This window comes from Strongylocentrotus purpuratus, unplaced genomic scaffold, assembly GCF_000002235.5.
Source record: "Strongylocentrotus purpuratus isolate Spur 01 unplaced genomic scaffold, Spur_5.0 spur5_contig_857, whole genome shotgun sequence".
NCBI lineage: Eukaryota > Metazoa > Echinodermata > Echinoidea > Camarodonta > Strongylocentrotidae > Strongylocentrotus > Strongylocentrotus purpuratus.
In genome coordinates, this window is record NW_022145565.1 from 599,911 (window position 1) to 722,416 (window position 122,506).

The 122,506-nt window shown below is 36.4% G+C and overlaps 1 protein-coding gene and 2 non-coding genes across 4 annotated transcripts; 1 reads left to right on the top strand and 2 right to left on the bottom strand.

Annotated features, from left to right (window-relative positions):
* Positions 1 to 13,001: 13,001 nt before the first annotated feature.
* LOC100891163 (von Willebrand factor D and EGF domain-containing protein) lies at positions 13,002 to 86,786 on the bottom strand. 2 transcript variants are annotated; one of them, XM_030996997.1, is made up of 31 exons: positions 84,787 to 86,786; positions 64,911 to 65,074; positions 64,043 to 64,268; positions 50,601 to 50,660; positions 43,752 to 43,888; positions 39,736 to 39,834; positions 38,944 to 39,033; positions 38,435 to 38,570; positions 37,567 to 37,784; positions 37,112 to 37,185; positions 35,077 to 35,140; positions 33,586 to 33,795; positions 32,723 to 32,937; positions 31,430 to 32,331; positions 30,896 to 31,032; positions 29,519 to 29,656; positions 28,522 to 28,620; positions 27,373 to 27,487; positions 26,785 to 27,053; positions 26,177 to 26,414; positions 25,566 to 25,706; positions 25,115 to 25,213; positions 24,592 to 24,687; positions 23,618 to 23,713; positions 22,316 to 22,411; positions 18,604 to 18,699; positions 17,737 to 17,832; positions 17,078 to 17,173; positions 16,488 to 16,583; positions 15,672 to 15,786; positions 13,002 to 15,136 (listed from the first exon to the last, which is right to left on the bottom strand). In XM_030996997.1, exons 1-31 carry the CDS (start codon positions 84,947 to 84,949, stop codon positions 15,106 to 15,108), a joined length of 4,812 nt encoding a protein of 1,603 aa, XP_030852857.1. In that variant the 5' UTR covers positions 84,950 to 86,786; the 3' UTR covers positions 13,002 to 15,105. The 2 variants fall into 2 exon arrangements, with proteins under 2 accessions (XP_030852857.1, XP_030852859.1); XM_030996999.1 differs by lacking the exon at positions 23,618 to 23,713.
* Positions 52,972 to 53,044, top strand: TRNAV-CAC. Its single transcript has one exon. It is a non-coding gene; the product is annotated as a tRNA-Val (tRNA).
* Positions 86,787 to 110,144: 23,358 nt separating the features above from the next.
* Positions 110,145 to 110,226, bottom strand: TRNAL-UAG. The gene has a single exon. It is a non-coding gene; the product is annotated as a tRNA-Leu (tRNA).
* Between the last annotated feature and the right edge of the window lie 12,280 nt (positions 110,227 to 122,506).

The window sequence follows — 122,506 nt, forward strand, 5'->3', positions numbered from 1 at the left end:
TTGCTTTTTTTTCTTCTTTGGTTATGACATAGGTACATGAGCATTTGTCTACATCAATAACCCACTTCTTGTAATGGCCAAAATTAAACTGATTGAATCTTTGTGCAGCACAAAACGTACGACCATTCAGTAGAATGGTCTGGAAATCAGACTATTACTTACTGGCTCTATAGCTCTTAAGTCGATTTGACAACTAATAGTCATTATTTTCCCACTTAAAGACATTTTCAAGACCCCCTTTTTTTAGGGAAGTTCTAAATTAGTATTTACTTTCAAATGCCGTTGGAATTTAACCTTTTCATTTTTGTGGCCTGCAAATGGGACATAGTACCTTTAATATCGACCTCAATATCACATGTAATAGACATGACATAGAATATGACAACTTCTTATCTAAGAGATGATTATTATAATGATGCGTATCAAGGATGATGCTAACGGGCTCCCATTTGTTCCCCTCCTCCACTAGAGGAAGTATTCAAGGAGAACAGAATCATAATCATAAGGTTATTACATTGTTGCAATGCTGATTTCTCAGAACACGATTCGTGTGCAAGGAAATGTCAAAAAATGCTCTTGAGAATAATCACGTAAAATGTCTTTGTTGAACTGGCCTCGATTTCAAATGTGTTTCCGTTCTGTCATTAGGGAGTGTAGTGTTATATGATTATACAAGAATAAGAAGGTACATTCATTTCAAAGAATGGCTTGTCGTCGAGTTGCATTGGTAGACGGTAAGTTGATATTGAATTAGCTGCATCTTTTGAAAAGGAAAACAACATGAATGATTCAGAATTGTCAACAGACAATCTCTTTTTTAAAATATTTTCCAATTCTAAATTTAAGAGCAATGCATTATCGTTGAGCAATACATTGATGGGCTTCATAAGCAGTTTATTACATTAACTGCAGACCATTTAAGTGGTCATGATATCAATTATCTACTGAAGTATCAACTAGTTTCAGTTTTTTCCATCCCCGCGCTCTTCTGTATCTGATTCTCGTCTTTATTTTCCTTTTATTTTTCTCCTCCTCTTCTTCTTTTCAGTTTAACTATTGAATTCGTCTGCACTTCAACGGTATTTACATTCTCTTACAAATGAAAACGGTTTCAGTAAAGAAGAAGGAGGAACTATCGAACTACACCGGGAGCAAAACGTTTATTTCCCCGGAAATAGGGGAGGATAGAATTTCGATTAAAAACCTACCCACTCATTGGAAAAGAAATAAGAAACGACAATATCGGGTAGAAGGAGTAGTGACCCCCGTGGAAGATTATGGATGCTGTAGGCAATGATATTGATTGCAAATCTCAATTATCGTCATCTGTTTTCTCTCTGACGTTTGAAGATGAATCCACACAGCATACCATGTAATAATCAATCATAAGACACATAAGCTTGATTAAAGCTCGTGAATAAAGGAGAATATTGGTCTTAACTCTTAACGGATTTATAAATACTCTTGAAAAGGATTACCCTCCCCCTTTTTGATAATTGCGTATTTTCATCTTTGTTCATATTATTTCTAAATTCATCTGGTATTAAGGCAACATCATAGGAATACGCATTAAAGTCTGTAGAAAGAAAGAGAGAAAGAGAGAGAGAGAGAGAGAGAGAGCGAGAGAAAGAGAGAGAGAGAGAGATAGAGATAGAAAGAGAGAGAGAGAGAGAGAGAGAGAAAGAAAGAGAAAAGAGAAGGGAAAAGAGGGAATAGAAAGAGAGAAAGAAAGATAGGAAGGAAAACAAAAGAGAGATAATATAGATTGGCAGATAGCTAAATAGATTGATTGAAGAAGGGTAGAAAGATTAAGAGATAGAGGATAAATAAAGACGGAAAGGCGGGGGGGGGGGAGCAAGAGTCCACCCTCCTCAATTTCTTTTGTCTTCTGACTCAAGCTGTTTCTAATTCTGACTCAAGCTGTTTCTAAATCAACACACACGTTTTATCATTAGGTTCTATTTAAAACATTTTTCCCCATTGGTTTTCTATGATCGTTTTTGTACTTTGGATCTTAAGAGTGTTTGTTGAGAAACCATGATATTTCAAGATTTATCTTCATAAATGCCATAGGAAATGTAATCTTCTGAAGTAATACAAGGAGCTTTTATGATATTAATTTTTTAATGAATAGAACGTGTCGTTTCTGAGCAACATTCCAATATCAATATTGTACGATTATGTAAAAGATTGACACGTTTTTCTTGTTAATAACTAACAATCCGAAGCTCTTATCGTACTTAAGGTTGTGTATTTTAAATCGGATGGTGTAAAATTCACCTAAGTTAAATACATAACTTTTCTATTATGGCTATTATAAGTATGTACTATGTTAAACAAATTCATGAAGTTCTCATTAAGAGTAACAAACAAACATGTCTCTCTCTTCCCCCTCTCTCTCTCTCCTTCTCTCGCTCTCTCTCTCTTCCACTTTCTTTCTTTATCTCTCTCTCTCTCTCTCTCTCTCTCTTCTCTTTGTCCAATTTTAGTTCCACTCTCTTCTTATATCAGTGTACGTTTTTTTATGGATCTGATTATGTTTGTATTCTCTATAACCATAACAACAGCTTTGAGCTTTAACATTTCAGAGATATGACTAAAAGATAAAGTGGTCCTTAATCTTCCAGGCAGAACTTTAATAAAACAGGCCTGCTCTTCAGTGATCGATAGTATCTTTTTTAAAGTAAGGGGACTATTACACAAGAACAGTGTGTGTTGGAAGCATGGCAGACAGATAGAGAGATTTCCTATACGGTCTACGCCACACATTTCGTCCATCCCCACTCTTCTCCAATATTCTTCCGTGCTTCACACCAGTCTCCTATTTCTACTCACAGCATTCCTCGCTGTATAATGACATGTTTTCGTAAACATGAAACCTCAGAATTACGAGTAATCGGAATACCTGTTTGTGTGAAGGCCCGTCATTCTGCCGAATTGATGACCAGAAAGGATGACCCCTCTGTATACGCTTATGATGAAACACGAGACATAATTTGATAGACGTTGTCTGTCACAATGCGCTAAACAAAGTCTTATTTTATACACCTCTGTAAGTAGTGAGGGAATGCGAATTGTGGTATAAGCCTATAGATTGCAGATATGAGTTAGAATTTTAATTACGAATCTAGAGCTTTTGAGATATAGGAAAAGAAGTGTTAAATGATGTACAATTGGAATGGAAGTAATTTAGTCACGGTACGGTTCTTCACAGTGTCACATCGTTGCCCTAATAGGCCTAATGGATAATCTTCCTACGAATTGCACCGCCGATTCATTCACTTCTCAATCTGGATGCATTAACTACATAACTGTAGCAAACAAAAAAAGGATATCTTTGTTTGAATTGCTAACAGAGCATGAACGTTTCATTTGTGTAATGGAGGGAGGTTTTTGTGTGTGTGGGTGGGGGGGGGGGGGGGGGGGGGGTCACATCCTACACCTCCTCTGGCGGTGCCTATGAGTCCATAACCTTTGCACGCCATTCTCAGCATCAAACTCTCTCTACTCGATAACCAGCATGAATAGGAAATTTAACATTCAACAATAATGAGCGATGTTCCCCTTTGATTTCAAAACTGTTGGCATGACCGCAAGATGCATCGATATTAGCTTATTCATTAAGCTGTCAATGTTAAGTTCAGTTCAGTTCAGTTTGGCTTGGCTTGGCTTAGCTAAGGCTGGTGGGTAATACTCATGTCAACTATAATGTATCAATTTCGATGTCATGAAATAAACATCATACACTGGTTACTCACACAGTCTGCGAGCCCAGTAAATTGAATTGAATTGGTCTTTATTTCATTCATCATAAAAAGAAAACCAGCGCTTCGTGTTCGCTTTAAATATTTACATTGTATCAGTCCAGGAACGTATGCCTAAAAATAATGCCATAGGCAATGGTCCATATTCGACAGATGATCACGCATTAATTTATTCCAGTCAAATTTTATTTTGTATAGATTATATTTTCAATCTGTTAACAAAAGGAAATACTCTCAATTACTTGGGATTTTATTAATAGTTAGAAGATTAATACGCCCTTATCATACCAAGCCCACGATACTACATCCACTTTCTTATCAAAAGTAATGTTTACTTAAGTATGTTTATGTAATGGTGTTGCCAATACAATCCTTGCAATTATATTGCTACTTGAAGTAGTTCATGTGGTTCACATTGTGCTTTATAATATGAGAAATTATCGTAATAATTTTTACATAGAATAATAGATATTTATTTATTTATTTATTTATTTCTGATCTTTTGACAGGGTAGCCCATTCACCAGCAAGTAGTGGTCTTCCATGGGGCCCTGAATGAACACATTTACATCGTTTATAACATTTATACAGAACAGTTACAAAAATAATACTCGTTTGCAAAATTAACATATATCATTAACCTAGTAAGCAGTAATGTCAATAGGAAAATATTAATTAAGTCGCAATTATGTGAATAAGACATGTAAATATTACAGAACATGCACGTAGTGTATGTACGGCTGAGCCATTCACAAATTACAACTTTGTTTAAACAATCTCTTAAATGAATTGACAGAGGAAGCCGTTCTCAACGAATTATCTAGCTTATTCCATTCAAATATGGAAGAAACAATTGGGCTACACTTATAACAATCAGTGTGAAATCTAGGCACACGTAAACATCCACTGTCTATTTGCCTTGTATGATGCTCATGTACATCATTAGGATTGATTAAGCCTACCTGAAGGTAAGAGGGTGCTAAGTTATGAACGCATTTATATATCATCATAACGCGACTTAACTCAAACCGCTTGTCTAGTGTCATCCATTTAAGACTTGTGAACAAATCAGCCGACGGTGTGTCATATGTCTTGTTCAATATTATTCTTGCGGCCCTCTTTTGAATTTTTTGCAGCTTAGTTGTATGAGAATGAAATCGGTTCGACCATACAACAGAGCAGTAATCTAATCGTGGCAACACTAGACTGTTATAAAGTAACTTTAAGGATTTTTGAGGCAAAAAACTCTTTGCTCTCTTTATCATGCTAATGTTTTTCTGGGTAAGTTTACTTACGTTTTCGATTTGTTTAGACCATTTCAATTCTTCATCTATCAAAAGTCCTAGGCATTTGGTGAATTGAACTCTTTTGATCAAATTGCCGTTTAATGAAATGGTGAAAGATTCAATTTTCTTGAGATTAGCAGGAGAGCCTATTAACATGACACAAGTTTTTTCAGTGTTAAGAACAAGACGATTTTCCTTAATCCATGCCATGACTCTGTTTAACGCAACAGTTAATTTTTCTTCCACAACAGTTGCATCATTTGCACTGACGGTAAGTGTCGTATCGTCAGCATACATATCTATGATACCTTCAGGAGTACATTCAGGTAGACTATTAACATATATTGAAAATAAAAGGGGACCAAGAATTGAACCTTGTGGCACACCTAATTTGATGGTTGATGGATGCGACTTGGCTCCTTTGAATTGGGTCACTTGTTGTCGATCCCCTAAATATGATTTGAACCAATAAATAGTCCTATTACTACAACCTATACAAGCTAGTTTATGTAGAAGTAGCTCATGGTCAACAGTATCAAAAGCCTTACGAAGATCTATGAAGGCAACTCCAGAAATTTCTTTGTTATCAATATTCAACGACCATTGATTTACAAGTTTTGCAAGGGCAGTAGCTGTTGAATGTTTAGGTCTAAAACCAGACTGATTAGGGTGTAATAATTTATTCACGTCCAAGAATTCACTGAGTTGCTGGTGGACGGCCCTTTCTATAATTTTACTCACGATAGGTAATATCGAAATGGGACGGTAATTATTCAAAGAAGAAATATCTCCAGATTTGAATATTGGTACTACCCGAGCCTTTTTCCATTCACGTGGAACAACTCCTGTAGACAGGGATTTGTTAATGATATCACAAAGAGACTCTGCGATAACATTCTTCGTCATCTTTAAAAGTTTACAGCTGATGTGATCTTCACCAGTTGCTTTATCTATACTCAGATTATCAATCTGTTTCAATACAAAATCCTCAGAAATCAAATTCAAATTAAATTGCGAATGAGTTGGACCAATATTATTGTCCTCGTCTACTCTCAGTTGAGACTTATTCCTTCGCAGGTCCTTTGTAATCTTAGTAGCATTAGAAATGAAAAAGTCATTAAAAGCTTCAGCAATATTTGCATTGTCTGACACATTAGCACCATCAACATTTATGCTATTGGGAGATATAGGTAATGACTTAGGCACAAGGTTTCTCAAACATCTCCACATTTGCTTACTATTGTTATGATTTTGCGAGATCTGGTCTGCATTATATTCTCTTTTTCTTTTCCTCATGAGATGAATAACTGTATTCTTTAGATATTTGTAGGTGTCCCAAAGATCATCACTTTTGTTAGCTTTAGCAGCTTTGAGAACTTTATCACGTTCCGTCATAAGCTTAACAATCTCGTCAGATATCCATGGACATGCCTTTTTTCTTATCCGCTTTTTACATACTGGTATGTGCTTGTTGATTATATTATTGAATAGAGTCAACCACATATCCCACGCAACATCAACATTATCTATATCTTTTATGACCTGCCAAGGAGTACTTCTCAATTCACTGTAAAATTTCTCCTCGTCAAGATTTTTAAACGAGCGAAATTCTGCGTATTCGGATTTGTTATGGATCTTTGCACTAAAATCGCGAACCGTATACACCAAATAATGATCACTTATGCTAGTTTCAAATATTCCCCATTCATTGTAAAGTTCCTTGTCTGATACAAATATCAAATCAATTAAAGTAGAAGAGGTATTTGTAACTCTTGTGGCAGTATCAATTAGCTGACTTAACCCGTACATATTTGTATAAAACATTAACTTTTCAGCATTCAGATCAAGTTGGTGTGGCATACAATCACAATTGAAATCACCTAAAATAATACAGCTCATATCTTCCGAGAGAGCAGAGTCCAAGTTTCCGTCTAATTCTTCAAAGAAATCAACGTGAGAATTTGGAGGTCTGTAAAACTCTCCAACCAGGATGGGAGACTTATTTGGATAATGCAATTCAAACCAAAGGCATTCTAAAGTAGAAGAAATCAAATCATCCCTTCTTTTATAATTGAACCTCTTGGATATATATACAGCCACACCACCACCATGTCTCGTACGGTCTCTACGCAATAAAATATAATCATCTATATACAATTCAGAATCATCAATCATGGAGTCGCAAAATGTTTCATTTAAACCAATAACATCAAATGATGCATTTCTCAGAAGTAATCTAAGTTCGTCAATCTTAGCAACTAAGCTATGAATATTCAAATGGGCAAATTTTAAGCCCCTGTTTCTAAACGGAGGAACTGAACCACCTTCCAACTGTTTAATGTTACTCTTATTCAGTTCATGAGATTGATCCTGAAGATTATGATGTAGTATGCCAGTACCAGAGACAGAGTTTAACTGCATGTTGCCATGACGAGACGTAGATGCTCGTTCCACCCCTGTTGAGCTTTTGTCAGTGGAAACATTGGATATCGTGGATATCGTGGTCTTGGGCAATATTTCAAGAATCAGATGTGCATGTTTCCTTGATGATATAATATTCTCAACACATCGCAGACCCATTTCATATATGCTGCTTCCCTTTTATCAAAGCAGCTATTTTAATGCCGATGCAATCGGGCTCTTGTTTGCGCTGCGTGCGACATCGCAACATGTGTGTGATGATCATGATATAAAATACAACATAACACGTGTATACATATAGAATGCTACTAGCTGAAGTGGTTTAATGGGGTTCCTACTCTAGTAATATTAAATTGTGTTCTATAAAACCAGTACATTATAAAATGTAAATGATTCTATTAGCGGTGTGGGGCCGACTAATAAGATGATAACGAAGAGTAAAAGACATTACATTTACATTAAGAGGTATTTTAACAAGTGAAACCTAACGAAACAAATTCACTACACGAGATATCAAGAAAAAGGCGAACGATTATTGGGCTGTATGAAAGAAATATAAACGTCGTAACTCCAATGATATATACTGATCTCGATAACCACTCTCATACAGCCTTCATTATCAGGGGAGAAAGTCTATTTTTACTTTTATATACAATAACAGGGTAGTCCCGGCGGCCTAGTTCCCTCTAGAAGATGCTTATACAAATGAAATTCAATCCTAGTCGCTTGAATAGATCATAAATGTCATGCAAATGAAACATGATCTCACCGGCTTACCAAACAAGTTATCCTCTGGCGTAACTCATAGTAATCATAGATCTTCTTCGAGGAATAAAATACCTGCTTCTAAAATTCCGTTTAGACTATTAAATCCTACGTCAATACAGACTAGCTACAACGCTTTAAATTTAGTGTGATTATCAAGACTGCGGCAAATCATATGTTTTTTTATTACGTTGATTATGTGATGGGTCATGGGAATAATAATACTTCGATTTTTGTATCTTTGTTTTACATTTGCTGGTTATTAGTTTTGTCAATTTAGGCCTATACAGTTGAAAGAATAATAAGGAAAATGTCCAAACTGTCACGAGGATTTATTCCTAATTATTATTATTTTTCATACATACATTGACTCTTCTTTGTCGTTGGTATGTTCATATCCGCGGTAGATATCCGCGATAGCACAGTTATGACAGACGTGTAGGCTCTCTTATTCTCTATCACATTATCTCTCTCTCTCTCTCTCTCTCGGTCTCTCTCTCTCTCTCTCTCTCAGTCTCTCTCTCTCTCTCTCTCTCAGTCTCTCTCTCTCTCTCTCTCTCTCTCTCTCAGTCTCTCTCTCTCTCTCTCAGTCTCTCTCTCTCTCTCTCTCTCCCTCTCTCAGTCTCTCTCTTCACCCTATTCTTTTCTCTCCCGATCTTTCTTCCCACATTTCTCTCTCTCTCTCTCTCTCTCTCTGTCTCTCTCTTTCTCCTCGATTTCTCTTTCCCCAATTCACTCTCCATCATCTGTCTTTCCCCATTTCTCTCTTATTATTTTCATTTTAGATATATACATTTACATTGCCTCTCCAATGGGACAGTGTTATATCACGCTTGTAATTTGGTATGTTCACATCAGTAGTAGATAGCACAGTTACAGTACAGACGCATAGGCTCTCTTATTCTCTATCATTATTATCCTTTTCTCTCCTTCTCTTTCTCTATCTATCTTTCTCACTCACTCACTCTCTCTCTCTCTTTATCTTTCTCTGTCTCTCTCTCTTTCTCTTTCTCTCTCTCTCTCTCTCTCTCTCCTCCATCTCCTTTACCCATTTCTCTCTCGTTATTTTTTTATTTTACATACATACATTGACTCTTCAAGGGGACAGTGTTAGATCACGCTTGTAATTTGGTATGTTCATATCCGCGGTAGATAATACAGTTATGACAGACGCGTTCTCTCTTATATTCTCTCTCATATTCTTTCTCATAATCTCGCTCTCCCCCTCTCTCTCATTCTCTCTCTTCTCCCCCTCCTCCACGTTCTTTCTCATGTCTCTCTCCCTCTCTCTCTCTCTCTCTCTCTCTCTTTACAGATTTTCCAAGATTTGAATGACTCGGCATATGTGAATAATAATTAAAAAAATATTTACTAATGAGGTAAAGCAGTGACAACCAACTAAAAAGTATCACGATCTTCATAGCAAGAAACATGTATACGGTAGAATTTGGACGTAAAGCCGGTTTCTAGCATTTTATATGGACATTACCCTGATTTAGTGGTCAATTTGACCCGTGGCATGTGAGGAGACCTATACTTGGACTCAGGTGCTACTGCAAGAAAATTATATAGTTCTTTCTATTATTTCTAATCACAACATTTTTTTTCTTCACTTTTCTTTTTCTCTTCTTAACCTATTTTTGTCGTTTACTGAATTCATATTTCGATTTGTTCAGCATTTAGGCTCTATTAACCTTTTTCTCATGTGGAGATTTGAAATTATGTATTTCATACATAATGTCATCCTATACTCTTAAAACATCACAGACCTATTTCATAGGTGTTATTTCCCCATTATCAACGCCGCTAAATGAAGACCGATCGAAGCTGGCTTTTGTTTGCGCGCTGAATCTCAACATGGTCCGTGTGTGTGTTTCATGCAAAAGGTAACATAAACGTTTATGGTATAGAATACAAGGACAAGTGAATAGTGTACGTTGCCTACAAGTAAGACTAGAGTCGGTCGTATAAAAATAGCACATTGTCAAATTAGAATATTAATAACTACGAGGTGTGAGAATAATGAATTAGATGATAATCAGAGAAAGCTTAAAATTATAATGAGAGAGAAATAGGGGAAAGACAAATCGAGGAGAGAGACAGAGAGAGAGAGAGAGAGAAATGGGGGAAAGAGAGATCGAGGAGAGAGAGAGAGAGAGAGAGAGAGAGAGAGAGAGAGAAAGAGAAAGAGAGGGGCGAAGGAGAGAGAATATGAGAGAGAATATGAGAGAGAATGTGTCTGTCATAACTGTATTATACCACTGATGTGAACATACCAAATTACAAGTGTGATATAACTAATACTGTCCCCTTGAAGAATCAATGTATGTATGTAAAATTATAATAATGAGAACAAAATAGGGGAAAGGAGATGGAGGCAAGAGAGAGAGAAAGAGAGAGAGAGAGATAGAGAGAGAGAGAGACGAGAGAGAGAAAGAGAAAGAGAGAGAGAAAGATAAAGAAAAACAGAGAGAGAAATGGGGAAAGAGAGATCGAGGAGAGGTCGAGAGAGAGAGAGAGAGAGAGAGAGAGATAATATGAGAGATAATATGAGAGAGAGCGCGGCTACTATATAACCCCCGTTGATATCAACATACTAAATTACAAGTGTCAGCTCACACTGTCCCTTTGGAGTTTGAAGAGTCAATGTATGTATCTCAAATAATGATAATTCCTTCAAGTGGAAGACTCCAGTTTGTGTCAGTCAAGAAATGCAAAACCGAAACAAACAAATTTACCCGGAGTGAATAGTATCAGATACGACACAACAATTTGATAATTTTAGTCCCGGTCTCCCCTGTTCCATCGAGATTGAATCAATGACTCTACCTCTCAATTCCCCCTTTTGCCCTTAATACAATACGGACAAGCAATATCTGGAGCCTAAACATCGTTTATATTCATCAGATGGGTAAAATAACCAATTATCTTGGGGCAAGGTATTTAATCATAAAGAGAAGTTGATTTTGACAGCAGAGAGAGGGAAATACATTGTACATTTGCGGAAGGGTTAATAATTATACTGCCACAAGAGCTACCTGATGTTTATGAATTAGTTTTGGAGAAGGTTAAATGACACCCGAGTGTCAAGATTTTCCAGCTTTCTTTAAGACATTGAAATATATGACGATAATGATTTATCATACATGTAGATTTGAAAGATTGCATGCTGTAATTCTGAAGACCTTACTAATTTGACTTTGTCATTTTATCTTTGCGGTCAATGCTATATTGTGCATGAACACCTGATTGACTTTCTCTTTATGTCTCATATTGGTATGAGGCTGTTTTTATAGTAGTACATAGTTCGTTTGAAATCAGAGCGTTTTATCATAGTTGTTACAAAGCAGATCGATGTGTTCTTGCCTTAGTGGACAGGTAGGACATTTTATGAAACTTCTTTTAATATTCCAAGGGGTGTTTCACAAAGGTCCTTAGTCGAACTTAACTCTAAGTTGGACTTAAAAAATTATGGAGAGCTCTTTGTAGCCTTAAAATAAAGTATATTCAAAAGCGAAAATTCAAGTATTTTACACTTTTTATAAATTCCACATCAAGACCAAGAAATCTCCTTGATAATATAAAACATGAAATATTTGAATCAAAATTGTACGCCTTTTAAATAACTTTTTACTAATATTTTCATAGATGCTAATGGCGTTCCATATATACCAAGTCCAACTTAGAGATAAGTTTAACTTAGGATCTTTGTGAGACACCCCCCCCCCCCAGGTAATGTATATCCGTTTCATTCCACATTATCTATTGCATCCCTCCATAAACATCCTCAACCTTCATCTATCCGACTTTCAGACCCTCTTCCGCACTCACGCAGCTCTGTATCTCTCTCTCTCGCTCGCTTTCTTCATTTCTATTCCTATCATCGTACCGAACACATATTCTTCTCCATTTCTCCCACGGGTAACTGTGTTTATCTTACACCTTCGTAATTCCTTTTTAATTAAACCGCGATTTTCATTACATTTTGTAACCTTGACAACAGTCTTGTGGGAAATCAAATTACGGTGAACATTGCCTGGAATCCGTGATAATTTGTCTTGGAATAGCCCGTTATCAAAAGTATTCCTTTCGGGTTTCTATATTTAGTATCTGCCTTTCTGTCATCTTCCTTCTGCTCTTATACCGGTTCCATTGGGAGCTATTCATTCACATGTTACAACAAGCGGATTTAAATGAAGAGACATGGTACAGCCACATGACGTTAAGATTAAGAGTAGTCATTGATTCGAATTAATTGTCGATATTATTGAAGAAACGTTTTAAGGGATAGTGTGATTGAAATGGATTGTGACTCCCCTTGATCATGTTGCTAACTGTTCAGAGATATATTGTTACACCTATAAATAAAATATAAGACAACTCCACTGGGGTTTCGTTGATAATATCAAATATATTTATGTAGAATTTACACATGTCAAAATCACAATACAAAAATACATTCAAAATACTAAGAAAATAAATGCAATGGAGCAAAAATTAGTAACATGGTAGCATGTGATCTCAATAATACCTTTGAAAATTAGGTAATTTTGGTTCAGAAAATGTGCATTCTCACGATGAAATCACAAGATAATAATGATTTTCATTTTGAAATGAAATGTAATAACACAAAGCTGGTAATCTAATGCTACGGTCACAAAGGTTCGTACGAACGATAATTTCGTACGAATCTCCCTGTTTTTCCATTGTCTTCCCGAATTTCCATTGTCTGAAAATCGTTCGTACGGCGTTCGTAGCAGTTCGTAATGGCATTTGTGACCGAGGCTTTAGGGAGGCTATCAAAATATGAAAGACGTTAAATACGTTTCTACAAAGGCTCTCGTCTATATAAGCTTATTAATAGTTCTTCATCAATACAATGAATGTCAATAGATGTCAGTTAAAGTTTACATTTAATACTCATTTTGGCATGATACACATTTAAATATATATAGTTAACACTTGGAATAAGAAGTGTTATAAATTAACAAATCGTACGAAAGACACCAACAATTTGCTTCTACCTACACATTAAGTCATTAATTTTACCTTCGCATGCTACTTTCACCTTGAAAAAGAAAGATAAAAAAACCGTGAAAGAACAACGACGTCCTTTACTGTAATAAGCTTTATACAACACTAAAACAATATTTAAATACAATATAAGTTTTAAAAGACGGCACACACTTAATCTTGAAGGATTGAATTGGGTCAAATGTCGACAAGATGCAAGTGAGGTCTCATTATAAAATGAATGGAGACTGCACACTACTGGTTGATCTATCATTCATCTACTAACGTTTCATCTATTATAAACTTCTTTTTTAATCTGCATTCATTATAAATTTGAAGTGGGTGTCGATTCAACGATGATTATACTTATCTCAATCGATGTATGACCTTTTTCTACTCTAATCCGAAATCAGATAAGCTTCAATAAATGAATTATGACAAAACACCCACTAATTGACCTTTTCAAACATTTTCTAATAGGGTATGACATACACGTGAAGCGTATTTCCCCCAAAACTTCACTTTGTCTGCGGCTATGATCCGGTTGCATTATGAGTTGTTATATTTCTTACCTGTATTGAATTAGCGAGTAACATACCCTAAACATGAATATTATCTTCTTCAAATTTTAAACCATTCATTTAATCCACTTTATATTAATTGGAGATTAAAGGCCCACAAACAAAAGGCTGATGAGAATGAATTCAGACGTGGGCAGAATCATTCTTATATGAAAGTGTAGTACCAGTACATTATCCTTATATAAAAACATATATCAACAATTGAATACTGCCATACGACATCAAATAGTCATATAAACTATGGAAAGCGGTAAATTTGACATGGTTACCGCAGCATTTTTGTTTGAGCTTTGGGAAGAAAATTCTTTTGAATAAAATTATACTTAATGAAATCAAAGGTAGATGAAAATAAATCTACATTTGCAAAAATCTGAAATCATAATGTACTGTAATTAAACAAATTATGTTAACATTGTGACTTAACAAAAAGTGTTAAAAGTTGTTAATTAATGAATTGTGCGAAAAGAACATTTGTGTAAAGTAATAGGAATTTAGTACTGGAAATCAGATATCCGCAATATTGACTTTATTTACAATAACTATAAAAAATACAAAATATGGACAATTCTAAACCATTCACAGAAAGCAAGGAAGCATTGTACATCTCTAACTAATGCAACAATACAACGAAATATTGATATTTCATGCATGAAGACATTTGTCAAAGTAAGTAACAATTAAAGGATGGCTTCCCTAATGTTATCGGAAATATTGTTAAATATAGTTAAAACGATTGTAATCATAATCCCTAACTATTGTTTTGCTCGTCTTTTTGTTAAGATCGCTGTTATACTGTTCTCCATAAATGTGATCTTTGGATAATGTATTTTACTTTTTGTTCAAAAGCTCCAATACAAATTCTTAAAAATAAGAAGGTATACCATCGTACTCAGTACTAATTGTTTAATTATATTATGTCTTAGATCACGTCGGCTTTTCTTCAATATAACATATAAAGCATCAGTCTTAACTAAATTTAACTTTTGAGTCGAAAGACCTCACAAAATAAGCCTTTTTCTTGCATTCATGCACATAAAATCCTAGTATAAGACAATAAATATAGCCATCATTTCCCTTCATGTACTGTACATGTCAATAAGCCCAGTAGAAACAATAACTTATGGATTACTTGGATTAATTGAAAAGGCTTAGTAGAGAAAAACATTCTTTGAAATATAAATATAAAATTAGTGCACTATACACAATTAATAATACATTGCAAAAGATGAATGGCTTTGGCTGAACAATAATGGAATCCTAATCGTTTCCATGGTAATCATAAAAGATCTTCTTCATCTCTCCTATATCTGAAAAGAATAGAAGACAAAAGGTGAACGCTTGACAGGTTGAATACCACATGGAAGATCAATTAAACATTAAATGTCTACCATTATCGCTCATACATTGTAAAAGCACACAGAGAATACTGTCTTATAAATTATTATAAGCTACCTGAATTAAACGTTTGTAATGCAACTACACAATATCTTGATAAAATCATACAACGCGGGTCAAAAGGTGCAGATCGTGTAACCTACTGAATTATCTTCCGAGACCAAATTTAACGAAATATTTCCACAAAACCCTATTCGAGGGGAAATTAAAAACCGCTGATTGTATGTGTATAATGTGAAACCCTTTATTTATCCGCGTTGTGTTTAAACACAAACACTCGTGCAGCTCTGTCTATTATCATGATGATGAATATATAAAAATCCATTAAGGGCAAAATTCTAATCAGACTGAATGGAAAAGCATCGTTCTGAGTAACTCATCGTAAGCATTTAATTGAAATATGGGAGATAAGAATGATATGACACAAATAATGCATTCAGTACTGACCTTCTATGTAGTAACCTGTTGTTTTCACATTGGTCCCCTCTGTACCCCCTTCTACATAAACATGTATCAGGTTTGATGCATTTGCCGCCATACATACAAGGCTTATGGCAGACAGCTATAGAAAAACAATAGAATAAGGGGTAATGATGAGGTACTTAGAAAAGCAGGGTTTCTGTCAGGGTTTGAAAATCAAAGAGCGATCAATGAATGAAGTTTTCCCTAAAAAAAACATTTATTTGACGAGTGGTATTTTCATAACTACGAACATATAATCTACAGTACAAGTTTAATTCAAGAAAATCAACTGTTTATCTACGCTTAAGGCTGAACCGCGTACACCCCTTTTGAATAAACAGATTAGAAAAAAAAATATGGCATAGGGTGTATGGCACGCGAATAGCCTAGATAATTCCGCCCCGAGAGACACCCCCGACACGTTGCTGTCATCGAATTTTATCTGGATAGGAAGTTGTTGAAACATCTATTTTCTGTAACCTTTGATAGCTTTACGTTTCCAGCTAATGCCATACATCCTTCAAAACAAAGGGATCCGTCATACGAGTTGAGTTCATCGGTTTAGGTTCACGTATTTGAGTGATGACATAACTTTATATGCAAGTTTCATTTGCGTATAAAACGATAATGATGTCTTTACATTGGATTCATTATATATCAGACATCTCTACACTTTAGTTGGCATAAACACAACTCCTATTCTTTGAATAGATTAAATACTGGGTAAATGAATAACAATAATAAAGATTAGAATTATAAAAGTGATGTTAGCGATTTACAGAGGTTATACATAATACTTACAGGTTTCACAACTTGACCCCGTGTGTCCAGGTTTACACATACAGACATTAGGTTGAACACACTCTCCACCATTCCGACATCCAGACGGACAAATAGCTAAAGAAACAGAACAATATCATTCATTAGAATTAATATAAACAATCTTTATATGCATTGTAGATGGCAACGATACAATACTGCTATAATCCCGTGGAAAATCTATAAAAATAACTATTTTGTAAGTAACCATTTCATGTATCAACAGTCAACACAAATGAAGTAGCAATCTTTTCAAGTTCTTTGCTGACGTAAAAAGCAGGCCATTACTTAATCATATCTCGCTAATATCAAAGTTCTCAAGCAAACAGTCTAATCTCCCCTTCCACTCCCTTCAATTTTTCATAGGCCTTCCAACTTTTTGAAGTTCGTAACTGACGAAAGAACCAGGTCATTGCTAAATCATTAAGATACCTCACGTTGATTAGGAATTTAGTTAGTCTGAAAGTACAGTCGCTTTTGCAATCTAAAAAATTGTTCTTGCAAGAACAGAATGATCTCTCCTTCAGTTTCTTTCTGTTCATATTTCATATCCAGTGAGTATTGATTTATACCTTTATGACATTTTCTCCCTCTATATCCAGATGGACATGAACATCGACCAGGGGATACACATCGTCCGCCATTTTGACATCGTGGTTCACAAATAGCTAAATAAATACAAAAGGAAAAGAAAAGAAAAAAAATCATGAATTGTATTTGTTAAGTGCTAGAGTAATTAGCACAAATGTTACATGCTACTTATTCGAATGATAATAGCTGCGACAGCAGCTCAGCCGCAACACGACCAACAACTGTTTCAAACGATAATATGTAAGATTATACTTAAATAAAACCTGAAATATTATCCATATACAGGGGTGGACTGAGGGGGCTACAACTGGCTCGTATCCCATTCGAAGCTTAATCTGTATACCTTGATAACACAAAATATTCACTAAATTGTGTAATTTTCAGCATGGTGCCCCCCCTTAAAAAAAATCCTGGATTCGTCCGTACATATACCGAATCATGATAAAAGCAATGACTAAATACCGTTTATATAAGATGGAGATAAAAAGATAAAATTTCAAATACACTCATCACGGTATCTAATTCCCAATAGTAAGTAGTTCATATTCATGCAAGTTTCTCCATTTCGACAGGGATAACAACTGTTGAGTGCAATAGACATACTACACTACACTTAACACTAACCAGGCTTGGTACTAACCTCGTTCACACCTTCTACCCGTGTATCCCTTAGGGCAGGAGCACATATCCTTACGCACACAGGTCCCACCATTACGGCACGGTAGAGTACACATTGCTGTATCACAGACAAATCAAGATTATGGAATAAAACAGAATTAATGTCTAAAAGATTCTTTATACTGGCACAGTTAGATGACTGAACTAATGATAACATTTTCTATTTAGTAAATGTAGATTGTTTAGTCCATTTCAAATTGTACACCACTGCCTTTCAATTATATTCAGTATATTGTTAAAGGGATCCGGTAACTTTGTCTCAGATTTTAAAACAAAATCCTGGATTTAGCTCATGCTGCAATGATAATTATAAACCTTTAGGTCATTCAGGAACCTCATGACTTTTACAAGCCGATCGCCTGTCTGATTATCAAGAAATTTATGATTGGAATTACAAATTTACAGTCTATTGGGGAAAACGAGTATGGTAAAACCGGTCACTCAAAGATTTTTTACTTCTTGATCATTTTGAAGCGCATTTTTTTTAAGGCTTCAATATTACACCATATCACAGACACTGATAACACGTAAAGTCGTGCATCTCAGATTTTAACATTGTTAAACGATGCCTTTAACAATAATCATTGTTCCTGAGGATTAATAATGACAAACTGTCAAACTTGTCGTAAAAGTTGTTGTAACCAGATGAACCGACATTACAAAACCCTAAATCTATAACTTTGTGTACATTTTCAGAAAATTGAACAATGTGTAATCCAAAAGGTGAAAGAAATTAAGTCCTTAAAAGCGAAATAATAGCTCGTTGTGTGGTAATGCTGTTACAAACCAATCATACAAATGACATCAATACTGTGTAAATTGTCTTTACCTCTTTGACAGTACTGTCCCTGGAAACCTCGTGGACACACACATAATCCTGGTCGCACACATCTGCCTCCGTTACGGCACATCGGTGAACAAACAGCTGTTAAATATAAACATCATGCTAAACATAAGGCATCATAGTACATTTAGTCGGTAACTCCAATCACATACATGGACTTTTCAGACATAAAAGTGCAAACCCATCGACTTCAGAGTTTTCAAGACTGACCTCTAAGTATGTTGGGAAGTATGTTGGGATTTGTACAAATGGGTTTTCATTATCTTGAGTACTTCGCCTGAAGCCTAACCAGTATCTATCATTTTTTGGTGAAGAATTATTGGGGTTATCAACAAATGACATACATCAACGTTGTGTGCGCTTCCACGAGTTCTAAGAAAGTAAGATACATGAGGCACAGTCCGGGATTTGAAAGTAATATCATAATGAAACCCGTATTAAAGGTGAGATCGTATACCTGTATGATTTCCCATGCAAGATATCTCAATTAATGTGATAGATGGTTTCATGTAGTAAAAACTGTCATACAATCAGGACAACAGTCACGTTGTTGAAATCTTTAATAAAAAGAGAAACTGATCTGCCATGAATTTGTAACTTGCCCTAAGACGTATTTAAAACATTAAAACAAATTTGATGAATTTTGAACTTGAAACTTGAGTTTAAAATCTTGCCCACTATTTGATATTTTCACACCATAAAGCTATCCCCTTGGTCTTCTATCCCATTATTACGTCACGAGAGAGAGAGAGAGAGAGAGAGAGAGAGAGAGAGAGAGAGGAGAGAGAGAAAACATGTATTGGGAGAAATTCTTCAAGGAGGTCTATCCCGCGGTAATAGTGGCTTGATAATCATAAGTTGTCCAAGTGGGTAGTTGTCCAGGCCGAATTGCCTGATTAAGTAGTTGTTCAGGGCAAAGTGTCCGAGTTGGTTGTTCTCTAGGGCGAATAGTAGTTGTCTCGGACGAATTGTCTGAGTAGGTAGTTGTCTAGGGTGAATTGTCCGAGTAGGTAGTTGACCAGGGCAAAGTGTCCAAGTTGGTAGTTCTCTAGGGCGAATAGTAGTTGTCTCGGACGAATTGTTCGAGTAGGTAGTTGTCTAGGGTGAATTGTCCGAGTAGGTAGTTGTCCAGGGCAAAGTGTCCAAGTTGGTTGTTCTCTAGGGTGAATAGTAATTGGCTCAGACGAATTGTCCGAGTAGGTAGTTAGGGTGAATTGTCCGAGTAGGTAGTTAGGGTGAATTGTCCGAGTAGGTAGTTAGGGTGAATTGTCCGAGTAGGTAGTTAGGGTGAATTGTCCGAGTAGGTAGTTAGGGTGAATTGTCCGAGTAGGTAGTTAGGATGAATTGTCCGAGTAGCTAGTTAGGGTGAATTATCCGAGGAGGTAGTTAGGGTGAATTGTCCGAGTAGGTAGTTAGGGTGAATTGTCCGAGTAGGTAGTTAGGGTGAATTGTCCGAGTAGGTAGTTAGGGTGAATTGTCCGAGTAGGTAGTTAGGGTGAATTGTCCGAGTAGGTAGTTAGGATGAATTGTCCGAGTAGGTAGTTAGGATGAATTGTCCGAGTTGGTTGTTCTCTAGGGCGAATAGTAGTTGTCTCGGACGAATTGTCTGAGTAGGTAGTTGTCTAGGGTGAATTGTCCGAGTAGGTAGTTGACCAGGGCAAAGTGTCCAAGTTGGTAGTTCTCTAGGGCGAATAGTAGTTGTCTCGGACGAATTGTTCGAGTAGGTAGTTGTCTAGGGTGAATTGTCCGAGTAGGTAGTTGTCCAGGGCAAAGTATCCAAGTTGGTTGTTCTCTAGGGTGAATAGTAATTGGCTCAGACGAATTGTCCGAGTAGGTAGTTAGGGTGAATTGTCCGAGTAGGTAGTTAGGGTGAATTGTCCGAGTAGGTAGTTAGGGTGAATTGTCCGAGTAGGTAGTTAGGGTGAATTGTCCGAGTAGGTAGTTAGGGTGAATTGTCCGAGTAGGTAGTTAGGATGAATTGTCCGAGTAGCTAGTTAGGGTGAATTATCCGAGGAGGTAGTTAGGGTGAATTGTCCGAGTAGGTAGTTAGGGTGAATTGTCCGAGTAGGTAGTTAGGGTGAATTGTCCGAGTAGGTAGTTAGGGTGAATTGTCCGAGTAGGTAGTTAGGGTGAATTGTCCGAGTAGGTAGTTAGGATGAATTGTCCGAGTAGGTAGTTAGGATGAATTGTCCGAGTAGATAGCTCGGAAAATGCATAGGTGAGAGTGGTAAAGGGATATGAGAAGACGTACTTGTCAGGGGGCAATAGAGGATAATGCCCGCGGAAGTATTCAAAGGAACTTAAGAAAGAGTAGTCTAGAGGCGACTAAACATTATTAACAAAGAGGAACACATTAATAGAGGTCTGTCTCTATCTTTTTTTTTTAAATCGCAACCATCATTTTTACTGGCATCGCCCTGTGATTTAAAGAGAGCTTACACGAAGGGTAAAATATTGAATTAACCCAATTCCTTATCATTATTTTGTAGGCGTTATACACCCAAACTATCGACTTTACACGTGGATTAAGAAGAGTAAAGTCGTTAGAGTTAATTGTTTTTCAACACCCCTTTATCCCTTATATAAACATTACACACAACTGAGCAGTGGGTTGAAGATTTGAATCTCTTAATTTCCTGACTAAATCTCGGATTATTCTATGAAATGTGACTCTCTGCTCACGTTGTCTACTAAAAACACGACGGACAAACCACGCACTATGTCAGATTTTTACAAATCAACGTTCAGGATATTTAGAATATAACAGAGTTTAAAACTGTGGAATATCTTGAGACATCTTTTAAATACATTTTTAACAACTAAATAAGTCCTCCTCGTCACACTAACACTGGTTTATTAAAGATAAGTATTTCCTTTTTGATTCGATCACATTATAAACGATTCATTTCTTCCATTTATTCGTTTCTTATTGGGATCAATATCTTTTTAGAAAAATACTTATTTTCCATAGTTAAATTCAGTTAAAAGACAGAATTACGTCGGTTTTATAGATTTTAATTGTAAACGTGAGGTATAAAAAATCGATCTAAAAGAAATAAAATGAATCAAGGGGAAAGCAGAAAGAAAATGTGAGAAACAGAGTGTTCAGAGCGGAATTTTGTAAGTGAAACGACTAAAGGAGTTTGAAATCATCGATAGTGACACTTGTCACATCAAGTTGTTATTTCAAACACCTTACAGGGTCACCATTCATTGTCATGGCAACAGTTACGTGTTTTCCCCATTATCAAATGTTATGTCTACATCCTTCTTATCCGACCTCCTTTGCAGAATATCGATATGGTCAGTTTTATTGTGGGGGAACGTGATTGATAATTCGCTCAGGATTATATTGTGAGAAACACCAGTTTAAACTGGTGTGGCCAGTATAATGTAAATGTCATCGCGGTGTACTTGTTTCGTAGTCACCTGTAAACCAGGTATAGGCGTTGGTGTTTACCAGACATCGGTATTTATACGTCTTTAGCTTTTTAGCCTTTCTTATTGTGCCATATCACAAGCAAAGTTGTAGATAATGATGAACTTTCTAGCTAATGACAACGTGCTTCATAATTTGTATCTGCTTGTCGGGATATATTTATATCTTTCCGCAATTTATAACGACTTATTCCTAAAATAAGAATAGAAAAATTAATGTAAAATGCAAAAACTCACAAAATGTATGAGGCAAACTTACGTGTTTGGCAAGTTGGTCCAGTATATCCATCTCTACAGATACACCGATCAGGTGTCACACAGTAACCTCCATTCATACAGTTTAGACGACATGACACTGTCAAGAAACCAGACATAATAAGAAACATTTCTAATCGAAAACTGTTTTACATTGATTTAGTTTGTCATAGACCACAGATGTTTAAAGTCTGATTGTCTGATGCCTTGAAGTACTTGATAAAACTAACGACAACCATGTTTCTCAATCAACAAATTCAAATTCAAATTAAAAATACAAATGTTATTGATATCAATCCAAACAGATAGGATCATTCTCAATTTTTGTATACGTTGGGTAAAAAATTTCAAGATTATAGTGTAACATAGATAATTATTGATATAGGCCGGTTTCGTTCTGGTTCCGTTCAAATGTTTCTGTGCATTTAAAAGAAAGGGACTGAAATGCCTAATGAAGATTTTAAGAAAAACAATGAAGAAAAGAAAATGTTAAAAGTCGAAAGAAAACGACGCAAGAAAGAAGAACTAGGAAGAGAAAAATAATTAGATAAAATATCTATCGTTTAAAGATAACTAGCAATGATAAGGGAGTAGCAGACGAAATAAGTTTATATATAAAGCATGGTACGTCTATAAACTGAGAATAGGTGGTTTTAAATTGTTTCAATGAAGAGTGTTAATAATATACGATTTTACTGGTGTCGCATTCTCCAGAAGAAAAATGACATAAGACTTAAAAACAAGAATTTCCATCACATAAAAGGAAAATGGTTCTACAGAAGTTACGTTCATGTATAATCAATTGAACTTCAACACATAATTGTTCATACATCACAATTATTTAGTGTTAATTCGTTAAAAGACCCCACAAAAAAAAACAAAGTCGAAACCAACATGCACAATTCATACGTAAGACAACATGAACAAGGAAAGTACACGAATACAGAATACAATTCGATTGCAGCGGTGCACTGGATGAATAAACAGCCGGATATCATTAGTATTCAGGATACAAGCAAAAAGTGAAAGGTTAACATGTTAATTCGATAGGCACATCTTGCAAGGTTGAAGTAGGAGAGGAGAAATAAATGTGAATTTTGATGTGTGGAAGGCGATATAGAGATATAGCTCTCATTACACATGCAAGATATATGGGCTTCTGGGCTTATACTTGTCAAAAAACGATTTCGAAGGTTTGATGTATATATCTGATTATAGAAATGGATATAATTTAATAACTACCTCATGCAGATAAAAGGATTTCAGATAAGTTTTCATTTCGATCTTCGTTTTGGAAGTAACTTACTAATTTCACATCTTGGTCCTGTAAATCCCGGCCAGCAATGACATCGATTGTGAGACATACACCGACCATTGTTTAGACAGGCAGGATCACATTGCCCTGTCAACGGGGAAAACAAATAATTTCCCCAAAATATAGATTGGGAAAACGGAGATATATACGGTCACCATGGTAACATGTACGAGATGACATAGACGGAAATGGGATAGGAACTGGCAGGGAACAGGCGTGCACTTTAATATAAAATCCTCACCCCCCCAAAAAAAAACAATTACTGCATGAGAGATCTACTTTTGAAAAAATAAAAATAGGCACACTCACGGACACAGCCTTATCACTGATTGCGTCATTTATGTTATAGCATTTTACAAGGGAATGAGACTTGACATAAACTCAATAGGATTACAGAGAAACAAAAATAAGGGAAACGGAGTGCAACCACCACCATGCATGGACACCGACACGATCATCAAACCGTAAGCATGCAAATATATTAAACAAACTTCAAGTGTAACAAAGCTATCAAAATAAACACTTTATTTCAAATGTCTCTAAAGTACAAACATTAATCAAGAGCATTACCAAAACCCTTCAGTCATAAAGAACTTTATGATAGGATATAAATCTATAACTACCTTAACAATTCATCAAAATCGCATGATTTGGACTACGGTGTAAATAGACATGGAATTTTAATCCTAATATAATCACTTTATAAGATTTCTGATCTGAATTAGTTCACATTGTATTAAGAATGGCAAATAAATAGACTACTTACTTCTTCATATGATGTACTAAATACGTCACTAATAGTTATGCTTTATTAGCATTATACATTAAAAGTAAATAGAATTCATTAGTATAGCCATCTTCCCCCATAAAATGCTATGACAACACAGAATTAATCACACTGAAACAACTACTCTACAGTTAACATTACAGCAACATGATATTTACAATCAAAACCGTTTTCTTACCTCGTTGACAATATTGGCCTGTGTAGCCAGCTGGGCAGGCACATGTGTCAGGCTGAACACATCGACCATTATTTAGACATGGAGGGTTACATACGGCTGGAGAGAGAGACATACAGAGGGAGATGGCGATAGGTATAGAGATAAAAAGAGACAGAGAGAGTATGAAACTAATCAGGAATACATTACATAGGTTTGGGTCAATGTTTTGACTTTCTGTCAATTATCCCTGTCGACTTGAAATTTCCAATGAGAAGAAGTTTTATTGAATTTTAACTGAATATAGTTAAATATAGTTACTTATCGGCCTATAGTCCCCGATGTAAGTTTCATATAAATCAACCTATTACCATCATCATACAATAAGAAAGGAACAACAAGACACAGTACGGGTTTAAAGAATATACCTAACGTTGTACCTTTGTTTGAATCTCCTCTGTTAAATTCTATATGAAAACTTAATGGCCTACTACGATTACATAAACAAAAAGATTCCTAATTATTGCCAATGTTTTTACAAACTTACGTCTGAAGCATGCATAACCATGATAGCCCTCCTTACACACACATCCAACGTTGGGGTCGCACACCATGTTCTTAGGACAGGTAACTTTGCACTTTGATGCTGTGGAGAACAATGACAAGATTTTCAGAAAATGCATAATAAAATCCATTTTTGCCATTTTATTATTGCTATTCTCATTACTGTGCTACATAATACAAATAATTATACTTCATTCTTGCAAAGCACATTTCAAAATATTGTATATAAAGTCCCTTTGGAGTTAATATCCTGGAAAGAAAATTAACAGAGAATAAATGTACAATAAAAGAGAAGAAAATGGAATCAGATTTAAAAAAATGGAGGCCTGGAGTATGAGATCGAATAAGATATGGAAGGCTAATACAAGCTTGAAAAATACAGAGAAATACAGTGAAATGGGAAAGAGAAATAGATATGACAAGAAGAATCATACCTTTGCAAACGATGCCATCTCCATAGTAACCTTCTGGGCAATTCCCGCATGAAAACGACCCCAGTCCTCGTACTGTACATGCAACACCTTCAAAACAGGGGCTGTTATCACAAACATTCTTCATGATAGAACAAGTCAAACCTACATCAAAGAGAAAACAAAGAAATAACATCTTATACTAGCAGTAGCCATATTTTACTTTTAACCATGTGACCATGATATCGACTGTTTATAGTAATAGAGATTTGTGTTTATGTAAATCATTTTGATTCCATGTCATTTTAAGGAATCTACAAGCCTATTCATGTAACTATGATGATGCACAATATTCTTGAGATAATTGTAATAACGAGATAGTGGGACAGATGGACAGACAATCCCACAAAAAGAAAGTTTCAGTGACCACCATATGGAGAAAGAAAATAGTCATGAAAATTAAAACGGCCATTCAATCATTGTGCTAAATAAGCCTATCGAAAAACAGAACCAATTTTGAAGATCAACTATCATAAAAAGTCAAGAGATCCCATCATAACATATGTAAACATATACAAGTCCTACTCACAAAACAAAAAATTGATCTAATGAAAAAATATATTCTTCTTGATTACCTGTATAGCCATTCTCACATTCACATGTGAACCCGAACATGTTGTCTCGACACTGGCCGTGCATACAGGGATTAGACTCACAGCTTCCTATCCCAGGCGCCATATTAATATCACAGAACTCTCCCGTGTAAGGTGATGGACATGAACATGAATATGGAAGATTATTCGTCAAAACACCTGATGGTGAGTCTAGTATACAGTCTCCGCCATTTAGGCACCGACAGGCCAATACTGTGATCTGAGATAATGACATAACAAAATTCAGAAAAATAAATGAATTATAAAATTCCATCAGTTTTCAATAGTTAGTTCTTTGTGCCGAGTAGTCATTGATAGTTTTGGAGGAGCAATACGGTTCTTGAGCAACGGTTAGGCAAATTAAGCGTTTTAAAAACTCTTTACAATTTTTGTCAAAAGGTTTTAGCATTATTTTTAATTAACTCATAATTTACTCATCTATCACTTTATTATTTTGAATTAACTCTCGGCGAAAAGGTGACAATTAGAATGAATTTTAGCCTCTGTGAATTACCCTGCCATCCACAACAAATTTATTTTGGATATCTAATACACTCAATGTCTTTGAATATACTGATTAATAAGTTTACCTCCATCTCAAATGTGACGCTAGATTCACACTCGTCCGTCAACCTCACTGGTACCGTGTAGTCGCCCTCTACGTTCGACAACCAATACAGATGCCCGAATCTCGAGATGTTGACATGGTAAAGATCGTTTGGGACCAGACTTTGTACTGAGAACTCTACTCCTCCTCCTGTGGTACTATCAGGATCTATAGCATCTAGTTGATGAGTGAAGGCACGCCCAGTCACAGTGGTAAACTGAGTATCAACACCTAGAACTGGAGGCACATTGTCTGTAGATAGAAATGAGATCAAAGATTACCCTGACAAGAGTTAAAGAAAAGAAGTAAGTACACATTTACCCACACAATCATTATTGTAAATGCATAATAACTATGATAATTCAAATTACTAAAACTAAGTGGTCAAATTGACCCCAATTAACAACCATATTGACATTTTGGTTAATTTTGGACCAAAATGACCTTTTGTATTTTCGTTTCTTCTCGGTCGTATTTTTCTCTTTATTTTGTTATTTTCAGTTACTCAACGAGTTTTAACGTTAGGTTCATAAAACTCGTCGATGCAATATTTCTGTTACGGATTCCATACCTTCTGATATTGACCATTCATGCCGACTGACCAATGGCCGACACTGCTGACAAGAATCTCTCTCATTATGCTGACCGGCAGAATAACAGCGACTTTCAATCACACATGCGTTCTCCTGATCAGACAAGGTTAAAGAAAGAAATAAAAATATACATAACATGATTGCCGTTTAGTAACTGATCTTGAGATGTTTGGAAGGAGGAAGCTGCAGTTAATAGATCCACTTCTCCCTCTGTATTATAATGAGGCAGCCGTGTAAAGGGGGCTGACAACTAAATGAGTAAATCGAGCACCTACCAACCTACGTACATTATGAGCAAACATCTACACCCTGATGGAAAATGAAATGAAGATGAGTTCATTTTCAGAGGAGTATGCATTCTAAGTGTTGGTATTTAGAGTATAGCACTACCTTAAATAAATTCTACCTCTGCTGCGTAAAAAGAATTCATTAGAGAGAAATCAGATTAACCTGACCAGACGCATCATATTTTGCCTGAGATAAATAGTTTCGAAGATGCGTACTCATCGTGATGACTAATCACCGATGACCTCAAACTGATCACTCATCTAAGAGGTGAAATTCACAGGTACGGAAGATCGTTAGACCGGAGAGATATGAAGACATGGGTAAGTAATTACTAACAAATCCCGTAACAAAACGAGTGTGGTTTTAAGACTTCGTATTACTTGAACCATACATCCTCCCATGGGTGGTGTTTGCTTTAATCAATACCATCACAATCTTCTTCTTACCCGCACCAAGCACTCATTACCTCAAAGTGAGAAGGAAAGTGATACATTCAAGAGAGGTTAATAATCTTCATGACAAGGAGATCAGGGCTAGATTACAATACTGAAAATGAATGGATCTATATCAGGGGAAATGGATATCTTCTACACACACCCTAAAAAAGCAATTATTATTACTGTCATGTAGAAATTGCATATTTTGATAGTTGGAACGTCGAAAACAAAATATTTGAAATACTATAATAATGAAAATTCTCCCAAATAAAACATATCGTGTAAACTTACTGTAAAAGTTGTTTACATACAAAGTTTTCTTACTTGCTTCCTTCAATTACGCTCGTCCTTCTAAAGAACAATTAGTGCTAGTTCAGGAATAAAAGAATGCATTTGACCAACCTTTGTTGTACAAGCTCCAGTCCAAGTACACACGTGACATTTAGAATCGTAATGTATCAAGGTCATTGTGTTGCTAGGAGACGAATCAGAATACATCACCTGAAGAAGACAAAACATTATACCTATAAGAACAGGTCCTACTCATTGGCAAAAGGAATGTTTTCTTATTTGTGAAAGGGCTGGGTAAGTAATATTCTTTACTTTACAATGACACACCAGCCATTATGATGTAGAGGAGGCGCGATAGCTCAGTCGGTAGAGCAGTGGTCTCGTAATCCGGTGACCCGGGTTCGAAACCAAGTCGATGCGCTAGTTACTGCATTAATATTCCTCATTACTCATTACAAGGTTCCTCGGAGAGACGGCTCGCCGACCGTCTGGTTGCTTACTAGCAGTCAGGTAAATTACCACCACCACATAATATGTATATGCCATAAATCAGAAAAGTTGCAAAATAGAAACAAATAAAACTTTACTTTTTTAAAAGGTTGTTAACAGTAAATGGCTGGATCGAGAATAAGGACTTTCATTTTGTGGTTAAACATATCAAACTTCTCAAGGACACGTTCTCCATTTTTTCTTTAACAAATGACCTCATGTCCATTATGTCACTTCTAACTATAATTTACTTTGTAACTATAATGTCCTTCATGTTTTTGAGTTCTTCCTAGTGACCTTGAAGTCCGATCCACTCATTTCCAGTACTGTTGCGAGATTATATCAAGATATGTGATATGAATTTTTACATTCTTCTTCGCTATAAGTCCAGGCCACCGTCGGGTGTATTCTCGTACTGAAATTGTAGGCATGCAATTAGATTATTGTAAACGTCTGTTTATAATTATCAAAATGACAGTGAGAGAAAGAGAGAGAGAGAGAAAGAGAGAGAGAGAGAAAGAGAAAGAGAGAGAGAGAAAGAGAGAGAGAGAGAGAGAGAGAGAGAGAGAGGGGGGGGGGGGGGGTAAAATAGAGAAGCTTTGATTTGTTGTTAAGTTACCTGAACCTCCCATCGCATTGTACCATCTTCATTAGCAGCTCCCTCTATAGTTGGTACATTGCATAGTACAGTTTTTCTGTTGATTCTTATAGCGATAGACTGAGCGTAAATCACTGAAGACACATCGTTTAATCCGTCCTATATAACCAAGAATATCGAATATAAGCATCTATCATATACAAGTCACATCTAATATAGACATTTAATTTTCAAAATACAATTCAAGTAAGATAATGTCTAGAGAGGAATCCTAGGTCAACGTTTTACACTGGTAATGGTTACCCAAGCTATTACGCCGTGGTAATAATATTCAAAGCTCTTTATCATAATTTGGTTTGCGCTAAATAATACTTGTTTAAATAATTACACTATGTTCCGTAGCTTAACGTAAATTAAATAATCAGATGGTATTTACCCGATATTATATCCTGCATCAAAAATGTGTTGGCTTTTGATTGGTTGAGAGCTCGTCACATGACCAGAAATATTTGAGCTATTTTTAAAAAGTACTATATGAGAGTACTATTTGGGTTTACTATTTGGGAGTAGAAAAAAAAATGTGATTTTTTTTTTTTTTTAGGAATTAAAAAAAAAAAAAATCTTAAAGGTATTACAAAGTTTTGGGAAATTTTGAAAATGGATGGATAGTGATTCTTTACAATTTTAATATATTTGGATGCCCCTGTGGATGTTTTTAAAACACCATAAATTGTAGCCCCTAAAACACTTCTACTTTCGAGAAAAATTGAAAATAAAGATTTACCGGTGCTCCCGGTAAATTTTGATGAATTTCAAATAGCTCCTACGGCCGTTAAATTTAATGAAAAACAAAATATTTTAAATCTTTTTAGATAAAAATTGACATTTTTCTGTTTTAAATTTTGTTTTCCCAATTTTTTAATTTTTTAATTTTTTATTTTGTATAAAATAAATTTTTGATGTAGGATATCAAACAAATATACCATGCCTCTATTCGAGGTACTGGTTAAAACTATGGGCCTCGGTGACTACAGAAGTACCATTTGCTTCGGGGCTGCGCCCCTCAGCAAATAGTACTATTGGAGTCACCTCTTGCGCATAGTTTTAACCAGAACCTCTCAAGACAGTGTATATTTGTATACTATGTAATGGGTTTGTCATCTAATGAGTTCAACATCCTGGATGCTATATAATTCCAAAGGAAAGCGGCCATGTTACAGAAAAAAACGTTCTGATGGTTTTCAAGAGTATTGACACTAAGATTATGATCATATAAATAGTGAAATTTTGATGGATATTTTCAGAGCTTCTTCAACAGTACTTCGTATCGGATGTAAGCATATCATTATAGAAGAATGGTTTAGCATTGTTGTGTAGACCAACGAGAGGAGTCATTACCTTGGATAGCGAGAAGAGACACGTGACAGTCTTGCCTTCTCGGTATTCTCTAGCTGTAATCCTGACCATGTCACATCGCTGAGTCTCTCTGTCACATAAACCATTGTTCTCTAGTCTCACAATGTATGGAATAGCATCTGCCAATCAGAAATATCAGACGAATAATTAAGTTTACATAACATGCAAGTCATCTAACATCTTGGAACACTGACATGAACATCAATACGAAACTACAATTGAAATAACCTTGTATGACTTAATCTCTTAGAAATGTCTCGGGACTGACAAGGAGTGTTTCATTATTATTTTTTTTTGTGGTTCGTCATTTTGTTTCAGTTTTATTTAATGTTCCGTTTACGATCGCCAATCTAATTTCTGTATCTGTATAACGCACTATTGTAAAAAGGTAAAGAAAATCTTGAGACAGGGTGTCAGTAATCCAAACACAAAGATATGCAATAAATCAAAAGTGTAATCGGTTTCTACAACAACATTGATATCGCCATTTGTAACTTTCACTTTTCTCTTCTTTACCATCTTTCCAACTGCAGTCTGGTGGCTCGTACTTGTCTTCACATATACAGCCCTGTTTCGTGCACACCCCATGTCCATTGCATTCATTAGGACAGTTTAGCGCCCTCAAGACCCCTTCCGGTGGCACCACCTCTCCTAACTCATTCCCAGCACTATGATCAGGTCTCCATAACGTTCTATTGGACACATATGCAGCCTCGCATTGGTTCTCTACCAAAGGCAATGTCTGTGATGCCCAGGTCAAGTCTTCAGTCAACTGCACATCGCTAAGGCACATCTCAACAGCATCATCAATATACATGTTCGTCCATAAGCCGCTTTCGCCACATGCGCTAGCGAGAGTGGTGTTTCCCACGGTCTGGAAGCAGAACTCGCGCGCTTGCTCCAGAGATATACCACTGGGTGTCGGCCATGTTGCCTTGAGTGGTCTAAGATCACTCGTCTTGTGATCAGGTAGAAAGAAGTAAATGTTCTGAATACTAGGTCCTACAGACCCCGTCTGCTCAATCAAACCTACAGGTATGTCTAGATCAAAGAGATTAAAGAAATCTAGCAGGGATGTCGGATCCAGTGAGCTTTCACTATTAGACTGACGCTTAGTCCTATCAGTCACTTTGTCTCTTGAGGCACTTCTCTTTCGCCTCCTACCGAAAGGGTTATTTGACACAATGTTTGAATACATGGATGTGACGTCACTGGACTGTACTAATTCTCTCCTATGCACGTCTTCGAATCGGGTGCATCGTGTTCTACAGGAGGTGCCTCCCAAGCACCCAATGCTCTGGATTGGATACAAGTCACTACTGGACGGAACGATAGGTGATAAACATGAGCAGGCTGGAAGACGTAGTTGGTATGGCACCGGTAGAGGAATCATGTTGAACATACCTCCATCACGCAATCTGCAATTAACAAATAAGAAAACGAACGATGAATGTGTATAAATATTCATCTAATACCTCATAATGTTTACAACTACGCTTGACAAGAGCAAGCCATTTTATAAACGACTGGAACGCTACTGAATCGATAATACTGTAAATAGAAATGGGAAACGATATGAGTTCAGCGTCATTTAAACCGACAGGGACTATGTTATCAGTTACTGAATACAAATTGCATTTAAAATGCAGTTTGTTCTCAGGGCTTCATGAACTTTTTAATTGACATTGACAGACATGATGCGCAAATATTTTGGTAAAGTATAACCAACAGTTTTTAAGAAAGAGGAACAAATGTTAAATAAATGATAAAAACAGTGAGAACCAAGATCAGATATGGATAACTATTTACCTCCATAACTCAACGAACTCGTTTGCCTGCCCATAGCGCATAGCTAAGGCCAGGTTTCTGCCTTGTTTGTCATGAAACTCATTCTCTGGGTTGCCATCAAATGTTCCGCAGAGACCAACTGTTCGATTGAAGTCAAGAGAGGGCGCTTGAACGGTAATACTCATACCCCAGTCCGAGATATCAGCTCGAATGAAGGCCCCTGATGAAAACTCAACCTGAAAGAAGGGGAAGTTCAAATAAAATGATTAAAATTTACTTGACAGGATGAAAAGTCAGTTGTAGGTCTAGCTTGAAAAACGCAAGGGGGTGAATAATCATTAGTATTCTCTGAGTATCACTTGGCAATTGACGTGACGTGATTGGTGGAAAATAATATCTATCAACATGAGGATGTTCAGAATAATCCATCAATGATAATTGCAAAGACTATCTAAGGAATTGATGGAAAACATATCAATTAGCATTATGAAATGGGCTAGTCTTACTCAGATCATAAAGCTTGGAAAACGAAAAAACCGAAACGTTCCGCTTGCGCGTTTTTACTCCTCTCTGATTCAATTCTTCTTTTCTACATCTGTTTTTTTCTTCCTTTGGATCTCTGTCTCTCTCCCTCTCTCGGTCTTTTAATTTGGATACCTTGTTGTCTCTCCCTCTCCCCCTCCATCACTTTCTCAGTCTGACCCCTTCTCTGTCTTCATTCACTTTAATTTTCTTCTCTTATCTCACCTTGCCAGACTGTAAGCTGTCTCTCTTCATATCAATTCATTTGCCCCTCTCAAAACATTGACAAACACACGAACCCCAAAGCGGCAAATATAGACATCGCTGTCAGCAAGCCTATTTGCAAAGCGAATCAAACTCACGGTAATTTTGGTTCCGTTTTTGGCCTGCTTGATTTTGACCCCATCAGTAAGAGGCTGGGGGCTCCTGACCCTTACTTCCGCCCTGGTTTCCAACACGTTACCATCGCACATGTCCACTGATATGACGTCATTATCTTCCTTAGCAACGAAGCCACAGTTGCAAGACACCTGTTCTGAGATACCTCCACAGTTCCAGATACGGGTATGCACCTGAGAGGGGTTGGAGAGTGAAGGGAAGGAATGAGTAAGTGACTTCCAGATGAATTTCAATGTATCAACACACAGATTAAGATCATAGAGTAGGGGAATAGTTCGTGAAAAAGGTGGTAGAAGAAATGAGAAATAGTTTAGGAATAAGACGAAGGAGGTGGAGGCGGGTATGAAGACGGACAGGTCAGAGAAGAGGTGAACATTGAGAAGAAATAGGAGAAGAAATACAAAGAAGTAGCCGATTGAGAAGTATCCAAATCGTACAGGGATATATATAGTATTATAGTAAGAAGACAGATTAACATGTAAATACAAGAGAATAGGAGGGAGACATAAATAAGAATAAATGGTGAGATAAACACGGCTTTAAACAAAATAAAACGAAACATAAAAAACACTGGAAAAATATCAGGAAAATAAAGAGATCGTTCCTTGATCAATCAAAGAATGTTTGAAATATATACATGAACACTTTCAACAGATATAGATTAAAAAGTAAATTATTGGTGAGACATTGTTTAAGATGTTTGAGACTTGTAAAAAATTGACATATGTCATTTGCCGTTTATGGACTGAAATTCCTCCACACTAACTTAGAAACGCCTGTATAAAGCGCCCCATGAATTTAATTATTATTATTATTAAGTTCTTCATATTTTAATACTGATCTACGGGAATTTCCAGAGTGGAGCCTTCGTACTAACATTGACATGTGGGTAGGGAATTGAGCTCTGCTATCAGAATTGAGCAGGTTTGGGATCTAGGGTATGATGACATGGTTAATGAGTGATATGTAGACCAGGCCTCTTAGAAGGAAGTTATCTTGAATACACCTTCCTAACTAGGTTCAAATCTTAGGAGAGTACAGGACATTTGGGAATCATTCAATTAACATACAGGTGTATGTTTGATCATGGCCTACTTTCTTTAATACCATACACCTGTTCCAGTAATATAGCTCCTCCTGAAGAACCTGCTCTGCATTACATCTTCTCATCACAATATTCTTTTCAGAAATTTAGTCCACCTTTAAACAAAAATCTAGTTGTAATATTGCTTGTGTTTGTACAACAGAAATTAGATAGTCGACCTATCAGTCTTGTCTCTTTTAAACTGACTTGGAAATTATTTTGGCAGCTGTGACACGATCTGTTCACTGAGGTGATTTAATTGAATCTTAATTGACTCTTAATTAACAATTACTAACCACTTTAATTCTCATTTGAAGATGAGTAAGCTGAAACGCAATCACAGGGTCACAAAGAAATGATAAGAACTCACCTCGAACTCTCGACTAAGACTCTTGTAGAGAACAAACGTTCCCGTTTTGTAGTAGTCATATTTCCTGATTAGAAGAAGAGATAACAGTAGGCCTCATTAGGAATAATTGCAAGCATTAAGTAAATTAAAAATTACATTAGGTAAAGTAATCTAAACAGCTGCCCAATTAGTTCTGGAGAGTTTTAGTGATAAAGAATAGCTTAATATGATTATTTGCGGGTTTCTGATCTTACCATGAGTCTCAGACAAGTACAATGATACTTACAAGACCAAAAGACATACTGGTGTTCAATTAGTCAGACTCTTCAAATCACATCATAAAGGCAAAATCATTAACAATAATGGCAATAGTAAAGTAAAGTATGTGCCTAAAAAGATTACAATTTTATTTTGGTTAGACCTCTACTTTTTATTGCATTTTTGTGTCATCTTGCCTGATTCAGTTATGTGTAGCTGGGACAAACAGAGAGAGAAGAAACATATTTCTAAGATGATAAACAACTGTTACATATTGACATGGCTGACTGCTCCTTGCTTGCCTGATGTAAAGGCTAAATGTAGTATCAGGAGTATCGGGAGTACTACTCACGTCCGGTGAGTTCATCTAAGCACACGCCATGTTTAGTCATGAGACTCTACCATCAATCAGGTGATACTCCAGGGATAGTACAACATTGCGACTTCAGTGGTGTAGCTAGGAAGGGGCGGGGGGGGGGGGGGGAGGGCACATTTCCCCAAAGTTTCTGGTGGCCCAGATGACCACACGTTGCTTCAAAATATACTTTAAAATAGATAATGAGATAACCTCAGTAACGTTGTAGAAGCCCTGTATCGCTTTAGAACATGAATTATTTGACAGTGGCAATCAATAATCCCGTTTGGAGAACAGTACACAACCATATTGTATCTTTTGTTCAATGGTCCATGCTAATTTTTTTGCTGTACCCCCACACTAAATGGTATCACCCTTGCAACGCCACCACACGGCTTACATATAGACTAGATTAGGTAGATCGGGTAAGGATGGAGCCAATGATGATATGGCCCAGGATCTTAAAATGAAGAGTTTGGTAACTAAAAAGAGGGGACATGCGCCAACCCCCCCAACCCCCTTCCCCATGCATTGGTATTGGATTTGTCCGTAAATGGGCGGGAAATACGCCTCCTATGAACTCCACTGGATGCACTACTGGTTATTCACTGACACGAATTATATTGTGATTTTCAGATATATGTGACAAAGGGCGCGTTCATGCTTGATTTTGAAGGCAGAATGAGCGATTTGTAACGCTCATCGTAAACGCTCATCGTAATCGCAGTTCCACGGTGCAGTGTTCATGCTCACTTCTCCAGGCAATTCTCCTTGGGTGGCCTTCAGCTGGATTCGCAAACCTGTGTGCGCATGCTACGTAGACCTACTAGAGGTCAGTGCGTTGACCCCATTTAAACGCGTTTACAAATTGTAAACGCATCTTTTTGTGAGTTTACGATCGGCGATCGTGATCGCCGTTTTTCGGTGATTCTACAAAAGTGAGCTAAGACGCAACCGTGTTTTAAACTAAACGCGTAACAGATGCCTGATTCTGGCCGTCAAAATCAAGCATGAACGCGCCCAAAGTTAGGTTTATGAGTCCCATACACTTTTAACAAATAATTCCACCTTGATTAACTGGGATTAATGCCAAATAGTTAAAAACGGTGGGGAGGAGGAGCAACAATTTGTCACTAGTTTAGAGTTTAGGTCCACATTAATGCCATGCCATAAAGAAAAATAGTTCACATTGCGTGACTATAATGACAAAAGCAAAACGCATGAGAGACAGTGAATAATAGTGACAATGAGAGAGAGAGAGAGAGAGAGAGAGAGAGAAGACGAAGGGATTTCGTAACTGTTAAGTGCAAAATGAATAATTCTAAAGTTTGTTTTACGGCACAAGGACTCCATTTTAGCATATTATACTCATATTATATACTTGTATTATCACGAAACAGTTATTATGAAGTATGGTATAGAATTGTTAGATTGAATACTCACTTTCTATCGAATGTAATAAAGTGTGGGTCTGTGAAAGAGTAGCACTGGGCCGTGGGTATATCATTCACAATCACCTGTATGTATCATTAAAAGGACACCCATATTGTAATCAATACTTATAAACCCGTGGGTGGATAAAGCACAGATAATCATCAATCGTGTTTATATTTGAATACTTGGTCAAATATTTCCAATCATAATATAATCGCCTCTCGATCAGGGTGGATGATAGTTCACTCACCAGTTATAATCTATGTTTAACCACTAAATATTTACATCACTGAATATCGACGGCAACATCATTATTCCTGAAGAGTAGGAATCTCCATTTCTATAAACTCTTTGAACACTTTTCATGCGCATATCAATCGTCTTTTGCATTTTATTCAAGATGTAAATACTTTTTCAATAACAATAAATAAATATAGATGTGACATTCTGTGTGTATACTTTACCTCTAGGTCATCAGGATTGAAGCCTCTCCAGAACGGATCCGAACTAACCACGTTACCGGTAATGATCTCATTGGCTGTTCGTCCATCATGTTGGAAGTCTGTTACTGCAGTAACGAACATGAATGCTTGGCGACATCGGGCTTCCGATATACCACACGATCTAGGCCGAAGTTCTACGAAGCATTCCGAAAGAGCTATGTCGTATCCGACCGTTGCATCTATGGAAATCAGAAACATGGAAGCCTTAAGTAATATCCATGATTAACCAACATCCAATAACTTCAATCGTTTTTAACTACACGCATATTAACTAGGTATTTTTTCCTTGTGGATCGGCTCATTACATTGTTTGTCCGATCAAGAATACGGTCTAAATGTTACCACTTTGATGAGGAGCCCTTGCTTAACTCCCTCTTATCCTAATACAAATTATTTTGATCAATTGTTGTCACGAAATCAAGATATGGTGTCACGGAATAAGTACCTCATTGAGCATTATTCCACTCAATGAACAGAAGAAAGAATATGCCTACAAGGAGCCCTATAACTGGTATAAGCCCACTAGTCTACTGATGTATACAAGATGTTGTATTGTCCTTTTCGACCCACCCCAAAATCTTATAATCTACGGTCGTCTTTTAAAACAAAGAAAAAAGTTTAATGAATATCAAAATATGTATTAAAGCAAAAAACTGAGAAATATCAGCCCAAAGAGCTAGAGGGAGAAGAAGAAAAAAAGTTGTTAAAAAAAGAAGAAGATTTCCCGATCGACCCATCTTTTGGCACCTAAAAGGCAATACAACATCTGTTTTTTTAGGCCTAGCATAACTGCACGTCTTATAACTGATCCTTTATAAAGAGTACCTACCATTACTAATTGTAGAAAGTGGTATGAGAACAGAGCAGCTTTGCTGAGGATCCTCACAATGGATAGGTACAGTACTCTCAAAGGCTACTAGATGGCGCTGTCCATCTTCCGCTATCTCCAATCTTCTCGGAGATACCTGCACAGAACATGGATAAACAAACATCCACGGTATCACTCTACCCATCCTAATAAATCGTCAAGAATTATGACTTGGCACAGATTTCGTGGAGGTCATTATGTTTTTCATGTGAACTGTGTCACTTGAATGTGATAGTTAAAACAGGTAGCAGTGTTCTAGAGTATATTAGTGTATGGCGTGTGAGGAGAAAGTAAGGAAAGGGAGATCAGAGGTAATGGAAGCTAAAATAGAAATAACATTACAGAAAGCATATATTAAACAATTTGAAATCACAAGTAACAAAAGCAGAAGAGAATACATGTATATGATTCGGAGAAATTCTATTCAAGGAATAAGGAAGATGGAGACAAATAATCGTTATCAAACTTACCGATATTGTGATATGAAATGGATCACTTTCTATTGGTGGGCTTTTAAGCTGTCTGGTAGCATTGAAAAATGCTTGCACGGTACATATAACCTGTAAGACGGATAAAAAGAGAGAGAAAGAGAGAGAGAGGGGGGGGGGAGGGAGGGAAGGAGGGGGGGGGGAGGGAGGGAGGGAGGGAGGGAGTGAGAGAGAGGGAGGGGGGAAGAGAGGGTGGTATGGAGGTAGGTAGGGAGGGAGGGAGTGAGAGAGAAAAAGAGAAAGATAAAGAGAGAAAGAGAGAGAGAGATCATCAGACGATGAAACAACATACTAACAGGTGTCAAAACTAAATTGTGAAATTATTATTTCTCGCTATGAAATCTCTGAAACGTCTTCTTGATAAAAAAGAAGAAAAAAAAGAAAAAAAGAAAAGAAGAAGATACGATCAAAGAGACATTTCCTCCAATTTAGAACGAGTGCTTTCGATGAGGTGTCAGAACGCGATGTCCTGCTATTGTTCGTATTTGTTTTCTATTCTTTGTACAGATAGTCGCTCGATTACAAATGGTACATATGAAAGGATTAATGATAAATATCATACCCTTTATCACGAAACTTAGAGAAAATAACATTTGTCGAATCTCTTAGAACAATTAAGTCACTTTTCAATTCTACTTTAGAACGAGAAAAGTACTAGTCAAATTACAGGACTCGAAATGACATTTTGGTAGTCCGAAAAGGATATGCCTGCACAGACAAATGGCGCAAGGTATCATGGAAGTACATGTTCCTTTGCATTATATAAACACTTACCTTATCACCTAAGGAGAAATGTTTACGGAGTTCCAGGGAGGCAAAATTTTCGATGGTGTCATTTTTAGACAGCTGTTGGTACATCTCTTCCGGTCCAGCCTATTGAAAATGAAACACGAAACGAAAAAGGAAGTAAGAAAATTTGATGTATTAACTATTTGATTGCCTTTAATTGTGCGAATTAAAGACATCATATTTGAGGCAAGAGAGGTTCAGAATTAGTTAGGTTTTCATACTATCTATTTTCAGTCGATTCTTTACCAAGCCGAAATATTTCCTCTTTTTTTAACACATTACACAAATCAATTCAATGGAATTCTAGAAGAGCCGGCATGTATGATATACTATATCGGATATCCGAGGTTTGGATTACCTGTTATCTCATCAGGAGCATATCCTATTCTTTCGGAAATGATATAAAAGTTTCAGGTAGTAGATAATATTATAAATACGAATCGGATACGCTTATGTTATGGTAATGACGTAATGATGATTTCATTTACAACATGCATTTTCTTTAGAAAATATCGTCCATGAAGATACCAGAGCACCTTGGTTTGTTGCATTGCAGATTGAACATTTATCAATATTATTCCTGATTCTCTTTTATTGCATTTTTCGATTATTAGAGCAACAAATTAAAGTGAAACAAAATACATATAACAAATATATTATCAAGAAACATGAACGATTCAGATTTAAATTAAGAGATACAATATTCCTCGGAGAAAATCATCTATTTATTACTTAGAATTTTTTTTTTAACAAAGAATCTTTGAACCGTCCCACTGGCAGCAAGGTGCAATAATTCGTTTAATGTGCGTTTGCATGACTGAAATCTTGAATCGGCCAAAATGAATAAGTTCTAAAGGATTTGATTTTTCATTTCCGATATGAAAATAATATGTTATTTTGGTGCACATGCGCAGAGTTTAGGAAATTGGCTTCTCTATAATTGTGTTTCCTCGATTGTAAACTGAATCAGGTATGACATTCAGGTTTAACAATCATATAAAATAAATTTGCAACGGAATTTAGTCCATGATACACACGGCCATTTGATCCACAAAACTATTACATACAAAACGTTGGAAGTTAAAATCACAAATTTAAAAGAATTCTTTAAGCTTTTGCAATTTGTAAGGAGTTTGTGCCAATTCCGAATAAAGAAACAGTCCTAGTTAAACATGAAGATAATTGAGAATGACAGTAGGGGCTCTGGTAACTTGTTCTAGTGTAATTTATTCTCGGATTTCTCGTCTATTATGCGACTTTCTCCTCCAATTTCTGAGGAGTTGGTAGTTAGCTGTCTAGATCAATGTTTCCTACATGTATGATATCAATCACAAACTGACTCATAATCTTATATAGTCTTACATTACATCGAGAATGTTGTTCAATAAGATGATAACAGGTAGAATTCGATATTCAGGTCATGCACGACATAATACAAATTCTTACAAAGGACTAGAGATATTGCTTGTCAGAGATGAAGACGTTTAAAGCAACATTACCTGATTTTTTTACTTTATCCTTTATTCTTTTACCTTTCCAACGAATATAAACCCCAAACAAAAATGATGCTTAAAATATATACAACATGTATTAAACATATCACAAAATATTTTGATATTGATTTTCAACGTTTATTAAACGAACATTGCATTAAAAAAACATATACGAACCCATGAACCCTTTGGTATACTTGTAATAATACTGAGTCGGAGAGACTTTGCAAAACTTCCATAAACTCGATTCTTGGGAATAAGTGTAGTTGTAGCATGGGATACAGATTTAAAGTGTCTTAGTTTCCTCTGTCATCATGCTAAAATATATGTTTTGTAGTCAAATCCATCATTTCCACGTTCAAACAAAGAAGGAATTCATGAACAGGCAAGATTCACACAGCAGCTCAAGTTAAACACGAGGAAACTATTTTAGGCCGAAAACCTATCCTAAAATATTTTTAAAAATAAAAGTAAGAAAAGGTAAGTTGAAGAATTAATCATATCAAATACAAAAGAAAGGTGAGGCCGGACAACATGACAAGCAGGTTTCCAAATGGATCAATTCTAATTTCAAAACAATTGTATCTGGAGGTCCGGTTCTTATTTCGGGAAACACTAGAGATGATTTGCATCTTTTGAGTTAGGGTTGGTTAAATTGTTTGAAGTAAGGAAGAAGGTGGGTAGTTAGTCTAGACAACATATGTCATTGGGGGAAGACACAAGTGATGATAAGAGTGATAATAAATCCTTTCTCTCTCGAGCTTACACTCATTCCTAGTCATCGTATTATCATCGTACATGTGGTGGGGTGTCAAGAGAAGTTTTCCCTCTCTCTCTCCCCCTCTCCTTCTCTCTCTCTCTCTCTCTCTTTCTCTCTCTCTCTCTCATTCTCTGTTTCCGATAGTGATCGTGATGCATTCGTTGAGAAGCGAGGTATATTATATTGTAAAGGTATATTCCTTAGCGTTTCGAAGAATTAAGATCAACAGAACAGGGGAGGGGGAATAATGAAGTGTGAATTTATGAAGTAACGACAGAGAATGCGGGAAAGTAGTATTGAAGTCTGACAAGCACTCAAGGAAATCGGTCTGTGCATTGATTTTTTGTAATTTGAAAAGAACGAAATTACATGTTAAGCCCTGAACAAATCAGGCCAATATTCACTAATCGATGAAAGTAGAAATCAAACACTTGTTATAATTGAATAATAACCAGGAGAACATGAAGAGGAAAGTTAACAGCGTCCTTCGCCATACGTCGGGGAAATGAGTGAAATGTAATTGAATCTTTAACGAATCGGAAATGATCAACCTAGAAATCCTTACCATGAGACGGTTTTACATGTTTAAGGGGATCAATATGCTCAATAGGATCTTAAACCTTTGTGGTGTTTAAAGATGTTAGAGATCTTCATGAATATGTTTTTTTAACGATGGAAGTTTAATACAACAAAATACATTAATCATATCAATCTAGTAGATTGAACAACTAATGATTTTATATAAAAGTATCTTTTCTCCTTCGACTTACGAGCATAAGCAAATGTAATGAAGGTTACCACAAGGGTGAAAGGCGCATCTCCAACACCCCTCCATAAAGAAAGTTCCTGATCTTTTTAGCTATTTGGTTTCACCTACTAGGTTCTTGTTTCAAGTAGGACCTATTGTAATATATTAAAGTACATGCTACATCGATAAGTGAATTAAATACGAAGAAGGTGATTATCACCGAGAAATTTAATCTTTTCCTGTGTTTTACAGTTTCGATTAAATCATAGTGGCGAAATGTTTCAAAATACGACGGAAATGGAACTCGTTGTAAACAAATAACTTTCAATTTTCTTCCTACAGTTTGGATATTTTACTTCCTACGACATTCCTTAACCCGTAAGAATTAAGATTTTATCGATAAATCCTTCATGTGGACAATAACAAATCAAATCAATCAACCAGGTTGCAGATTTAAAGTGACACAGGTGGAAGAGTTAGAATTGTTTCCATGCCAGACATAACAGCTTTTCTAGACTTTTTGTATTAGTCCCTCCCTACCAAGTTGTCTGGTGTATTGGTTCACGAAGGCTGTGCTTTTACTAGCCCAAAGGGAAATGAAATGATCTGCTCAGAATAAAAGAAAGCACTAAAAAGACGAAAAGATGAAAGCAAAATGTCCTCAAATCCTCAAATCCTGTAATCCCTTTCCCAGGGAGATAAAATGAAAGGAAGGGAGTCTGAAAAGTGATGATGTAAACAGAAGTCAAACGTGAAAATTAGCCAGGAGGGGATTATCGACTCTTTATTCAACTAAATCCACAAACATTTGATAAATACGAATAAATACAAGAACGAGCATCATCTGGAGAGGTAGGAATGGAGGACGATGGTAATAATTATCAGAACGGTAAGTAAGTGGAATGTATCCGAACTGATTATAACATGAACCGATAATGAAAATACCTTATAGGCCTATACATGGACTGATACATAATTAATGACTAGAATTATTATTTACCTTAAACCAGGTGACCGTATAACCTTTGGTTGACCCCTGACGTGACTCTAGACCTCTGAAGGAGCATCGTAGTTCGACCACGTCTTCGAAGTGAGTTGGGGTGATCTCAGGTAGACCAAGGATTGCCGGGAAACTCTCTGCAAGGGAAAAGCGAAAACAAACTAGATCGTCTACAATCTTGTAGGTTAACACAAGATAGAAAAGGATAACCAATTCGCTGAAGAAAAATGAAATTAGTGTAATAGTTGGAGCCTTGGAGGCATCCTAACATTGTTTCAAAATATTTGAGGAACAATATTGTGTGGGATCTAGACTTTGGAGAAAAAAACACAGAAGGATTGTTTATTACAACATGCAATTTGTCCAAAAGATCTGCTTTATATTCACATTTTTATATATACCTGTTGATAATCCAAGGTTGCCTATATAATAACTCAATTGCTTACCAATAATGTACTCAATATAAATTATCAGCAAGACATGAATGGTAGTTGTAATCTATCCATATAAATGTTATTACATAGAACAGGTGAATTACAAAGCTAGCCATTAATAGTCCTTGGAAGAAAAGAATTATCCATGGAACCCATTATTAATTCAAACACTAATACATTAACCTTAAGTCTTTTATCCCCTACTGTTTGTAAGATTGGACGCATACACTCTTCAAGATTTTCGATATGATGTTCGGAAAATCCGCCACATCTCTTTTTAGGCTTGTTAGGCTAGAGTGCTACTTCTGATAAGGATGACGGCAAATCATTTCAGGCCTTCGTAAGAATTTGCTTGTAATTGAAAATGGGGCCATGGTCTAATTGTAAGTGATATCACGGGGAATGATATTAAGGTCTATAACACCTGTTACCCTCTTTGAGTTTCCTACTACCTGCCCATCAGCATGATCATAAGTTCGTTTGGATACACACCGTTCCGATTCACCTGCTAGCATTTGTATGGTTTTACCTCGACAAGGAACCCATGCATGATTCCACATGCTGGTTTTCAAGTTGAATAAATATCAATCTTGTTCTAGATGAGTCATCTTGTCTGATGTTTCTATTCTCTGACTTCATTTTCTTCTCATTATAAAATTATGGTATAGACTGACGTTCACGTATAGATTTCAGAAATAACAAAATATGTAATGAACGAGAGTGAGAGTAAAGAAAGAGAGAGCGAGAGAGAGAGAGAGAGAGAGAGAGAGAGGGAGAGGAAGAGAGAGATAGACAGATAGAGAGAGAGAGAAAGATAGAGAAAGGGGGCGGCGCCGGTCCTGCGGGGGCAGTATTTAAAGAGTCAAGTTCCCCTTGACGCAATATTTTCGTAATTATCATGGATCCGATAGAGCCTCCAAACATTGAATATGGATCGACGCACCTGGCACGTCTTTAAGATATTTATAAAGGGATATACATTTACATACACCAAGGTGAAAAGTTAAACGGGAGGGGCAAATAGCAAACAAACCAAACACGAAAGATATATTGTAACACTGAGAAGACCGGCAAGCAGTGATAAAAATATATCACATTACTGTATCTGTGTTCTTTTATGACATTTATTTCATGACTTTACACATCTTCAACGCATTATTATACATATTCAGTTACACATCACAAGAAACTACCGCCTCTTCAATCAAATGCGCCCCTCTCATACATATGTTTTACATTGAACCAATACTCAATATAACAAGGCCCGTTTATTGACGTACAGATGATCTGCTTCGTTGTATGAGTATGACCATGACAGACCTGGGGATTGTTTTGTTGTTGTTGTTGTTGTATTGTTCTTTTATTAGTAAGAAAGATACTGTAGACAAAAGGGAAAAAGAAGGAGGAGCATGTGGAGGATGAAATGGGGCGGAGAAAGGAAAACAGAGGAGGGGAGGGAGGGAGGGAGAGAGAGAGAGACAGAGAGAGAGAGAGAGAGAGAAAGATTACAAGGGAGGTACACAAATGACCCCAGATAAGAACAAAAGGTAAAGGAACTGTTAGACTTGGCACCCATTATGTACTAGTAGTAGCTTTCTGTGTCATAATTATACTGGAGAGAGAGGTTAGTCCTACCATTGGTACTTTGTACAAGTATAAACAAAGATGAATCTGGACCTGCAACTTTTATTTCTATATTAAAGTCATTTTGTTAAATATAATGTTATAGTTCATTTTTGCAAGTTCGGAATAAGGTGAGAATCTTTATATTTAACAAAGTAAACCCAATTTGCTTTCAATAATAATTTCATTTCATCCCAACGTATCTTCGACTTGCCTTAGTTTTCTCGATTTCATTAGACTACAGCATTTGTACTAGTTTGTGATGGGAGTAGTTTGTGGGTTGTGCTCTCATCGCTTTCCCTTAAATCTTCGCATCTCAGGTTCCGAGTCTCAATCGTCATGACTGTATGTCCGTCCTTGGCCTTTGGTGTGTACTTGATGATTCACATTATTAACCCTAACATGAAGTCAAACTATAGACACAACAGCCTCAGGCTGTGAACAAAGCTTCTCATGTCCGGGTTACACCATCTACTACTTTAGGGCTGAAGAATAATTGAGGCCCTCCCTTCTTTTCTCATTCCCATTGCCAATTCCATCTCCCTCCCTCACTCTCTCTCTCTCTCTATCTCTCTCCGTATTCATATGCCCACTCTCTCTAGCTCGATCACTTTAGATCCCCCTTTTCCAAAAATTGATTTTTGATCTCAGTTTCCCCCAATATTTACCCCCTCCTCATTTATCGAATCCTTCCGACACCCAAATCTAAATATCCGATCATCGTGGCTTTACGCAGGATACTGTATAGTATGCGTTCACTGAGTAGACAATCGGGTGGGGCTCTGATATTTAGTACAAATGCTTGTGCTCCGAATTTCTGAAACAAGATAACCATTTACAGAATTAATATACTTGTCGCTTCATTATGAGACATTAAAAAGATACAAAACGAAACAGCGCTCTGGCAATTGATTGAAAACTCACAGAATTCAAGAAAAATCGCGTTACTATATTATGTTTATGGGCATAATTGCACAATTAATTCCACTTCTGTACAATAAATGACTTAGTATTTTGATATAATCAGTGTAGACAGACTTTCACATAAGGCCCGCCCTTCCTGTCTTGTCTCCAAATACTTTCATGTATTTATATGTTAATTTCTTCTTCTTGTCTTCTCTGCTTATATTATTCTCATGTATATTGATATCATTGTGTAACTTCTATATGTTTTTTACCATTGTACATCTTATGAAAGTATTGCATGAACTGAACTGGACTGGACTGTTTTCTTAAATAGATATAATCGACAAAGAGTAAAGGATTAAGCAATGTAAATCAAACGACATTTGTGTCCCAGGGAACATGACAGGATTCGGTGATCAAGAGTTCATGAGCTGCGAAACTTTACTGGTGTATTCATTCTTGGATAACAAAACTTATAAAGTAGGAACAGGTGAATGGCAAACCCCATCCTAAGGGAAAAAGCATCCGTATAGACTTGAATTCAATCACGATTGCTGGTAGGTTGGGAGAAGGTGCTTGAAGGTCATCGTAGCCAAGTAGTTAATTATTTGTTTTAACCGTTTTGAGTCTCGGCCAAAGAGAACAAATGCCACCACAATAACCTACACAAGATGATGCACGGCCCTACGTGTTATCAGTGTCTGTGATATGGTATTATATTGAAGCCCTAAAAATAATTCGCTTCAAAATGATCATGAAGTGCCACAAAAAAGTGTAAACCTTTGAGTGACCGGTTTTACCAAACTCGTTTTCCCCAATAGACTGTAGTGTTATGAAAACCGTTTGGCAAACGCAAAATTTGATTTCGATTTTCAATCATTAATATCTTGATAATCAGACAGGCGATCGGCTTGTAAAATTCATGGGGTTCCTGACTGACCTAAAGGTTTATAATTATCATTGCAGCATGAGCTAAATCCAGGATTTCTTTTAAGGATCGAAGACAAAGTTACCGGATCCCCCTTTTTTTTTTTTTTAGCAGATGTTTCTGCATTTATTGATAAATCAAATATAAAACATTCAAATAACAATAATAGTATATAATATAATTGATTTACATCAAGAGTGACAACTTAATACACACAAAATAAAATATTTAAAAAAAAAATACATAATTGAAAGCTTGAAAGTATGGAGGTAAGTAAAAATAATCAAGATAAATGCAGAGGCCAACTATCATAAGCAAAGAAGCTTGAGGCGATAGCAGCCGGGAAGGGGGGGGGGGGGTACATGGCGCTGTTTTTAGGAGAATGTAGGGGAGTAGAGAGTCACATATAAAGATTTTGTTCAGAAAATATCTGAATAAAAAGTGGAAAGAAATTAAGAAAAAAGAAAAAAGAAGAAAAATGTGCAAGTGTGTGCAAGTGGGTGTGTGCAGGTGAAGTAAGTGTTCGATTCGTATTGTTAATGAACTGGTCATCTAAAATTAATTTAAATAAACAATCAAAACCTCTGAGACCCTTATGATGTTTTTGAATATGTAGATATTAACAGGAGGCTGGTGCCTAGGAAACAGTCTTTATTAGTTGAAACTAGTTATAAAAAACACTGTTATGACAAACTCTCATCATAAAAGGTAGCTTTGCCTTTGTTATTGTACTGTTAAAAAAATACATTACGTGGTAATTTCCTTAGTCGCAACAAGTATTCAGTATAACGATTCATGGATATTATTGAATGTGAAAGAAAGGGACGTGAACGATTTGACCAAGGAGTTAATAACTCCTTAATTTGACTAATTGGAATTGCGACATCGTACTGAATGATCAGCCTTGTCGGAAAGTCGTGTAATGGTAATATCATTAGCTGTAGACTCCCTTGTGGGAGACGTTTAATTCAATTACATAATCACGTCTGGCATATTGATGTCGGCCATGTATTCAGTATTGATTTAATATTGTTATTTTTCAATAACCAATTACTACATTTTTGGGATATTATTGACTGGGTTCATTGAACTTTATATCAAGGGGGAAAAGGATTATTTGTGATATAATGTCACCAATTGAAGTCCACTTTTGGACCCTATAGTTCGTCAGGAGTCGTCCATGGTCCAAATGTGCACCTCTATTTTTTACTGTACTGGACTATGATAAGGTGAATAAATCAACAAAATGCTGGCTGCCTATATAATGGATTGAAATGAAATGAGTACTAGAAGCACACACGGACTGGCGAAAGTGTGATTTAAGATTTAAGGGGATAGATACAGAGAGGCAAAAGGAAGAGAAAGAGAGAGAGAGAGAGAGAGAGAGATAGAGAGAGAAAGACCTGTGGGATGATTCATAAGACAACCTATATCTACTGATATAGAATTATACAACGATTTTCTATAGTTTCTACTAGACCGACTCCTGCTTATCGAGATGCTCGGTTTGCTCAACAAAGGATTTAATAAAAAGGAACGATAAAGTCAATGAAAGAGCACAAGGGATAATGATTTGGTAGACCAACAGATGACGGATTGTAACCAGGGAACAATACATACCACTTTCCTCTCTAATCCCGTATCAAAACATCCTTTTAAAGTCAGTAATTCTAAGATTTCCCTTTCCTTGAGACTTTGCTTTTCACTTATACCGATTCCTGCCAATTCTAGAATCCCTTCAAACATTTGAATCACTCTCGTATCTTTTTTTCCTTGGCATCAATCGTTTTAGACGTAACAATTGATGTAATTGCTCTCAAATGGATTCTGCAGATCGAAATCATCCCACCCAAAGCGTTGTGAACAAATTTCTTCCTGCATACATTTCTCTTCATAGTGAAGAAATGTTAAGGACATTTAGCTTGAAATAACGCCCTAAATTCAAGCATCGTGATAATTTACATGACCCATTATCAATATATGACCTACCGTACTCCGTAAGAGTTGTCTCCCTTTACGTCACAAAGGGTAATAGTACGGAGTAAATGGGACAGGATTCCAAGCTGCAGGCAAGATCCTCTACGATATCCATTATTTAAAACGCACCAATAGGAGGCAAATAATATGTCACATGACTATGCGCCAAACGATAGCGGATATGGTACACAAGCCAGATCAGATCTTTAAAATATTCTTGGCTCCAATTCTTTACATGTAGTATGTCTGATGGAAGTAAGTTGTCATTTATAAAGAAATTCGTGTATCCATGATTTTAAATACATCCCTTGATAAATCAATAGATGACATTACGCAGTCGCATTTTAGCAAGAAAAGTTAAATGATTCAAATTGATCCTGATAGTCCCAAGAATCAAAGAGAATTAAAGACACAATGTATGTGACATGGTAGCGAACCCAATGAACATTTGAGCATGAGATTCACGTTGCAGTTTTTGTCATGAGATACAGGGTTGCCATCATAAATGTAGTTTTTAAAATGTTTATTTTCGAAAAAATTATAACGGACCAGGTCTTACTCGAAGACAAATAAAAATCTTTTAGTTAGACTGAATTACAAACTAAATTTATAAATATAAACCCTTACGAGACAAAACATTGTTCTATTTGCTCTATTACGTATCCATATAATTATGTACTCTTTTTGTGACTTTGTATATGGTTATGCACGTCTATGATGTCCAAACATTATACATGTACCAACGACTTCTAGCTCCAGAAGAAGTTCGGTATTATATGAGAGACCATTATCATTGTAGACAAATTTCTTTGAAAGGATATGAGCAAGCCTATGAACCTCTCACTACAGTAAGAGTAACAACAATGCTCTATAATCGTCTATAGCAATATTGGTATCTCCTATAGCATGATCTTTATTCGATTCCTAGAATATTATTTTACACAAAATAAAAAAAATCATTGCATTCTAGAAAATACTTACCTCTACATGGCTCGAAACCATCGGGTGAAATTTCTCCTGGACCGCATTTTCTTCGAGCCTCTGTAAAACATAAAACATGAAAGAGTTCGCTGAAAATAAAAACAAATCCATACAAATCATCGGTTTTGTCCATACATACACCATATAAATCAGCCTTGGTAAGATTCAAACCCACATAAAGAAAGATGTTTGTTTTCTAAAGGGAGAAAATGTTTGTCATGGTTCATCCTCTGTGAAGTTATGTGATGATAATGTAAATACCAAAGTGAAGAGGCGGCTTTACCATGAGTTTCATGCCACGAATGTTTCTTTTTGTAAGCGGAAAACTGCCTACTGAGATATATGCAAGAAAAACGAATCGTATCAACTGGTAAACCTTATTTTGAATCACAAACTTCTAGCGATAATTTGACCATGACTCAATCATCATCATCAATCATCAGCCGCATTAACCGGTGCATAAACTTAGTTTGGGCAACAAAGCTCTGTTACTTCAATTTTAATGCTTTGGAACAGGATATAGGGTTAGGTGTTTTAAAGTTAACTTGAAACAATAAACACAATATAAAATACGGAATTTATCGAACTTTCCTACAATAGTTTGGGGTATTTTGACAATATGAGACAAATATGAACTTGATTGATTTGATATTATGAAGTCTATATATTCGCATGCTCTTGGTAGAGCACTGAAGGCACCCTAACACATTGAAGTTATGTTGTGAGAGGAAAGACATCTCCGACACAGTTATCACGCCACAGCTACTCCTAGGTCACGTGGTATTGAGGGTCACCTGATCAGGCTGTGTTTTGTCTCACCAAATAATAAGGAAATGAATGACTTTTACGAATGCTGGGAGACACCAATTTCCGACACTTTATGTGATTAATTTGACAACTTTTCCCTTTCTCGGACTCGTCATGGTTAGCTTCATTGGGTCGAGACGACAGGTGGAATAGTGGTTACCTAGAGGAAGAAGGATAATGAACTAGAGCAACAACAATACGCGAGAAATATCAAGAAGACTTGGAGATCCAGGGGCCAGTATAATAAGGGTAACGTTGATCTTCCAGAAATAATTAATTTTATATCACAAAGCCTAACAATGTGGTAATTTCTTTCCTTTTTCTTCAATGTTATTTGTTTGCAGTACATTTTTATGAAGTACAGTTCTAGACATTTTAAAGCTAAAAATAAACTAACATCTGCTGTATTTTAGAATGGTTAAAGGTACTATGTCCCATTTGCAGGCCAAAAAAAAAAAAAAAGTTCAATTCCAACTGCATTTTAAATAAATATAATACTAATTTAGAACTTCCCTAAAAAAGGTGGGGCTTGAAAATGTCTTCAAGTGGGAAAATAATGACTATTAGATGTCAAATCGACTTTAGGGCTATAGAGCCCAAAAGTAATAGTCTTGATTTTCAGACAATTGTACCGAATGGTCATACGTTTTATGCTGCGCAAAGATTCAATCAGTTTAATCTTGGCCATCACAAGAAGTGGGTTATTGATGTAGACAAATGCTCATGTACCCTTTACAACTCTTTTCATGTATGTTATTACCAAAGAAGAAAAAAAGCCAGTCAGTCACTCAATAGGGTCTGACAGTGAAGTCTAGCAAGTAAACGGGTTTCCTTGCATAATTTGAATATGAGGACACTGCTAACGTTTAAATTTCACAGAGAGGACATACATGACATATTTATAATTCCTGCAAAGTTCTACAGCATTTGAGGTTGGCTGCAAAAGGGACATAGTACCTTTAAACAGATACCATTCCACAAGATCTACAATGCGGAGTTGGGGACATACTAAACCGTAGGGTAGAGAGCTAGGAAGTTAAAGATAAAGTTGAGTTCTGGTCGTGCGATTTGTTTGTGAAAGAAAAGGTGTGGAATGGATTAGAAAAAGTTGATCATGTAGCATGCAAGTATTGGTGTGTACTGCAAGGTTCTGGGGTCATCAAAATCATAATAAATTTGGCCCAGTCTTGGTAAAGTAACAAGCACTGTGTACAGAAAGATGCATATGGGACTACACAAAATGGTGTCTGGGCTACTAACCTTGATTTCCTTATCTTTCTATGCTCATTACTCCGCCAGTATACATTTTCAACCAAAATTGTTTGGCAAATTACATTTATTTGTAATCTTGAACATTCAGTGTAAGTTTCGTTTGATTCTGTGAGAATTATTATTATTATTATTTTTTTTTTTACCAGAACTGGAGTTTATCTTTAAACCGTAGGGTAGAGGACGTCTATCAACATAAATGAGTATGTATATTAACATCATGGCCCTTGTATATTGGTCCGTATTAAAAACAAAATATGTTCTGACTCTGATAATAAAATTCGCAGCATGTCAGGTTTCTGTAGTGTAGTGGTTATCACGTGCGCCTCACACGCGCAAGGTCCCCGGTTCGAACCCGGGCGGAAACAATTTTCTTGATCATTATTTTGAAAACTGTGGTTACCGTTTTATTTTTCATCGTGTCCTCATATGAAAATAACATTTTGAATACTTTTAATAATGTTACAATAAAAAATATAGTCATGTATTCCAATCAACGGCTTAAAAAGAAGGGCTACTTTTGGTGAAAATAAATGAGAGAGAGAGAGATACAGATAGAGAGAGAGAGAGGGAGAGAGAGAATATAATAACACTTTCATTTTTCGAATAGATTTTAGCGTAGTGTAATAAATCAATCATGTTGAAAGTAATTTAACATAAGCTGTCAACATGCACCATTAATTTGTAAAGAAAGAGAGAAAGACAGTGAGTTTGTCAAGTCAACTTATTATTTCATGCGTAATTGAATTTAGAATATGAGCGCGCTGTTTCCTTTCATTTGTATCAGTAATTAGTGGTACGTGATAAACACGACTTGGTGCTAATTTTCAACACTTTAAAGTAAATTACGATTTGGTGATTAATAGTCGTTTACTGGATATCTTCCAACAATTTTCAAGAAGCGAAGGGTTGGACTGATCACATTTTCTCCGCATTCTCTCTCTCTCTCTCTCTCTCCCTCTATCTAAATGTATTTCAACAATGTGTGCTCCGAATATTTGTATAACAGGTGTATATATATATTTCATAAAAGAAAATAATCTTATTCATATAGTTGTTTCAGATACTTTTTAAAACTACAAATAATAATGACTGAAGAAAAAGATATTGTACGTCCTGACTCGCATATTGAAACAATCAAACACACTTCAAGAATTCGTTCAGTTTTCAAATCATGCTATATCAAGTAATATACAAAAAAGGAATCTATAGTTTCAAAGGTATTTTAAGGTAACATTTAAGGACTGAGTTTGATGCAAAAGGTCCTGCATCAATGTCATGTCATTAATATGGTCAAAATGCACATAACCGAATATTCCCCATGAACTAGCAAATCACAGAGCAACATGACAAAAGTGAATAATCATTCCCTGACGTACATTGAAGCTATAGTTTACTGCATTCTGTGCAGTGTGTACACTAAACAGCTGACCACAAATTTATTTCCAAAAATATGCTTCATCCACAGATTTGTAAAGGAAATTAGCGTGTTTGAAACATGTTTTTCCAAGAACCTAGATGTCCGGATGTAACATGTTTTGAAGCTAAACTCTTTCCATGTGAAATAACTACAACACATATTTCTGTTCAGGAACAGTCGCTAGATAAAATGTTTACGACGAGTGTCTCTTCAAATCAACAGTCATCATATTGCAATCGTCTGTCACAAAAGTTATTCCATATCACTCCGCAGACGATCTTGACCTATTGCCTTCTTGGCGGGAAAGTTCATTGCCATTTAGGTTAGCTAAAGACCCTGTTTACCCAATAAACAAAATCACGTGAAAATCACGTCAATATCAAGGTATCGACTTGAGGAGAGTTACGTTCTTCAAACACCGTACATTTACGTAAATGTGTTAATACGTTTATTGCATTAGGTAACTTAAAACACACGTACACTAAATCACGCAATTGTCACTGCAATATCACCATTATAATAACGTGATTATCCCTACCTTGGAGACCATGGTTTGTAAACCTAATACTCCCGTGTTTGTTTCGTTATGAAATTACATCTTCATACACGAAATTATCGCGTCACAGAAACACGTAAAGCGTTAATAATAGTTTTAGTCAAAATATCTGCGTGAAATTCACGTGAATATTACGAGGCTGACTTGAGATGAATCATGTTCTTCATTCACGTGAAATTTACGTCGAAGAGGAAGTATGTTACTGTAACCCGCGTTCAACCCAATAATTACGCAAATGTTACACAATAAATGAACCAAAATAATGACGTTCTCATCCCGTTTCTGAACATCGTGTCTGGGATCTTCCATAATTACGTCCAGGCGCGCCGGAAGCAGTTTGGGATTAGAGGGGGTTGGGTGGGGGGGGGGGGGGTGCAAACATCCCAAAAGAGAAAGCTAGTTGCAACTGGTCCAGTTGATGAACCATTTTTAATACCAACTGGTAACCCTGGAAATTGAAATGGGCTAAATGATCCAGTTGATCCAGGCCAGTTATAATTCAACTGGTCTAGCTGAGCCATTAGAACCATTTGGTAAAACTTCCAACCAGTTAAACAGCAACAATACTTCAATACTGGTACGTCTGTATTTCCAATGTAAGGGCATTGGTAATAAGTAGACTTACATAATTGAATTAATCGAAAAAAATTCGTGTACTTGTACTTTATTGAAATTATTTTAGTTCACAGTTAATGTTTCCCTTATTCATGTTTAACTATTTATACGAAGTAGCGAAATGTCCTAATAACTGGTAATTTATATTTGTAGTATTTTCGAAATGAATTGCATATAACTAAATCATCAGTAATTAAGAAATATGCTGTAAATTCAGATAAATTGTTTAAAAAACATAGATCTGCACGCACCCCATATTCAATATGCAAATGAATTGGTGTCAGCTGGGTCAACTCGAAATATGCCAACGCTCAGCCATCAACTGGTGCAACTGGAAATGTGCACACTCCAGTTATCAACTGGTGCAATGAAAATATGCCAACAGTCAGTTATCAACTGGTGAACATAGAAATATGCCAACAGTCACGGGATTATCACCACGGAACTTAAATAGTAACTGTGAAACCATCAAGACACCCACGAATAACTCATTTTCACACATGGAAAACACGGAATACCCAGCTTATATTAATAATCCGTTTGAGTCACGCGATCATCACCGCGGAACTTATGGCAACTTTGACTTCCATTTAAATAGGTGTTTTAATACACCTAATAATGACTAATTTTTCACACCTAAATATCACGGATTCACAGCTTAGATTAGTAATCAGTTTTAACTACGTGATCATCACCAAGAAAGTTATGGTAACTTTGAAACCATTTAAATAGGTGTTTTAAGACACCTAATAATGACTAATTTTTCACTCCTAAAAGTCACGTATGACAAGCTTAGATCAATAATCCGTTTGAGTCACGAGGTCATCACCGCGGAACTTATGGCAACTTTGACTACCATTTAAAAAGGTGTTTTAAAACACTTAATAATTACTAATTTTCACACCTACATATCACGTTTTCACAGCTTAGATTAGTAATCAGCTTGAGCCACGTGATCATAACCAAGAAATTTATGGTAACTTTGAAACCTTTTAAAGAGGTGTGTAAGACACCTCAGAATTACTAGTTGAATATAACCAGAGATTCACGGACAGAACAATAAGACGATTAGCCGGTGTAAGTAACGTGATTATTACCATCAACCTTGGATAACCTGTGAAACCAATAAATAAAGGTGCTTACAAGACCAAATAATTACGTATTTATCGCCACCATCGGTTAACTGACAAAAAACTCGTTGCTTGGTCAAGTGGTTATTTGGTCATAAACACTTGATTTACAGAGGTAAGTGGAATCACGTTACTCCAGTCGCGTGATAAACTGGTGGTTTTTAGGTTAGATGAAAACGTGAACAGGAGTACCTTTTATCTTTAAATGAAGGCACGTGTCGATAACGTTTAAATCTAGTTCAAAAGGCACTATACTTTAAAATCACTTAAAATACACTCCCAAAAGAGGTTACTTTTTGGTGTTCTGTTTATTGGGTAGACAAACTAAGTTCCAGGGCGAGGAAGACGTAGGCCTAGGTTATTTTTTATTTTCATGATCTGGTGGCGCTTAGCGGCCATTATTAATTCATGTATTTCAACCGTAGGTTGGATTCCATAAAGTATAAAACTTGATTCTTCTGATTCCTCATGACAGCATCTATTTTCACACCAGCTTTCATGGTGTGCCAAAGCGACAAAGAAACAAAGTTTAAGAAAAGGACTACTCTCCTGATATGTTTGTAGAGTTCAATCACAACATATTATATACATCTGTGTCATCCTGAGCATTCTTGGTAAATGTAAATGTTAATTATTTTTTTATCTTTTGTTTTGTTTCTTTAGTTATAAAATAAATCTATATGCTACCTTTAAAGGGATCGTTTAACAATGTTTTATCTGAGATACACGTTCCTATGTGTAAAATCAGTGTCTGTGATATGGTGTAATATTGAAGCCCTACAAAATTGCGCTTCAAAATAATCAAGAATTGCCTCAAAAAAAATAAAAAATCTTTGAGTGACCGGTTTTTACCATACTCGTTATCCCCAATAGACTGTAGTGTTATGAAAACCGTTTAGCAAACGATTTTCAAAATTTGTAATTCCAATCATAAATATCTTGATAATCAGACAGGCAATCAGCTTGTAAAAGTCATGGGGATTCTGACTGACCTAAAGGTTTATTGATATCATTGCAGCATAAGCTAAATCCAGAATTTTGTTTCAGAATCTGAGACCGGATCGCTTTAAAAGCGGACAACTCGAATCCCACAAACAGCTCGGAGGATAGAGACCCTAGCCACTCCCTCCAACTCCCCCATGAAGAAATTTATGAGTTACCACCATCAAGCTGCTACTCCAGTACAGGTACCAACAAAACGGGAGGAAAGTCTGCCAAGGTCGCAAGGGGCAACCTTCTGAACGACTCCCTGGTGAAATTACGCGTGGTTTGAGCGTGTAGGTGGTGATGTATTGACGGGTAAACTCAAGGGACCTCTCAAGATCGCTGAGAAAATAAACAACAAAATGCGATGTCAAACGAATATCTATTAAAAAGTATTATTGCTGTTGTACCCTCGCATAAACAGGAAATGTAGTGATATTTATCCGACCTTCAATTTCTGTGTTTGAAAGATGGGTATGAATTATTGCGAAAACTTGGCTTGTTTTGGCAATAAAACACCTTTTTCCAAAACCACTTTCTCTACAGGTCTCCCATAAAAATATAATAATACAGGTATCGCTTCCATGAACACGGACGCCTAAAAAGGATTGGCTGAACATCCCTATCGAGCATTACATAACCCAACTCCCTACCCCCCAAAAAGAATTACTTTTGTCGATTAGTGATTTGATCCATCCTATGTTTGACGCAGGTTAATGTATGTGTTATAATGATAATGGTACTTGTAATATTGCATAAACATTAAGCCATATCAAAGTGTCCTCACAATTTCTCAAATATTCCATTTAGGTGAGAAATTATTATATATACACATGTATTTCTCGTTTAGTCTTTTTATGACCAGCTTTGCATCACTTCGACCATAGTTTGTTGAGGGATTGTGCTTTTTTGGGGACTATCAGGATCAATTTGAATCATGTTTACACGCATTGACGCCTCAGTCAAACCAACGAAATCGACAACAGATCGACAACAAACCAACAACAGATCGATAACAAACCAACAACAGAATTAACTTTTGATTTCATATGGAAAGGAAAAAAAGATAAAATCAATAGAAACACCACGTTCTTAGACTATAAGCAAGGGGGGTTAAAGATGTTAAAATTTTCGGCACAAGTTAAATCGCAGCGAATTATGTGGATTCAAAAACTTCTAAACAAAGATGAAGACATGAAATGGAAACAATATTTTAACTTTGTCACTGAACACGTGGGTGGAGATTTGATATTTTCATGTGACTATATACCAAGTTTATTAAAAGTGACAGCTCTACAATTTTATATGGATTTATTAGAAGATTGGGTGAATACGAGACATATAAGGAGTATAGACATTGGTGATGTGGTACTTTTTAATAATAAACTTATTCGATATAAAGGAAGTTGTATATACGATAAGAGGTTGTATGACAAAGGAATTTACAAATTAAAACATATTCTGGAAAACGATGGTAAACTAAAATGTGACAGGCATTTTATCGATTTAGGTGTTGAAGTAAATGAAATTGAAAAGATCAAGCACTTTTATGCCTGTTTACCAGTTTGTTGGAAAAATAATTTTAGAAAGGGAGAAGAAAAAAATAATTCTGGAACTGATTTCACTTTGGGGAAGAAAACAACTAATATAGCTGATCTAAAAATCAAAACAAATTTATGTACAATTAATAAAGAAAGATGATTTTAAACCTTTGGTTTTTGAGATAATTGGAAGGAACTATGGTTTTTCCTGTAAGGAAATAGAAAACATATTTTTAAGACTAAGACAGTGTACACTTAACAGTCGATTAAGAGAGTTTCAGTTCAAACTTATACATAATATATTATATACAAACCATAACCTCTTCCGTTTTGGTCTTGTCTCGACTAACTTATGCTCATTTTGCGAAAAAGATGAAGAAACATATAAACATTTATTCTATACTTGTGAATTTGCACAATCAGTGTGGGGAATGTGCACGAGATTTTTAGACTTTGAAATACATAACTGTAGTTTGGAGGAAATTCTGTATGGGAAAGAGGAGAGAAATAAAGGAAAATATCAATTAATGAATCATGTTTTAATTCTTGTTAAATATCTGATTTATAGAAATAGAGAACTTAAAAAACCACCCTCTTTTAATGAAATAAAGAATAGTATAATAGGGGATAAAGTAGAAGAAAGGAAATTGGCAGCAATAAGGGGAACTCTCACTATTCATTTTTCTAAATGGGAAAACCTGAGTATTAGACAAACAATTGGAACCCAGAGCCAGTCGTCCACCGGTTAAGAGGGGGGAGGGGGATAAGGGAGAGGTCGGATAGGGTAGGGTTAACAAAAAGAGAAAACTTTTCTCTCAGGACAACAGTATAAAAGAAGTATAAGTTGCTACATTGTTAAAACAAAATGTTTGGATTATACAACTGCATATGTTTTCTTTGAAAATATGAATTTTTGTTTCAAATATGATGTATAGGAACTAACTATGTAAGTTTCTTTTGAAGCCGTTTGTAAGACAAAAATTTATACTGATTTATAATGTCATCACATTTGCAGTGAGCGTTACATATGATGATTGTAATTTGTACTATGATTATAATTTGTTTCAAGAGAGAAAAGAATAAAAACTGACCATAAAAAAAAAACAGACCCACAACAGACTGACAACAGACTGACAACAGATCGATAACAAACCAACAACAGATCGACAACAGACCCACAACAGACTGACAATGACAACAGATCGACAACAATCCAACAACAGATCGACAACAGACTGACAATAGATTGACAACAGACCGACACCAGATCGATAACAGATCGACAACAGACCGACAACAGACCGACAACAGACCGACAACAGATCGATAACAGATCGACAACAGACCGACAACAGACCGACAATAGACCGACAACAGACCGACAACAGACTGACAATAGATTGACAACAGACTGACAACAGACTGACAACAGATCGACAACAGACCGACACTAGACCGACAACAGACCGACAACAGACCGACAACAGACCGACAACAGACCGACAACAGACCGACAACAGATCGATAACAGATCGACAACAGACCGACAACAGACCGACAATAGACCGACAACAGATCAACAACAGACCGACAACAGACCGACAACAGACCGACAACAGACCGACAACAGACCGACAACATATCGACAACAAACCGACAGCAGACCGACAGCAGACCGACACCAGACCGAATACATACCGACAACAGACCGACAACAGACCGAACAAAAATCGCATTTCCAATGGCATCTGTATAGAGTCGGTCTGGAGTCGGGATGGAGGTGTTTTTAAAGTATTGTATCGATAAAACCAAAACAAATATTCATCAATCGGTGAACCATATAGGTTTTTTCTTGACTTCGAAGCGAGTTTCTTTTTTTGGAAATATTCCGTCACTAGAAACTTATTTTAATAACTCAGGGAGCTCTTCAGTCTTAAAAGGGATAATCTTCGGAGATAAATTTGGCAGTATGTGACCGCGGGGTTCAGAGTTGCATGGGAACTCTTCCAATTCTCCGTTCATTTATCAGAGAAGTCGATCATCTAGAGCAGTGGTATCCATAATGATTGAGTGTCTCACCCCCGTCAATTACCCAGCTGGTTTACTTGTTAGACCCAATTACAGACTTGCCAAATTGTGTTTACAAGTTCACTATCAGCCAGGACGACGACCAATGTCAAACCCCAACTATTCCATGTTTCTGATATAGAGAGACCTCCGTTTGACTTCAACGAGGAGGGAGAAATTATAGGGGCGTCATCTGTCCAGTGGGAAGTGCTGGGGTCGTGATGGAAACGGAACACGTCCTGGTTCGATTTAATAGCCTTAACTCAACTATTTACTAAGATCAAATTCGTGCAAGAATTTTGTCGATGTCAGTTTCGGAAGTGCTTTTGGTTAGATGCATTACTGAAGATTTGCTCACGATGTGTCTTGTGTTACCTGTTCCCCAATTTCACATAGCATTGGTCCCACTTTAGTTTGCAATGTAGTTTCACATTATGCTGTTATTTAAACATTTTCTCCACTGCGTAACAATAATATTTTCATTGTTACTTTACATATGAACACAATAAATCTTCGCCAATATATCATTTTATCAGAAAGGTGTCGCCACTTATTGCTTACACAAATATGTATGAAAGGGAGGTGTAGTGCCTATACAAAGACTAACTACTCCATCTGCAAGTACGTTACCTTCACAATATCAAATTACAGTGCTTTCGAAATAATTATTTTCACCTTCCAGGACTTGGGAATAGCAACTGTGCCCGGCAATAACCTCCCGTGTCCTTCATGCGCCCTTGATGAAGCCAAATGGAACATCAGTGCCTAATACACGACCAGTCATATAATTCACCTCTACAGCCCTGGATTCTGTTGTCAAGTTTTGTAATAATGTAACTTCGTTATCAAATTTCATTGTGGGAACGGTATTTTTATTGGAACATCACGTTACCATTGCCATCAGCTGCATCCAGTACTCTCCAATGCTTTGCGGAGAGCAAGAGCCTCAGTTTACCCATTCTAAAAGCGCCACCACACAACAGTATTTCTACTGCAGTTGGAACAGGGTATGTTGGTAGGAATGAACATTAAATTGAAAGGACATCTGTGATGCAGACGTCATCACAAATTCCTGACTAGTTATATTGCTTCTTGTTGATGTGGCCGTGAATAATGATCATAATTATATCGGCTTACCTTCACAGTCAGACAGATTTAGGTTCGTCTAACTGCATCTTTACCTACTCAGAGCGGATCAAATTAGTATGCTTGCTTTCTTTTCGCAGTGTTATGGGCGGACAGAAGTATACCCTAATAACTATTGATGATAGAGGATGAAAGGCTATATGAGTCACATGAAAAGACCATAACACCTTCTCAGAGCTCAGAGGCTAACATTTTAGTCAACAATAATACCCTAGAAATCTATTGATGGCAAAGAAGAAAGGTATTTAGTATATTTACTCTACGAGAGCCTGAAAAAGAACTGCGTTCGTATTCATCAGTTAGATAACGAACATTTTCAATGCAATGTTTACTGAAAAACAGCTGTGGTTAACAAAAATCAATCGGTAATTCATATCCCTAATGGGATCTACCGAATCCCTTACACCTCTTATTTTCTCATTAGTACACCTTCACAGAGATTTAAAGAAAGTTGCGGTAGCTTTTGATACATTAGTATCTTGCTGTTTGCAGTTATACTATAGGCCTAAACAGAATTAAATATTTTTTTCATCGGAAGCTGCATTCAGGGTTTAACAAATGATAGAAAGTCTCCTCGAAAAAAATACAAGAGCATGTCTAACAAGTAACAAATGAGATAAAAATTCTTAATCGAACATCATAATATAGTTCAAGAAGTGTAAAGACACACACACAAAAAAATTGAATAAAATAAAATTAGAGCAGAATATGTTACTCATTGAATAAAATATCCGACCCCGTTTGTTCACCACATTCCATGAGCATAGGAATAGCGTCGCCAGGCTGAAAGATTTCATAACCAAATAAATTAACAAAAACATGAACAAAATCTCTTCTCCAGATCATGTAGATCAACTGAATACAAGTTACGATGCGACAGCACCCAATGGAGGGAGTCCATAATCCATCACAGACCTTTCTTTTTAATATGATTTCACACCTAGTTACAGGGGGAAACGTAATTGTGACTTTGTGACCCTTTGGGGACTGGTTTAACTTCACCTCATACGACCTCCCGTTTGTCTCTCTAGATCAGAGCTGTCTGCTTTGGTATTACTCACACTATCACATATGTGTTTCATTCTCTCTACTTCAAACCAATATCACTAGGGAGGGGATCCCTCTGTGGGTCTGTACATCACATACGTTATACCAGATGAAAATGTTTCTTTTATCAAACCATCTCAAAGGAAAATGCTTGTCTGAATTCATAATGTTGACTAAACTATATGCATTTATACATGTGTCATTTCGATGAGCTCACATCCAAATTCATGCATTATGATAAGTCTCTATTTAGTCATATTTATCAAAGACTACTATAATAATCTAGTTTTCTTGGTAATGGTAAAATTAATTCCGTTATTTTGGGTTTTCGAGTAACGCTTCTAACGTGACTAGGTTGAAATATGATACAAGCTATGATGTAGATTAGGAATTATGAGATACGGCTCAGTTAGTCTTTGGATTACGCCATAATTACATCAAACTGTTCACACCTGAGAACTATAGTTATTCAGAAAACTATTTCAGCCGTTTAGAAAGTGGTAAAAGGGGACAGTTGCTATCAACAACAACAACAAACACGAGACAAAACGCCGGATGGTGCTTCAGAAGATCCGGGTATGGAGAGGCATTTAAACATAATATATCAGATCCAGGGTCTCGCAATGTCGATTTGCCTATTTCCATATTAAGAAGATAAGAACATCAGGTCTTGGATCTTGTCTGCTCGGATACTCTTCGAAATTGAGTCTCTTCTTGTTTTGGTCTTGTCTAAAGAAAATCCCTCGGAAGTCTTGTTGTCTGCTCGTCCCACAGAAGTCTAATTTATATATTAAGTCGTCTCACTTTCTTAACCTTTTTAAATACCACACATGCATGTCTTTAGTTGCATTTGGCCCTACCTTTTGCGCAATAAGCCATGTTACACCCTCTAGCAGGCTGTAGGAGATACACAAAGAAGTCACCACAGTTTGTGACTGTGACAGGAAAGCTGAAGAAGCAACAAGCCTGGGTAGTAGATGGTGTCCAGGAAACACAAGCAGCATGCCGGGCACTCTCTCCTGGGGGTGGAAGACTGTCACCCTTGGTGTCCAACCAGATCGGGGCTTCCGTCCCACACTGGTTTACCTGGTCAAAATGTCAAATATAAAACACGAATGCATTATTCGGAAAGACAACTTATGCCTATGATCTACTTCCGTATCTCCTAAACACATCTTTAATAAAAGCCCTTCACCCTCAGCTCCGGTCTTGGTATATAACATGGCCACCATCAGATGTGTCCATAGTAATTCCTACGTTCTTTTGTAAACTAAGTACAAAAAAAGCTCCGACAAATATACAAACTACTCACAAGAAACTGTAGACACACTCATCATGAGAAGACTATACAAACGATATCAGTACTCGTTATATATTGGTACATGAAGGATGCAGGCTTGCATGTTATTATGAACATTAACTGCAATCCTATATTCTACATCATTATGGGAAGGAATCATCCTCAACATCATCATTTCCATCTCAATTATCATTGATTCCATCGACACGTTCTCGCTATTAATAGCCTATATATTGTCGCGTCTTTGGTTATTTTTACTATGTTGTCATAATCATATTTATCATCATTATTATCGTTTTTTTAAAATTATTATGATCATTATCATTATCATTATCGTCAACAGCATCATCACTACGACGAGCACAATCAGACAGTTGCAGCGTTTCTCCCCACTACTCGTCATCGTCAACGCATTTATCTATCATTACCTGGACACACTCGGTTGGTAATTCCGCTGATTTTCCATAAATGGTGAATCTGTACCACCCTCTCTCGATGGATTTATCGCATAGTTTAGTTGTCATAGCTGATGCTGCATACTCCACGCTTCGAAATGGACTGTCCAGAATACGATGTTCCTCAGGGGAACACTCTGAAATAAGAGGGAAAAAGAAGGACAAGTTAATCAAAGAATAACTATTATGCATTCATTATTCCGAGAAAATGATTAAAAGTATAGAGTTAGACCAGTTTTGGAAACGCCCCCCTTTCAAAAAAATGAAATGGAAGCTCTTATTACCAATCATGTGAAAGAATATGTTTTGACTAATATGTGGTGATACAAATTTTGCTGGGAAACCGCCTACTAATTGATATATTTGGTAAATTATCATATCTATCCTGCCTGGACAGATATAGGGTAGTCCCATATAAATCTTTCTGTGTACAGTGCTTGCAACTTTACCAAGACGGGACCAAATTTCTTATCATTTCGATGATTCCAGAACCTTGCAGTACACACCAATACGTTTACAATGTTTCTTTCACAATCGACCGGAACTAGTCTATACCTTTAAAATAAGTAAAGTAAAGATTAGTAAAGATAATACTTTGCTGTTAAATCTGTATGAAAAAAAATCTAACGAAGCAAGATATCACAATTTTTGATCCAGGTATAGATTATCAAAAAGATTTTCATCATGACCATCCCCCTCAAAAAATATATCTGAAAAGACAATTTACTCTATTGTGCATGTAGTTTTCAAAAAATGAATCATTCTTTCCATTGGGTGACATTGTTTCCGAAAAAAGGGGTGTTGGAATGATAGTAGAGAAATGTTACGAGAGTCAAGTCTATAGAGTCAAAGTAACTTGAACACTATGATTTGTAATGATAAGTAACTTATGGGGAAAATGGAAATAGTGGCTACAGTGACAGTCAAGCACGACTACCAGGGGATACCGGTAGATACCACGTGCTATGACGTCACCATAGTTCAAAAGTTTATGAGCTTATTGCTTGCATGCAAATGTTTCTCCATGTAATTAAATTGTCTTATCTTTTCGTCTGAGAACCGTAAGGTTGGAGATTATGTATGACGAATTATCTTGCTCATGACAATTAGCAGATAAATTAGGATACAGCCATTCAGAAACTTTAACTAGATGTGGCGGTTAATATCCTTGTACTGAAATCGAAAAGCTCCTTCATTATCATTTATTACATCTTGTTCACGAAAATGGCCGACTAACCAAACCTATAGTTTTACAGCATTATGTACATTTATTTTTTTCCTTTTTCTTTATCAATCGACAAGCAATGTCTTCAAGTTGTAATGTGCAGCTGGCGGGTATTTTGATATTAATTCATGTTAACGAACATAGAAGTGTGATCCCAGCACTCGCTCGCCTTCTCAGTCTTCAATGGTATGTTCTTCCCCCACACAGGCACCTGTCTTCTGATGACACGCCTGTTGATAGTAAGTTCGGAGTACCTCAAATATGTGGACAGAGGTTAGTGATTATCTACTTTAATGCATTGATCTGACATGTTGATACTTATGGACCCACAGTCATGTCAGAAACGATACACTACGCATACGATGCATGGACTTGGTATATGCATAGACGTAATTACGTCTATGGTATATGCCGAACTATTATTTAAGACCTTCATGAATCAAATTGTTAAGTACACTTAAACTCCTTTTCTGATTTATTATGTTAATATTTAGGCCTGTTATTAAACTAACACAACAGCTGCATATTCTTTTTATAAAGGCCTATCCACCATGTCTTTATACTATGAATATAAAGTAAATTAGAGACACGCAACATACCATGCGAGCGGATAAGGGGACGACAGGGGGGGGGGGGGGTGAGGGAGCAAATGTTTGAGAAAAATAAAAACAGCAAAATCGCACAATCATAAGGAACTGAATACCATGTATACATAACCTATTGCGTGTTAAGACCACTTTAAAAGTGTACTTAAATTTGTTCACGTTTACCTAGCGACGAGCGAATACATTTATCTAATATAGGCCTAACTCAATAGTCAAAAAGTAGGTCGGGCCAACAACAAGTAATGAAACGAGTGCAATTTGCATTTTGACTATTGAAACGCAATTATTCGTGATACTAAGTCAATTAAAGAAATCGTAAAGAGGAACTTAATTAAATTTGATTACATTAAAACATGGCCTGTCGGCTGGCATATTCACCGTTAATTTCAAAGAGAGGGGCGATTTCCGAGAGTCAACCCAAGATATATGATCATCCCTACAGATGGAGTCAGTTCTTAAATACTAAGGATGATACCAATTCACTTGTAATACAAGGCCATACGGATATTACATTCAACGATATTTTGGACGATGTCATGCTCAGAATTATTAAGAATTTGAACATAAGTAGATCACGACACAGAAGTCTAATTGCGAAAGATTTGTAGAATGATACATGGTTCCTACTGTGAAGTTATGATGCATTTTGTGCAAACTACAGATTAAAGTGCGTGTCTAAATTTGTAACAAAATCACCGTGGATCATTCCGCAGCTTGTAGAGAAATTTCCTGGTGATTTTCCCTCTTTTCCTCTTTAGGACATCCATCACTTTTCCCTTCCACGACATTAGCCAATCAAAACATAAATAGCACAGAAAAGATGACAGAACATAAAAATGAAACTTGGGTATCCGGAGGGGCGGGTTTCTGACGTCACACTTTGGTCACGTGGTGTCTGCTTCTCACGATAACTAGGACAGGTGTTTTGACTGGGAAGGTTTAGCACGCAACTCTGCTGGGGGTCGATTCATCACTTTGATCAGTCAACGTCGATCATGACTGATGTATGACCAAATCAATAATGTACAAGGGAAGTTTCAGAGTTACCGACAACAGATAATGGTAAAAGTTAGAGAAATGAATTTTCCAATCGACTAATTAGAGATGAGCAGCCTGTTTATCTTCTCAAAACAATTATCTATTTATCTTACAAATTTCCAATCTGACCTTCAGTGATTCGGTACGATGCTTTAGAGTAACGAAAGTTTGTACACACAGGCTTACATTTTTCAACAGTAAGCTTCGTTAATAATTTTACGTAGACACCTGACAAGTTTTTTTTTTCTTCTAATCTTTACTGTTATGTGTTAACCGGTTTTTATTTGTAGGACAGGTAACTCCTTGGCATACCTGTATATGCTGCCAAAATTGTTGTGCTTTATGAATGATATCCCCCCCCCCCCGTTGAATCCCTTTGACCCTTAGAATTAAGAATAGTTATGGAAATAAGAATAAGTGTGGTTGTCTCCGCCATGAAAGATACCGACACAACCCACATGATACATGTTATCTTACATGTTACAGGTCGATTTTCTTTCTTTAGCTGATAATTTATCAGTCTTCTGAATACTGTACTATTGCCTCAGCATTATTGCATACATGTCTGATGCCTTCGCTCGATTTCGAGTTACGACATAGACATGTAGAAGAGGCTCCGTGATAGGTATAAGGACAGAAAATTAGGTCTATCATCTGGTATCAGACAGGCACTTCTAACCAATTTGTGATATCCCGTCGGTCATGATAGGTCGATATCTCAATCCATGACAACCAGGCCGTATAACACGTGAAGACACGCCATTCCGCCCCCAACGACATCATACTGTGAAGGTCAACACGATCTAACTAAAGGTCATTGACCTCTCAACTCCAAGATATGGGGGCGAACGCATTTTATCCGGGAAATGACACGTTTAGAAATGAACTAGAAAATTATAATTATTCTTTTTTTTCCATTTTCCTTGCACATTGTGTGTTTACCTATACAAAGATTGGAGGGTGAAAATAAGCCTGGTTTTAGGTTACCTCGACTACTCTACTTGCTTCTTGTCTTGATCATAACATTTTGTTTGCATTCCTACCTTACTATGAAAGCCTGCGGGGCTTTTCACATTTCAGACGATATGCTTTTCAGACTTGCACGTAGAAGCATTGGTGAAGGGAATTGAAGCCGACCTACTTCCTACCTCTAACTCCAAGTCGAAAAGAAGCCGACATTGATGGAGGGCAGGTAAGGTTAATGGAAAGTGTCCGCTTTGGGTCAATATTATGTTGTAAGCTGGGATTTTGACAAGCTTTAAATTGAAACATACACTTCCAAGATATCCCTGGGGATACGAATAGGCGTAAGATGAAAATTGAGCACAGTTTTTAATTCAAGACATGATTCATGAGTTCTAATATGCAGGTAGTCAATAGAGTGCACATGGCTCTATTGTTAAATAATATCACCTGGGCAGGTATCCAATACAATGACATCGTGAATAAAGTTTATTTATCAGGAAAAAAGTATCAGGAATTAATCTCGAATAATACGGCACAAACAGTGGGATCAATTATTAGGCATGTAAGATATTTGTGCAAAAGATTTCAATATGTAAGGCACACTAATATTCTCTCATTCACCCCCATGGAAGTCTGTCCACGCAACATAGTAACATGACATGGTAAAATAACCATAGTAAGGCCCTTCTCACAGCGAATTTGTCCCATTGCAATGAACTTCAAATCTATTCACATTTTACACTGTTATTTGAATTCACACACCTACTTCAATCTCACTCCGAAACTCGATATACGTTCAGCTTGTTGCTCACGCACCATGCGCCATTTCTCCAGCACAGGGCTGCGTCACCGATATACGCGGTCATTGACGGGCCATGTTAGGGTGAAATCGTATACAATTATTGAAATTACGGGCGTGGGCACAAAAAGGCTTCACCGACAAGATAAGCACGGTTAATAACGTATGTTAAGGATTGATTTGGTCACAAATGCCATGTATTACGAACTGCTACGAACGATTTTTAGACAATGGAAATTCGGGAAGACAATGGAAAATCAGGGAGATTCGTACGAACCACTCGTTCGTATGAACCTTTACGACCGTAGCTTAAAGGTACTATGTCCCATTTGTAGGCCCAAAAATTGAAAAAGCTAAATTCCAACTGCATTTGAAAGATAATACTTATTTCAAACTTTCCTAAATAAGGTGGGGCTTGAAAATGTCTTCAAGTTGGAAAATAACGACTATTAGTTGTCAAATCGACTTTAGGGCTATAGAGCCCAAAAGTAATAGACTTGATTTTCAGACAATTGTACCGAATGGTCATACGTTTTATGCTGCGCAAAGATTCAATCAGTTTAATGTTGGCCATCACAAGAAGTGGGTTATTGATGTAGACAAATGCTCATGTACCCTTTACAACTCTTTTCATGTATGTTATTACCAAAGAAGGAAAAAAGACAGTCAGTCACTCAATAGTGTCTGACAGTGAAGTCTAGCAAGTAAACGGGTTTCCTTGCATAATTTGAATATGAGGACACTGCTAACGTTTAAATTTCACAGATAGGACATACATGACATATTCATAATTCCCGCAAAGTTCTACATAATTTGAGGTTGGCTGCAAAAGGGACATAGTACCTTTAAATAACATTCCAATTTTTTCAAATATTAAAGACCACAGAAATCTGTCCAAACATCGATGTTATAATGTGAAGCTCGGAAATATGATATATGACGATGCTGTTGATAGCAATCATCGGGTTGATGATGTGGAAACGTACCATGTACATTGTCAAATGGGTGCGTGCAGATTCTCTTCGAAAAAATAGAGAATTTGATGTAACGAACGTAATTATGTAGAGAACAAGAAGAAAAGAGAAATATGTCAACGGGTAAATCAATTATCATGTTGGGTATTCTGGATAGTTAGCAGCTCAATATTTAATGCATCCTTCCTGTGAAGATGAACAGTTCAGCGACCCAGTCTGTCAAGAACGCTTTTGGTACGTCAATATTCCATTCATGATTGTCAGGATTAATTATTCACACGGATATACAATCAACAGCCTCAATCGATGAAAGATGGCTGAGTAGTAGTTTCTTGTTCATTTTTGTTCTATAAAAGAACGTTAGGTTCGTTGAACTTGGCTGTTCACGACAAAAACATGTATCTCGAACTGACTGATTTAAAAAAAAAAAAAATACATTATTCAAGGTATGCATGTACCCTATATACGTAGACAATAATATAAACTTCATAAAATGCTTTTCTAAGATAATATTCATATACTGATAACTACAACCAAATATTGAGATCAAGTAGCAGGCATATGACTGCGAAATGAAAATATATTCATTGACCAATGCAAGTAAAATCTATTTGGTTGGATATAAATTGTGAAATGTATATGCCTGCAGCCTGCTTGCGTAACCCCGGATGGCTACAGCTAATCGGAAGAGACAAGAAAACGACATCAACGAATTCAATCTCTCTATAGGTATGTGTGATATGCTTTCGTTGCAAATACATCCATCAAATCTATTCAACTGACCCCATTAAGCGTATTTGGTTGACATTTGTTTTTACACAGTGCTTTATGCGCTTACCCCTTCCCGCACGGAGACACTTTTACGGATATGTCATTTTTGGTCGAGCGATATATCATACAAATTAACATTATTTTTGTTTCGTTCAATTTCTTTATAGATCATGTGGGGTTATGATAGAAACATTATGATCATATTAAGGATGACAATTAAAACAGAGCCTTTAAATTATAGCTTGATACATCACAGAAAAAACGAAAAATCATAGCTGTATTAGAAATAGAATACAGCCAAACCAAATATCTCTTTGGCCAAACGTAGTATTCCCGCTACGCAGTAACATGGTTAACAAATTGTCTCTATTCTCTTAATCAAATAAAATTTACATAAATATTGAATGTAAATGGGTCTGTTTAATGCTACGTGTGGACTTTTATTTATAGTAATAGTAATACTTGTTGTAAAAGGCGAATTAACGAGCCCGCCTCCGCTTTGATCATGTTTAGTATCTTTATAATTGGCATGATTGGAACCGTTTGTACATGTACCTGTCAGTGTCAAACTAATAGATAATTTCCTGCAATAGCTCAACAAGTCTGTGAATTACGCTGATAAGAAAAATATCACTATGATGATACAAGCAGATGGACAGCATTCTAAATTTGCAGGACAGATGACAAAAAAATAAAATAATAATAATTGGATTATATCCGGATCCTTACATATCGCATGGAGAATAGTTGATACCCCCAAAAAGTGTAAATTTAATAGGGATGGTTGAATCTCTTTGATGGTATTTAAGGAAATGTAAACTAATTAGTTGTTCTAAGTTTATTTTCATTGCTATATATTTCCAAAATAAGAAAATTCAAACAATACAAAGGTAGGCACCCCTTTAAATGTTAATATGAAAGTTTAATTAAATACTGAGAGTAAGCTTTATTATGGAAGCTATTCGACACCATGTAGACGGCATTTGGGAGCGTGTGTGCGAGAAGTGCGTGTGCGTGCGTGCGTGCGTGTGTGTGTCAGGGTATACTTGTAGTTTCAACGCTCCTGAATCACCGCCTTGGTTGGAAAAATCAACAAGAATATAATGAAGAGTTATGGAGCAACTTATTTTCATCTTTCAGTGGATGAGCAACGCTTCCTCACTATACTACGAGGCTATGTCTGCGGTCACCGCACCCATCTAGATGCCCGAGATGACTCCGTCATGGAACCGTTCTGGGTCACTGAGATGCGCTCTTTCTTGGCGACCTACTTTATTGTTTTGAGGGCATGGAGGGAGGGAGGATGGTGGGTATGACAGGGTTTGTGGTGATAGAAACCTTGTCAAACAGGGCCTGGAATTTGACTCACAGCTTGTTCTAACAGGATGAAACTAGAGAAAGATTGAATCACAAAGGGAATATATGTTGGTGTGTAATAATAATTATCAAGGGAATTCAGCTACGCACGCTGTATGAAGTTCCAACAGACCATGCTCTATTCAATTATGAATATGCCCTTATTACTTTGACATAATCAAATCAACTCTGAAAATTATTTCAGTGTAAATGTTGAAGTTGAAATAAGAGATTTCCCTCCTTATTTAAAACTGGATAAACCAAATGTAGCAACGTGTCCCTGCAGTTAAATGTAAAACTTCTGCGTGTTCCAAACATTTCTTGATCAGTGAGATGTTCCTCGTATTATGTTCTACATGAGCATTATACGACGAAATATGCACTACCTTTTACCGATAGTTCCAGTTGAGAGCTTATTGTGTAGTGTTGATTTTTTTGAATTTCGCGCATTTTTTTGAAGAATTAAGATCAGTGATTTTAGAGATTAAAAAAAACACCGACATTCCAAATACTCTATAATCGTCATTAGTCGGAATAATTTCGACTCATCGTTAGTCTGATCCTGGACACTTTGGGTTGACCGATAAAAGGGCAATATATTTTCTTCGAGTGGCTTGCTCTAATGGGAAGAGGCTCTAGTCCAATAAAGGCCAACAAAGAGGATTGAAGTAGAATGGCCAGTTGGGGACATGTTAGGAAGGAAGGGGAGCGTCAGTTATTCTCAATGACTTTGCCCATTTCCCTAATCCTGTGGATTGTCTATGGGGCTTAATATGATTAGCTGACACATTATTCGTCAACCTAATCTCCAGTTCAAGGGTATATTATCATCCCCAAATTTTAAACACAGCTCACAAAAATGCTTTGTGTGAAAAATATACTTGTTTACGGAAGATCTATAAGAATTTGTTATGGTGACGGTGAGATTTTTTTTACCGCAGTGATTTTTTGTTCGATTTACAAGGGCTATTTTCATTGTTTTCAAAAGCTCTTCTGGAGCTTACCTAAGCTTACTAAATTGCTTGCCGCTCCTTTGTAGCCACGTTCATAACAAGTGCTGAGGAGCAGCAAATCATTAGGTATGCACGAATTACGCTTAAAATCACCCAGGAAGTATCGAAGAAACGGATCTCGAACTTCATTAAGAATTCTGTTGCCATTGACATGAAGATAGAGGGAGCGGTGTACTTGGAAACATTGTATACTGGGTTCAAAACCAAAGTGTTTATTTGGATAATATTCTTTACCATCATGATTATATCTATTTTACCGTAATATTTGTATAATGACAATTGCTTATTAGCGCATGTTAAAATAAACAATAAATTAATAAAGCAGTTAAAATAATCAACCAATCGTTCTTTGAAAAGTCTCAACAATATCTGTTAATATATATAGATTGACTAATACAGAGGACATACCCTATCGGTCAAAACAATACAGTTTGATCAAAATGTGAGAGGTTAGTCATAGATCAGATCGTAGTTCTATTGTTAGATGGAATCTTCCGCATTCACCATTTACGTCACATCACCTAAAGCGTCTAATTCAAGTACATGGAAAGTTATGAGAGACTGACTATCTTCATCATGTACATCGTATTTGATTATATCGTCACCGTTTACGCCATTAACAGGAGAAGGGTAATAATGACCAAAAGTGACAGATAGACGGGTGAGGACATACACGTGTTAGTGAGAATGACAGAGAGAGAGAGAGAGAGAGGGGGGGGGGAGAGAGAGGGGGGGGGGGGAGAGAGAGAGTGAGAGAGAGAGAGAGAGAGAGAGAGAGGGAGGGGGAGGTGAGGAGAAGGATCTTTAGAGGGACGATGACACATTGGCCTCATGTATAAACGTGATGGATGTCAAATATTTCCATTCTAGGTCTGACTTACGTTAACAACATACCTAGCATATTATGCTTACTGATTAAATCACGCAGTTCGATAATTGAATAAATGGCAGCCATACAAAAATAAAATATGAATAAATGATAAACACCTGACTTTTCAATGTTAAACTAAAGTTACTTCTCTACGAGAAATATTCCTGGGATAAGTTACTAATGTGACTAGGCTACAAATAAGGACGGCAACTCGAAAAACTGATGAAATTAACCTGAATTGTGTAATACAATTGGGAAAGATCTCGAATCCGGAGCGTCTCAAAAGCAATTCACTTTTTAAAAATGACATGCATCTCTTTCCTTCTCTCTCTCGCTCTCTCTCGCTCTCCATACATCGAGAAAACAGCAATTATAATCAGCAAAGAATGGTTTCTTACTTTTACACAAAACCCTTTCGATAGTTGGCTGACTTTTGGAGTGCGATGTTTCTATGTACCTTTGTCAGACCATAGACCCTGCCACAAAGTCAGACGGTACTCCTATCTCATTTCAAATTGAGACGAAGGAGATTTACCGGTAGGTTTAGAAGGTAAATCAGGGATTTGGAAACGAGAACACAAGTCAGACATGATTTTTGTGAGATTGTGTTTTCGTTCATATTTCTTTGTATTGTGTATATTATGAATGTGATGGAGGGATTTAGAATAAGTCTCTATATGCCATCACTAATCTGATTCTATTATGTATTTCATGAGAATAAATGTCTACATTATTTAACTTCCTTCGTTATTGAGTGAGGGTATATCTATTGGGGAGTATTATGTGATTTATACTAAACATGCCAAAGCTGGGAAAGATTTCAGTAAATAATCATTATAATAAAAACATTGGATAAGACGATCAGAGGAAAAGGAATTATCATAACTGATTGTGTGACTTCAAGGGAGATAACAGTTCGAGGAAAAAAAATCACACTACACGAGGTGTTGATGTGTCTGAAACAGCAGGAGCGTTTACATATACATGCTACCATGATGATGCACTACAGGTAGTAGAAGAAACAGTATGAGCAGTAGTAATAGTAGTAGCAGTAGTAGTGGTGGTGGTGGTGGTGGTGGTGGTGGTGGTAGTAGCAGTAGTAGTAGAGTTGTAGATGGGGTGGTGGTATGTATTTGTATTTGTATTTATTAACATTTATTTCCTTCTCAACAGTACAATATAAAACACAATGTATATATACATGATATATGTAACAATTATTTCAACATAGAGTATACAGTAAATAATTCAGATACGGAAGGAGGCGAAAACCCGGAAAGCATAGCTTGAGTTGGGAACGCCCATAACAAATTAACACAGTTACCGAGAGAACATTATAGATATTATTATGAAAATTACATTTTATATAACAGAAAGTTGAGAGGAAAGAACAAAAATAGTAAATGGAATAGAGAGAAGGAAAAAAAAATGAGGAGAGAATTAAGTATAGGAAGGCATGTTCACTTATACAGAGAAAATTACTTCATTAATGTAGTAGTAGTAGTAGGCTCATATAAAGATTGACCGAATATATAACTAAAACTATCCCACAGCCTACTCCGTGTATGTCACTTGTATGTCTTCCGAATGTCACAGTATCGTTATACAGACGCACATACAAGATATACATTGTATGTTTGTCAAAGACGAAAATCCTTTACCTACACTCTAAGAAAAAAGGGTGCAAAAAAGGGTGCAAAATAAGAGTTTGCACCCTTTACATAAAAATGAATCCTATTGAAAGAAAAGGGGTTCAGAAAAGGGTGCAATATAAGATTTTGCACCCTTCCCACAAAAATGAACCCTACCGACCAAAAAAGGGTGCTAAATAAAAGTTTGCATATTGCATGCATTCATGATTACTTTCCACGTGTTCACATACAAATACATTTATCATGATTTGTTGAGCAAATCATGACAATGCACATCAATTTTGTGATTTCTTTTTTCCTTTGGCAATCATTAACCAATAGATTATTTTGTCTGATCATGTTACAATTACATTCACGTTTTAGCAATAGATATATTGATTATACGATTACTAACCAAGAAACATCATGCATGTTTAATATGTATTTGTGTACGAGCAAATTTTTGCCAGTATCCCTCGATGATGGGTGCAGGATTGCACATTTTAAAGGGTGCAGGATTGATAGGTGCTGCTATTGCATCGGTTTGCACCCAAAATGGAGCAGGATTGAACCATTAAGGGTACTAACATGTCTCCTGAAAGGTGCAATATGGCACCCTCTTAAAGGGTGCAGGATTGAACCCATAAAGGCGCTGCTAGTGTTGCATCGGTTTGCACCCCTAAAGGTGCAGTAATGAACCATAAAGGGTACTATTTCCCCTAAAAGGTTCAATCTGGCACCCTTTTAAAGGGTGCAGGATTTAACCCGTAAAGGTGCTGCTATTGTTGCATCGGTTTGCACCCCTAAAGGTGCATACTTGCACCATTTTTTCTTAGTGTATACATGCAATGACAGGTATTCTTTTTTTTATCAAATTACTGTTCCTGAAATCGCACCTACAACCTTTGCGTTTCAAGTCAACGTTTGTAGTAGGTCCATGGTTTAATCCACTCCACTCTGACACCTCTACATATTGATAACTTCGTTCATGACCACTTTCTCTCTCTCTCTCTCTCTTCCATATTATGTCACGTTCGTTGGTTGGATCAAGAGATTCATATTGCGTGGGACTTCCTTCAAGATTTTACTCACAGGATATCATCCCTCGATCTATCTCAATCTTCACTGTGTGAGATGCTTTCAGACATTATGATACATGATGAGCCTCAATGTGAACGCATTGAACGGACGCGTCTCACAGTAACCATCGTTCTGCACAATTCATACAATTACACAAATTAATATACCGGTACAATAAAAAAAGATATTAATTGATTAGCTTTGCAACACAAGATCAGCTTTAGGCATTACATCAATATATTGATGAAGAAAATGTCGGATATCAGGAGCCATCTTTTAAGGGGTAATTAAACATGAAGTTATTTTGATATGTAAATTTGCTATATACCCTAAAACGCGTGTGGAAGGAGGAAATTAGGGAGGCACAGACATCTATATGACTGTATGTAAAAGTAAATGGAATGGACAAACTGTCACAAAGCGAAAAGAGCAATATATTGAGCCATGTGCCTTTCTATCTGTGTTACAAGGGAAAGAGCAAAAGAGAGTGGTATATGCATGTGGGGAAAGGCTTTTATTCTGGTATTTCTCTTTATGAAAAGGCAGAAAGCCGTATAGATAGAGGTTATACCACCTCGGATGTGTTATCCTCTCACATCATAAGATAAGAGGGTGGGAAGGAAAGTACTCGAATTGCTGACATTAGTAACCAGTTCACGAGCACTCAAGGCAATATGTCGGTGTACATTCATCTGGAAGAGAAATCATAACTCTCAGGAGGGTGATTCTCCATGCTAAGCCGCGGTAGTAAGCGCACTTGTTTTGCTTTCTCTCTCTTGATTCGTCTCAACATTCATCCCTGTTATGTCCGTGTCTATTAAAATTAAAAGGGAATCTACGCGCAGGGATAAACTACAGGTGCGAGTTATAAAACATGCTGTGTAACTGTGACATTAATTACGTGTTTTTGTTTTATTTTTGTGTGCATGCGGTTCACCTGGATGCTATCAATCACTAATGTGCCATATAAGAGAAACAAAATGGAAAGTCAGCCTCTCATATGCGATAACAGTCGAATCATTCGTCACAAGTAATCTATATTTTTTAAACATATTTGTGGCTTACACCCAGTTAATAAGATCGATTGATCGATCTGTATTGAAAAACAAGTCAGAAACAATCTTGGAACCAGCGGGACTTGAACCTGCATCTACTGCTTGCCGGGCAGCGACTCTACCACCAGGCCATCACTGGTCTTATTTACTGGGTGTAAGCCACAAAATGTTTAAATAATTGAGATTTCTCCCAGGAAGCATTACATTTATATAAGTAATTTATAGTATCTACCCACTATCTCATTAGTATCACGTCTTGCTACAATGGTCAATTTAGTTCTTCAATGTGCTTTCCGTTGTCCACCATCGTTTATATTCATTTTCCACAGAGAGATCGCACTGGTTTCAACAAGACAGGCGGCAGACTTTTAATCCCCTCCTTCATGTAAATTAAACTTGGCAGATAGGTCTTCCTTATTTCAAAAGATGACTGATTTACAAGCAACCTCCTATCCAGGTTCTTTACCCGCCTGCGGAAGGCTGGAGAGGTTTGTGGTTGCGGGCTATTGAACTTAATTTTTGTTGGAAGCTAGGTAGGTAATACCTGGTAAAAGGGGAAGTCCCTGTCGGAATATAACCTGAAGATCAAATCTGTGGTCTCGACTTCACATCTTGAGAACAAAGGAAAGTTCATCACTACTACTGCTTTAGATAGAAGCCTTCAACAATCTAAACATCAAAATAATGAAAATACTGCTTTCAAGTTTTGAGAGTTGCTTATAATTTCCCTTTGGTAATAATGCTCACAATATATATTTTGTTTGCTATAGAACTATTTGATGGACTTTGATTTCGTTTCACGCTAAATTAAGAAAGAATAAAACTGGTCAAAACAGATGTTTACGAAGCGCATTTAGAAAAGAGAGAAACAAATATGCATATACAAAAGAGACATGTTTCTCTTTGAACACAGTGAAAGAATAATTGCCATTGGATTACCTTAATTGACCTGTTTGCTTTCTAAATCAGTTTGAGATAAAGTCATCTAAAATTTGACTATTCATTTTGAATTGGAATAAGTTATAAATAATAAATTGAAAAGGGAGTCAAGTATGTATTAAATTGATTTCATCTCATTTGTGAACGGATGATATTGGCATGAAGTCGTCGTGCTTAGATCTAAAATCTTACAAAAAGGAAGAAGCAATGATGTACTAAATTTTAGAATTTGACGTTCATTGTTCTCAGCTTCACCGGCTCCTTCATTGTTTGCATTACTAGATAATTAATTAATAAATAATATTCCTATTGGTCACCTTGTTCATCGTTATTTCAGGTATAAAGTAAACACAACTTAGTAGGTCTTGATGAGTGTTTAACTTTGATAATTAGGGTAGATGATCGTCTACCCGCTCGTACCAGTGGCGTACCAAGGGTACACTCAGCATGGTCAGGGGGGGGGGGGACAAAGGAGTCTACTTGGTTAGAACTGTGAGGAAACTAGGGAGGATCCGAGATCGGCATGATCTTGATGATGGGCGGGGTAGAATCATTGCTTTTTAAATGTTTTTCTCCTCCCCCCTCCCCCCCCCCCCCGTTGTCCCCATCTCTATGTGTCTTATAGGTATACTTGTGTGTTTGCCATTTGTGCAATGAGTGGGGAACCAACCCGGTGGCAAGGTGATTGGATTACAGCATTTGGCATAGATACGATTAAATTCCTAACAACGGTTATGTGTAAAAGATGTCATAAATGAAAGGTCAAGTACCTGTGTTAATTTCATTCGCTCTTACAGTATGGTGGCTGATTGTCAATCATTAGAAGCACAAGTTCGAGATACTTGTTGCAAATGAAGCCTACTGTGTATTATCATGACGAAAACTGAAGGGGCATACAAGTACTTGATAAAACCTCTTTCGCGCTACTACTGACCGTATTATAATCTCTACGAGTGCTATCTGATTAATCTCTGATCATACTAGAGGCCTATTTGACATCTCATTCATCATATCCAGAAGCACAATGTATTTGACTGTGGTGAGTGTACATAGTATCGAAATTGTACCTCTGTAATCAATTAGCACATCGTTATCTCTCTGTTAACACTGTGTCATATCGGATGTTTACTCTCTGATAACCAAATAACGGTTCGGTCATCATTACCTGTTTAAGTCAGGGTTGTCTTATATTTGCTCAGTACTTCATTATGTCCGTTTGAAAAGAAATTCCTGTAACCCCCTTTAATGAGCATCGGTTAGCTACGGCCGCGTCTGCACGATATGATAACTCCAATTACCTAGAATCTGTAATAATGTTTCAATCAATCTGAAAACTATTCTGAACATTTTTCAATTTGAAATGAGTAGGATTTCAAAGAATGATCGCTCCAACCAAACCATCTAACTCAACTAGTCTAATTATAATAATAATAATTCCACTTTTATATAGCGCTTAATACATCTATGATGTCTATAAGCGCTTTGCAGATATACATTGGATTCAATACTTGCCCGCACACATTGTGTGCACAATCTCTACTCCCTGCGGAGCATTCCAGCCAGGCGTTATTCGGCGCTCACAACTGTTCCATAAATCAGTAAATATCCATTTGGAAAAGGAGAACTCCCTACTAGTGATCAAGTATTAGGAAGTTTGAGGCGATACATATATTACTGCTAAATAATTAATTTATAGTCCAATTTAGTATCAGAATTATGACCAACCCGATCACTAATAACATTTCAACAGGGCTATTATACATAATTGTATATATACCTTTCTCCCAAATAACGCGATATATAAAATGTAGGATTGTAATAATAGTTATATTTTGGACGGAGCATTTCAATATTAGACGTTGGTGACAGTATGAGATTGGCCGATAATGTTTTCTTGCTACCAACTTGTCGAGAAAAACAAAGTGTCGTGTTTGCAATACTTTGTGGTTAATATTTGTTGTAACCTGTAAATAAGCGATGTTCAATGATAAAATCTGAAAACACAGTTATGACTGTAACCTATAAAAATGTAATACTCATTTAAAACCGATCAAAACCACAATATGGGAAGAGGTTGTATAGGAGAAAACATAGAATGACTCCCATAGCGAGATTAATCAGGCACTTTCACAAGTTCGATTTCTCTCTTGAAGGAGTCTGTCATTCTGTTTGCCAAAAGCATGCCTTGTGGTATCTACATTCCAGTAAATACTGACATGAACATGACATAAAATAGATTTAAAAAGATTCCCTTTTCAAATAGAACTCGCAGGGATCGGAATGGGTTGGTAAGAGGGTTGGAAACTCTATGGAAAGAATACTAAGAAAGAAGATAGTACAAAGAGTTGCCAACTTTTAAATACTTTTCCATACGAACTGAGGTCAATGAATCATGATTGGCTAGTAACGGAATGGTGCTGAATCAATACCAATTCATTGAAATATTAATATTGTTGTAGTAAGCGTTGGCGGCATTATCAAGGAAGAGCTTCTGTTTAAGAATGGACCTGTTATATCAGTTAGACATATTTATTTTTTAAAACCTGGTTCACAGTAATTTATTGACTCCACTGGGTTCGGTAAAGCCTTTTCGCAGTCTACATGGGCTTTTCTTCATTTAAATAAGAACTTAAATTTGCCCCTTGATTTCTTCGCTGCTGTCTTCTGCTATATGGCAGTGAATAGAAGTGATACGAACAACTTATCGATTCAAAATTAGGGTTTGGAATAATAGAACGTAAGAACGGCATCTGAAAGGTACTATGTCCCATTTGAAGGCCAAAAAAATGAAAAGGTTAAATTCCAACGGCATTTGAAAGATAATATTAATTTAGAAGTTCCCTAAAAAAAGGGGGGCTTGAAAATGTCTTTAAGTGGGAAAATAAGTCGACTATTAGTTGTCGAATCGACTTAGGAGCTATAGAGCCAGTAAGTAATAGTCTGATTTTCAGACCATTGTACCGAATGGTTGTACGTTTTATGCTGTGCAAACATTCAATCAGTTTAATTTTGGCCCATTACAAGAAGTGGGTTATTGATGTAGACAAATGCTCATGTACCCTTTACGGCTCATGTTATGTATGTTATTACCAAAGATGGAAAAAGCCAGTCAGTCACTCAATAGTGCCTGACAGTGAAGTCTAGCAAGTAAACAGGTTTTCTTGCATATTTGAATATTTGGACACTGCTAACGTTTACATTTCACAGATAGAACATACATGACATATTCATAATTCCTGCAAAGTTCTACAGCATTTGAGGTTGGCTGCAAAAGGGACATAGTATCTTTAAAGTCAAAGTCTTGTCAATTCTTGCTGCCGCGGAAATAATAGAACGTCGAGGAATTACAGAGGTCGTAGGTCCCTGTAATTATGACGTCACTGATTCCGTCAAACCTTCATGCCAACTGTCATAGCAAGGAAAGTATCATTACAGAGGGCTAAAGAGAAGCAATAAAGGTCAATATGACACATATATCAACTATCTCTTCAGATAAAAAGGCTTATATTAAAATGCCTATCGGAACCGGTAATACTCCACTGCCTCGTACAAACTTTAGCAAAATGAAAGGAAATTGTTTATAAATTCCGATGATAAACTAGCTACAAAAGAAAGTCTCTATCGGACTTCTTAGATTTCACGTTTAAACCAATTCATCCTTACTTGACAGTTTCATTATCATTACTATTTCTGATATTAGATTTTTTTAAAATAAATAACTCTAGCTAATGAAGGAAAAAATCGAAGAGAGAAGAGTGTTAGACAAAAATGATTTCATATAATGTTAGGACAAATCAAATATGATGATGATAAAGTGGAAATGTGAAAAATACTTTCCAAAAATTCCAAGTGCAATGGCAAAATGCAAAACAAACAAACAAAAATAATAATTTATTTGAATTTGAAACATATGCGTCTTCTTCTTGATGATAAGCAATTGCAACAATGTAGCCTTGGTGTGCACAATGTGATCATTCTGAAAGAATTTAGTATGATATGAATAAATAGAAACCTTTATGTAATGTTTGTTTATTTTGGTACTTACAGTTTCTTTGTAATTACCACAAGCTTATCCGCAAGCCATCATCATACTGTCCTCTTCTTTCTATGCTTTCAAAAGTAATGCATTTTACGTTTTGACCTTACCCGAGAAAATTGCACCCTAATACCTTTCGTTAATTCCATAATTGGGGCTAATTTTGAAGAAAACACTTGCCTTTGTAATCACCACTCGACAATACAATGATACCCACCCGGCCAAGCAGAGTAATAAAGGGTTTATTTGGTAACCAACCACAGTCGGATAAAAAGATTTCACATCTTGATCAGGAATCTCTGAATGACAGAGATAATTAGATTCTGATTACAAAACATCGACGCATATTGCGTGGAGCTTTTATTTGGTCTGTAAAAAGGCAATTTCAAGGGATACAGTTAATGGGTAGAATTTGAAGCAACTCTTTCGATCTTCAAAATAAGCATTATTGGTTGGCGTTTGATTTTCTGGTTTGAGATAAGAAGTGAATATTTACCTCCAAACCGTTAAATAAGGCACGATATAGTGTGAAAGTACGTGATTTGCAGCCTAACATGGGCATAAAAGATTTATTGTATTCATTGTATTCAGAAAATGTAGGACCAACGAGTGACAAGAAATTAAGAAGATGGAACGGAAAGAAGATTGGTAAACTTGCTGACACAGGTAGATGGCAGAAATTGAAAGAAAGGGAGAAAAAGTAATTTAAAGAGAATGCTAGAGAAAAGGAAGAGAGGGATTTGAGATAAGGAACGTGGGGGAGGGGGGGGGGCTCACGTTTAATTTTAATCGATACCGAAAACATGTATATAGTATGATGGAAGCAATGAGGCTGACTAGCGATGTCAGAAAAACATCGAAACATTAAATTAAAACAAATGTACCTAAAGGCGACCTCGTAATTCAGTCAAACCTATTTTTAGCGACCACCTGTCTGCAAACTTCAAAGACCACAATTTTCGTTTCCCTTGAAAATAGTTTCTCATATTTGAAACATGTACATAAAAGACCACTTGTCTGTAAAGACCACTTTTCTTGTCTCCCTTGGGTGGTATTTATAGACAGGTTTCACTGTATACAAAATGAGAGATAAAAACAGAGAGAGAGAGAGAGAGAGAAAAAAAAAGAGAGAGATCTGGGGACAGAGAGAGTGAGGAAGGGGGGGGGGGGGAGTTATTTACTATGTATCATAGCCCCTTGGTAGCATGGACCTGACACTATTCGGAATATACGACTACATTCACTGACCTGGCCTTGTTCGCTCATCTTCAGTTCCTTCATTTCCTATCTTCTGTCAATTTCTTCCTTGTTGTATGGTCCTTGCCCTATTCTGTTTCTAAACCCTATGATATCTATCTTTCCTTCTTTCTCCTCTTTCTCTCTCCCCCTCTCTCTCTCTCTCTCTCTCTCCCTCTCTCTCTCTCTCTCTCTCCGATAATCTGTACGAGGTCAGTGGGAAGTCATTCTCTCCATTCATTATGTAAACTTACCAGTTTGTGCCATTGCACTATACACGGTGCCTGCCATAACAAGGACGAGTAGTAAAGCGTGTTTCCACGTGGATGCGACTTCCCGCTGGGCCCGTACTCCCGGCATGACAGTCTGACAGTGTCCCGATACCTGACGCATTCCCACACCAACCATATTATCCATAGTGAAAAGAAAGGTAGTACAAAAGTCCAAATCGAATAGATTTACAAAGTTTCATAACCTCCTGAGTCAATTTCCTCCAGAAAGTTGCAGAACGCAATTATGTGACATCCGATTTAAAACGCGAGTGAGATGAAATAAACGATCAGTTTTATACATATTATCTTAAATGGAAGTAGCATTTATTCCGAAGCACGGTAAAGCCGTGGGGATCATTCAATCCTGACGAAATAAATCATTTGTGAAGAGTTCATGCACGTACTAAGATTCCCATTTCACGAGAAAATTGCACGAGAGATTGGCTTAGTATTAGTTCGTGGTCTCAATCGTGCTGTCCTGCATTATGCGACAGTCGTGAAGTGACATCTATCTACTAAAAGATGGATGCTAAAACATTTTACCAAACAAGACACACGCGCATAAACAAAACTTGTCATCACATGCGTCCGTAGGTAGAAGACAAAGTTTTCTTTGGTTGTTTGTAAATCAAAGACGTGTTTTCTAAACAAAGCAGGGTGGGCTCGAGAGAGCGCCAGACGTACGTGAAGTCAGTCAGTGAGATGAAAAGCGTTTGTGATAGACAACTTACACAGATGGTCTTCTATCAAAACAAACCCTTTCATGGAATGATTGCTTGGCTCAGGTTCATGGAAGACAGGTATGTCAACTTCTTAACTTTCAAGACAACGCAATAACATTTCTATTGATTGATAAACCTATTCTTCGGATGTATTGCTCGTCAGATTTCACTTTGATTATAACGATCCAACTAAGGGCGGAGCTGCTAGCTGACAAGGTTTGACTAATTTTCGTTGTAAATATTATATAAACATTCAAAAATAAAATCAATTTTGTACGAATAATCGATGTACAAACATGTCTACGGTGGATCACGGAACTGTAGTAACAATTTTCTGATGGGAAGAGTCTAAAACTGAGATGGATGCCTTTGATGTCTCCTTGAGTTTATATCCAGGTGTTTCTCAATGGCATCACAATCAGAATGTTTCCCTCTCAACGTTGCATTGTTGAGATTCCAATCAAAAGTACATGAAGTCTGTTAAAACATTTGTCCCTACTCTCCAATATTATACAAATTAGTGTCCATCTTTCTACGCTCATAGACCAGATCGAGTTCACACAATTGATTCCTATTTCCCGTGTCTGTTGGAGACATCACTCCGTATTCTCTGGCTGTTGACAGGTGGGGTAAAGGCCCTCAATGCTTGATCGCTAAAACAGCCTCCTCGCTCAACAGCCTGAAAATGAGGAATTACCAAACGACAGAGAAGTGTAAAATAAATTATCATCTGACGCTTTACACACGGCGGTCGATCTAAATTGCCTTATTGTAATACAGACACAGGAGAAGCAGAATAAGACTGAATGACTGTCAGTGTGTGTGAAACAACATTACATCAATCTCGGATCCTTGTCGGAAGATAATGCTCTTACTTTGAGAGAGTTTGACGATAAGTTGTCATGAAAGTATGAAATCCTGTCTAACAAACCGTGCTGATGATCACAAAGCCACCCTGGCTTGGGACTGGTACTCAATTCAACAAACTACGTCCACACCGAGAGAAAGTGGATAATCCTCTTTGAGACAAGCTCCTTACACCATGTTCACAAATATGTCACTGCATTCACTGATAAGTCACAAGCCCTGCTTCATTATCAAACTCTTCATGCTTCGGCCACACACAAGTTTCAAATATTCTCCTCTGAAACTTTATTTCCTTTACTTAAGAATGAAATGGATAACGGTGTGACGATGAAGAAGATATTGGAGGCACGTCTGTGTTGCTTCATTTCCATCACCATACTAACCTCGATTGAATGAAATGAAGGCAAAGTGAGAAGAAATCGTGTTGACATAGTCTCGTCACCATGCTCTGTCCCATAGATATTGCTTGTCAAGGATTTAACTTCACAATTATAGAATATTTCCTTACGAATGAGATTGTCTAAAAGGTTGCTATTTTTTCAAAATGTCGCATATTTTGCATTAATAAAAAAGAAATCCTTTCAACTAGGCGGAAAACAACTTGTTTTCTCTTCGAAATACAAAGAGTATACCCCCTTAGTAATTTAATTGACTTGGATCTAGGCTAGTTTCCACAGGCAGGGAAGATCTTGTGAGTCATTTAAAGTTCACGACACGGTTCTTTCTTTCTTTAGCGGTATAAAAAACCACAGCAAAGGATGTCACTCGTAAAAACTATTCGTAAAAGGATTTTTGGTATTCTTGTTATCACTTCTCACCTATTATTTGGACCCGTGAGAGATCGGAGTCCCAATGAATAGATTTACCATGGATAGGGATCATTGAGTGAGTTCAAAAGACAAACGGCTGATTGCACGAATAGTCAGATCCTTTCTCTCTTAAAAAATCAAACAACCATGCCTCTGAATAGCATGCATGAATAGAGGCATATAAATGGCTAGTAATATATAGAACTAGAATACTTTTTACATGTAGATTAGGTCCATTCAGGGAGGTGAGCTCCCTGGTCAAATCAACTCTTCAGATTAACCCTGGTGTGGAGTAAAATATTTCTACCGAGCTGGAGCGGTAGAATTAAGAATTTATGAAAAACTGCAAAACTTGAGATGAAAAATCAATATTTTAAGACAAGTTTTATTTCTCGATGTACTATGCTCTCTACCCCGAAAATCATGTCTTGGTAAAACTTGTATCACCACTATGAGCGACTGAGGAGGGAAAACGCTACAGTGCTACCATTTCGATATTCTTTGGGCTCTAAAATAGATTTGTCACAAAGATCTTTTAATCTAGTATTATAATGTTTATATTAGGATTGCCTCTGCGGAGAGTTGAGTCCAGATACACCAGCGATAATCCTCTGTTTAACATACACACACGCCACTCCCCTCCATATTTTTTAACTAAAATTTTACTTTCAATAGGATAACTCATTGGTCAGTTTGGTTGGTGGATATGTTGCAATATTACATGCTCACATTTGCCGAAGTAAAAGTATAAATCTAACACTAGTGACTATAACTTTGAAAACATCTGCAGAAGTGCTTCCTTGTTCACAATTACCTCTTCATCGTCCAGCTCTCTCTGCAGGATAATTTTAAGAAAATGTCCTTTTCTTCTCTCCTGAATCGAATATCTTTCCCTCACTTTTATTTCTCATTTGTCATGTGACTCTTTGACGTCAGTCCATGTGACTCTGTAATAAGGCCTGTTTAATAGTCCCCCTCTTCCTTTTTTCTTTCTTTCTTTCTTTCTCCCTCACTCCACCCCTCCCTCTTCTGTCTTCAATTATGACCCTGTATTAATTATCGCTTCTTTCATCGCATACCACCAATACCTTGGACTGAAATGAAGAGGGGGTGCTGACAAAGATAATGCACGTATCAAGGTCCGTCTAGATTAGAGGTGATATATGGGACAGTGGTGTACAATGTGTGCGGGGATGATGTCTCTTCATATCGATAATATCAATTATAATACCTCACTTGACTTCTTAAAAACATCTGAAAATAAACTCTACAATAATTTCTTCATGAAATGAGAGAAAGCACCCTGTACTTTGGAAAACGTGCCATAGAAATCCATTTATCATCATCAATATGTCATTATAATCACTTTATATTTGTCATTGTACACTTCTTTGTATTATTCTGCTGCGACATGATATTTGTTATTGTTTGAAAAATAAAACAAAGAATTGTTGTATGACAGATGCATAAATAAATTCAATTCAATTCAATCAATTCAAAGACTACTAAACAATCGTACATACATTGTAAAAGGGGGAAATGAGTAGAATCAAGAAGTTTGTTGGTAACTTCTTGGTAGAATGAAACAGCTAGTGAGAGGATCACATCAGTGATCAAAAGAGCCTAAGCAACCAGGCGCGTACGCAGGGGGGGGGGGGGGGTGTTTGGGGGGGTTAAACCCCCCCTTTGGTATTTTTATGTGTGTAAACCCCCCTAAGAAATCCCTAAACCCCCCCTTTGTTTTTTTTGTTTTTTGTTTTGTTTTTTTAATTATTAAAAAAAAAAAAAAAAAAAAAATTACCCCCATGGCTGACCTAAGAAAGGTGACCTTACCCCCCCCCCCCCAACGGAGAAAAAATGTCAAATTTTCAAATTTCGAGACAAAAAAAAAAAAAAAGTGTCCGCTTACCGCTTAGACCACTGAGCGACTTTTCGGCTGGCTGAGTCGTTGCGATTTTTTTTGGACTCCCCCCCCCCCCCCCCCCAAAAAAAAAAAAGAGTCCGGAGCTGCTTTGAGATGATGTTTTGTAGATGGAAACGACGAAGAAAACAAAACAATTTGAAGAAAACTAAATTAATAGCTGCAAAGTTAAACTCTTATATTTCTCTTGAGAACACCTACCTGATTTGAACGATTAATCGTAGCTGTTTGAAGAATAACACTTTTTGCGCTTTAGAAAATCTCCAATGATAATTAAAAAAACTTGATTGTAGTGTATTTTAAAAGTGAGTGCTGGAAAAGATGAGATGAGATAGTCTATAGGTTTGGTCTTGAGGAAAGGAACAAATACCCTGGCACCAAGAAGATCTCTTAATTCTTTTTCCATTGAATACTGGTCTAATCTGGAATAGGATTTAAGGCTTGGATACAAGATGATGCAGACGTGAATAGGGATTAATCTATGTACAATGGAACAGGAAGGGGAGGAGATTGAAAGGAAAAGTGAACGCTCTGTCGAGTTAGGTCTGTGAAAATGAAAGCAATTATTTTGCTCTCGGAATCATGTTTTTTTAAAAGAAATAAAACCTTTTAGGACGATGAAGAGGAAGTAGATTATGTCCTGAAGGCTTGGTAGAGCAAGGACTGTTGGTTTGTTTTTTACAAGAGGAAGCGACAAAAAGAGTTAAGTGATAGAGAATGAAAGAGAGAGATCGGAGAGGGAGAGATCAAGAAGGAGAACGTAGAAATATAATTATAAATAGAGGTATGGTGAAAGAAATATAGAAATAGAACCCCCCCCCCCCCCCAAAAAAAAAAAAAAAAAAAAAAAAAAAGTTAGAAAGAGGAAAAGAAAGAAGGAAGAAAACAGCAAAAGGAAGAGCTTGATCGAAATATAGAGGGAAGATAGATAGAAAAGGAGAAGGAGAGGAAAAAGAAGAAGTAGAAGAAAAAGCAGAAGAAGAAGAAGAAGAAGAAGATGGAGCTAAAAGAAAAAGGAGAAAGAGAAAGAGAGAGAGAGAGAGAGAGAGAGAGAGAAAGAGACAGCAAAGCATAACAATTCTCTGTATTTTTTTCAATGCCGATTACCGTGTTTTGTATGCCTTCTGTCATAACAAATAGGCTTTGCCGCATTGATCATGGTGATAATTGATTTTCTTTAAATACATTTAAAACAAAAAAAAATCTATTTTAATACTTATCTATCTATTTATAAGTATCATGATTGTCAGTTGTAGTGGCTATGACGACAAATAACATTCAGAGCATTTAGAACACCAACACGTACTCTACTTCTCTTTAAAAAGTGAAAGTAATTAAGATTTTGAGGTTACTACGTACAATGATGCTAGCAAGAGATCAAAATATTCACTGAACTAGATTCTTTCTGAGAAATTCCAACGCAAGAGGGAGACATATACCGTACAGCAATGTATCAATTGACCTTTTTTTTGCCGCGGCCACTGAACAATATTTAATGATGTCAATTTAGAAATAAATTCAGTCAATATGGAGAAATCTTCACTTCTTAGCGTGCGCCACCTATAGTTAGGATCGGAATATTTCAACCACAAAATAAAAAAAGGAGTAGAAAGATATATATCAATATAAATTCCCAATCAACAAATTGTAATAGGTGAATAGGTGCGACCCACTCTTTTTTATACACACATGCATATATTGAAACAAAAGAAGAGAGAGAGAGAGGGAGAGAGAGAAAGGGAGGAGTGAGAGAGAGAAAGAAAGAAATTGAGAGAGAGAGAGAGAGAGAGAGAGAGAGAAGGGGGAGATGTTTTAAAATCAAGAAATTTCCCTTCGTATACACCTTTATTTATTATCATTCATTATTATATATTACTGACTAACAGTATATGTATATGTTATTAATGAACTCTATGATCATATCATGAGCGAAAGCTGACGAACATTTCAAGGAGATGATATAAAAATGTTTATATATATATCTATACAAATGACATCCCACCCCGTGACTGGACATGTCGTTCACTCAGGTCACCATCTCCCAGCCAGGCATTAATACGCTCAACGCCATGGCCACCAGGAGAATGAAGGATAAAGGAACTGATTCATAAACAAAGCCATACTCTGCTGTCTGGAAGAGATCCATCCGGAGTTTAAAGGAACTAGGACGGAGTTCCAGTGCTTGTGTCACTCATTGGGATGTATGAATTGACATTACATTATTTGATTATATAAACACTCATGCGTTCATGCAGAACTAATGCGTGCGTTCAACCAAAAGGACTTGCAAACAGACAGGATATTGGCCCATATCACGTGATGAGCCGTGGCTTTACTTCCCCCTTGCACGTTATTTTTCAATCTCTATTATATCTCTGTGGTTACCAGCCGTGCCACCAGTCATTGTATTTTCCGATCATCGGCAAGACAAATTGCGAATATGATTGTCTCCTTTTTCATGGACTTGCACGTTGTCTTTAGACTAATTAATATTAGGTTATTAGATATAGTATTAGGTTAGGTCATTTTGCACGAAAACAGATCAATAGGATATGACAATCAATATTTCCTGTCTCGTTTAATCGTCATGCTGGTAATACCGCGATATATCCACTGCTTAAATCTATGTTGCTACAGCGACTACTATTCCTGCTTCCGCCGTACCACCATCACCACCACAACACCACACCAACATACCATCATCACCACACCACCACTACGCCCCATCACCACCACACCACCACTAAACCCCATCACCACCACACCACCACTACACCCCATCACCACCACACCACCACTAAACCCCATCACCACCACACCACCACTAAACCCCATCACCAACACACCACCACTAAACCCCATCACCATCACTTACCACCACCACAACCACCGAACTCGGAAAGGGTTTTATTATGAATGATGGATACAATTTGTTTGGAGGGGGGGGGGGGGGTTACGCGTGTGCAATCAATATTAGTATTATTAATATCAATATTATTATTATTGGAAGTAGTAGAAGTAGTATTATCATTACTATTATTATTATTATCATTATTATTATTATTATTGTTATTATTATCATTCATTATTTGGTCCCACCTGTGCCTGGGACGGTAAAAGCGAACTGAATCACTGTAACCTTTGGGCCTCAACTCCTGGTATAACTGATTAGGGGTGTGCATGTGGACCACTACATCTGGGTTTCCCCTACTCTTATATATACGAATAGTGCAGTGGGTTCTCAAGGTACAACGGTGCTGAATCTTCTCTACACGGGGCCTCTATTAAACTTTCTATCCGAGGGACGAAGTGTTGATTTGGATATAACATAGCCCGCGTCTATTAAACAAGGAAGGAGATTCGAACCCAAACCTTGGCTCGACAAGCAGACGCTTTACCGACTGAGCCCTCCTCCTGTCGCATGCGTAACTTAAAGCCACTCCTCTTTTCGTTGTAAAATTTGTGGATTACTCTTGAAAAACGGGTTACGTTGAATAATAAGTCTACTAAAGCTCATTTACATCTCTACTCAAATCTATTAATAAGGTACAGTGATCGAATCAATGAGAAAGTTGAATCTCAGTTAAGCCCGGACTAGTGTATGCATGTCGAATAAATACTCATTAAAGGTCAATCCAACTCTTGTAATAAGTTCATTTATATGGAAGCCATATAAGAGGAATAGTGACTTTGAAGGAGGAGTGAAAATTGAAGGACAGGGAAGGCTCAATTTCCGGTATGCAGATGATACAGCAAGGAAGAGCTACTGGACATGCCGAGAAGAACAAAATAGGCCAGTATATTATTAACCTTATGGAAGTGAGACACGGGCCACGAAAAGACGGGATGAAAAGAGAGTAGATGCGATCGAAATGAAATGTGGGTGTACCATCTAATAATGAGGGTTCCGTGGACAGACAGAATAACGAACATACAGAGATATCGCTCCAAAAGGGTATTGCCAGAAGGAAACTGCAGTACGGAGAGAAGGATTCGGCAAGTCACTTACAGTGGAAGCCAGGCGAAGGAGAGGCAGGCCTGTTATTTCCTGGTTGAAAAATATCCACATTATAGACAGGCAAAAAGCTGTCAGAGGCAACGAGAGCAACATCAGTCAGATAAGGATGGCTGCAGCAGCTTAGCTAGCTTCACCCGACTAAGAAAGAAGAAGTATGAAAGCTAAGAAAATAAGATAAAAAGAAGTAGAAAATTAGAAAAAGTCGGGACAATAATAAGAAACTTATAAATGTTTGAAATATGAGATCACTATGTCAATGCAAATCTCAAATTGGCAATTTGGTCAGTGGATTGTGACGTAGTCGCGGATAACTCTTCCACTTGTCGTGTATCCTTCGTATCTGTATGAGTGCCTTCTCCATAAGGACACTACTCAAAATATGTTTTGGATAGCATATAATTAAAGGACCTCTAAAAGAGAAAAGACCCTCGTGAGTCAAACATTTTTGAAAAATTGTAATTTTAGTTATTTTGTGTGGTGGAAACAAACGGAAAAATTGTCCGCCTTTACATCACCGATTCAGCAAATTTAAAAAGCCCATACCTATACAACTCTCAAATATTCATAACTTTCTCATTATTTTGTCCGATTTAATTCAACTTATCACCAATCTACTTATCTGATTTTTCTGCTTTCCTCAAGATTGGATTTCCCTTTGATAATAACAAATTATCAAAATAAACATCTTACTCATGCCCCTTTTAGGCTAATAACTGAAGCTGAATTTTATTTCCATGTAGATGACATAAATCCTACAGATTTTCGTTTGAGCTTGAGCAATGCATCAATATGCTTTCAAGCGATTTACGTTACAATCCAATGAATAAATCTCATTCATTCCAGTCCATGTACCTGACGGCACCAAGCTCTTCATGCCTACCCCTAACATCTCTTCTCCCCCTCATCTCTCATCCTCGTTGCCCTTCATTCAAGCCAATGGATTGGTTTGATTTAAGTCGATCTAACATCTCTCTCTCTTTTTGGTTATCGTTGTTTATCCCCGGTCACCCCTCTCTCTCTCCTGTTTATTTTCATCTCGCTATAAGTAGCCTACATTCTTTTGCCATGATGTTATGTTCATCTATAAATACATTTTGCACTAAATGAATATGACGATACCTACGACGACGATGATGTTGGTGCTGATGATAAAGATGAGTACGATAGTGGTGGTGGTAATGAGGATCATATTGGTATTGGTATTGGTATTTATTCAATTCTTCAAATTAAAAAAGCTTAAACAATACATATACACAGTTTAAAAGTTGGAAATTTGAAATACATAAATACATGTAAAATGGTAACATCACAAATAATAAGAATACAATAAAATTAACGAGGAAATATGTTCATCTTTTCTCCTTCTATTTCCTTCATTTCTTTTAATTCTTTAATACTTTCTCTTTTGTTAGACATTCATATTTTACAAATTACAATTTTCAGTTTTCTCATCATCAATTTTAGGTAGTCAATATATTTTTGTCATGAATGCAAAGTCTCTTTAAAAAGGCATGTATCTGGAAATATATCTAATATGAAATGACTGTGCCAGGAGGATGAGTCTAAAAGTAGAAACAGATCACCTTTTGGAGAGCTCTGGGCTTTGACAGATTTCCCAGAAATCTAAGCTTTCGCATTTTACATTGTTAGCAGCCATGGTGCGTATTTTGTTTTGCCTTTCATTTGGAATAGCATTACGCTTGGAGACAAATTTTTGATGACCTAATTGATATCGTGATCAGTCCAGCGCTAACGTTACAGACAATCGTTACCACTCACCAAGATCCGGCGAATCTATTTTGGAAAAATTATCAGAACATGGCTGTACCCAAGAGGTACTTCCAGGTTAGGATATCCTACAACGTCTACATAGCGAAATGTAAACATACACCGAGGCTTGACACCAAATATCAGAAGGCCCTGTTGTTACGCTCTTGGCTCTCCGCATATAAAAATAAATTCAAGTGCAATTATCAATAAGCGCTTATTTATTATTACAAACTAGCCGGTGGTCATCTAAATGCGTAATACCAAAGTGCTTGGCGCTGTCACTGTACCCATACACACAATTTAGGTAGGTACGTATATATGTATATATATATATATGTATATATATATATATATATATATATATATATATATATATATATATATATCGTAATATCTAATTACTACATTTTCAATGCATATTACCATTTCCCTTTAGAATCGACTAAAAATTTGCAATTCATAGAAGGTGAGAACAAGATTTATCGCCTCTTTAATTTGAATTTCAATTTGAATCATTAAAATTCCCTATAGTTATTTAAGGTTATTTTATACACAATACGATCTTTGGATTTTCTTTTCCATAAAAGCTTCCTTATCATCCAATGAGAAGTCATCATGGTTCAAACAATTGACGGGAGGTTCGAACCCCACCCCCAGCATTTGACGCACTCAATCAAGTTGTATTGGTTCCTTGCTATAGCTCGTCATAATATATACATGATAGTAGCCATAATGAATCGCTGGGAGCGGTGTGTATCACGGACAAGAGCCAACTATATTTTCATTAATATTTGTATCTTTTCTCATCACGGAATATCTGTCATTGGGGTATTTTCTCCGTTTGTATAATATGCTATCCTTAAACCTCGCTCCTATTAATCTCTTCCTGTCAGTATATATCCGTTAGTTTCTTTGTCTCGACCTCTCTCGACCGCCATCAGTATATTTCACTTCCTCCCTTTATTTTTCTCTCGTTCCCTGTCTCTGTCTCTCTCCCACTGTCTCTTCACCCGCTCTCCTTTAACCCTCCACCCTCACTTTCTCTGCTATGTACAATTCCTCATCCCAATTTCCCGAAAAGCAGGAAAGAAAGAGGGTAGACTGACGAGTGAATGATGTTTTATCTCACTCTCAAGATGATAGGTGATTAAATTTCCATTTCACGCGAACATGAGCAGAATCAATAGTCCAAACGAACATCAATGAAATAAACCACGTCGCGAATTTAGGTTTTTCTATCGATTTGTAGAGCCAAGCAGATGCCTTGGTGACCGCAGGATGAATTATTTTGGAACACAAATCACATTAAAGGTGCACTGGATTCGTCTGGCAGTCCGGAAAAGAGTTATAAAAACAGAATAGACATTATATACTTACACAATACATATATTATGTTACTACCTTAAAAGAATGCCAAAATAGCAACGCAAAGTTTACATTCGCCCTTGCCATTCGAGCAAAACTTGTATTCTACAGTTGTAGTATTCAAAAGAAGGAAAAAGAAGAAACAGCAGCAGCAAAAGTAGAAGTAGTAGTACTAGTAGTAGTAGTAGTTCTTGTTGTAACGGGGATGGTGGTGGTAATATTAGCAATAGCAGCAGTATATAGTGCAATAAGTGTAAAATAATAACAACGTCCCAAATAATATTAAAAAACCTCTTTTGGTTTATATACATCAATTCCCAGAGACATTCTTTAAAGAAATCTATACCCTGTTTTAAGCAAATGAAAAGAAAATTGAAAAACCGCAAAAAGCATATTAAATGATCAATCCCTCAAATAAATACAAAAATAAAACAAATAAACACGCACAATAGCCAGCATTTGATGTTGATTACTCTAAAACACACACATTCTTTGAGGAGGATGTTAAACATCAATGTTTGGATGTATCCCAATTATTTTCCTACAATCACTCTACATTAAGATCAGTTTACTCGTTTATGGAGCTATGGAGTTACCTTTAACATAACAAAAATTATTTTTTTAAACTAAATTTTCCTGTGAACTGGATTGGTTTTAACATGGCTCCATGCAAAAACTAAGTTAACAAGACAACGGATGAGACAGTACGATAAAATCTAAACTGTAATGGTTCATATTATGTCATCATTTACATAATCCTCAATTTATCTAATTTTGTCATCTAAACAAAGTCCATTACGTGAGTCGTGACGGAATATATATACATTCTCACAATATGGGTATACATTCATATTTTCTCTCTTAGTAATAATAAAAATGCACGGGTTTTCAAACATTCTTGGCGTACCATTTAATGTAATTATCATGGAAATCCAAGAATGGATGATATGTGATCAGGATGTGAGGTAGTAGAGTGTTCCGACGTTTCTCATGCATAATAATTTATTTTTGCTGATGATTTGCTGATGATTAAACTCAAATTCTAAAAAAAAAAAAGCGCCAACATAAATGTAATTACTCACATGATTGGACTATAGGTGTATGTATTCATAGCAAGGTGACGTTGATTCTTACATATATGTATGTTATTATAATTATACTCATACACATGATTCAGGTACTCATAGTGCTCTTTGTATGACTTTTCTCAAATACATCAACATGGTTTATGACCTTATACTTGACATGCATGTGGAGAGGTAATATTGTATTATTTGCATATTTGTTCTCGTTCTTCTTCTTCTTCTTAATATCATTATTATTATCATTATTATTATTATTATTATTATTATTATTATTATTATTATTATTATTATTATTATTATTATTATTATTTATGTTATTATTACTATGTATTCTGCTAAAACAAAATCAGAATACAGTAAATACTGTCTTACCTGCACATATTGCTCCGTTTAGTCTCATTTCACAACGCCCCCTATCGTCGGAGTCAGCAGACTAACATGCACTATGAACATTACGGACAAAGAAAGAGGACAAAATATATAGTTTCTCAGGTAGACAAAGGAACATCCCTTTACTGCTATTATGTAAAAGTGTGTAGCACAGGTGTCACATGCATATTCACCTGTTCAACACATTTTTACATAATAGCAGTGAAGGGATGTTCCTTTGTCTACCTGAGGGACTGTATATTTTGTCCTCTTTCTTTGTCCGTGATGTTCACAGTGATGTTAGCCTATGGACGTTTTTTTTTTTAATCGTTAAAAAATCATTTTTTGTTTAAACGAAAAGCACATCCACCCCGACGTACGTTATCACTAGCTCTTTCATTGGAGCCCTCATGTCTCATTGACTTTTGAAAGTTCACCCACCGTAATTTTTCAAAATAGGTTGCAAGCTCGTCATTGCCTATAATGCACATGTGAAACAAGTCGAACTTTGTACTCAGTTTGCCAAGCGATTTTAAGATTATAGGTCGAGCACACGAAAGATAAGAAGCATGAATTATTATAGATCACTTCTGCCTATTTTATTATGTCCATTTCATCCAACCCCCCACCGTAATTGTTCAATTTAGTAAAAGAAAACATTTAGCCGAGGTGAGCAAAAACATGAATATTCATGACACACCATGGACTATTTGGTTATTAACAGAGGGGTGCAATCGGTCATCATGTCAAACTCCCCTAATTGCCATCAAGTATTTCATATAATTCGTTCCTGTTTTCACGAAGTGACGGTAGTGAGGAAAATCCGCACGCAAATTGTATGGGATTATCATTCACTACCGTCACTTCGTGAAAATAGGGACGAATTATATAAGTTTGGTATGTTTTTTTTACTCACTCATGAATTATTAAATATCAATGATGGTTTAAAGAAATGTAAAAGAAATTTTAGTTGATATTTATTAACAAAGTAATTTATATTTAGCAAAGCAATCTCACATACATAATTACTATCAAGTGTCGTCTGCTACGCCGATTGTCGCCTGCTTCGTTAAAGGCACATAATCGTTTGGACTGTAAGGTATAAAGGGAGATTTGTATTTTCCTGCGGTACAACGTATAGCAGGAAAATGTTGTATATGCGGATCCTTTTAATGATTACATAATGGAAGTGGCGAGGCGGTATGGTTTGAATAACTTAAGCAGGTGAAAGTTATTGTATTGGGAGGGAAAGGAATGTTCAGAAAGGCATAATAAGAGAGGGAAGTGGGCGTGGTAGCTTTGCACCTACATCAGTACGAGAATACACCGGGGAATACACCCGACGGCGCGGTGGCCTGTACTTAAAGCGCGCGAACACATCACACCCAATGGCATACACCCGGTACCCTGCAACACAGTGGAACATTCTAAGAAATTGAACATTTATCTACAAAATGGACCTCTTGAATTATCTGAGAAGTAACCTACCCTATTCTGATGACTTCAATGAATGTCAAGATACCAATGGCTGCTTTTCCATCCAAAAATAAAACTAGTTTGCAATTAGAAAAAGTCAATTTCTCGATAATTTCACAAAATATATTTGCCGCCGCATTCAATATGACGTCATTGACAGCTGATTGGCTAGTTTGGTAGTGACGTCGAACGAGCTATGTTTGTGCTGCAATGATCAAGCGAGCGAAAATGAGACAATCGGAGCAATATGCATTATAACTATAACAATGTGTGAAATTCAACTAAGTTTAACCGCTAGGTCAAGTACGTAGTGTTTTTAAGACCTACTAAAACAAATCAACCAATTAAATATCTATTGATGAATCCAATTTCACAGAGAAGTCTTGTCAAACAATAAATAATTTATCTTTGATGGTTTAAAAAATATGCAAATTTAAATTTCCTTGCGTTCGAAACCTTATGAAAGCTTCAATCCAAGAGTAAACAAAATATTTTATTTAGAGAAAGATATTGCAATGGACTCATAAAGCATTTCAACTGAAACTGTTCAACCGACCCCCTTACTTGAATATGTATTACACGCGCTAACCGTAATATCATATAAGCCAATAACCTAATACTCTAATCATATTGAGTGTTTGAAACCCGGGGTATTTTATAAGGTTTTTCGTGGAAAATAGGTTGAGATTGAAAAACGAAACCAGTGCTACTTTCCTCTGCAATAATATTGTTAAAACTTCAGATTGAAAGCACCTTGGGAAATATGGGAAAATCGTCGTTACCATGCATGCTTAGGCAATATACATAGTTTGGTCCAACCATCTTTCGAAATGAGGCAAGAGTAACTTTCTATAGCTTTATCATAATCACATTCTAAATAAAATAATTGTAATTAGGCAACTAGATTACAAAACATCACTTTATGACCTTCAGGATTCGACTGGAATTATTAGATTGGATCTTTAAAAAACAAGTGAACCTTCTGATGGGTAAACATGGTAAATGAAGACAATTAGGTCACATTACTCAAGGCTGACTGAAGATAGTTACTCCATCTGCATCTTCATTCATGATTCTAGAAGGAAGATGGAAAATCGAAATAACTTCATTAAAACTGATCTAATAAGCAGTGATGATAGGAACAAACATTTACACGTACTATATGAAGCTCGAGCATTATTAGGGTTCAAAGAGAAGAAAAAAGAAGTGGGAAAAGGTCTCCGCAAAATTGAAGATGTTGATTGCACAAGAACGAAGTGAAAAACAAGGAGAGGGACCAAAAAGAAGAAGCAAGAAAAAAAATACAATTCAACGATTGTAAAAATGTGTAATTAATACAAATAAGATGTATTTCAGCCTATTCTTCTGATAAGAAAAAACGTTTTACGACAATTTTCTTCTTAACCAAATATGGGGATGCTCAGAATCCCGATCGTGTGATAAGTGAATTAGAGTTCAAATTACCCGGCTCGTTAATGCTGTTAGGCAAATTGCTTATTGTAGAACCTGCAGTAATTCATCTTGATGCCGTTGTCATCGTACAAAGTACTTTATCACTGTCTTTAGCTTGTAACACAACCATTTAATGTGATCAGTATCGAGCTCAATGACAATGAACCTGTATTTAAGAGGGTTGTTGATGTAAAGTTTAAAGGGAAAATAAAATCGAGAGGATAGATGATGCATTCTTTCAAAATGAAAGGATAATCTACATGTTCATTGATTAATCTAAAATCTTAGTAATAACGAATTACCTTGTAAATCTCCAGCATTGTCAGACCATGTTCGGGGAGGGGCCCGGATTGACGTGTCCTGTCCTTATATTAACCGTCCAGTATTTACATATTTAAGCAGATCACCTCGTGCGCGATTATGAGTATGAGTTGGCTGTTGACCATGACTCGACCATCGCCCTCATGTTGGTAATTTCAAAATTCTCTGACTGGGGATGGGCACGATGAAAGGATGGGAGTGGGTGGAGGGGGGGGGGGGGGGGGGTTATCCCCTGTATATGCCTAGAAATATGTATCATCGCCTTGTCCTTCTTCGATAATCTAAATATATGGGGGTGGAGTGGGTATTTCGTCTTTAATCAGTGTTAATATTTATTGTTATCTTTTGGCCATGAGATTTAAGACAAGTCAGTGTGAAGGAGATTACCACCTTCTAAAATGTGTATCCGCTCATAAAAGCGGGGTAAAATATTTGTTCATTTGTGATTTTTCTACTTAAATTCCAGGGATATGAAGGAAACTGAAGAAAACCTCGATATTACCATGGTTTTCTTAAAAGATGCCTTGTTGAGCGGGTGCTTTGCTGTAATGAAATAAAAGACGAAGTAAAATGTATTGTGGATCCTATCATGTTCACTGAAAGTGTTGAAAGAGGAATCGAAGTTTTGAACTTCCGGATAAATCGGGGCAGGCAATGCCATCAACTTTCCACACGTATCCCTTTCCCTATATCGCATGACGTTATTCCTATGTTGTCACTATCGAAGAGCAAGGATTCACCGCAGTCCGTAATGCGCTTTAAATTAACCATCCAATCATAAAATAATGTAATGACTAAGAAAATAACGTTCTTGAGTATCTAAACTAAGAAAAGTTTGAAGAAGCACCATTAAACTTCTATCAAGTAAACCAGATGAATGATGATTGTTAATCCCCTTGCATATCTCAATCTGAGAAGTAATTGTACCAGTCCAGTGTTAATCCAGGGGTTGGGATACTTTCTTTGTATTCCATTCGTGAGAACCATTGCATATTTTACGTTCCCATTGGTCAGTAGTCGATTTTGGCTAATTTTAATTGCATCAGATACGAAAATGTGAAATCTTTAAATGTTTAATACTAATAACACTTGTTATGCTTTTTAGTTGGCAAACAAGATGTCTGGCCTCCGAATCGTGGAAAGTCTTGCGACTGGTCTGACGCCACCATGATTCGCCACCGTGATTCGCCACCGTGATTCGCCACCCTGATTCGCCACCCTGATTCGCCACCCTGATTCGCCACCCTGATTTAGGGGTTTTCCCCGACCGGAAGGCAAAGAATAATCTGCAATTACGATTTCAGTATGACTTTCAGAATCCTCAAACGTAGCATGGTAACGTTTCCATAAAACAATTTTATTGCATTTTCTTTAAAAACCGGATACCAAACGAATCGTATAGCGTATGTGTTCTTTATTCCATTATTGTATCAGGCACAAAGTTAAAACGTACATAATTGGACAAAGAAAAGAAATACCATCGACTAGTGCTTGAGGATAGCCATGAGAAAACTAGGTTCTGCTACAAAGATTCTCCTCTCTAGCCTGGGGTTAAAAAGGAATATGCCAACATACACATTTGCAAAGTATTCTAAATGTTAAAGCAAAATGCCTTTCTGTAGATAGTTATCAAGTAATGATAATAACTATAAGAATGATTTACGAACAAGGTAGAACATCAGTGTCTCATAGAGAATATTAAGAGAGCAAAAGAGAAAGAGAAAGAGAGAGAGAGAGAGAGAGAGAGAGAAGGGAGAGTGGCAGTGGGTTTGAAATCAAGTCGCACGAAGAAGAGTCAATAACGTTGTATGTGGGTGTGCGTGTGTATTATGGGTGTTTTGCACGAGGGTGTATGTCCTATTTTACGAAATAGAGAAAAGGGACCTAGGTCACGATGAAACCATTTATGATATAAAGATAGAGAGGTGGGAAGATGATGAGAGAGGAATAGACAGAGACAGAGAGAGAGAGAGAGAGAGAGAGCCGAGGGGGGGGGGGGGGGAGAGCCGGGGGGGGGGGGCAACTTTAGAGGGACGAAAGAATTATGGCGGACGTAAAGTGAGAGATAGAAGGAGATATCAAATATAGAGAGATTTGAGCCGTTGAGGATGAAAAGCTTTTCAAAGAAATCTGCAAAATCAAGAAATGCAAATACCTGTATAGAAAAGGTATGAAATGTGTCACCAACCAAAGTGACGTGGTTTTGTATTAAGAGGTATCTTGCTATCGCTTAGGGTATGTTTCTATCTGCCCTATGGCACACATATCCATGACGAGAATATATCTTAAATCCTCCCGTGACAATAAGGTCGCATCAAAAGGTGAAACGGGTGGATAAGCACAACGACGACCGTGTAGTCTGACATTCGAACGTTTTCACAATCGGTAACAGCTATCAATGTGTGTATCATCAAGTAATATGCAGCAGCACCTACTCATGCGTCCACTTTTACGATAAACAATACGAAATTAATATTTTTTTAAACAGGTTCGATGCCCTACAACATTAATAACGACATTTGGCAATTCATTAATCTACATTTGCTAAACACGACCCAGGGGAGGTTCCGAGTAGGATTTGATTCTTTAAAACACTAGAACGCCGTAACAACAATCGTGCATAAGCTAGGGTTAAATACTGGAGCGCCGGGAAAGGAAGCATACTCCCTGGGATTTAGGCGGGATCTCTCCGACTTCTGGAGCCTTCATTAATTTTGTCCACATCCTTAAAGTTCATGTAAGTCACATTTTATCTGATTTCAAGGAAAACTAGGGGAATTTTAATCAATCATAAAATCCTTGTGTCTACCATTTAACGTATGGCAGGAGAGTGAGGAGACTGTCAAAACCTTGCATAGGGACATTTATTTTAAAAAAAAGTGGTTGAAAATTGTTCTTCGAAATCTCTATTCTCCTCTCGCGCAAAAGCAGACCTTGAAAAGATGGGATAAGGTATGAAATATCAACAAAGACTAAACATGTTTTCACGTGTTAACCTATTTTAAACGTAACTTTTCGAGTCCGTTTTCGTCACACAGCAATTTCCGCCTGATTGTAATGCGGGAGTAATAAGTCAGAGCAAATTTTCTTGACACTATTAAAGGACTATAAATATATGTTAGGGATCGAGGATTGTTTTTCCGAAACTATGCTTAACTCTTATAAAAGGAGGTATGCTAATTTGTTTCAAAATTAGAAATTAATTGTACATTTGTTATTTTTGTGCGCAAAGTTGGCAGATCATGTAGAAATAGGGAGACATCATCGCAAACACCAATATTATGATTGAGTTTTGGCATTTCCCTGCGATATTCAATATCTCATTCCAATTAGCATAAAGGATAGATAACACAGTTTTCAAAATGTTACCTCTTGTTATATTTATAAGGAGGTAGAGTTCTTTAATCACCATACCGGAGAAGCCTTAGGAAGATATTGAATGTTTTCTGAGAAGGCTCCTTCTTAATGTAAGGTAGTCATTGTGTTAGTCATGAGACGGGAAGGAAGGAAACAGAAGGCTAAATTATAATAATGGTAGGCATGATCCGGGGGCATGATGCAAGATTTTAAAGACATCTTCCTTCTTCTCTGAATGTATGAAGCAACTATGAAAATAATTCATATCAAACTGAACAATATGGCATTTACTTCAAAGATTATATGAGAGTAACGAAATGGAAAAATACGAATATTGTAAAAGAAGAACTCTGGCAGTCATTTTGTTAGCTTTGTCATTAGTTACTGCTTTCTATTTTGTTTTTGATTAGCCATGCAATGGTTGGAGGAAGTAGTGAGTGGGGGTAAACTGGGGGTGTGAGCTTTATCTGTCTCGTATTACTCGTGAAACCCTCTGAGCTCATAGGTTCCTCACATATCACACGTATCGGGTGTTCTCCAAATATTTGATCCGTTTTTACCTCAAAGACATTTTGAATATAACGATCATGATCTTTCCAAAGGTGAAGAAAATGAAAAGAGCCAACAGAAGTGAGTGACAGAGAGAGAGAAAGAGAGAGAGAGAGAGAGAGAGAGAGAGAGAGAGAGAGATTATTTGAAAGGACGGGGAGGGGGGGGGGGGAGTAGATGTATTATCAGACACTTTCTTTAACAGCTTAGCACGATTATATTTCAAACATTCAAAGCCAAATTACTCTTTTACGAACGTCTAACGTCAGAGCAAATGTAAACCTTGAGAGTAAAGAGTAACGGGGCGAAGAATCAACTCTGTGATCCAATTTTCGAACAAAAGAAAGTAAACAGGGGGCGGAGATGTTCATTGTACAGAGTCAATATCAAAGTCGACTGGTAGATGGAGCAGGTTTGATATAAGTGGATTCAAACGAACGGATTTCCCTCGATTCCAATGTTGTGATTCCGTTCAACCAAATATTGAATACGGCTTCTTCCCTAAGGTATATTTAAAGGATTAGTAACTTATCTTTAGAAAATCTTTTGAATATTTTGAAGCCAAAATTTTCCAAACCACTTTCTTTGATATGGTTTACTGTAAAGACGGATTGGTTATATTTTTGTTCTAAATTTTTTTTTTCTCGAGTATGAAATTGAAAGCATGCTACGATAATTGTGATATCTCAGTAGACATGCACAAAGCATTAATTTGCTCAGATAGACAAGCGCATGGTTATTATAATGTCGTTAATTATGCGCCTCGTTTGTGGCTACCTTTATTTCCCCTTTTTATAGATATTTACTTTCATACATGGTTACATTCCATATTTAAAAAAATCACTTTATTGATCAATCTTGCACAACAAAGGAGGCGTATGATATCCCAAGACAATGCCAATCTACTGGGAGATCCATGGGATAAAACATTAAAACAATACACACATCGATCATTCCTCAATCATTCTTGAGTAGGCAATTTTCGTATTGTAACCAAATACATGAATATACTTTAGTGCCTCGAAACGAATTATTTCATTCACCTGAACTGAATAATTGTATTTCAATAGTCAGAATGAAAACTGCATTCATAGCGTCTACTAAGATAGGGTCAGTCATGATGTTTGTCCTACCTAGCAACAACTAATGTTGCAATTTGAACTCTGACTATTGAGGTACATTCGTTCGTAACAGGTGAATGACGTAATGCGTATCGACGCACTTCACAAATGCATAGGCATATGCATACCTGTGGTTACATTACAAAAATGGCCTATTCATTCTCAGGAGAAGAGCATATAATCATCATCCAAGGTAACATTACAAAAGCACAAAATTATGGATTAAATTAAAAAAAATCATATACTTGGTTCATCTTGGTTCTTCAGTAGTAGTAGTAGTAGTAGTAGTAGCAGTAGTAGTAGTAGTAGTAGTGGTAGTAGTAGACTTTATTGGATAACTTGTTTAGCACAAGGCTAATCTGCCACAAGGTCCATATTTAATCGATAAGTCTTTTTTTTATGGTTAAAACAGGACAAACAGATGCTGGTATTATCAGACGAGTTGGACCCGTGTTTCTATCGATATTGACTATCGCCAGGGGGGGGGGGGGCTGGCCTCATTTCGTTCCTTTAGATTTATCGATGTAATTATAATCACGTATATTTATAGTAAGTATTAAAAAAAATGCCATTATTATCATGTTAGAAGATGATCGAATCAGCCATAAACATATTTAATTTGAGGTAAACAAGCGATTTTTGAGAACGCTGACGAGCAAACTTTACATGTATTTTGTGAAAACTAAATAGAATAGCTTCGAGTATAACAATTGGAAATGTTATTATAAATTGGAAGTAGAAAATTAGACGCATCCTGATTTGTTTTCTTCTTGGTTTCAATCTTCAAATAGTTTGCCGAAATTTATCAATATAAAGTTTGACACACATATAATACAACATTGGAAGTCCTTTAGCCGCGATGTTTCATATAGTGTTCTTGAAATTATTCTTATATTACATTCCCAAAATGTGTGTAACCTCGTAAAACATCTCGTGGAGACTGATTTCTTTTGAAAACTGATTAATCTGATAGTTGACAGGCACGACTACTCTTTTGGGAAACATATCATAATGGAGACCGATACCCTTGCGTCATCAGTCGAACACAGGAAACTAAAATTAGGCTGAAATGAAAACAGGACAATTAATTTAAGTTGTTCATTGTGTCTGTCAATAATATCCCTTCAGAGATCGAAGCAAATCATGGTTTCCATAGCAAACTTTCTGAGAGTCGACCGGGCGGGCCGTGTTTATTAGGTGGACTGTTTGGCCAATAAATGAAGCATTATCGACGGCTTATATTACATGGTACCTGCCTCGCTTGTGTTTACTGCTATTATTCAGACGGATTGGGCTGTAATAAAGATTGCTTTTGAAATATAAATGTCAGGAGCATAAAGGTACGATTACCTGAGCGTAGTGGGCAGGGGGATTTACTAAGATGAAAACTGGAATGGGGGAGAATATGGATAATAAGGAAAAATGATACTAGCTTGCCCAAACCGATGAGTGGTGGATTTACCATAGGAATAAAAATAAATTATTTGAACTGCAAGAGTTTTAGAGAACAGAACATTTGAAGATGTGACTTTCAGAAAGATATATATATATATATATATATAAATAGGGAAGAGGTGAGAAGGAAAGACAGACACAGACAAAAGAAAGAAAAACAAAGAGAGAGAGAGAAACAAAAGAGAGAGAGAGAGAGAGGGAGAGAGAGAGAGAGAGAGAGAGAGAGAGGAGAGAGAGAGAGAGAGAGAGAGAGAGAGGGGGGAGACAGAGAAGAGAGAGAAAGTAAGAGAGGAGGAAAAACAAGGAAATATTAAAAAAGGGATATTAGATATTATAGAAACAAGTATATTGTCCAATGTTGTTATAGCTAGATGGTGGATACATACAGGAATACCAAACTTTAGTTAAGCTCCTGACGATAAACATGAAATAAAGTGACCGAAAGTTCGAACTCGCCATCATGACACCTATCGGAGTTTTGTACTAGTTAGTTATGGTGTCATCTTGTCACTTGTAATGTATTTCGGTTGATTAAAGCTAATGTAATTTCACTTACAGGAATCCCCAATCTATACTGGCTTAAAATAAATTTATCCCAGTGGGAATAGATAGTGCCCATTTATATTCACCAAACAAATGAAATAAATTGATAAGTCTCCGTGAAGCCAATTTCGTTTTTAAAAAATGGGCTTAGAATTGGACATGTCGCCAGGTGATTATGAATAATTGAAGATCTGTTTCCCGATCATGGATCGAAATGTGACCGATAGGAAAATGGCTCACGTAAAAAATGTAGTACGCTTTATTACAAAATCAATTAAAATATTTGTGTTGTCACAGTAAATGTTAGAATATTCTTTTCTGGGAATGCAAAATATGTACAACAACATAATACATTTCGAGCCTAGTTTAGTTAATTGTTTTGTGTTTTGGGGTATTTTTTTTCTGTATTTCATTAATCATGAACATTATTTTCTCTCAACTAAGTATTGTTAAAAATTGCCCAAGGATTATGGCCTTTTGAATGGTTCAAAAGATTTTGCAAAGTATTTGGAAACAAGGTTAGTTGGAGTTTCTATTAATACCGATATAACTCATGATTGTGTGATTAAAGATTCCGGAAAGAGTGTTTGACTCAGTATATGTACTAGTAATGAATATTGAAGAAAACCATTTATTTCACAACAAATGACCTGAAATTTGGAAAGGCTCCGTTGCTTTGTATTGCTCTTATTTTCATTGACAGGCTCCCTCTAAACAAGATTGTAGGTTTAAAGATTCCTAGATGTATGTTTACAAATATGTGCTTTGGGATCTTTAGATTCACTATTAGAATATTACATGCCCCTCTTACATTTTAAGTAGAATGAATAATAGAAAGATCAGAGAAGACATATGTTGATACTGTTTACTTGTTGAAGTGTTTAACATTAGTCCTACAAACATGATTACATAGACAATTCTTAAAGCTGATTTAAAATGATCTTTGATGGTTCTTATGTTCACTGTATAGGTTTCTCTATAAATAAAACACATTCTGTCAGATACAATCTCTTATGTAGTCGACGATACATGTGATGTCTCTATTCTCATGTCTAGCATTATTTTCTCCCGTTTATTTCTTCCCTTTTTCCTTTCATTAATTTGTCGTATCACTTTCTCAATATTCGATGTTAAATAATAATGTTTTCTATTCAGGACAATATGAAAAAGTGGCGGTTATTTTTTCAAAATTATTTTTCTGTGATAACGTCAGTCTAAATTAATTTGAAGTAGGCCTGATGCCTCATCTCAACGACAAGACACATGATAAATTGGTAACCAAAATATGCCTCAATCTGATTTGTGGAGGATACAAATGAAATCAACAACAATTATAATGGATATTTATATATGTGAGTGTATGTGCGTGCGTGTGTGCGTGTGTGTGTGTGTGTATGTGACAGCTGATATGAGATTTTTATAAATTATATCAAACTTCAAATATGTGTATTAATCATTTCAATTGACGTCAGTGGTTAGTAAATATTCTTCAAAGTGATACCGCCTCTATAAAGGCAAGATGCCGCAGCATGAATGTTTTTCGTTGCTCATTCAAACAAGGCGTAGCGAAAATGACTAAGAATTTGAAATACTTGGGCTGTAAATTGTGCGTATACGTACGTGCAGCGAACGTCGCAATCCCAAAACACTGAATGGTACGTTAAGAGGACAGATTATACACATTATATATATATATATATATATATATATATACATTTATATAATTATATATGTATTGGTATCCTACAAAGTGTAAGAGAAGTCAAATGATAGAAAGAGGAAGAGAAATTTGACTTTCAGGTAGAGCAGTTGATGCGGCATATGAAACCTAATCCTGCGTTAGTGTAAAGGAATAGCTTTAAATCGGCCGAAAATTATTCTAAATTGTGTGTGATGCACCAGTTCTGTTGTTAAGAACAGAATTGTGTAAAAATACTGATGAAAACTAGCTGGATATGACTTTGTTGGCAAATTAGTAAAAATTGCTTTCCACGAGCAGATACCGCATGATGAAACAATAAGCTGGATACTAATGTAATATTTGGAATCTGTAGGATATTCGTCTTTACTATGTGATACAAAGAACGGATTTAACATTGACAAAAAAATTACCGACGATAATAATCCTCAAAAAAAATCTTGGCAGCGGTGGGATTCGAACCCACGCCATCGAAATGACTGGTGCCTAAAACCAGCGCCTTAGACCGCTCGGCCACGCTACCTTGCCGTATGCGCAATGCAGAATTTATCAGGAATTGGGTACATTTTGATGTAGACAAAATTGTCAGTTTAGCGTTTTGACAACGTAGACCTCCGGGATTGACGTCATAGCTGTGACCATGTTCTGCATCGAATCACTCTATATCTCATGTTTTCAAGTAAATGTAATATATTGAATACATATTCATATTCAGATTATTTGTGATTATTTTTTATCTTCACATTATTTTTAAGCCATATTCCTAAAACATACATATATTACAAAAATGAAATGATGTATAATGCAAACTGCAATGTTTATAAAAAAAAAGGATAGCTTTATTTTGTCTACAAATAATACCATTGAGCCTCAAACACTGTTCAAATAAATGGGAGGAAATTTACTCATTTCCTACTTTCTACCAGTCCAATGAAATTGCAATCTGACATAGGTCTGAGAAATTAAAGAAACTTAAATAATACAAAGATTTTCTTTCATAAATGTCATTAATATATACAATAATGGCTACAGTCGGAACAGTGATGACTTCATAACAATAGAGAAGAAGGACCCTTTGGCTTACAGTTAGAATGATCACGATTTAAATACAATTTAATGCGTGTTATACATTCAACCACAATGTTCATGAGTAGGAAGCAATAAACACGATGCAACGATAACAAAGTTGGTAACAAAAGGAAGTGAATAATGACAAACTTGACAGGATCTGACTTCCAACTCGCCCCCATAGTCAAACATAACCATCCCAAATCAGGAAATTGGAAACCTTTTAAAACAGGAAATAGAGAGACTATAGCGAATATTATGATATAAAAAAAACGAATTATATCATCAATCAAACATGCATTTCCGATGTTTTTTTTTAATCGTTCTGTAAACCCTTTCACAATAACTATTATAAAACCTGTAAAACGGTAACTATTGTCGATTGTTAGTTAATCTTTTAACAATAGCCATGTTAGTTTATATCAAATAGCTTTGACATTCTCCTCCTCGTAAATATGTGAATCTTTGGTATTGTACTTTAACTTATATTACTTGAAAGAGTAATTTGTCCTCTTAAAGTGCTGATTCAGTATAGTCCAAAAGTGTATGCATGTTTGTGTGTATTGTGTGTGCGTGTGTATTGTATGGGTGCGTGTGTGTGTGCGTGTGGGAGGGCGTGTAGTCTTTATTTCCGGAAACACGATTTCGGACATGTATTTCAAGGGCACCGAATAAAAAGTTAATGATCGTATAATCAACTGATTAATCAGAAGATCAATTGATTGTACTTGGTGAGTTATTGCAGAATAAAAAAGAACTTTTTGTGTTACGGCGCCTGGGACCTGTCAATATGACTCTTACAAGCAACAACGACAACAACAACAACATTAGCAGCAGCAGCAACAACAACAACATCATCATCATCATCAGCTCCTCAGTCTAAACATAAAATAATCCCGCCTGTCTTCCCGATGCAAGCGAAATATGGGTAGGCGTTTTTTTCTTTTTCTTAAAAAACACTTTTTAAAATCCTTCTGTTATTTAATACTGGCCGCCTCCATGTAGCAGTACAGTTCAATACGTTACAACATACTTAGCTTCATGCTATAATTTATCGGTTGAATTCGCATTTGATAGGCAAAAACGAATTGGAATAAACCATTGGATGCCTCTGTGAAGAGTAATTATATGTAGTTTTTAAATTATGTTCCATGAAAATTTGCCAAATTTATTCAAATTCAATTCCGTAAACTATCCATGTTCGATCACATTACCATCCCAACCCCGCCATCCTAGAAATTAATTTTAAGACATAATTTAGAATTTTCCACTTTTGTGCGGACTTTCGTCGACAGAGGAACATAACCTCCTTCTTACTCCGACAGCATTACAAACATGTTGGTTTTAATCAAATGTTTCATGATTTTGAAAAATGGCGTCAAAAACTATGAACAAGTCAACAATATACATTATCCTATTTTCGAAGTGTGATGTATCGGCTATCGGCCTCATGTTTCCTGTTTTTTACTTGATAAAAATCTTTTGTCATCAATCATCATAAATGCATCACAAATAATCAGAGAAAGCTGTAAACCCAGGATGAAAGTGTTTTCCTGGAAGGAAGACAGGGGTCGAACTAAAAAAGCGTGATGTACACATCATAATGCTTTTATCTCTAATTACTTGATGACTATTTGGCCAGGTAAGACCGTATCATTCACACAAAACGCACCCTCAGGAAAAAGTAGGAGAGATATCTAAGCAAGATCAGAGGGATGCGTGATACTCGATTAAAGGGGATAGGGTTAAGAGAGAGAGAGAGAGAGAGAGAGAGAGAGAGAGAGAGGAGGAGAGAGAGAGAAAGGGGGAGGGGGGGGGGGAGGGGAATACAAAGTGGTTCAATTTAGAGCATCATCGTCACTTGACGGTAAAGTGCAGAGAATCGATTTCATAAGAGGGTGATAGTTAATATTAATATTCATTTGTAAAAGTAAACGGGTTATCCTCTGTTACCCTGGATGTCCCAGTAGTACCATCATCCCGCGTCGATGTTCTCATTTACGATGTTTTGGCATAATTATATCAACAGGTTCTCTGTGTTTGCATGTCTGTTCTTCAAGCCATAGAGATGGCCCCGGGATGTCCATCACTCATTCTCATTTTCAGTGATGTTTGCACGTAACAAGTGATTAATAACACTCATGTCAGCAAAGATCAGATTTATGAAATTACCGGAAATCTTATCCCTATGGTTGCTTGATGCTAACGTGCCCTATGTCTGTAATGTAAGGATATCCTTGCAATTGATCGCATGATATATATATCGTCTTTTTAGCTAAAATCTCGAAAAATACTGATTTCTTAAATGGTTCATCTGCTTTAAATCAGCTTTCCCTGAAATTGAGTGTAAACTGTAATGAATTAAACAGAAAATCTGAAGTATAGGCCTAAAACGATCATTTAAAACGTCAATATAGCATATGTGAGAAATGGGCCGGACGAATATGCATGCGTGTGTGTGTGTGCGTGTGTGTGCGCGTGTGTGCGTGCGCGTGGTGCGCGTGTGCTTCCCGTGGTCTCGTAACATGAGGATACATCCGTTGTGCAGTTTTCAATATCTACCACTACCACTACAACATTTGATAAATGTCAAATAGAAGAGGCAGGTTAAACAAATCAGAAATATAGCCTCCTACAAGAGATCAATAAAAGGCATGCACTTCCCGAACAGGAAATGTATTACCTTTACAACGACCTGAGGCAAACATTAAGTGGGTAGCAAGATAAATGAAGCAAAGCGAGGCCTTCACAAATGGTTCTTTTAGAGAGCCCATCGGTAATATAAAATATATATGTCTATCAAAGGTCATACTAACATACTCATAATCGTTCGGGTAGAAGTATTGCATAGAGGAGTTTTAGAGAGTAAAGAAAGGAGAGATATTAAACAAAAACCAATTACGTAACATACCTATTTCTTTTTCATATATAATTATTCATTATCAATATATTTATTTTTATTACAATCTTTTTGAATTTGTATTTTTTTATTAATTTTGTATTAATTTATTTGTTGGGGGGGGGGGGTCAAAACATCACACGCCATGGAATCGATGTGGAATATATCCGGTTGAGTATATCAGAAGGGCCAGCTCCTCCCGGCTTGAGGCAAGACATATTACATCAATGAAGAAATGCTTCAACATATTTATGATTCCATCACTGCTAATTACTCGGGATAAATCGCGATGCTTCCTATACCTATATATATTCTTTAATACTTGATTTCCATCTGAGTTTTGTCTATTCACAGTGGAAAATGATAAATATCTACTTAATTCTCTTGATGAGATTCATGTAGGTGGAAAGCAAGAAGACATGGTCGTCAACAGAACACACACATTAAATACAAAACGAAAACATAATCTAAATATAACAGAGTAAAAACAAGCTTACCTTCAAAACTATTAATTTTCCTCCTGAATAATTTTTAATGTCTTTTTTTCGCTCGCTTAGCATAATAATAACATTAGAAGGTTGAGAAGATGAATAATAGTCATGGGCAGAGTTACACCCATTTCATATGTGAACAGATGATATTGGTTTGGATGTTTGTATGTTCATATGAGTTTCTATTGTACTTTACTTTTTTGTCGTTATTTCTTTTATTGCCTGTTATTTCTGGTGGAAAGCCTTTTTTTCACATGTATGGACAACAACAAATAAACTACCAATTATCGGATGTTATATTCAGGATTTCCTGCTTCACACGAAATCTCAATAAACCACGTTCTGTTGGGTTTGGGCACTCAAGTGATCTAATTCTCCACACGCGTAGTTTTCTGGTAACATAATTGTATTTGTGATAAGTGAGCTCTCAACCAGAATTGAAAGGTATTTAACATACATCTTCACGTATATTAAAACATATGAAAGGAAATAAAGGTAATCGAAAATGTTTATAACACAAAGGGTTTTCAAAATATCAATGCAAGGTAATTTCAGTCGACGTATCCATCACTGTTTGAAACGTAATAATAATAATAATAATGATTAATGTAACTTTTATAGCACTAAATCAACTCCGTGGAGTGCTCAAGGCGCATGTAGAAATAATTAAGAATAAAACAGAAGCCTTTTTACATGATTTTAAAAGGAATCGAAGGTTATGCCCTTCATGATGTCTTCAGGAAGGCTATTCCAAAAGGAAGGACACGCGTGAGCAAAGGATCTTTCCCCCAAGTTTGTGCAACGTTAGGAATCACAAGGGGGCTGGAAGTGGAGGGGCCTTAAGATCTCACGGGTTGTGAGCAGAACCGTAAATGCAGGAAAAGTGAGCAAGAAGATCTTGAAAATAATGCGATCTTGAACAGGGAGCCAGTGCAGCGAGTGTAAAGCAAGGGTGATATGGGTACGCGCTTGGTGGCCAAAGTGGAAATGCGAGCCGTAGCGTTTTCAAGCTTCTGGAGCTTGGACAAAATTAATTGTTGGGGTAAATTGGACAGAAGGGATACAATAAAATGAACAATAATTGAACATTAAAAACACAATACAAAGTTTCTATAAAAAAGGGGAAGTTTTTCTCACTCAGTCTGTGCACTCTCGCATAATTCACTTTAAACTTGTAACAAATACATTTTACTGTTTGTTAACAAGTAGCTATAGACTGCCAATTCCCATATTATTATGAAATATATTATTGATGATATGAGGTAAAGTTGATGGTAGATCCGTATGGAAATTTTATTAGGGTCGACTCCCCCTACCCCACCCCCTCCCATTTGGAAAAAACCCTCTCAAATATGTTTTAACAGAGAGATTAAAGCTACTTTTTTATATATTTGTTTTAATCACGGTAAAACTCAAGTTAGTCTAAAGAGTCCGTGTTCACATAGACACCAGATTGAATAGCACTACATAGAGAAAACAAATTAAAGATGACATATATAAAACAAAGTGAAGAGAGAAACTAATACACATAAAGGAATAACAAGCATAAACATGTTTGATATAGAAAGTGTCACGTGAATAAAACAAACTAACCACATCAAATGAAAATAACAACAAAAAGATATATTATATAACTAATGTCATTTAAAAAAGAAAAGGAATACAGAAGGAACAAGACTTAACCCTTTAGAAAGAAGATTTTTTATTTTTTGCATAGTCTGCACATTACATCCTCAAAGAAAATTGAAATTTAACAAGTTCGTTGTAAGAACACGAAGGTTTTACATTGCGAAATGCACAATCTTTTTCAAAATGTATTGAGCACCGTAACTTAAGTCATCACACTTCATTATTTCATTGAACAAAGGAGTTATATTCTTGCTTTGCATTTTGTCTTCGTCATTCGTGTGCTTTTAAGAAATTCGCCTTCTTCCTACATTTTTTATTATAATTCATGATATATATATTTTATTTTTTAAGGGAAATAAATGTTCGTTGAATTAGATTAAAATGAAATATTAGCTCAGGTTGATATTTGCAATAATACATGATAGAACAATTAAATGCAATAAATCAACGTGTAAAATGAAAGTAACTTTCCTACCCCTAACGGCATTTGTAAGGTATATTCATACTGAAGGTTTCTATTTGGGTATTGAACTAAATACAAGTTACTCTGATTGTTTGTTTTCACACAGAGGCTTTTTCGTACTACTGAAATGACAGTCCTTTTATTACGAACCACTTTGAAAAATAAATTGACGAATCAGATTACACTTCATTTCAATTAGAGACAACAAGAATACCCACGAGATATTAACTTTAAAAGCAGGTTTTTATATCAAGCCCCGAGGCAAAAGACACGAAAGCTGCAGTATATGTCCTATACGACCGGTGAACTGAAAATATCTGCCATATAATTCAATTTACTGAAATGGTGCCAGATGAAAATATGCATGGGTAAGGCGATCTGCTTATCGAATTTCAAAATGACGGAATCATAGGTGCAAAAAATTTCATAACGCACAACCAGTGCCTTTAAACGTATATACATGAATGTCAACTTAACAAAATCCTCCTTTGTTAAAAGAGAATAAACATATTTTCGGAAATGCATAAAAGACGTGTAGGACAAAAGTTTTAACTTATATTTTGGAGATCTGAAAGAAAAGCGACCGAAATCAGTTAGGAAAAGTCTTGCCTATTTCATTATGAAGGATTCATTAACGTTGTAGTAGCCTGTAAAAGAGTACGTAAATATAATAGTAACTGTACTAATTAGTTTCTATGTCGTATATCCACATAGCGGGAAATATGAGCTATTTTTATGCCCCGTGTAAGCCTTAGGGTTTGTGTAGAATATTTCTGATGAACACTCACGCAATCAAACATCCATTTATTATTTAATCTACGCTACTCTAGAAATTAACAATAAATAATGAGCATGGTGTGGCAGTTTGTATTTTTTCTTTTTGATAAGAAATAGGTTACTGGATCATAGGCGTTGGTTGAATTAAGAGATTATCATTTAGATTCCGGAAGTATTAATGCGTAGGGAAATGAGGGAATAGTTTAACTGTTAAACCTTAACTTTTCCATTGTCCTCCGTCTTTAAAATTTATTTTTGCAAGGGTTGAAAAGGTTTCTCGGCCGGAACGAGGACACCTGTCCTAGAACGCTAATTCCTTAAACACTAGGTCACGAATTCAAATTCGGTTAATTATCAAATCATTTTGAAAAGGAATAAACAAACTTTTTAATAGTAACACTCAAAGTGATGATTATGCCATGATAATAGACTGTGATCGATCCAACTAGAGTTTCTAAACCTCTTTTGAGGGGTTCATATAAACTCATATATGTAAAGAATAGCTTCTTTTAGTGCTTTTAATAAATCAGAAATTGACGGTCTCATGGGTTGTAGCCCTTGTATTTCATATCTGTACATAAATCACAGATATACAATGTTTTATTTTGAGCTAAAGTTGATTGTAGGCTAGGTTTGGCGACACATCTCCCGGTATACAGATGAAAACAAGGTTGCTTTTCAAGGCATTATTCAAACATAACGCCTTTACCCGCCTAAAATAGTGACATGAGCGCAATACATATCTTATGATACACATACAAGTGAGTCTACTTTGAAGCCTTTTCCCGCAGCCGATATATGATGTATAGGTTCTGTGTCATCTTAATACCTATCTGACATCATTTCAATCATTCGGCATCACTTTAACTTGTTATTACCAAGTCCCATATGGCCTATTATAGATTTCTTTTGTAAACGTTATGAATTGAGTATCTTCTTTTTGATCATTGTTGATATGGATTTCCTGTCAGAAATGAAATACAAATTACCTTGAAATAGAATATATATCGTCTGAAATATCCATATAAATATCTGCATGCATAATACATGAATCTAAAAACTTAAAGGGTGTTTAGAAATTAAAAAGCCCTTTAGAATTTGTATGACTGAAATAAAAACCAGACATCAGTCCAGGATGTGATCGACAGTCTTTCGTCGATATTTGCTACTAGAGTGAATGGCAGTGATATGAAGGTATTAATGACCGCTCAAGAATTTTCAAAACAATAGAAAAGATTCAACATCTTCTGCAATACCCGTAAATAATCTTCTCATTGAGGTACACACAGAAAGTAACAAAGAGTTTAACCCCTCTCTAACAATATTCGAAGAAATATAAGAAAGGCATTTTAACGCCATACAAATGATTTAATGAAATGGATGAATACAATGCATATATGAACTGAATGAAAACAACGGCCTATTTATTGTGCTGATATTTACAAATAGGACAATTAAGTGAAGATTTAGGTTTCGAATTTGACTTTGTCACCCTTTTTTTTTTATAATTAAAACAAATAAGTATGTTCAAATATGGTATCAAACCTATCCATTTGTTTTTATGTAAGATGAATGTGATACTAATTACACAAATTTCGGACAATCGTCGCTGTTTTCACGAAGTGACGGTAGTGAAAAAAAATTGCATTCACTTTGCGTTACGATTTTCCTCACTACCGTCACTTCGTGAAAACAAGGACGAATTGTCTGTATCGAAATGTTGCATCAAAGACAATTAATTACAGATCACAAATTTTTCCTCCTGAGTCGAAAAGATTTCCATGAAGACTGTCTGGTTCCTGATATATGTGGGAGTTTTCCTTACTTGGCTAACGGCAACAAGCTCAGAGATGGTTTCCTTCTACAAGTACTAAGTACTATTTTTCTTTTCAATAAGAGCCCCTTCCCCTCCTCATAAAGGCCCCTTCCTTCTGTCATAAATGCCCCTTTCGAAATCTTATAGGTGCCAACCTTTTCGACAAATGCTCCTATTCCATTCTCAAAAGTGTCCCCTTTTACCTTTTTCCATTATACATGTATGTGCCCCTCATTTAGAGTGACTAAGAGCTCCCAAAGCTCGCATCTATAGTTAACATAATCATATTACTTATTAATGGTCTTCGTATGCTGTTATGATTAGATTGTGCTTAAAATCCCAGCAGGATTCGGTTTTTCCTCATTATAAGACATAATCTTTTGCATTGCGGTCTCGCACATCGCATTGTTTTGCTACCTCACTTCGCTCTCTCGCAAATGAATGTTAAGACCATCACACCTAACAGCAAAGTACATGTACATGTCTGATGCTAAGGCAGTCGGTATCTTGGACCATGAAAATAAATGATGTTATCACAATGTAGGTTGTATACCAATGTCTATAAATTGAATATTTTCGAGGATTCCCTTTGAAGGTGCCCCTTTTTTTCCTAGAAAGTGCCCTTGTTTGTCGGTTTCCCCCACTTTCAAAGACGCTACGCCGCCCGTAAACCAGCCAACCTAAAAATAATGATAACTTACGTGATCACAAGTGCCCAGAAAATACACACACCGAAATCTGTGAATAGAATTGCTCCATTATTACTCAAGATCATAATTATTAATTTACTATTGTTGTATATATCAGAAAGGATCTGCGTATATTTTTTACCTATTCTCTTGTCATCCCTTTAAATCTATTATGTATCCACGAATGCGCATTGCCATTTGTGTATTTCTCTCCTCGTCTTAAAAAAAGAGGGAAATATTTTTCGGAGTTTAGGGAATTAATCCTAATACAGCAGAGTACCGCACATGAAACTATATACTGGAAGAAGAAGAAGAAGAAGAAGAAGAAGAAGAAGAAGGAGAAATGATATAATGATAATAATAAAGATAATAATAATACTTATGCTAACAACAATAATAATAATAATAATAACAATTTCAATAGCAACATTATTGAGAATTAGAATAATAATAATTATAATAATATGATGATAAAGTATGAAGAAAAAGAAGAAGAAGAAGAAAAAGAAGAAGAAGAAAGAAGAAGAAAAGAAAAGAAAGAAGAAGAAGAAAAAGAAGATGAAGAAGAAGAAGAAGAAGAAAGAAGAAGAAGAAGAAGAAGAAGAAAAAAGAAGATACAGATTTGTGACGGTTTCAGGCAGTTAATCGAGTCATTTGAGAATGATTGAATAAAGCGGTTTTTAAGAGTTTTTTTATTCAAATTTATTAATCGTGGCCCAAGCCTAGCGGGCTAGGACGACCACAAAAGTTGTGATGTTATATTTCCGAGAATTTATTACGTGCCCAAGACGCGCTCTGAAAATGCTAAATAAATCGTCATGTTACATACAGGACATGTTTTTTTTCGATGAAAAGTCCAACGCAAATGGCTTAGTGTCCTTGGCTATAAAGTACAGGTCCATTTGTAACCATCATACTGTGCTTCTTGATTTTCAGATATCATCGAGTAAATGGATAATATGGATTTATTCTTATTGACAGTCAATCTATTCCTCCATCTCTGATAATGCTTTGAAATGGTTCCTGTTTGAATGCATCTTTCTTTCGTCTATTGTAACCCGTCAAAACTTATTCTCATGGCATGTAGGTATAATATTGAAATGAAGGAATACAACTTGATATGCTGTGCTCGAAGGCTCCATTGACTTGCGTTACGAGGCTCTCTCTATATTATCTCTCTCTCTCTTTTAAGGTTGAACACATCGAGGACATTTTGAGGACATCTTAAAAAGTGTCGTCAACATACTGTATTCCTTATACCATTTCTACTATTACCCTGATGACCGCCATTCTGCCATCCACTGAGATTGATTTGGTTTAAGAAATTCCCATTCCAAAAAGCATGTTTCAATTCAAATTTCAATTATAACAAGAACCTGTTGTCTGTTTATTAATTTTACTCTAATCTCCTGAAATAATGTGAGCTTTCAGTTTCCAACATTATTTCGAGCAAGCGAAAATATGGATTTCAAATTGTCAAAGCCAATAATGGCTTGCATTGTGGGAAAATGAAATTGACTTTTTAGGGTACGTAGTTTAATATCTCCTTTTTTTTCTCAGGCATGCACGATATACTTTCCGTGAATTTGTATTAGCAAATGAATTTTATCAGAAATATGTATAGGAATTTGTCACACTGTTTTCAACTTTATTCCACTGATCAGGAAGGAGGAAATGACAACACAATAAACAATCTGATTACTCGTCATGATGGAAGCGTGATCAAAGTGACAACTTCATGAAATGAAATATTCTCAGATGTTACAAGGGACACATGTGTGTATTAAAAGCAGCCTTCGCGCCAACATGATTACAATTCTATACAGTTATACATGTATGTCGACTAAGAAATAAAAGTGAAGAAGAAATAATAGAATAATACCCGTGTCACACCACCATCTAGCCGCAGCAGTAGAGTGAACAATAATTGACACTGCCCCGAATGGCAGGCTTTTCTACGCCCATCGGTCGGCTTGGAGTTGGTTTAGTGTGTGTCTGGGGTGGACGGAGGTGGCAAAAGATTAAGGTGTCAATATTTGAGGGAGCTTTGAAATGAGGTTGGCGTTGGATACTTAATAGCAGTAGGGTAGAGTTCCAGCCATGGACGGGGCACAGGTGTAATGGGGGGGGGGGGGGGGGTCGCGGTCTCTTGGATGAAGATGCGAGAATAAGGCAATTGAGTGAAAGGAGGGTGTTGAAGGTGGCCTATCGTCTTGTTTTTACAGATGCCAGATCTCTCTCTCTTTTCCTCTATTTCCTTTTTCTGTCTCTCTCTTTCTGTCTGTCTGTCTGTCTCTCTCTCCTCTCTATTTCTCTCCTTGCATGAGGAATAAATCTTTCCAATCATATTTCAAATGTTTCGAACTCTCTTTCTCAAATGAGTTCTCTTTGTGTTTGCCATGTTTGAGACCCATATGACTAACCAGTGTGTCATAACTCAGTGGACGGTACTGATATTTACATTTAAAAACCCTATAATTCTCTCTTCTGTTAGTTACGTTTCAGAAATTCTTTGTACAATGATAATAACAACATAGGCATCTGACTACGCTTTATTTAAGCTATGCTATATATAACTCTGGATGTATGTTATTATTTCTATAATACGATAGCAAAATCAACATAGAGCGATTCCCATAGCCGGTGCGTCACCTAATGAACCATGCAAACATTACAAAGACATACTCCGAATATGAGTTTTAAAATCAATGCAATGATATTGCCCCTTGAAATGATTCATGACAGTCTTTGCGATCATGTTATTTCCATATATTTTGAAAGAAAATTGATGAAAAAAATGCGAATAATAACTAATCATTTAAAAATTTAAAACGATTAAATTAGGGATTCAGCAATTGGATAACCAAATAGGTTCGACCTTTAGACTGTCGTTTACTGCAGATTAACAAGCTATATTAGGGATGAAACAATAACAAGCTGTTTTTAGTTGGTTTGTTAAGTGGATTCCGCA

Coding starts and splice junctions, on each gene's coding strand:
- LOC100891163 (XM_030996997.1), bottom strand. CDS start 84,949: ATGGATAATATGGTTGGTGTGGGAATGCGTCAGGTATCGGGACACTGT. Junction 27,488..28,521: donor CTGGAGCTTGTACAACAAAG/GTTGGTCAAATG, acceptor TTGTCTGATCAG/GAGAACGCATGTGTGATTGA. Junction 26,415..26,784: donor GCGTCACATTTGAGATGGAG/GTAAACTTATTA, acceptor TCATTATCTCAG/ATCACAGTATTGGCCTGTCG.